Consider the following 144,179-nt stretch of genomic DNA (forward strand, 5'->3'; position numbering starts at 1 on the left):
TGCACCGAGCCTCTCTGTGGAAGATCTTACGACACTAAATGATCCCCCAGAAACTTGTCAACGTCATCAGGTCCCTGTACAAGAAATTTTAGTGCAGAGTCATCCACAACAACTTACTCACTCAACCATTCAAGGTGGAAAACGGAGTGAAGCAAGGATGCATTGTCTCGCCGATCCTCTTCTCACTGGCCATTGACTGGATCATGCACCGCACCACAGAGGGCAGGAGGCAAGGAATACAGTAGACGCTGACCTCAATGCTGGATGACCTGGATTATGCCGACGACATCGGGTTGCTGGCAAGCAGACACCAGGATATCCAACGGAAGACACAACAGTTGGTACAGACAGCAAGCACCATAGGTATTTGAGTCAACATAGAGAAGACACAAGTCTTGAGGAAGAACACTAGAGTGGGCGACCCAATCACCATCAACGACCAGCCTCTGCAAGAATTAGACGAATTCACGTACCTGGGCAGCAAGGTTGCCACGGATGGAGATTGCACAAGGGAAGTCACCACAAGAATCAGCAAGGCCAACCAGGTCTTCGCAATGCTGAAGCCCATCTGGAGGACAACAAACCTCAGCGCCCACACGAAGATCCGTATCTTCAAGAGCAACGTGCTGAGCGTCCTTTTGTACTGGTCACAGTGTTGGAAGACCAGTGCTAACATAGAACGCAAGCTCGAAGCCTTCCAGACCAAGTGCCTGTGACGGATCATGAGGATCTTCTGGCCAAACATGATCTCGAACGAGGAACGCCGGCACAGAGCGGGCACAAGCACCATTACTGAGACCATTGCAACTCGTCGATGGAGATGGCTCGGCCACGTCTGCAGAATGCCCCCCTGACTCACTACTAAGGGTGGCACTGAGATGGACTCCACAGGGGAAAAGGAACCATGGCAGACCCAAAGAGACCTGGCGCCGAACCGTGGAGTGAGAACTGAAGACCAGAGGCCTCACCCTGCAGACCGCCCCCATGACAACAGCCAACAGACCAAAATGGAGCTCCCTTGCTGTCGCCTCAAGCACCAGACGTTCAGAGAGGATTGATTGATTGATTGATTGATGGGAGGGAGAGCTTTAGTTGGCTACCCATTATGGGTGTGATACTATCAGTGCGCAGGCCAGAGCCTCCAACTCATTCCCCGACCCAGACATGAGCCCCACCAAACAACAGGACCCAATTTCAAGTCTTAAAATTTTTAACTTTTTGTTTTTCTTTTTGTACTAAAACTCGTATACATAATTTGAAAGTCTACTAAATCTGAAGATACGAAACTACAGGGAATCTACAGGGAATCTATATGGGGAAAGTACAAGGCGATGACATCATGGGGCTACGTCACACGGCGCTACGCGAAGTGGACAGGCCTATGAAAGAGTTTTGGAAAAACACCCCATATAGAACATAAACAGACTAAACAAAAGCACAAATTCAAACAGAGAATACTACATAGTAAATACCCCACTGACCCCTTCTTTATCTCAAACCATGCAGCTCCCGTACTGTATGGTTGACAAATCTACAATCTTGTAGTTATACAAACAATCTTGGATTGTTTTGAAGAAATAATTTAATAAAATAATAAAAAGAGGCCTAACTCGATTCAGGAGAAATACAATGAGAATAAAGAAGTGTGGATCTTGAATCGAGCACAGCCTATATATTTCTAATTCTAGCACTTTTTGCGTAGAACGACACAGATTAGCATTCTAATAAAACAATATAATTTTTTTTTCATAACCTAATATAATGAACCGTTCCGATCGCCAAAATTGTAAATTGAAAATAAATTAACGGAAAATAACATAAAATATATTAAAATGGATTCTAAATCCAAAGAATTGAAATAAGACAACTGGGAAAAAACTTGATTTATACTTGCTGTCTCAAACATACAGAAACTCTATCATACAAACAATACAGCACTAATACACATAGCAAGCACTGAGACTTAGGCGACCTCTCTAGCAAAGGTAACATCATTTTCAAGGGAAGGGACTTCGAGCAAGGTGAATAACCAGGCTCGGACGAACAACCCTATATATAACACTAAGAAAAAATAAATACCCCATAAAAAATTTAAATTTAAAGTTTTGATATAAAATTCTGTTTAAATAGAACATACAAGTTATCTGAGGGGGAAACACACAAACATAAAATACTTTTTAAATATTTTTGGGGGGAAATGGGGGCGGGGGGCATCTCTCTGGTGCCCCCCACCCAAAAAAAAAAATTTAGAGATCCAACATTATGTAACTCCTAGTAAGACGTCCGGCCAACAGGCTCTGATTCTGCAAAATTCTGCCTTCGGTTCGTTGCAGCGGACATATAAAAATAAAACAAGTATTTTTATATCCACAGTACTAATTTCATAATGTTTAGAAAAACAGATATTAAAGTTAAATAAATAAATAAACACTTTACACAAAGTTGCCTGAATGATGGCACGAAATATTTTACGTTCTTTACGCCGCGTTAACATATCTCCTCAGTTGGACAGATTAAACATTTCATAAGGGTATCATTGATAAACCAGTAAATTTAAATTATAGCAGATCCAGGTAAAACGGTCATTGATCACAATTTCAAAATAATAGTGACAAATTGAAATAAGCAACAACATGGACAACGACGCTTTGACCATTGTTCGCTAATTAGTGTGACTCATTTAATTTTACTATATTAACGTTATAAAAAATGTGCAGGTGTTTTAAAATCAGTAATTTGTAGGAGATTAACTTTATATGAAGTCAAAAAGACAAACATATGTATCATTGGCAGGATATAGTTGAGTTATGGTCCCAAGAAAAATAAAGAAAACAAATTTTATTGCAGTTTCACCTCTTCATAAATTTAAAATATTTTGTGAAAGCCTTCCATAATAGAAACTTTATATAAAATAGTTAAATTTAAAATTTTGAAATAATTTATGTCAAAACCCTACTGTTTGGTGTTTAGATTTGGTGTTTTGGCTTTGGTTTCTGTTTAGTTTTTGGATTTGTTGTTTGTTTTTGTCTTTGTCTACAGTTGCTAGTGCATTGCTCTGTGTACGTTGTGACTTTGCCTGCCTTTGCTAGTGTATTTCCTTGTGTACTACATTGTGTCTCTGTATCTTTGTCTGGTTTCAGTATCTGTGTTTGGTTTTTGTTTATTGGTGTTCGTGTTCGGTTTTTCGACTTGGTATTTGTGTTTGGTTTTCGGTGTCGAGAGACCAGTTTGTCAAAAACATGATGCAAGTCGGTAACAAAACATATGACAGCGCCAAATCATGGTAGACTCGGCAAATAATACAGTGTAGTAACAAACCCTCACTTTTAGCGTCGTGAGAAAATAATCGAAGCATAACAACAGCTGTAAAATGAAATTACCAAGAGAACCATGTTTGCCGTAAAATACAAAAGCGAGTGTTTGATCTTAGATCCAATCTGCAGTCTTGCTGAGGTAGAAAATGTTGGTCTTGGTGTGACTGGAATCACGACAGCATTAACCATGATAGGTGCACCGATCGGAATTGTTGTCAGAGCTATATCGATAATAACTGGTGTCTCTGGTTAATTTCAATGTGACTACATTCCCGAGTACGCGTCTATTCCGAATTAATCGCGGCCATGCAAAGCAGTCTCAATACGATCAATAAATTATACTCTGTAGTAATCGATGGTCAAATAATCAATGCGGATGAGTTTGAGATAACGATGGCGGAAATGGAAAATCACAGAGAGAGAGTTTCGAGCATAAATAATAAACACTAATTTACAAAACGTCAATTTCGAATAAAAAACAATCTTCACAAAACTGGTTACCGATGGAAAACGCATTAGCTTGCAGCGTGTCTGTATTGATCGCTACTACGTGCCTGCCTGTCTGCATACACTAAGCGGGATTTCTTTTCTACAATTACAACAGAGTTATTACTCAAGTAATATGAAAGGATAGAATTTTACCATTTTTGGGGAACTCCTTGAGGTTACCAACATCCGTACTAAACTCTACCACAATGACTGACTCATTCACTTGATGTGTGTGTTTACAAAACCGTGGACAAAACTAAAGGTGACCAACACGTATCGATTGCGTTGGGGCCATGTCTTCTGGGTAGAGGCGAGGACGGGTGTAATTGGGCCCAAAGGGAACAAAAAGAGCATATCACCCACTTTCATACTACTATAAATACCCCACTATAACGCTGTGATTAGATGTAATTATGTGATGTGATGTGATTTGTAACTTCAGTTTGGTACAGCGCAGAAAAGTCAATGATGGCTTGATGGATAGAAAAATATCTCAGAAGATAAACAAGCCATACAGTATGGTCGTGTGCCTTTAAAGATGGAAATAGAAGGAAATCGAGGGTCATGGGTGGAGCGAAGTATTTGGAAGTTCCGTACCTTCTCTCTTATATATTATGATAGAGAGGGTGCTGTGTCAGAACGGGTCATCCGGGTAATCTAAGTTATTTTTGTCACTCTGTATGATTTTTTTCCTTTAGATTATTGTTGTGTTTTTTTCTTAACATCAAGCTCGCGTCGAGCACCTGTGGTGGTATCCAGTGGGTGAGCACGAATGTCACTATAACTATCCATCTGAGACAGTGAAGGAAAGACTTCAAAACTGGTTGCTATGCTGGCCATACTGGATCACAGATCAGGACCTTTATTATTTAAGACCGACTAGACAACATAAGTTTTCTGATGAAAACCCTTTGTCGCTATATCTTTCCGTTTAGGAGAAGTAGCGATAGGATGTTCAAGATGGATACAATAGTTCCATGTCAGATCAGTACCATTTTATTTCAGATAAACTAGACCTCATAAGAGGTCTTTGGTGAATAGCGCTTGTCAACGTAACTTTTATTTCAGATAAACTAGACCTCACAGGAGGTCTTTGGTGAATAGCGCTTGTCAACGTAACTTTTATTTCAGATAAACTAGACCTCATAAGAGGTCTTTGGTGAATAGCGCTTGTCAACGTAACTTTTATTTCAGATAAACTAGACCTCATAGGAGGTCTTTGGTGAATAGCGCTTGTCAACGTAACTTTCCTTTCTGGAGGAATTAAGGTAACTATATTTTCATTTGGCACCATTTTCATTTAGGACCAACCAGACATCATATGAAGTCCTCCTGTCAATATCCCCATGTTAATATGAACCAACCTTAAAACAAGATAACTATCATTTAAAAACTGCCGTCAAAGCAGTTACGTTGGAGGACAAATCAGCACAATTTTCATTTAAAAACAACTAATTATCATATGAACTTTGCTGGTGAAAACCATATGCTGAACTTGTTCTTGTTCACATGATCAAATAAAAGTCCAAGTATATAAGCAATATATAATAACTTTTATTGATTAGATATATGTTTGCCATTCCTTATATCATGCCTAAAATATTGTATCCATTTTCTATAAATAAGAATTATGACGAACTACACTTGGGCATGGCAGCTTGTTTTTCCTTATGAGGCTAGGAGATGAAAGGTTCAGGTCATTGGGGCAGACATTTTAATATTTTAGCTATATTTTTCACAGACCAGATGAGCTCATGCAACGACCTGTTGTGTGATTTATGTCCATCCATTGTCTGTTCATCTTCCATCCACTGGTACATGCTTTTATTGCTGCTTCCCTAAACTATTGGAGTTTTGCCATGGAAATTTACACACACTTTAATACCAGGACCCAAGAGAAAAATGATGCCACAATCGCCAGCTTGAAAAGTAAAAATCCTTTACAGGCAACGTCTATATTAATGATGGTCACATTAACATAAAGTTTTCACTAAAAGACTTTTGATAATATCCAGTTTATCCAAACTGAAAAGTGTCAATACGACATCCAATATGGATATCACAGTAACCATTTTGAAAATATTCTTCATGCTACTCGTGATAAAAAAAAATGGTATCAGTTTTGTTATATAAGCAAATGTCAATAATATTGAATCTTTAAAGGAATATTAAATTATGTTTTGAGGTGTCAAACTTGGATCAGAAATACGAATCTAACACATTATTATACTTATCTCACATATTTACTACATGTGATTAACATCAATTGAGAAATACAGTTTATATAGTGGTGCCAGGCTCACCAGGTGCAAGATCAACTTATAAATATAAATGGATATAACTAATTTAGATGGATCTAATTAATTCCTTGAACATGTCCAGGATTCTGATGATGTAAGGATATATTCCAAATTTAATCAACATCAGATTATACCATAATGGTAACAAGCTCAGCCAGTGAGATGCAAGATCACGTCATCAGTATGCGTGGATCTTACCGATAACTAAACTAATGCAATCTTGATTATATAAAAGCCTATATTCCAAAAAGGATCAGAAATAAGGTCTAAAGAGTGGTGGCAATTACAGCCAATCAGTAGCAAGAACACCTGATGAGTACGCGTGGATCTTGCCCATTATTGAACTCTTCTGAGATTTTGATCCTATAAAATTGCTTAAACCAAGACGCTATGCCCATCGCCTGGGTAAACTTGATTAGCCAGTTTTTGAGAATCATTTGAAAATAACAATAGCGGATGGATGTTGGACAGAATGCAAGCTGCAAAACATAGTGTGTGCTGAATCATAAGCTCAACTGGCCAGGTGAACTGTTTTTTGTTTGTTTGTTGTTGTTGTGAAGCTTCAATCCTCAATAGTGTATTAATTGTTAGGCAATGCTAAAATGTATGCATAAAGGAACCAATACATGAAAAGGCAGAATCAAGTAATCATATGATATCGGCATAGTAAGGATATGATAGTATTCAGCAAAAGAAATTTCAAGCACAGAAAGATAACTTTGCTCAAATATGGCCACAAAAAAATCAAATGAAATCGGGCCCCACACTGCAGGTGTACCGAAAATACAAAAGTATAAATAATTGTAAAGAAACTGTATGGAAATAGCATTGAGAAACAATGATGCAAATCGACATCAGTATTAATAGTTTTGTCACTTCTATGAAATTTTGAAGAAAAAGACCTTACATTATACAGTTCTTCTCATTCAAATGTGATAATCTGTTCTCATGCATGGAGAAAAAATACATCTAGATCTAATTCACGATGCAAGGAGCAACTAAGATAAAGTGGTAAGACATAACTTCCCATAGCAGAAAAGTCACGGCAGACATGCATATCGTGTGATATGCTGCATAAAGAATGGCGCCGTTTCTCTTCTTTTAACTGTTACGTCTAGGGGCTTAAACTAAGTAACAAGACAAGGTAAAACCCAACAAGCACTCAAGTTTCCAAAATATAAATTTATTTCCCTAAACTATAAAATCAAACAAAGTGAAAGAATTAAAAACAACTTAAAGTGTACGATTTTCTAGAATATTATAGTAAATGGTCTATCAATTTCACATTAATCCGGACACTCCAAAAGTATTCCGAATTAAGGTTCTAATGTGCTTATATGCTTATGTGCTATACTAACAACAGTGAAGAAGCAGTTCTAAATCCAAAAAGTTGTTACTTTCAGGTAAATTTCACGAAAGTTGAATATCACTAAAGTCCTCGAAAGTTTCGCTTAATCCAATAAGAATTATTGAAATGATCAAGTCCTTTAACAATTTCACAATAGTTCACAAGGTACTGTCTGTTTAAAATGATTGCCCTAACGGTAATGGAGTCTACTGGGGGCAGTTGGCACTCTTGGGGCATTTGTGATAAATGGGGGGGGGGGCAGTTGGTCTATTGCAAACCAATGAGTTTTAAGACGGAGTTGAAAACACAAACATAAACACACATACACACACATAACATATACAAAACAAATATTGTTTGGCAATATTGAGATAGTATTTTTACTAGGCATGTGTGTGATCCTGAAAAGGGTTGTCGGGGCTTCTTCTACTTCGTTCCTTACATCAGGTATTCCACCATCTCTTTATTGATCCTAGGAAGTTTACCTGTTCTTTCTCTCGACAGGCATCCAATCTGGATGTCCCATCTTTCTGAATTTTGCCTAGACTTTCATCCAGTAGGCAATCAATCTTTCGAAGTCTTCCCATTTCTTCTTGTTCTCTTCATCATTTCTTTCTTTAGTCCTGGTAGTCCTAATCATTTCTGCTTTCTCTTCCTCTATTGGTAATTTCACCAAGCCCATAGTTCTTTGTAGTGCAGCGTTTTCCCGGCGAGCAAGATTTAGAATATATCACTGGGCCTCTACTTGTTTTTCAGCGGTTGTTCTAAGTCCACCATAGCATTTGCTAGTTCCCGGGACTTCTCAATCTTAGTAAGTTCAATTGTTCAGTTTTGTCTGATTGATGACGATTGGTACAACTACTTACTTACTTAAGCTTGACTTTACGTCAGTTTCGCGGGGCCCCGAGTGGCAGAGTGGTCTAAAGTGCTATCCGTTACGGATCACTGCCATCTCACCTCTGTCTGCGTAGGTTCGAGTCTAAGGATTTACTTACTTTATTTCTGGATTGATATTAGCCCAAATGCTCTTTTTTGAAGATGTGCCAGCTTTGCTATGTTTTTGTCATTTGAATTACCCCATACTGTAATACAGTAATCTAAATAGGGTTGTATGTAACTGTTATAAAATAAAATAGCTTTCTTTGCCTTTCAGGAAGAAAATGTCTTATCCTATTGAGATGCCATAAACTTTAATTAACCTTTTGACTGATATACTTAATATGTTCAGTCCATGATAGATTTTTATTTACCACAACACCAAGTAGTCAGTCATGCAACCCCATTTGCAAACCTTTATTCTTCCATGCCAAACAGTTCATCACTATGATTTGTTCCTTCTGCTTTGTTGAAATGTAGTATTTTACTTTTACTAGTATTTACTACCATGTCAATTCATGTGCACCAGTTGTCCAGTCTGTTTAGGGCTTCCTGTAAAAATTCTCCAGTTAAAGCTTTGTGTTTTGGATGTCCGACAATGTTGTGTCATCTGCATAGAGATATGTCGATGAAATTAAGCCTCCCCAGTAAAAGTGGTAGGTTATTAATAAATAATATAGATAGCAATGGACCTAGAATTCAGCCTTTGTGGTACTCCACATCTAACTGTGCCAGGTTCAGACAGAACATTATTTATATAAAAATGTTGTGTTCTCTACTTAAGTCTGAAGTAAACCACCTGATTATGCTTTCATCATAGTGGTAAATTTTCATTTTTTTTCCAAAAGGATTTTATGATCCAACATATCAAAGGCATCCCTAAAATCTACAATTTAATACAGATCCTATTATTCTACCTGACTGTAACTGTATATGGTGGAGAATTCCAATTATTGGTAGAAAAAAAATTGGTAACAGTCAGATGGATGGATGTCATAACTTAACACAATCTGACTTGTAACAGGTATGTAAAGGACAAACTACTTCAGGGCAGCAAAGAGAAGATTCTTCTTATTTCAATTTCAGGTAAGAATGAAAACTGAACATAAGCAAAAAGTAACATTTTCACATAATTACAACAAAATAGAATCCAGCAACATTAATTAATCCATCACACTAAAACACAAGAATTCTTTGATGGGACTGATGTTGCACACGTGAAAAAACTTTCCAGGAGTCCAAGATAAAATTGTTTCTGTGTTTTAACTGCAGGTAGTTGACACCATCTCCGATATTCTTTAGCTATAATAAGATTTTCAAGATGGCCACCATGGCAGCTATAATGAATGTAAAACAACCGCCATTTTTATTCAGGACCAAGCAGATATTGTAAGAAGTCTTTTTTTGTGAAATCCAAAGTCGATACGATCATCCTTTCAGAAGCAGTGAAAACATTTTCAAGATGTCAATTTTGGTACATCATAATGTCTATCAGATCAAAAACATATTAACTTAATACCAACTAAACTTCACATGAAGTCTTTCTGCAGAAACCAGTACTGATGTGCCAATGCATTCAGGTGTATCATTAATATTTTCAAGATGACCACCATGCTGTCCATAATGGATATGACAGTGACACAATTTTCTTTTACCTTGATAAATCGTTTTGGTGAAAATTCTATTTCAATATTACCATCTATTCAGACCTAACAAGACATTCAAGGTGTCTTCTGGTAAAAACCTCATTTCAGCATGACTTTGCATTAGGGATGGATAGCAATTACAAGATTTGAAGAGGACTGCCATGGTGGCCATACTTGCATATCAGGAGATTTCTGGTACTTTATTGTATCATTCTCAACTAGTGAGGTACAGAGATAATTCCAACACCCGTAATCTTTGTCATTCATTCAAGTCATGTAGCAATTACTTCAATTACAACCCACCACCTATCCCCACATGAAGTAAGTTAGCAACTGGAAGTCATTTGTAGATGGTATTTAGGTGAGATGATTATTTTGATTTCATCTGGAATTTCGTGATCCAGGTATATTACTCAGTTTTGTCAAATTAAACTGTGTATATTTTAACCACAGAACATGCCAATATCATCTGAAAGTTAAATTTTCAAATTCAATCAGAGAATACAGATATACACTGGACAATTTCTTTTATACAACTGATAACATTACAACTGGCATACATTTATTATGTATTTAATATATATTCATAGCCCTTATACATATAAGAGAAAATAACATTAGCTAAATTCGTAAGCAAACAAGAACAGCAATAAAAAATTTTACTAAAAAGACAATGTATTTGTAATGTAAGCAAAAATAAAACTTAAAAAAACCATTAAGACCACACATTACTGCAGAGTATATTAAAATAAACCTTTTGTACAAGTTGTGCACTAGTTTAAGACCATACAGTACTATACAGTATATTAAAATACACCACAAGTTAAGCATTAGTTAAGACCACAAATTATGCTATCATATATTAAAATACATCATTTTTTATGGTCAAGCATTAAAATAAAAACTGGTAAAAAGAACAATCATGGCAATAATACAACATCATCTGATCTCTATGCATTTTTTAGAAATCTCCAGAAGACAGAAAACAATAATTATCATGTTGAAAAAAATTTCAAACTTGTAAAGCAATTTTGACCTATGAAGTGTTAGTACATGTATTGACACAAAGACAAATCAAATTAAAACAACTATTATTTCCTATGATATCAAAGCAATGGTACTATGAGTTGATGGAAACCAGAAATTCCTGTTGCCATTATTCATAAATTCTTTTTCCAACTTTATTATCACATTCAACACTGCTGAATTCATTGTGACTACTATTCCAAAAACACAATTCATGTCTCAGTAATTACTTTGATTAGTCACTACAGCAAAGGCCTCAAGTCAAATGCATGCAGTAAACTTTTCTAACACCTACCCACTCACACGTGCATTACCCAATTACCCTTTTGAGAGTAACCTATCCAATATGCACATAATGCATAGTTATTATTATGATTTCGATGGAACAATGACTGAAAGGTTATTTTGTGTAAGCTAGTATGTATATAGTGTGCAAACAATTATGTGGTCATGAGCCCCCTTCCCCCTATACAACAGACAGATGTGAGTAAAGCATCAAAATGTTGGTCACAGTGACCTTGTATGGTTGTAATGGTATAGTACTAATGGAGATACAGTCAATGATTAAGTTTCTAGCAACAAATGGACAGCACCCAAAATTTTTTCTTTAAACCAATTATTTCTTCTCCTTTTTTATGCCATTTTTCAGCACATGATAGGTACATGGCAGCTAACATAACTGATGGAAGAAACCGGGAAAACCCTGGTAAGAACCACTTACCCAAGGGAGGCTACTGACGAGCTTTCTCATATATCCACATTGTCTGATCATGAGACATGAAACCATGTAGTCAGAGGTGAGATGGAAGTGATCATTAAACGCAAGAATTGTACACCAGAGCCCCTAAATATTTCAAGCATTATCATCAAAATTGCTCATTCTAAATAGAACAGTATGCTTAAAGCATGTGTTGTTGTTGTTGTGGGGTTTAATGCCATTTTTCAGCACACGATAGGCTATGCATGGCGGCCAGTATTAATGGTGGAGGAAGAACCCGGCAAAACCCCAGGAAGAACCACCGACCCACAAGAAGCTACTGGCATGCTTTCTCACATATCCACATTTGCCGAATCCTGGACTCGAACCCACGCAGACAGAGGTGAGATGGCAGTGATCCGTAACGGAGAGCGCTTTAGACCACTCGGCCACTCTGGGTCCCACTTAGAGCATGTGACAAAATGTGTTTATAAAACACACAAAAGATGGCTAAAGCCATCAAAAGGCACAATACTGTCACAGAGAACTTTTTTTGTTGTTGCAAGGGTGAGGTACTCATAGAAATGTTTATCATCCCAAGATTTAGACGATCCCCCCCCCATGAACTACAAACCAAAAACTTAACCAAAGTCAGTGAGCATAAAATGGACCATAATGATCTACTTTTTCATCAAAGTAAGTGCAAAAACTTAAGCCAGTAAACTAATATATTGGTCACTGTGACCTTCTTTTGGAAGAGTATGTTACTAACAGAGAGATCCATACAGTTATCTAGTCTGATGATTTGAACTAAACTCCAAGACTCTGAAGTTAGTAAAATGTGAACTGTAGGTCACAGTACCATTCTTTTGTGATAGGGTGTAGAATTAATAGAGATGCACAAAATCAAGTTTATTCATTCGAGTAAAACAGTGCATGAAAAATAAACTCAAAATACATAATTTAACCAAAGCCAGTGAGGCATGAAATATACATCACAGTGATCTACTTTTTAATAAGAGCATAGTTCTTATCAAAATGCACTCCTTTACCAACTTTTACGAATCTAGGTATAAAATGATATATTTACATGGTGTTAAAACCTATTTGGTTATGTGCTAAACACACAAACAATTTAACCTAGTCCTGTAAAATATAGAACACAAGTCAGTTACATTCTTTTGTGGTACGAGTGTGGTGAGGTGCATACTATTACATAAATTGACGATTCAGTCATGAAATGAAATTCAGATATATACAGAAAGAACAAACACAAATCAGTGAAGCATAGAATAAAGCACACAGTGATCTACTTTTGTGATCAGAGAGTAGTACTCCTCAAGATGCATTCCTTCTTCAACGTTCATGAATCTCAGTATAACAGTATACATACATGGTGCTGTGACCTAATAGTCTCAGCCACACTTTTGATATATCTGGCATAATGCCAAAGCTTAATCCATGCTGGTAAAATGTGAAATTAAGTCACAATGACAGCCTTTTGTGGTAAAATATACTGCAAACTGAGATTCATACGATCATCTGGTTTATTTGATTCTTTCATTAATAAAGCTTCAAAAATAAACTTAAAACACAAAATTTAAACAAAGTGAGTTAAGTATGAAATACAGTCACAGTGGCCTACTTTTGTTGTATATATGTATAAGTATATGTGTGTGTGAGTGATTTGGATTTTTAACATAGCTTTAACAATTCTTCAGCCATATTGCTACGATGTCTGCAATGTGACAGTTGATAGTGATGTCTAGCACTGGGGCATCATGCTGCAGACATGTAGAGTATGTCCCATCCAGTCACATTATCGTTACACCAGGCCAACCGGTCCAAACACTAACCTCTTAATGCTGAATGCCAAGAAAGGCAGCTGCTAGTACCATTTTTGTAAGTCTTTGGTATGACTCGGCCGGAGATCGAACCCATGACCTCCTGCATCCACTAGGCCACCGGAGCGGTATGTATGTATATGTGTGTGTGTGTGTGTGTGTATATATATATATATATATATATATATAATGCAAAAAGATAACCCAAACCAGTAACATGTGAACTGTACATCACAGTGACCTTCCTTTGTGGTACTGGTGTTAAACAAGAAACGAGACTAATCTTTTTCCTTTATTTGTTTGCGTGTCTCAGATTGAAATAACCCGCTCTCTGTCTGCAATCCCAATTTAGCAATGATGTTTACAAGGATATAGGAAATGTCACCTCATCACTGTATCATTCGGCATTGCCTTCTGCTATCTCTAAAATCCAGCCTTCCCAGAAACATAAAAACATCCTTAGGTCTATACCTAAGGGGGTGAATAATAGAGACTGTTGCTAAACTGAAAGGTTACATTTTCCAAACACAAGATTAGATGAAACTGAAGATTATATATTTACGTAAGTGTTTATGACCCCGCCCCCCCATTAATCCAGTGAAAGTTGAGGTTGTGATATCATGAGCTATCTTGGCAGCTACAGTGACCTGACAAGGTTCAAATCTCTTCCTTGCATGACCATGTCACTTAACTGGAAGCTGAGAAAAGAGAATGCTAGCCAACTGACACCATTACTATGTTCAGAGGTAAGGTTCATTCAAATCACTCATGTTTTGTGAACTAAAATCTTTATAAGTTGTACTTTATCATGTGAGATGTCAGAGTAGGCTGATCTAATGACCCCTTGTGGTCTTGTTTTCCAGTCATAATTGGTAGGACTTAGTCTCTAATGACCCCCTGTTGCTTTTTTTTCCAGTCATAACTGGTAAGACTTAGTCTCTAATGAACCCCTGTGGTCATTGTTTTCCAGTCATAACTGGTAGGACTTAGTCTCTAATGACCCCCTGTGGCCTTGTTTTCCAATCATATTTGGTAGGAGGTAGTCTCTAATGACCCCCTGTGGTCTTGTTTTCCAGTCATAATTGGTAGGAGGTAGTCTCTAATGACTTCTATAGAGGGACACTATACACCTCATACTGGGTCCTGAAGCTTCTAGTCTCTTAACAGATGGATCAAAGAGGGAAACATTTATTCAGTGGTTGCCAAGTGACAGTAACCTGTTTTAAGAAATGAAACCAGCTTGCACCATTAATATGAGTAAGTCATCAGTATGGAATTGAATGCAGTATAGATCCACCCAGACACTTCCTTAATGCTGAGAATAAATTTCACTATTACTTGCAATGAAATCAAGGCATCAAAATTTTACTAATAGAAAAACAAAAATAAATTGAGTTTTGATGTCAATGGTTTTTTAATACATAAAAATAATGCCAAGCTTTTTAAAATAAAGGCATCTTGTATTTTTGTGAACCAATAACAAGAAAAAGCAGTGACATATTCTACAAAGTTTTCAATTATACACATGATCATTATTGAAACCAGCTGGAGTAACATTTTTAACAATTTTTAGAGGTTGTGAATCTTTAAAAGAAATGAAATTGATGCAACAAAAAAAACTCACTGGAAAAAGCTCTTTAGTGACAATGATTCACAATGTAATTATATATAAAATATTAAGTCATTAAGCTGCACTGTTACTCCTCTCCAGCTGATGTCCAGCTGGGTTGGCATCCTATTCTTAACTTTATTTTGCTGTCCCTTGTAATTTGCACCCTTGTTTATAGTGCAGCATCTGTTTTTGAGGGTGAGGTGTAGTTTGGACGTGAAGTTTAACGTCTGTCTTACACTTCTTAGAAAAGCGTAACTAACATACTGACAGTTGTAACGCATATAACAAATGTATAACCAAACCACAATTGCTCGAATAGGCTTATTTGGAATATCAAGACAGACTGACAAAAACATAAGTACTGGAAATAACAGCACAATGCAAATAAAAAGGTAGAAAATGAGTGTCACCAACTGATATCACATGGATAATCATGACCAGAATAAAATTGCAAAAATACAAATAAACTCGTCATGAAACATTAAAATATTGATTTATACCAATTATCACATTATTTTTAACATTACCACTGAAAATAAATGGTGGATGGTAAAAAATGCTACATTAACTTGGATGAACTCTTCAGAGGAACTTTTCAGTTTCAAGTGAAATTTTCAACTGACAATCATCCGGTCTAATGGTGCCCACCAAGCGGGAATTAGGGGAGATAATTGATAAGAGTTACCTCTCTTGATCTATATGACGTAAAGACATAAAGACGTTTTTCTCTTTCTGGGAGGGAAGGTTTTAGAGGTAGCAGAAAGTTGTTCCTAATGCTAATGTGATCAGATAATGTAATTGATGATGAAAATAAAGTTCAGTACTCTTTCTCATTGTTTTTAAAATACAGTCATTTCCAGCAGAGTTGAAACATATTGCTAAAAAATCCATGTTCACTGTTCATGTGTAGCAGGCAGATGCTCATGATAGTGTACTTGTATACATGACACATTAATTCTGGTAGTAAATGGCAGGTGGTCATTTGCTCCAGAAGTTGCTCAAATCAGGTCTTGCAGTATCATGCAGATGAATTGATTCCAGTTGTCACGAATTAAAAAAACACAGGCTACTTTAAGATACTCATCTTGCACTGTTCCATGTCAGTTTATTGCACACACACACACACACATATATATATACACATACATACATATATACACGCGCAATGTGTGCAAAGACTGGAACAAACTGCAAACCTTAACTAAGGAAGTACACATAATGTACATACAAAAAGTTATCCCCAGACATAGAACAAACGCCTACTATTGGTTGCTGCTGAAACCAGGATTATTGTTTATTTATCAGTTATTAACCGTTATTCATACTTCATCCTTCGTCCCTTACTGAACAACCCTTTGCACATTGTGTGTAATTCCTAAAATAACGAAAGGATCTCACCTGGTTTATTACCTGACCATTTCACTAATCTACACAGTAAGAACATGGGACTAATCATTGAAGTCAATCCAAGATAGGTCCATATTCCAAGCTTGAGCAAAATCAAATCTGAAATAAGGTCTTCATAGTGGTAACAATCTAAACAAATCAGATACAAGATAACCTCTTTAACATGCATGGGTTATGGTCATTGTTGAAAGCAATTTTGATAATACCATATTCCAAGCTTGATCAAAATCTGATTAGAAATGTGGTCTTTACAAGGTAGCAAGCTCAACCAATCATGGCCAAGGTCACAATATTAATATACACTGATCTTATACATTATCAGTCCTCTGACATCTTGGTGAGCCCATACTCCAAAAGAAAAAAACAAAATCATGTGGTCAAGAATGTGGTAACATGCATTTCTTTGTGGTAAGGCAACGGATGGACAATGCAAGATGGATGCATGGCAATATAATCAGCTAACTAAGTCTAATGGTCAGGTGATCTCAAAATGGTCAGGTGATTTCAAAAGCTTACTGCTACATAATAGAACAGCAGCATAGGTCACACTTTCCCCAAACTCTGCCATCCTGTGATCTGGGACAAAAAGATGAGTCAGTGAAATAGGGAACTTGGGCTGTAAAAACAAAAAGAAAGAAAGGGTTTAGGTTCCCAATATTGCTATTTTATTTATACTCTTGAATGAAATAAAATTTTCAAACTCATAAAAATCAAATTCTGATGCATCATTAATCTACAATACTGGTGATCCTGTCTAAAGGATCCCAGGGCTAACTAATTATACAGTCAACTGAATTCCCTTTGTATATACCGTTTTATGGTAAATCAGACCATAATCAGCATCTTTTTGATGAAAATAAACCTTGAAAATACTTGAAGGATTAACACACAGCATAATATGAGTACCATAAGTGGCACATTATATGCAAACACTGTGTCTGATAGTCCAAATATATAGATATTTGAAATTTTGTGCAGAAACCATTTTATTCTTTCACTACAGTGACCCTCAACTTTGACCTTTTGGACCTCAATGCAAGTCTTTGACACAGATTGGTCCTGATCTATGATGTAGAACTAATATTATTGTTCAAAATCCATTTTTTCATGCTATCAAAGTGATTTGACTTCAATCTTCTGATCCAGGCATCAACATACTTCTTCCTTACCCTAATTGAAGCCATCCACAACGTGTGGTTGAAGAATGTCATCGGATATAAATGTGAAGTTCAGAAGGTTGTTGTTGTTGTGGGGTTTAACGCCATTTTTCAGCACGATAGGCTATACATGGCGGCCAGTATTAATGGTGGAGGAAGAACCCGGAAAACCCCGGAAAGAACCACCGACCCACGAGAAGCTACTGGCAAGCTTTCTCACATGCCCACATTGGCTGAATCTTAGACTCGAACCGCCGCAGACAGAGGTGAGATGGCAGTGATCCGTAACGAAGAGCGCTTTAGACCACTCGGCCACTCGGGGCCCCAAGTTCAGAAGGACCTTTGACTTTTGTCTTCAGTATCAGTAGGGTTCTTTCTTGCACCTTAGCCAAAGTGCAAGCCATCCACAAAGTTTGCTAATCAAATATGATGGAGAATCCATGCTGTTGTGTGGAGAGCTTTTTTTCCAGTCAGTAACTCTGACCTTTGATCTTTGGAACCTGAAATCAATAGGGGAACCCATCCACAAAGTCTGGTAACTGTAGATGGTGAAGAACTTAAATTGTTGTACAGAAACATTTTCTTCTTTCAGTCACAATGACAATGATCACTAAACTTGTATCGGCCCAAAATTAATAGAGTTCTTCCATTCCCAAAGTACAAGCCATCCACAAAATTTGGTCATTGTAGAGGGCTGACAAAATATAGTCATTGTGAGGAAACAAAATTGGTAATACGGATGGGCATATGAACAGTATAACATTCTACCTTTGTCTTTATGTTTGGCATATAAAAACTGGAAATTTGTTGAGAACTTGGTCAAATCCTGAAATTTGCAGAGCACAACAGAACTATACAAAAAACATCTTGGCAAAAGTATAGATTTACACAGGTGCAGTAGAAGAAAGCTGTCTAATATGATAAAAATTTTAAAAGTATCTGAATGTCTTTTCCAATGACCACAACTGGCTGCTGTAGATCCTAACAGCATAAATCAATACAGTCAGGATACAATTTAGTTTGTTACATTTTGAAGCATCAGCATTAACCTTAAGCTGTTTGGTTGGCATTTGACATTAGCATACAGAAGTTTATAACAGCAACGTGCCTGGACAAAGAACACTCCACCCTGGTCAACCTAGCCTCATTGGGGCAGGATTCAAACATGCACCCTTCCAGCTGCATGTGCATCACACTAAGCACTGTGCAAAAGGTCCTCCTGATTAAGAACGAGTATTCTTGATGACAAAAATAATGATGATTATGCACCTAAGGATGTCAAAAATGGATCAAATACTTGTCAGGTCTGCTTATATACTATATTTATGTTAACAAGAATCAATTGTCATATACCCTTTAAAACTTACAAATATTCAAGGTTATGAGCTTCTTATTTAAAATTATATTTACATTTAGACAAGTGAAAATTAAAGATTCATGTTTCTCAACTGTTTGATATGGGCCTTAACTCCTTTTCAGCAGAATACATCAACTACAAGCATGTAACTACATCTTGCTAATAAAACCCCACATAATGGCATTTATCACAAAGGCTCTTGTGCAATTTATACTATTGTTGCTAACTGTAGATCACTCATGCAGAAACTAAAATTGGTAATAGACTGATGTTAGACAATTGATGTTAAATTTGGACAACATCACAACATAATAATTTTGGGTGGACATATAAAATCCTATATTGTCTTAAATATTAATAGAAAGAAAGGCTGAGAAATTAAGTGAAACATGTTCAGTATTGAAAATGCCTTGGGGGGGGGGGGCTTCATATGTGTTTTTGATGAGACTATATCATTGCTTAATAAAAATATTTTTATTGTGTTTAATACCTTCCACTGCATGACTCCCTCTTCCCCTACTGACTGGGGTGGGAGTAATCCCTGTGAGCAGGGGAACAGATGGTCCATCATGCTGATCCACAGGCACCTCATCAATTAATCCAGGCTGTATGACTCTTAATTTTCTGTCCCTCTGCCCCTTGTTCGTCTTTACTTCATGGGGTGGTTCCTGATTGATAGATCCTGTAATAAACATTTAATACTCGTAAATCTGATAATTTTATGGAGTTAAATTTCTTTCTGATGTAAATTTGTAATATTTTTAGTGTGTGTATATGTGTGTGTGTGCGATTTGGATTTTTAACATAGCTTTAACAAAATTCCAGTCATATTGCTATGATGTCTGCAGTGAGGCAGTTTTATAGTGATGTCTAGCACTTGGTCATCATGTCGCAGACATGTAGCATCATGTGCCACCCAGTCACATTATCCTGACACCAGGTCAACCAGTCCTAACACTAACACTAACCTCTTAATACTGAGCGCCATTGGTGAGGCAGCTGCAAGTACCACTTTTATAAGTCTTTGGTATGACTTGGCCAGGGTTCGAACCTGTGACCTACCACATGAGGCAGATGCTCTAACTACTTAGGCCACTGAAGCAGTTGTTTTTAATGAGACAAAAAAGATGTTGTGAACTGATTCAGCATACTTTATATCTTGGAACAGATGTATTAAGCAAACATTTACATCAGGATGGTTACTTTGCTTTGATCAATGAAATCTCCTACTACTTCAACAGTCAGGAACCTCCATCAAACAGTTCCAAAATCTGCAAATCTAAAGTGACAACATGTCAGGATTGATGATAAACAATGCAAGCATAAGACACTAATCAATCTATTAAAAGAGCAACAAATAAATCCTACATTTCTTTTTGTTACTTAGCTCCGTTTCAGGCCAAAAACTCCTGACATATTGTCAATGGCCACTGGTCACAGGAAGACAATATCCTTGGTTCCCTCCATATAACAGTTTAGAATGAAAGATGTGTTCTTTGCCTACAAGGGTGCAAAGAACACATCAACAGGCATTGCATCATGATCTCAGATGACACATCAGTGGTTGCATACCTCAGATGACAAAGAGGTATTCATGCTCCTTTCTTCAAGGAAGTCTGGAACTTTCTTTATTGGGCAAAGTCAGAAGGTATTACATTCAGAGTTCATTACATTCACATTCCAGGGATGAAAAACATTCAGGCAGTCTCTACAGAACAAGCAAGGCAGTCTTAACAGAATCTTCACTTCATCAAAAAAAACCAGAAAAGAGACAGTTGCAGTCTCTATTCAGTCTGTGGGAGCTACAGTGTCTCTAGTGGACGTGTTTGAATCAAAACTCAACAACAAGCGTTCCCATCTGATGTCTAACAAGTCCAAGTTCATGCACTCTTGGCAGTGGACATCTTCAGTCTAAATTGGGATCTAATGTCTGCTTACGCATTCCCACCCTCCTGGTTGATTCCACAAGTATTGCACAAAATCAGGATGTCCACTACATAGATCAGAGTGCACCTCTATGGCTTCAAAGGTCATGGTTCATCAACATTTTTTGCTTGAATTAATGATCAACACACTAAGAGTATTATGCCCATGGGAAAGTCTTCTCTTACAACACAGATGTACTATACACCAATCCTCTACCCTTCTACTTTCATGCTTGGCTCATCTCAAACGAATGGTCTGCCACGCAAAGTTTTTAAGTTCCTAACTGCAATGTACAGGCCTGGTGATGTTCTACATCCAAGTCCTATGATGAAAAGTGGAAAATCATCTGTGATTGGTGTTTTAAGAAACTCGTTAATCCTGGCCGACCCTCTCTTGCTACAGTAGCAGATTATTTTTCTTCATTGCATCAGCTCAGAGAAGAATCAAACTACATGTGTAATCAATCAAGGAAGGATGTTTATGCTTCAGTGGGAATTATGACTCCATTTCCATGTTATGTCAGCCTGGTGTCCTTGATAAAAACCAGCTTCCATCAGTACTTCCATCCCCAACTTAAGTCCCCAGTGTGAGTCACATCCATGCTCAGGATGACTGTTATAAACTTTTGGCTTAGTTAGGGCACTAAGATTCTATTTAGCGTCTGCAAAGGACAAAAGAAGGGTTGGCAAAGGTTTTTCTCCCATCAATGGGTTCGGCTGATATTTCAGCATCCACTCTCTGTCGATGAATTTTGCTCACCATCAAGAAAACTAATATGCATCTCTCAGAAAGAGACTTATCCATCATGAAGATCAAAGCCCATCAAAGTCAGGTCATATTTCAACGATTCATCTTTATTCACTATTAAGAAGGCTGCATTTTGGTTCTCACACACAACCTTCTCTTCCTTTTACCTTTGGCCATTAGCAAACTAGAGTCAAGGTATTTTCTCTCTGGGTTCGACTGTCACTGCACAATGTTACCCAGACAACTGCTGCATATTACTGCATTTGACTGACTGGTGCAGAAGGTGAGAGATTTTTCTACATTTGACTGTTAATATCAAAGTCCATCAGCCACCTTCTTTACTGACAAATCCAGCTTAATAATAGTGGTGACAGGTAAGCTATTACTGACATTAAAATGTAGCTGTTTGTGGAAGCATAACTAATTTTAATTATGTAATACATATCTTTCTCTACTGGATACAGACCTCCTACCTCATGCTGATGTCCCATCATTAGCCACATGTACTGAAAAGAATTATCGTGTACAGTGCATGCCCTGCCATTTAACAGCAGCAAGGTGGACAGCCTGCAGTCCACCAGGGAACTTTACCAGTGGTTAGTTGTTCACAATGTGTGACATGGTCTGTAGAGCTCCATAGCTATAGGAAGAGTCAGTGGCCTGGCCTCATCATACACGGTTGACTGCACACTGCCACTGTCCTGTCCGGAAATGATTCGGTGCGTTCCACAGATATCATGGAAGGTTGAAGCCAGGATGGCAGACAGAAGGCTCAGCTACGAGGGAGTGGTTTGCAACATCTGTTGAAGACCACTCATCATTCCATGCCAAAATAGCTGTCATATCTTCCAACAATGGACCTAACCAGATTGGATATCTCGGAGCCAAGTGGACTGCTAGATTTGGATTTCTCACTGGCATAGACCTTAGCCAGCAATTTTGTTGTTGCTTCATGGCGATGGAGATGTGGAGAAGGAATGTTGCTGTTTACCGACAACCACGGTAAAGGAATAGGACATAGTGTTCCAGAGATTATGTGCATTGTTATGTTGAGCTGGACGTCGATTAATTTGGTATGGAACAATTGAGCTCAGAAAGGAGCACATTACTTGGCTGCCAAATAACAGAGGGTCAGTGCTGATGTCTTGAGTGTCTGAGTATTAGTGCCCCAGGCTGAGCCAGCCAGTTTGTGCAGTAGGTTGTTTCAAGTGCTTAGTTTTGCTGCCGTTTTTTTTAGGTGCTGGTAGAATGTCAGCAATCTGTCCAAAGTCACACCAAGGTATGTTGATGTTGGGTCATGTTTTATGTGCTGCTCCATGAGGAGGATGCAAAACTCACAGTTTGCAATTGCATTGTTAAAGTGGAAGACGCTGGAGATTGTCTTTGTTGTGCTCGGCTGTAGGCACCATTTCTTGATGAAGTCATCATTTCCTCCAAATCCTTCTTCAGTACCTCCTCTAGCTCAGTAAATAAGCAACTTTGGGTCACAAGAGCAATGTCATCTGCATACATAAACTTGTGTGACTATTTTAGGCAAGTCAATGATATAAACATTGACCTGACTTGGGAAAAGAACATACCCCTGTGGGAGTCCATTAGTCTGATGTATCCATGAGCTGCAGTTCTCTCGGATGTGCGCTCTGAAAGGCCTGTGTCATATGCCACTGTTAGATCAAGGAAAACAACTCCAGTTTTAAGGTTCCTCTGAAAACTGTTTTCAACAAATGTAGTCAGGGCAAGAACTTGATCGCAAGTGCCTGAAGCCTTCCTGCTCAACAGTTAGAAAACTGAAAAGAATGAGGACATTCTATAGAGCATGGACTCGTGACTTAGATCAGACAGGGTTGATGCACATGTTCTAAGAAATCTCTAGAAAATGGAGTTGGTGAATCTGGCATGGACAAGGTCTTTCCATGATGCAGAAAGGTGAAAGCTTAATAACAGCAATAGGTAACCTATTACTGACATCAATATATTTTTTGTTTTGATGGTACTTTTCCCATTCATGAACTATGTTCTTTGTTTATCTGTTTCATGGCAGTATTTATTACACAATAGTTTCATTTGTAGTTACTTGGATTTTAATAATTTGAAACTGGATATTACCCATTGCAAAACGAAGTGTCCATCAATGTTGTGTACCATGGGTGTTTACTAGTAAATATATTGCTTCCATTTATGTGCAAGTCCAATCAATCTGTATTATTATTGTATTATATTTTGCATTTTGCTATATAAATACTGCTTGTGTTTGATGCAATACAAGTTTTGATTTAATTTATATTATCTTTTTCCATCAGCTGTATCTAATTCACAAGTGATATTTCTTAATTTGCCAGTGCATGTGTGCCAACAAGCCCTTGGCTTGTAAAGACAGCAATATCCTTCTTTTTCAAGTTGCCAATCCCTTTGATTGTGCCATGAATTTGATACTTGTTCAGTGCCAGTTCTAGTCCTGTAACTGCCTGTGTATATTTGACCATAATCCTGCAACAACCTCTTTGTTTTAACATGTGACATAATATGATCATGCTGCAAATTTGATACCTGTTCAGAGCCAAGGTACTTGGCTACTTCTTGAATTCCTCTGATCTTGTGATACAACTAACACCTGTTCAGTTGCATCCTCTAATAGATTTCACACACTGTATGATCAAAGTTTACCTTAGGGGGTACTCAACAGATATTATGAACTTCTGAAAGAGTGGTGGGTGTAAAGTGAATCTGTTTACATTTGCAGCATGTAGAGTGAAAAGAATGTTAGTATATTTCTATGTTGCTTTCATGCACTGAAGCTGAAATTTCTTTGGATATTGTAGTTGTGGAAATTGTGCATGATCTAAGCATACTAAGCTAACTAAAATGACTGCTCCTTTGTGTTAACAAAAAAAGCCCGAATTAGTTTTAAGTATACTATCTTTAGCGGTTAATAAAATTGGGAAAGAAATTTTGTTAGACTAGACAATACCAGCTTCTGAAAGCGCATTCAGTGAATTACCAAATATACGAAATGTACAAACTTTTTTTATAATTTACTTCTGAAATCTAAGAAGTTAAAATAACCAAGCAGAGCTAGCAGTTTTTTGAGAGGTGCACATATGAAGTAAGGCCATGCTGTATACTCTATAACACATATTACACACAAAAAGTTCTGTGAACAGTACCTAAGACATGCAAGGTATTCCCTTGTTTTCCTCACTGGTTATACTGGCCATTTCAAAAAATGGCCAGTATAACCAGTAAGGAAAACAAGGGAAATTCTTTTTTATCCTTAAAAAGCTAACCCTATGCAAAATATGAAAACAAAGAGTGCCACCTTAAAACAAATATGAAAATTTTATCAAATATATTTCCCTATGCAAAATATGAAAACAAAGAGTGCAACCTTAAAACAAATATGAAAATTTGAGCAAATATCTTCCTTATTTTCATATCATCATGTATTATGTTCTGAACAAAATGGTACAATAATATTTATGTTATGCATGAAGAAAGCTAATTCTTCTTTCTTTGCTCATGCTTATACAATATGCCATTAGGCAGTATTTTATGTTTAATGATCTTTATTATAGGGAAATTAAAACTCGTATAACACTGGAGTGAAGTAAACTTAAATTTGAAAGAGTTACATTTAACTGAAAGAAATACTGAGTGAAAAAGCTTTTTTCATTCATTTGTAATGAAATTAAGAACAGATGATGACAAAGCAAAATCACTTTCTTCCAAATTTCAGTGTTAAAGAATATGCATTTTCTTTAATCTTTGACCACCATGAACCTGTTCTCTTCCAATCCTTTTGAAACTGTAAAAGTATTGGTCACATCTCAGGAACAATTGTAGCAAGTCTCATGTTCCTGTCTTTCATAAGAATGGTTGCTATGTTGACAAAATGTAATGAGCATTTTTAAAACAGCTCACTTTCCATCATGGGGGGGGGTATGGGCTTATGTGGGACTTTGACACCAATAAATACTATTCTGTTGGGGGAAATACAGAATTATTTAAAGGACTATTTTCATGCTTGTGACTTAGATGTTTTAGTCATAAAAAACAAAATGAAACCAAACCTTTTCCTGTTTTCATCTACAACGTTGGAAAATACAAAAGTCTTAAACTGGCTGATTGCTTTAAGTGAAATGAAATATGAACAGTTTATGCTAAAACCTCTTTCATCTGTACTTGTGTATTACTCTGTGACTGGCCATAAACTTTGAAGTCAATAAAATGGAGTAAATATTCTTCAATTGGAATGATCAATACAACATTTAAGTTTTTCTGTCTTGCTTGCTACTGATCAATGATATCAAATAAAAAAATATGTGTTATTTAGAATTTAAATCTTGACAGTTTGTGCATTAAAAAAGCAGGCAAACCCTGTTGTCTGATGCAAGTGGAAGTGGCAATGATGCTATAAATCACAAGTGGAAGTGCCACAGGTGCTATAAAGCTCCACAGGAGGGATTAATTTGGCACAAATGCTATATATCATGCCAAGAGGAAGTAGCACAGATGCTATAAAGCTCCACAGGAGGGATTAATTTGGCACAGACGCTATATATCATGCCAAGAGGAAGCAGCACAGATGCTATAAAGCTCCACAGGAGGGATTAATTTGGCACAAATGCTATATATCATGCCAAGAGGAAGTAGCACAGATGCTATAAACCTCCACAGGAGGGATTAATTTGGCACAAATGCTATATATCATGCCAAGAGGAAGTAGCGCAGATGCTATAAACCTCCACAGGAGGGATTGGCACAGATGCTATATATCATGTCACGAGGAAGTCTTACTGCTGCTGCTGCAACAGCAGACAATGACAAGAATTATGTATTTTATTCTCATGATGTGTTTTCTGATGACGATAAATGAAACTGACTTTATTAGGCTGCATAAGTTGAATGCATGTTTACTCTGTAGTTTTAAATTTAATCACTTTTATGATAGTGCCAACAGCTCCTGTCAAGGGCCAGCCATTTACATCTGATTATGGCCTTTCTGGCCTACTTCATTTTAGCTGCATTTTGTTCTATGTATGTATGTATTGATCGACATATCTATCTAAATACCTACATACATACATAATTCCAACGCAGGACACACAAAAAATTTGAAAAAAATAAGTACTCACTATTTGTTTGCCCCTGAGGATCTGGAATAGGTTTTGGTTTTGCCTGGGTGTTGCTCCTGGGGATAGATTCAGGAAAGGGCAAGCACATTTGATCTGGCAGTTGGCTTCTACATAGTGTTGTGTTTTGCCTGTAAATTGCATTAAGATGATGAAGCCTTCTGTTCATACAAAAATATCAGGAATAGAGTAATATGTGCAAATTTTTTAACTGAACTAGGGTATAACAAAAGAACTGATGCCTTACTTGCCAAAATGAATTTCCAGGTATCTATGATAAGATCATTTCTTCTTTTTTTACGTGAAATGAAGCCATCTGATATTCTTCAACAATAATATTTTTAAGACAGTCACCATTGCAGCCATAATTGACGAATGGCACCATTTTCATTTAATACCAACCAGACATCATAAATGTTTTCTGGCAAAAATCCTACATTATTATGACCATATATTGAGGCCATAAAATAACAAGATTTTCAATAAGGCCATCATTATTGCCTTATTTGATGTAATATCAATACCAAAGAAATGTTTTTTGAGATGGTCACCATGCTGGCCATAGTAGATGACAGCATAAGTTTCATTTAGGACTAACAACACAGCACAAGAAGTCTTCTGGTGAAAACCCCATGTCAACTGGGGTTCCTACACAGACCAGATTTTTTTCCATGGCATTTCCACGACACATTTATAATTTTTCTAGACTAAATTCTGTAATATTTATGATGAAATGGTAGAAAATTAAGATCTTTACAAAGAAAATATTAATATTATTGATATAGGAAAGATAATCACAAAGCCAGTTTTATCTAGTCAAGATGGCCTCTTCCCCCACCCCTACAGCCACATGATCCACACACTTGACAAAAATTTTGGTCATTTTCAATGACTCTATCTCCTGCAATTTTCTGAGAGTATTCCATTTCTATCCAATTTTCTGGGATGTGACAATTAGTTTGGCAACTAGGCAAATTTAGCAAGCACATCTTGCACAATGTTTTTCAAAAATATATTTTTCATTATGAAAAGTGATTCCACATTGCATGGTTCAAATCCTGTGTTGCAAAAGGAAAAAGCAACATAAAATTATAAATTATAATGATATGCAATAGATTAAACATAGTAATACCAGAATGCCCATGGAAAGAAATAAAAACCAATTACGATGCATCTCTTTCTCTCTCCATCCTATTTTTATGGAAAAATAATTAAAATTTGTCATGATTAGTTATCCCATATCCCAGTTATATTTTTAATTTACAAACTGTTTTTTTCTCTCCATGTTTATAATCAGAGTGCTATGTGCAGATATTTTAAGAGATCTGGCTTTCAGTTAAAAAGAAAAGTTTTAAGATAGTGAAATTTAGTTTGCATATTTTATTAATTATCTCACATGCAAAGAGTACTTCCATATTTTATTAATTATCACATATGCAAAGAGTCCTTCCATATTTTCAACATATACTATCCATCCATAGAAATTAGACAAGCTGAGAAGCAACTAACTCAACAAAAGTTTAAAAAAATCCCAACAAGAACTTTTCATTAAAATAGTCAGAAATTCTAGCATGGCTGCATCAACAATACCATTTTTACTTACAACAAGCATAATGTCTTAACAGCCAAAAATCCCATCTATTCAGAAGAGTAGCAGTAACAAAATTATCAAGATGGTTTCCATGCTGGCCACATTTGAAGTCTGATCTTGATCAATTTCATTCAGGATCAATTACCTGCATGTATCATCAGGAGTCATTTTGAGAATAGTAGCTGTTGCTGTTGTTGTTGGGTTTAATGCCATTTTTCAGCACACGATAGGCTATACATGTCAGCCAGTATTAATGGTGGAGGAAGAACCCGGAAAAACCCCAGAAAGAACCACCGACCCACGAGAAATTACCGGCAAGCTTTCTCACATATCCACATTGGCTGAATCTGATACTCAAACACATGCAGACAGAGGTGAGATGGCAGCAGTCCGTAACAGAGAGCGCTTTAGACCACTCAGCCACTTGGGGGCCCCCTCATGCTAATAGAACCATTCATTTGTAAGAAGCAGCTACAACAATATTGTCAAGACTGCCACATACTTTGGCCGTAATATATGACATATGATTGGCCACATTTTCTTTTATGACCATCTAGAAATTGTCAAAATTATTTGAGTGAAAACCCAAAGTTAATATGAAAATTAGTGATAGCAAGATTTACAAGATGGAAGTCAGATCAGCACCATTAAGGCAAAGACATTCATGACATTATAATCAAAGACTGAAGCATTATTTCCATACAGTAAAATGCCACTATAACAGGCTTTGTTATCAAACAAATTTTAGGTGTAACATAAGCATGGTACCTCTCCTGAAAATGAACAATAATTTCATCCTTTTAATAAGCAATTCAAACTTTTAGTGATATATATAAACAGGAATTTGATTTAATACTTTGGCAAGATATGCTGCATTCTTGTATTAGCTCAGCTTACTTTTTGGAAAGATGTCAGCTCTTTACAAAACTGATAATTGTTAATCTAATTATTACTGAACCATCAACAAAAATGTCAACGTTTTAATGCATATTTTGTATATGGTTGCTTAGTCTAACGTCAACATTAACCATTGCATGTTTGCTCAGATAACTGGCATACACAAAAAAAGGAAAATAATGCAGTGATAAAAAAAAGATTCCTCGCTCAAATGTGTAAATCAATTAATTTTTCTGCCTAATTAAAGAATCGCTATTCAGTATTAATCTTGCAGCTTAAGGTTATTAAAATAATTGGGCACTGCTGCATAAAAACATATAAAAAAAAATGAAGCTGCATTTATGCTCATGTGGGTTAGCCATGCAATGGTATTATATTTAAGATACCAAATATGAAATCACTGTACTGTCCTATTTAATGTACACTGATTTAAGATGCTAACTGTGCTATTGATACACAAAACTGGCACCTATGCCAATACCCACTGACCTTTGTAGAGCCCAGGGATATGCATGCATCATTTTCTTCACTGAACCAGATGTTACAAAGCATGTTGGCACTCTGTGGACATCAATTATCATGCTAAAGATGGGTTTCATTTGATTAGGTGCAGCAAAAGAGGGGCAGTGGGTGGGTGGATGGGTTTGTTGGTAATTTCTTAGTTTTGAAAGCTTTATATAATCTTTATGAAATCTTGAATATAAATGTTCTTTGGGAGATCATAATATCATAATATAGCAGTGTGCAGCTGGTCAGAAAAACTGACCAAGTGCTTTTGAGTTCTATGGACCCCTTTTAAGCTGGACAATACAAATAAAGAATGATTATAAAAATAATAATGCATGACATGTCATTTAAATGGTTTTCTACTCTTAGTAACACCTGTTATATCTGATGGTGGATGAGCATTTTTCATATAACTGTCAAATCATTTAAGCCAGGAGGCTAATTATGCTAAGCGTGATTGAAATTGGTCAGGCAGATTTTGATCGGAAAGCGAAAATAGCAATTGTTGACAGATGCTGGGCAGACAATGCATGCTGTATGAAAGATGAATGCACAAGGAAAGTAAGTAGTTGTCCTAATGTCATCATGGGTATAATGCTGTTCCATAAAAATATGAAGATACTTAATGAATTCTGCTGCAATCAAGATTTTCAAGATGGCTACTGTGGTAGCCATATTGGATGTCTCAGCAGCACATTATCATTTAGGACCAACTATACCTTGGGATAACTGTGTGATGTTGTCCCAAAGAGCAAATTTACCAGAAAACACTACGTAAAAGTTTTAATTACTGTAAGGAAAGAATTTAAAAAAATAGTATTGAGAAACAGTGAGACAAATTGACATCAACAAAGACAGTTTTGTCACTCCTCTGACTTTTTCAATAAAGAATTCATGTACATATATAATTTTTAACTCCTACACTCTTAAGAGATAGATTCTTTATAATGTGAGAAAAAGGTGTGCATAGATCTCATTTGCAAAGGTAATGAGTAACTAAGAGAAATGATAAGACATCATCCCATTGACAAAATTTCATGGTGGACATGCGTACATGTGATATGACATGGAAACAACCTGTACAGCTTTTCCATGAATGGTTCTGTCAGTTCTTTCTGTTCATGCATGACAAAGCTTGTCAATGCTCCACTTCCCACACCATATGGTTCATTTTAGTGAGCAAGGCTAAAAAATGAATGGTAGTCCTTCAGCCCATGGCTATTAAATTTCCTGTCTGCCTAGTAGTTTCAGTAATTTCAATAGTCTGATAAAATATTAACCACACTGCATCTGATATTGTTTTGTGGAAAAGATGGGTGAAAATTCAGCAGGACAAGCAGATTTCTCAATCTACTAATTCTTCTGGTTAAAGAGAAATTTATATTAAATTATAGATTCGTGAAACTCGTTAGGCTAGTATGTAGTTGGTGTGATGTGCAACAAGGCTGAACTTTTTCATCTTCAGCATTTGAGGACAAATTTCCTAAACAATCAGAAGGATATGTGTGTGAATTGAGAATTTTGCTCATCCCTGTTTCTCCCATCTATGCTATCCAAGGTTCTGATGTGTTAACCCAATTTACACCTTGTCAGATCAATCAGATAGTTCATTGCTTTAGCTCTGTGAATTTCAATAGATCTAGCAAAAAGCCACTGCATCCAATCAAAATTAAGTTGTTCAAATTGGAGCACTCTTCCTACATGACTGATACAAGTGTAGCACACAGATGGAATGGACTGATAAATAGCAATGTTACACTGCTGGTCTGTTTGTACAATTATATCCTTTCCTTTAAATACACCTGTAATGGCTTCTCTCTGGTATACACACTTTTTGATGTTAGACTTACAAAGCATCCTTTCCAAGTCAACTGCCTCCATCAGTTTTAGCTGATGTACAAAGTAACAATGCACTGCTCTTAAATGCTATTGGTTAGTTGGCATTAAATACTAAGGGAGACAACTCATGAAATCCAATAGATGTTGCTAGGGCAAGCACTCAAATATCTGATTGATCTGCCAAGGCATAGATAGGGTTAATATATCAGAACTATGGCTAGAGAAATGTGCTTCTCCTTCCATACTTCTTGAAGCATTTTACTGAAGCTAGATGTGTGGATGGTACAAATGTGTAATAAAGTTTTATTTTTTTCCTCTAGCCTACTTTTGAGACATTTCTGGAAAACTTGTTTGAAGAAAGGGCAATTTTGAGAATTCAGCTTCTTTCTTTAGTATTTATGCAACTTTATGCAATATTACTGCTGAACACTCACAGATGTATGGGAAAAATACAGAAGTTTCACTGATCCAATGGTCAAGAGTGAAGAAGAATGTATGCTGTTTGTGGGGATATGTTGTGAGTGACCGCATGTACATAAAATTGTTTTTGATACATAACTGTGCACAATGTCTGCTAACCTTTGTAACACACTTTCCAGCTCAATGCAACACTGCCTCAAATCTGCAAGTACTGATGCCAATGAAGGAAGTAAGATCTGGAATTAAAATTAAATGTCGCAAGATGAATGCTTATGATATAAAGACTTTTTAACATTTCCCATTTATAATTCCCAACAATTTAGGTTCTGGCATGGTTAAGGTACTTAGTCTTGTTCTACATAATGTGCAGAAACTACTGCTTTCTTATTAGTCTTATCAAGACCATTATCTCTAATCTATATATTTCTTATCCAAATTGCAATCCATTAATTTTACAAATTATGGTGAAGAAACTTACTCTAGAACAAACATTTGTTTGGCTAAACCCATTCTTCTTTGAGCCTCAGTTACCTCAATCTTTGAACTTGTGTCCCTAAAATCAAGAGACCACTTCCAAGTCTTAAGTGAAGTCCTCCACACCCCAAACTTTAGTCAAGGTACACGTTCTAGATATAAAATTATCATGAAAAAACAAAACGTGTCATTGCCATATGTTCTTGAGGTCATTCATGCAGTTTCCTCAGTATGTTATGTACAGATTGGACAGGGTGCCAACTGATAAAAAAAATGCAAAATTAACAGTCAGTTACAATATTTTGTTTTCTGCATATCTAAAGTCAGTTCTTACAATTTGTGACTTTGACCAGAGTTTGCAAATTATAGTGTCCCCCCCCCTCGTTCTTATTCCCAACTTTTTTCCCAATTTCCAAATGACTACACAGGAATGCTAATAACCGTACCGATTAAGAAGAATTTGCAATATAATTTTGCATTAATTCAAGATTAGAATGTTACAGTTGTTTTACGTGTGTTTCTGTGCATACTATGAGGCTTTTCTTTGTATTTTTCAGGCTGGATGTAGTTTTACATTGAGCATAAATGTTATGTCTGTTGTATGTATTGTCTTGCCTTTATATGTTTACAGGGGGTCCCAAGTGGCAGAGTGATCTAAAGTGCTCACCATTACCGATCACTGCCATCTCACCTCTGTCTGTATGGGTTCTATTCTCAGGCTCAGCCGATGTTGGTACATGAGAAAGCTTGCCAGTAGCTTCTTATGGGTTGGTGGTTCTTTCCGGGGTTCTCCCTGGTTCATCCTTCACCATTTATACTGGCCACCATGTATAGCCTACATTGTGCTGAAAAATGGCATTAAACCCTTTAACAACATATAGCCTGCTAGACTGTACATTACTATGTGTGGTACAATATGCTTGTGGAGATTGTCTCAAATTGCATGTGTATGTATATGTAAGCAGGTAGATCAGTGGAGTGAGTGAAGGAATAAAAGTGTTCACCATAACAACATGTGCACTACATCTTGGCAGGCATTACTAACCACACCCAATCCTCTTTTCTCTCATCACAGTCTCTGAGAAATCTTCAGAGAGAGCAGTTGTGAAACTCCCTTTAGAATGTAGCACTTCTTGTAGAATACACATCTATATCTACATATATTTCAAGAAATATAAGTTAGTTACAAAAAAGTCTTAGTTCTGTTAAGGATTGCAGATAATTTATAAGATATCTGCATCATATTTGTGTCACATATGTATTGTGTGCAGCTGTATTATCTCTCTTGTAATTCTTGCTTGTTGTACATGAATATTTGTTTAATATGTTGTAGGCTTAATTGCTACCTACCCTACATCAGCAAATAAATCCAAATTGAGTGAATGAATCATTATTTTTCAATGACACTGTCTACAATATGAATTCACTTCTATCTTCTGTTTGGTAAATAAACAATTAGTGGGATCATGGAGAAAATATACTCACTCTCTTTATCTTCTTGTGTATGGCTTTATTAACTGCATACGCAAAGTCAAGCTGCAAATGAAAAACATATTTAACTGGCTTAGAACACTACATTTTGTTTTCATGTGGTCAATTTTAGGATACATTTTTCTTAAAAGATTCAGACTTTGCATGTAATTAACACACAGTACTTTTTTTTCAAGCTAGATTTGATAATAAGAAAATACACTAAAAACTTGTCTTCAATGACCACTGCAATATGAGCCCTGCCTCACTGAGGGTAGTTTTGAATTGTTCTAAACATCTGAAGATATAGGAAAGGTGGACCTGCACATTTTTAGACGGTACATCGCACGGTCCATTTGAATCTCTGGACTACACATATATAAACTATTTTGAAAGAGACCATAACATGCCTGAGATTGCTCATATGGCAGATATATACTTAATTACCAAATGAAAGAGCAGTTGGTCAAGAAATAAGGGTCAACTTGGCAGGATGCTATAGAAACTTCTTCAAATGCTGTAGACTGCATAAAAAATATAAAAAGTTACAATAAACACCATCCAAGTAATGCAATAGATACAAAGTTTTTATTTCAACACAGAAGTTAAAAAACATTTCATAAAGTGTACAATAATTATGATTTTTAAACTGGTAAATCTCAAATTATGACCGAACTAATTGTGAAATATTGAGTTTTCACTTTTAACCTTTGATCTTAATGACCTTAATATTAGCTTCCAGGGGTAATATATCTTCAAAAACTTAGGAATAAGTGGTGATAGATGCAATCTGCTATCTATTACCATTACTACAATGCTACCATGAAAATATTTACTGCACTTACTGACAAATGCAGTTTTATACAGATCAATACGTTTCATCAGGGGGGCCCTGAGTGGCCGAGTGGTCTAAAGCGCTCACCATTCCGGATCACTGCCATCTCACCTCTGTCAGCATGGGTTCGAGTCCAAGGCTTCGCTAGCGTGGGTATGTGGGAAAGCCTGCCAGTAGCTTCTCATGGGTCGGTGGTTCTTCACTGGGTTTTCCAAGGTTCTTCCTCCACCAGTTATACTGGCCGCCATGTATAGCCTATCCTGTATTACTGGTGGAAGGAGAATCCAGGAAAACCCCGGAATGAACCACCAACCCACGATAAGCTACTGGCAAGCTTTTCCACATACCTACATTGGCCAAACACGAGACTCGAACCCATGCAAACAGAGGTGAGAAGGCAATGATCCATAAGGGTGAGAGCTTTAGACCATTCGGCCACTCAAGGCCCCCAGCTTTGTGGACACAAATAAAATATAATGATATAATACACAATTAATCGAGCATGATTACTTTACATATTTTTTTTAACTTATCCAGTAAGCAATCAAGAGGTATACATATATACAATCATGCATATTTACGTTTATATATAAACACATATGATCACAAAATTGATAGGCTTTTACCTAACATCAAAATGCATGCTATTTAGAAAGTCTGATAATAGTAAATAGTGGAGAACTCAAGTAACTGTGTGGAAATGAAATTGGGAAGACAGATGGACTTGAAGTGGATTGACAACTTCACAACATAATACACTTAATACACTTGGGAGTTTTTTCTTGTTTTCTTTCTTTGCTTATTGGACCCATCATTTTCATATCCTAGCTACTTTTTACTCCAAATCTCATACTTACTTTACTTTTTGCAAAGGTTCACCTTTCCATGTGCAGTTCAGACTGGTATGCCTTATATCTCAGGCCAAAAAGTCTAAAATCTGGGCACAAAATCCAATTCCGACAACCAACAAATTTTTGGTATAAAAAAAATCAGATCTAAAATATTATGTTTTTCCCTCTGTATATTTCGGAATGTGAGTAGAAAGTCCAGATTATTTGGTATCATTGTAGTGCTACTTTTCTCTAATACTTTGGTGTATTTTAAATAATTATGATGCTATAGAGTATGGAAGTAAGGTACATCTTCATGATGCACTTGGGTTAACGAGTTAAGGTATGTGTGTAATGATGATTAAAATTTAAAGCAATGAGCAAAACACATTTACAGACATAGATATGTGAAATAACTGATGCTGTATTTTCTTAAGTATTTTACTGGGGTGCTTTGGGAGGGTGCCTTGCACTGTTGTTCTCTTCGGAATATTACTGGTCAGTGCAAGACAAGCATACAGATACAGAACAAAAGTAAAAGCATCAATATGTTTTACATGCAAAAAGTACATGAGAAAATATCACCTAATTGTAAAAATAATATCTTGGACACGAACTACATCATTTCATTGCACGAGATACAAATGGCAAAGAAGTTACAAATTATGTAACAATGGATACCTTTCACAATGAAACATGCCAATGCATTTACTTCCTTAAATGGGACACATGCTGTTTCAGAACATTTATAAATTTTTATTAAGCTTACTTATGACTTCTATATAAAGGACACCTGTATTTATAGGAAAAATGTTGATTGTTCTTAATATACAAGTTTCACTGTATTTTTGCCAGAATTGGTTTTAATCTGAACCTTACCAGGGGTACAATGAAAAGCTAAAAATTGTTTACAAACCTTTCTGAGTTCTCCAGTTCCCGTTGCTAAATCCACAACTGAAATGAAATGATTCATTAGCTGTACAGATGTACTGACTGAAAAGTTGTACCAAAAAGTTCATTTTGATTAACTCTGCATGTCTCTGTAGCTGCCCTGTGTACAATTGCAAAATAATGAAGAAAATTAAAAATCACCAAACCTTTGCATTTACAGTAAATGAAGGCAAGTGCATGCATGGCAAATACATGTTTTTCCCAACAGGTTATGCCAAATGCTATGTCTTGCATGTACTTAATATGTACAGTAATCTACATCTCTAATCAACTCAAATACATGTAAATATCATCGACAATGATCAAACCGCACCAGTCTGATGCATCATCTGCTTTAACCAGTGCAGGATGTCAATTTTTACCATATTAGTGAGCAATATAAAATTCCAATTCAACTGCAACAATGTCTGTGTTATAACATCAACAAAATAGTTACAATGAAACAAAAAGTCCAAGTAAACCTCATAACACTCACTTGACTTTTATAACTTATTAGCTGACCACTTCATTATTGTAAAAACGTAACCCCATATACATTATCTCCTAAATACTATATTATGCTTACCTATTTTACTATTGTGGAATAAGAACTATCCCCAAAGGTAAAGGCATAATTAACCCACCTCATAATTGGACAGGCAGTTATAACTGAAAATGTGTTCAGTCATTGTTGTATCAGCACGAGAGGATGAAGTGGTGTTAGTCAATCTGACTTTACTGGAGAAGTTTTTAAAATAATTTGTCATAGTTATATACCATTTTTAAAAGGATAAAATTGTCTGTCATACTTTGTCATTTGAAATTGTCATATGTAAAAACTTCAGTTGAGTATAGTTAAGGAAACTATTTAAGAAAATCAACAGTTTAGAATGTTTTAGAACTCACTTTCAATGCAATATTTATATCAGCTATACAATATTCACTTTATCTAAAATACGTAAGTGATGTGTAAAGATGTGAAAAAATAATAAATCCATCAAGAATGTCAGAGGTTATTAAAACTTTATTAAATATATTTGCATGAAAGTTGGACAGTAAGCAAAATTGATCAAGATCCTTTCTAGAATGTCACAAAAACTGTTCATTCTGTTTCTGTATTTTGTTCCATATTAAATTCTCGTGCAAACATACTAGACTTATGTTGGGTTTAATTAAGCCCATTTCTAGGAATGCAGTAAGTTTCATATTATTTATATTTTTAAAAGTTAATTGTTTGAAAAATGTGACTTTCTTTCAATAATTTATGATTCAAAGATTTTGTACAACGTAAGTAGTTCCATATTAGATTTAAATATCCATGGGACATAATGCTGTTGAAATTAGTTTAAACATCCGTTCTTCTTGTCCCGTGGAGTCATTCATGGATTTGAGACACAATACACCGATGGAAAAGCATAAATCTCTAAATGTCTGCATAGTTGAAATATTAATTAATTGACATCCATCTTGGTGCAGAGGGTGTGTGCTCCTGTCCTGTATAAAAATTTGTTTCTTTAACTAAATGTTACCAAAGTTCTTGATCAAATATTAAAAATACAATGACATGATACAGTTTTGGCTGGAAGCTGAATCATTGTCCCTCCAAATTCTGCCTAAAATGTCAATATTCCATAGGATATTGTCTGCATTTTCAACATACTCAGCAGACACAACACTCATACCATCATTTTGGTCTTCATTTTGATCCTGCCATGTTTCATCTTTTAAATCATTTTTCAGCAGATTCTTTTTTTTGGGGGGAGGGGTATTTGAGTACCTTCTACCTTTATTTCCTTCTTCTCAAGTAAAAGGTACATTTTCTCATAATGGTAAATGAAATGTTGTGAACATACAACCAGAACTGTAAAGTACAACTGGAACTGTATCCTGTAAGAAATGAGTTAATATGCAGTCTATTATTCACAACTGAACTCATCACAGCTCTTGATGATACAAACTTATTTCTAATACGCAGCTAATTAAATCTGGATGAAAACTATAGGCGCTATTAGATGTAGAATGGTATTACAAGGTCAGCCAATCAGATGCAAGATCCTGTTATTTCTCACCTATGCGAGAGAAAAATCTAGATGTTTTGCTAACCTTAGTTTTCTTATCTCAGTCTAATCATCTCAGTCAAGGTGTCCACGTGCTCAAAACTACTTTTAAAAAAAGAAACCCGCTTGCTGTCTTCTACTGTGCCTGACGTACTTTTTCTAAAATCAAACAACAACAACAAATATATAACAAAAACATAGTAACTTAATGTCAATCCATCTTTGAGAACAGTTACAAAAACATTTTGAGACAAAGACATGCATACAATGTCGAGCTTTTTGGTATTATGCTAGTTTGTTCCACACAGCATGGTCAATCTTATATGCAGGCCTAGCTCAGTACATTTTCAGGTCAGTGTCACTAAATGTAGCTAAAGCTACCTAACTAGTTTTAAATACTTTGTGTGAAACAAATTATACACTGTTAGCTACAATTAATGATGCTGAATTGAAAAGCAACTGTGCTACAGATAGGATAAAATTCTCAATGCTGTGTGAAATGAACTATGACAGAAAACACTGATCCATGCATACGGACTATAGACCTATACACTTCTTAGCCTCCCAACTCTCTTAACAACTATGGAAAACTTAGTGACAGCCAGAAATGTGTTATGTCAAACGTGCTTTATTCTAATTTTGTTAAGCATCTCCATTGTTCCCCAGCTGAATCAAAAATATACCTACAATATTTAATGACAAATAATGCACTTACCAGCCAAAATGAATCATCTATCCATCAACACATTAATCCATAAGCAAATTTCACTGTAACAGTAGCAACTGCCATACTTCCTAGACAGAAAAATTAATTTTCAAAGAATCTGTGAACATCAAAGTTTAGCACAGGCAGGCCATAGTTGTCTTATCTCGCATAAAGAAATCCTAGGTTCAATACCAAGAAGAAACCCAGTATGGAGCGAATTATTGAAATTGCTTGTTTTGTGCTAGGGTGTCAATATTTGTAGTAATATCTGTAGTAATCAATGTCCCTAGATTTGTCAACCACAGGGATTTTAATATACATCCTCGTATAATAATATATATATAAGTATATAGTCTTAAGAGTAATTCTCCTTAGGCCATTGCTTGGAGTAATGCTACATTACTCCCTTATATAAATAAAAACCTAACCCAGCCAGTGCCAAGGTTTCTTGGGACAAATAATGTATATATCTAAGTTTCGAGAGTGTCTGCACATTCTAGTGCCGTATATGAACGGATACCAAAACATAATTTTTTGGTGAAGTGGAGGTGGCCATAGTAGTATGGGCACTGGAACGTGCAGGCAGGCGATAGTTGTCTTATCTCGCATAAAGTGGTCCTAGGTTTGATACCAAGCAGAAACCCAGTATGGAGCGAATTAATGAAATTGCCTGTTTAGTGCTAGGGTGTCAATATTTGTAGTAATATTTGTAGCAATCAATGTCCCTAGATTTGTCTACCATAGGGATTTTAATATACATCCTTGTAAAATAATATATATATATATATAAGTATATAGTTTTAAGAGTAATTGTCCTTAGGCCAATACTTGGAATAATGCTACTTTACTCCCTTATATAAGTAAAAACTATACATGTACACATTTGTTCTTCAACAAGGATTAGCATCTCTTTGACTTACCTATAATGGGTTATTCCAGTTCATGAACTTTATCTATGCAAATTAGCACAATGTGCTCACCCACTGCAGTTCTCAAAATACTGAACACTGTCTTATGTGTGTAGGCTCGATTAAACAGTAATACAAGAAAGAGTGAAAACAACAAGCTTTGAAAAATATAGTAATTTATTTCCCTGGAGAAATTCAGTAGAAATTAAAAAAATATGAACTTACTGTTTTAACCCTTTACCTCATACAAGCGTCTTTGGACGCCTCTACTCCATTCGCATGGAAGCGCCTTTTGACGCCTCTGCAAGATTCGCATAGAAGCGCCTTTTGACGCCTGCTGTAAACATCAGCCATTTTGAGATAGTTTTCGTAGTGCCACCTTCGGGGAAAACCCCCCTATTACATACTACATTCATTTCTGCGAATGACAATTACGTCAGATCACGTGGTCGCTATTCATGCACTGGTCGATATCTGCTATTTAAAGTAACTGGGTCGTAATCTCCACTCTCCAAAATGGCAGCCGCGGATTTCATTCAGTACGTACGAAGTTTTCACGATTAGAATAACAACCACGAAAGATTCAATAAATTAGGTAAAGGCTTTGATATTAATGTAGGCAGCAATTAGTTTTTATAAATTATCAAATTCAGACGACTTAGTGATATAGACGCACACGAAAACCTTGTAAATTTCGAATATAGGAAATGGCAGCTACGGTTGGTCACGCTACCTCACTGACATGACGATGAACGAGTTCTCTCAAGATTTCGAAGCACATAAAAAAATTCTTCTGTGGAAAAAAATTACACAGCTATAACAATCGGACATTACTCTTAAATTTTTCCACATATAATATAAGTGTACCAAAAATGTAAAATGGTTAAAATTGTTGTTAAACGTAACATACACTAAATTGCTTAACAGTTCACAGGCAGGATTTCATTCAGTACTTACGAAGTTTTCATGAATAGAATCTCAACCATGAAAGATTCAATAACTTTGGTAAAGGCTATGATATTTATGTAAGCAGCAATTAGTTTTTATTGATTATCAAATTCAGATGACTTAGTGATGTAGACGCAGACGAAAAACGTGTAAATTTCGAGTATGGGAAATGACAGCTACGTTCGGTCACGCGGCCTCACTGACATGACGGTGAATGAGTTCTCTCTCAATTTTAAAGCACATTAAATATTCTTCTGTGAAAAATAATTACACAGCTATAACAATCGGACTTTACTCTTCAATTTTTCCATATATAATAGATGTCTACCTTAAACGTAAAATGGTTAAAACTGCTGTTAAACGTAACACCACTACATTGCTTAACAATTCACAGGCATGCCTATGCGGATGCGGTCTGCTAGGTAACAGGTGTTCTATTTATAGTGTGCTGCACTTTGTCACTATGCTCTATGAGGTAAAGGATCAAGAATCAAATCCAAAAATAATCCAAGAATAGTCCACGAATACAATTTTTGAAGTCCTAATAACAAAATGGTCTATTGATTTCAAGTTCAAGTCCTGACAGAGAATCCAAGATGGAAGACGATGACGTATGCTGTAATCTGTAGTGTTGAAGTCTACAGTTCCTTGTAGAAATAAGAAATATCAATCCGATTTTGGAAATATGAATAAAATTTTACAAAAGCTGTCCCTGTTCGACAATTTCATATGAGCACACATATTTTCCACAAAAAAAAAGAATCAATCCTTTTGAATCCAAGTAATTTGAAATAACTCCAAACAGCACAACATACACCTTCCAGTGTAAAGAAAAAGTCCAACTACTGAAAATCTCTCTCCAAAACAAAGGTTATATCATATTCTAAAGTGAAAAAAGGGGGTCATGTGATCATGTTCCAGAATCTCATCAAAATTATTTACTTGTTAAAGATCACGTACATCCAGTGTGGCCCTGACAAAAACCAATCATTTTACTCTAAGAAATAAAAAAAGTTTAAAAATAGTTTACATCTTAAATCAGTAGTCCCATCATAACCTCGATAACAACCAATCATTTTAAAATAAAAATAGTACTTATTTACGTGGTCACTACTAATTTTGAATCAAGGTCAGGATCTAGGTCAATACCAGATGTTTACAAAAATGAACAGCCAAGGTCAAACTATTTTCTGGAAAAGGTATCTTCTATAGTGAATACATTTACATTACAATAGCATGTAATGAAAAATAAAAAATAAAAAAACTGACAAACAATTAAATTGAAATAAATATAAATTAAATCAGATATAATTTAATCAAATATACATAACACAGCCAATTAAGTAATATGTGACATGTAGTTTATAATACAATGTATCTGACCTCTCTGAATTTTAATTTCAACCATTTAAACTGTCAAAGGATAATTGTATGAGCTCCAATCAGGACTGTTTACTGTTAATACATGCTACATGTTACGGACATATAAAGAAGTGGTGTTTTTATCTTTTCAAAGATTCATGAAAGTCATCTTTTTCAAAACACAACCATGTCAGGTTGTTTGGAAGTAAAAAAAATCGTGTTTTTAGCATGAGGTCTCATTCATAACAAGATTCATCAATATTAGTCCATTTTCCTTAAGTCTAATTAAAATCAGGCCAGAAACACTATCTCTCAAGTAGTAAAAGGATCAGCCAATCAGATGTAAGATCCCATCTTATGCTACATGTTTAGGCTCGAATAAACAGTAATACAACAAAAAGTGAAAACAACAAGCTTTGAAAAATGTAACAAATAATTTATTCCCCTGCAAAATACTGTAAAAATGAAAAAATATGAGAACTTATGGTTTCCAGAATCAAATCCAAAAGTAATACAAGAATAATCCACGAATAAAGTTTTTGCAGTCCTAATATTGAAATGTTCTATTGATTTCAAGTTTGAGACCCAACAAAGAATCCAAGATGGAAGGCGATGACATATGCTGTAGCCTGTACTGTGTTGATGTCTACAGTTCCTTGTACAAGCACAAAAATTTATCCTCCGGTCTTGGAAATCCAAAAAGAATTTTCAATAAACGTCCTTGTTCAAGAATTCTGTATGAATACAATAATATTTCCTGAGAAACTAATTAATCTTTCAGAGTCCAAATAATCTGAAGAAATTAACAAATAACTCAAAAACTCAAAACTTCAATGCTGGTCACAACTGAAAAAAACAACTTGACATCAAGTGTTAAAAGCCTGGACTCTCCCATCTCTCTCTCTCTCTCTCTCTCTCTCTCTCTAAACATCACTATTAATACTAAGTATTTTGCAATTTCAGAAATGCAAAATTGCAAAATAGAGGATAATGTGATCATGTTTACATGTAAAAGTCACATAGCTCCTGTATGTCCTTGATAAGAACAAATCATTTTACTGCTAGAAAAAGTTGTTTACTTGACCCTCAATCAAGGCCAGGAACTATGTCAAAAATAGAAACAAGAGTTTCTATTATTAGGTAGCTAAGGAAAACTCAGGTGAAACTGAATTTTCTGGAAAATATAAAATTCCTAGTAAACAAAATTACATTACACTGAGTCATGTAAAGAAAATAAAAAGATTCCAAAACCCACAAACAATCAAATCAAGTTCAAATTAAATCAAATATAAATTAAATCAAATATATGTAACACCCCTAATAAACATGTGTACATGTCACTCATAATGAAATCCACTGTACTAGCCTATCTCCCTTAAGTCTGATTAAAACCAGCTCAGTCGACCAGATGCAAGATCCCCTCAATAACCTTTGCAGATCTGGCTTATAATAAAATTCATTAGATATCTTGTTGATATGACTATTTTTCAAATTTTGTAAAGATCATGTAAACAGAGTTGCCGAAATGCTGAAAAGCTCAGCCAAAATGATGCAAGATCACCTTATTAATATGTGTAAATGTTGCTAATAACTGTACCCATGATTTCAGTCTATTTACCAAGTTAACTCCAATTCAGATCAGAGATGCCTTCTCTGTAGTGATAACAAGGTCGGCCATTCAGATGCAACATCACCTCATCAATATATGTGGATTTTACTTATTACTAAACTAATGCGATCTTGATCATGTAAAAGCATATATTCCAGAAACAGATCAGCAATGACAATCACAGCCAATAGTTGCAATATCACCATATTAATTTGAAATATTCTGATATTTACAATGAAAAGACGATGAAGAAGGATTGCAAAACTTGATTTGGTGACTAAGATTATGGAGATGGTATCTTCAAAGTTGGACCAGATGACAACAGACAGCAAAATGTATTGGATTCTGTGAATCACAAAAGTGTGGACTTCACTTTAATTGTTCATTTGCAGATACATGGAATTGACACATTATAACACATTACAGATTATAACACATTACAGAATACATTGTGAATATGATCATTCAGGACTTGTTTTAATGGTATGTGATCTATAATAGAGTTCATGGATTTATCATATCAATGGATCAAAAATGTCAAGCATTTTGAATTTATACAGACTTTATTACATGAAGTTTAATAACAAAATGTAAGTTGATACATTATGTGTGACAAGTTCCACTCAATAATATAATTCTAATTAACATACGCTTGTTTTTTTCTTTATTTTTCCAGTGTACCTATCCATTCAATTTGCTTCTTTACTTTTCCTACATTTAACCCCCTTCAGTCAGAATACACTAAGACTTAGAGAAGAATTGAAGAGAAAATAAGTTTACTGAACTCTAAAATATGAGCTGGCGGGTGTTGACTTTCAGTCAAGTCTTATAAACAAGTTTCATATGTGGACATAAATTCCAAGTCTGATCAAAATCAGGTCAGAAACACAGCCTCCATATGGTAACAAGCCCAGCCAATCAAATGCAAGATGAATTCATTGACATCAACAGATATGAACCTTAATTAACTCATCCAAGACCCTAAAGACACAAACCTGTATGTTAAGTTGGATCAAAACTGGATAAAAAATACTGTCTTCAGCATATATGATGCAAAATCATCTCATCAATGTGCAGATCTCATTCATTATTAAATTCATTTGAAATATTAATGATATAAGCATATTTTCCAAGTTTGATCAAAGTCATATATGAAATGTGGCCCCCTGAATGAGAACAAAGTTAGCTAATCAGAAGCAATATCACCTCATTAATATGCACGAGTTTCACACATTACTGAACTTATCCAAGATTTTGATGGTATAAACATATATTCCAAGTCTGAGTGAAATATGGACTCTAGAATAACCACAAACAAATGTTGACAGATACACGCTGCAATAAAGATGCTAGACGATGTCCAAAGGACACAGATTCATACCATAAGCTCACTTGGCATTACAGCCAGGTGAGCTAATTATAGCCATGTAAGCTAAATGAATGCTCTTTTAGTTTAAAAAGAATAGAAGCATACAAGAATAGAGTCTTACCTGGATTTGTTTCTTCCAAGAAGCCAGATCCCAGTTAATAAAAATTAAAACATGGTAGAACCATGGAAAAAAATACGAAAACTGATTATCTCTCACCAATTTGAAATGATTCATGTGGTTCAAAATGGGTTGTTTATTAATTATATACACCTATCTCATGTATCATATATAATTTATATATAGGGCTTGACCTTTGTACATGAATGAGGATAGAGTATTTGTGTATACCTGACTTTTGTCATGTTTATAAGTTATAAATAAGTTGTTTACTGATATTTGAGTTCAAGGTCTAGCCTTATTCACAAACTTGGAATGTTCTGGAATTGAACTTGTGACACTCATCCTTGTCATTTTATTGTCTTAGGTTTTTATATAAGTAATGGTAAAGTTTTACTCTATGTCTGTCTTAGCAAGGGAAATAACTACGGTGAAGAAAACTTATGAAAAGGGAAACATTACTTGAATTAATAATTTGTCAGAACGAGTTTTACAGTGTGTACAAGAGTACTGTTAATAGCATATTATATCCCCACCCCACGCTGAATAGTTCTCCATGCAAACAGTGGTAGGGCATATATGCTGCTTGAATCTATTGACCAATGCATCTCAATGACCTTGACCTTTCACTGGTCAAGGCGTGTGGTCTTGAAATGTACTTACTGTACAGAAACCATAAACTCCGCCATTGCCGGTCCCAAGCCCGCGTGTAAAAGAAGGAGGGTTGGGTGTGGGGCTAGCAACCCGACCCTGTAAAATCCAACTTGCTACAAAAACACCAACAGAAGAAAAACCAGAAACTGAAAGCCTGAGGGAGGAAGGGTCTTCTTCTGGAATATTTATGATGCTATGTGGTGAAAGCCACGAGCCCGCAGAAGCCATAAAGCAGACCATCCTTCTATCAAACAGGAGAATTAACATCGCAACATGGAATGTGAGGGCAATGTATGACACAGGAAAAACAGCACAGGTAGCAGTAGAGACAAGGAACTACAACCTATCCCTACTGGGCATTAGTAAGACAAGATGGACTCAAACTGGACAAAGACTGATGACAGGAGAGATGCTACTGTATTCAGGACATGAGGAAGATAATGCGCCTTATACACAGGGGGTGGGGTTCTTGCTGTCAAAGCAAGCATATAATGCACTGATAGGATGGGAATCACATGGGCCCAGAATCTTCACGGCAACGTTTAGGACTAAGAAGGAGAAAATAAAGATGAAGTTCATACAGTACAACGATCTAACAAATGACAGTGAAGAAAAAGATAAGGACCAGTTTTACAACAGACTCACAATATAGTAGAGAACTTCCCAGACAAAAAGACATCAACATCCTTATGGGTGACTTCAATGCCAAAGTTGGGTCAGACAACACAGGGTATGAACAAGCCATGTGGATCCATGGCCTGGGCAAGATGAACGAAAATGGAGAGAGCTTTGCAGACCTTTGTGCACTGAACAACCTGGTCATTGGGGGAACCATCTCTGCCCACAAGAGAATCCACAAGTACACATGGATATCACCAGACCATGTGACAGAAAATCAGATTGACCACCACTTAGTTGTCGCAAGGCTGAAACTTAAGCTGAAGAAATGGATGGGCACAAAAGAGAGAAAAAAACAACAAAGTATAATATCAGCCTGTTGAAAGATGCAAAAACTAAAGAAGAATACAGACTGATGCTTAACAACAAGTACCAAGTGCTACAAGAGATTCCTGAAGATGAAGAAGACAATGCAAACAACAGATGGCAGAAAGTTAAAGAGGCAATAAAATCAACATGCCAAGAAGTACTAGTCCCCATGAAGCACCAGCAGAAAGAATGGATTTCAGCCGAAACAATGCGCAAAATCCAGGAGCCTAACAGAAAAAAGCAGTAGTAAATAGCAGTAGGACAAGAACTAAAAAAGTAAAGGTACGAAAAGAGTACAATGATGCCCACAGAGAAGTGAAAAGAAGCATCAAGATAGACAAGAGAAACTATGTTGAAGAAATGGCAGCAGAGGCAGAAGAAGCGACAAGAAGTGGAAATATGAAGAAGCTGTATGACATAACCAAGAAGCTGTCCAGCAAGTACAGCAAAACAGAGAGACTCGTAAAGGACAAGCATGGAAAGACCATAGCAAGTACAGAACACCAAATTAAGACATGGGCAGAACATTTTTCAAATACTGTTGAACAGGCCAGCCCCACTAAATCCCCCAGAAATCCACCCAGCCAACGAAGATCTCCCCATAAGCTGTGACAATCCCACCAGAGATAAGATCAGGAAAGCCATCACCCAGCTGAAGAACGGCAAGGCAGCTGGACCTGATGGCATACCAGCAGAAGCCCTCAGAGCAGACTTAGATGCTTCTGTGGAAATGCTATAATACCACCTCTTTGAGAAGATCTGGCAGGAAGAAGAAATACCGACTGACTGGAAGGAGGGACACCTCATCAAGATCCCAAGGAAAGGCAAACTCAGCAACTGCTCCAACTACAGAGGAATCACACTCCTGTCAGTACTAGGTAAAGTCTTCAACCAGGTCCTCTTGGAGAGGATGAAGGAGGCCGTTGACCCACAGTTACATGATGAGCAAGCAGGCTTCCGGCAGAACAGATCCTGTACGGACCAAACAGCTACTCTTCGCATCATAATCGAGCAATCGTTGGAGTGGAATTCTTCACTCTACATCAACTTTGTCAATTATGAGAAGGCATTCGACAGTGTGGACCAAGAGACACTCTGGAAAAATCTTCGCCACTACGGCATCCCAACCAAGCTGGTGAACCTGATCAAGAACACTTACAACGGAATATACTGCAGAGTCATTCATGTTGACAGCACACAGACAGCTTCCTAGTGTAGACTGGCATGAGGCATGGCTGCTTGTCATCGCCGTTTCTCTTCCTTCTTGCCATCGACTGGATTATGAAGATGTCCACCAATGGGCAGAGAAATGGGATCCAGTGGACATTGTGGAGTCAACTTGAGGACCTGAACTTTGCCGATGACCTAGCACTCTTGTCACATAGTCAACAGCAAATGCAGGACAAGACTGATGTACTGGCAGCCACATCAGCACAGGTTGGCCTCAACATCCAAAAAGACAAGACCAAGATCCTCAAGATCAATTATGCCAGTAAAAACCCAGTCACACTTCAGGGAAGTTCCCTGAAAGAGGTGGAGTCCTTTACGTACCTGGGCAGCATTATCAACCAGCAGGGTGGCACAGACGCAGATGTCAAGGCAAGGATCGGAAAGGCGAGAGCAGCTTTCATACAGCTCAAGAACATCTGGAGCTCCAAAGAAATTTCCTTAACTACCAAGATCGGACTGTTCAACTCCAACGTGAAGTCAGTCCTACTGTATGTTGCAGAGAACTGGAGAACCACAAAGTCAACTGTAAAGAGAGTTCAGACCTTCATCAACAGCTGCCTAAGAAGAATTCTCCAGATCCGCTGGTCAGACACCATCAGCAACACCAACCTGTGCCAGAGAACCTCCCAGCTTCCAGTAGAGGACGAGATCAAGAAGAGAAGGTGGGGTTGGATACGACACCCTACATAAGCTGTCAACCAACATTATCAGACAAGCATTGAAATGGAACCCTCAAGGCAAGCGGAGAAGGGGACGACCAAGAAACACCTGGCGATGTGACCTTGAGGTGGACATCACTAAGATGGGTCACACCTGGAGTCAGCTTGAAGGGATGGCACAGGACAGAAGCCTCTGGTGATCTTTTGTGGGCAGCCTATACCCCGGCAGGGGTGACGAGCAAAACTAACTAACAGAAACCATAGTTCTTATAAGATGTACCATGATCTTTGATCTTTATATTTAGGCTTCCTAAGTATGCTATGTGCAAGCGATCAACAAAGTTTGGTCTAGTTCTGTGATGTAGATCAATTGTTATTGAATAGGAAAAATTATTCTACTTTCAGCCACTGTGGTCATGGCCTCTGACCTAAAATTGATAGGCCTCTTCCCTACCACAAATGTAAACCATCCACAAAATCTAGTAGTGGTGGATGGTGGAGAACTCGAGTTATTGCAGAAACTACAAATAGATGTATGGTACATGGACAAGATCACAACATAATACACTCCACTCAATGGCAGGCATGACAGATTTATCTTCCTGAAGATTCACCCTTTTAGGACAACTATGCTGTCATTTTAATGAAAACGTTCAAAATGTAGTTTTGTGTGTGTTGTGTTTTGATTTAATTATGTAATACCTATTTATAAATATTGCACTGCTTTCAATTTTCAGGGACACTAAGTTGCCAGTCCAAGATAATATTCACTCCTCCAATTAGTTAATGGGGCTCAGAATTGAAAAGAATACCCAGTAACTGGAGGTGGACACCAACAGCCAGAGTGTGGAAGGAAAACTGTGGCAGAGATTCGGCCCTGGGAACAGTTTCTGTGCAATTTCCTGAACCATAACTGACTGCTGGTACAGCAGAAGATCTGAACATGAGTGAGCCCCATCCTAGAGGAAATCCTAGTTTCCTCAGACCCAGAAGACTTTGGACACATGTCTGGGGGATGGCAGCAAACTTTGATCAATACCTTATCAAACATCCAGGTTTCCTCTTCCTCCAACAACTGACCCAGCAGGATGGAAGAAGCATGCGACTCTAGAGGAACAGAAGGACCCATAGTAGCTAGCTCTTTCTGGGAGCTAGTTAGAGACAGAAAGAGTTGAAAAGGACATTGGTGACCTGAATCTGCTCCTGGGGTGAGACAGGATTGTTTTTCTTGGTATCCCACTTCTTAGAGGGAGACATTAAATGGGGTTTTTCATCATTCCATAACTGTTCATGCAGGGTGGGGGGATAACAGGACTAGGCCTACTGATTATCCTTATATGCAAATGAGATCCCCATACCCATTTTTGGAAGAGAATAGCATGGTTGCCTCTTTTTTGTTAGACCAGGCTGGAGGTAAAGGACCATGTTCATGGCAAGTCATGTCTCCCTTACTTTGAACCTAAGGCAGAGATATTCATAATGTCATGGTGGGGGGAGATGACACACAAACAGGAAGTGGTGGTCCCCAAATCCCATAGGGATTAAAAGGGGGACAAGGGGAATTGACTGGATGGCATAATTGAGAATGTGGTGTTGGGGGGGGGGGGTCCACGTGCTCAAACCAAAGATCAAAATAAGGTGTCTGGTTGCTTGAAGAGCATGGCTGTGACCAGTGCTTGTAGCCCGGTGACTGGCAATTGACTGGTGCTCAGTACCCACTGCCTGGTCTAGTGACAAAGATCTCTGAGATGAACCAGTCTCATGTTGATCTGAATGAGACTGCTGATTCCCTGCCATAGGGAAGGCACTACTTGATTATAGCAGTCACTGATACTATACTTACCCTGAAAGGGTGCTGCCCATTCATGCCAGGAAGTTGCAACTTGCTCGCAGTTCTTCTTCTGCATATGGCAAGGGCCAAGAATATATCCTTCACCAACACGGACAGCACTGGATTAAGCATCATGGATTCTTGACCTTTTTCCCAATGTCCAAACTATGGAAGTCACACTTGGTCCATGTCCCAAAGAAGCTGAATTACCTAACACAGGAAGTGACCAAGACCCCTTCTGGGAATGGAGGAAGGCATCTAGATCTGATAAGAAAGAAGAATTTTCTTGTTCGACTGACAAGTGTGGTGACTTTCTGTCAAGTCCCATGCATCATCTAACCTAAGACAACATCTGACATTCATCTGTGTGTGTGTGCAACCAGTAATAGATAGATCCTTCTCATGCCCATACTTAACCACACCTCAAGGTACATCATATTGTGGGAAAAAAATGAAAATTCAAAATAAAACCTGGAACAAGAAATGGGATGATAATAAATGATAAAACTGTCAACCCTGGCAAGACCAATAAGGCTGTCAAAATTTGTCCCTATATTAGACTAATTTTTAATAAAGTGTAACAAAATTTCATGTACTGCTATATTTAATGTGGAAACATGCATTTAAGAAGTTCAGAAGCATAACCAGAGACTAATGCAGTGAAAGAAAAACATTATGTTCAACGAAAAGAAAAGTTTGTAAAGTGCATTTAGACTTTAATTACCATCAGTACAATTTCAGAAACCGCAGTTTCAAACCACATGATGCTCAAAGGTTTCTTGCAAGATCTCTCAACATTCCTTGGGTTTGTTTAGTTTTGTTTTGTTATCTTCAATTTTTTGTGACAATGGCAACCATCTCTCTTGCCATGAGACACTAAGGATAACTCGACGTCATGTCCAATAAATTGACTGGTGCTTTTCCTGCTTTTTTTACACAAGAATCTCAGTATTTCTTTCTATACTTCCATGATGACTGTTTAAATGTTGAAAGATGTTTATTTCTTGTTACCTCTTCAAAACATTTTTGTTTGTTGGCCACCATTTCTAGAAATTGCTATTAAGTGCCAGCTTGATGATGCAGGTATGTTGCATGAAAAATATGGGCTCATGAGACATCTGAGTCAGATAACATATTCAAACCTTTAAGTACAACCAAACACAATTTGTTTCTCAATCTTCACTTCAATTAATAATGTGTCATGTGTTATCGGACATAAGCGATACACACTACAGTATGGATGCATATGCTACACATGGAGTTAGTGGATATATTTTATTCTTTAATGCTCTTATTGAAAAAAATGGAATACATGATAACTGTTACAATACAAGGTTAGTTTCTTTCATTTTATTATGAAATAAGGGTTTTGTTTATCTATTTTATGGCTACATGCAGTGGGAGGAAGGGCACAAATTTCAACACAAATTTATTTTTTTTTCTTAAGTCTTGGGACATATGACCTAGGTGAAAAATGTTTCAACATAAGTTCTGAGACAGGAAAAAAATTATTATTTTTTGTGTTCCAATATATATGGCAAATATAGTACCACTTTAAAAGCTTGACTGGTTCCTTCACTCCACTGAAGCTAATATGAAACCCAGATCCACAGTGAACACAAACAAACCAGTTTCCAGATTTTACTACAGCTATTGGATTTCCTTAATTTTTGCTATTATTTCCCAATCTGTAATTTAAAGGTGATTCCAGACAGATGTAGGTTAAAAATGTAAGGCTTGACAAGTTGGTGGTGATAATTAACCTGACACCAGTACTAAGATGGGAAATAAAAAGTGGCACTATTTCACCGAGCAGGACACAGAAACCCTTCATAGTTGCAAGAAAATCACAAGAAAACACTAAAATAATGCAAAGTCTTGGAGAGAAAATCACTCTGTCAATACAAAAAAGCTATAATTGACTGAAAATACATTTAAAAATAATGATGGTTCAATTTTTAAGTGCATTCTGTATAGATGTTGCATAAATTATGTGTAAACACACCCTGATTTAGATCTAATAAAGACGACAAACTCTTATGCAGATATATTTGTTTTAATTTACATCCTTTTATTAAATAGAGTACGCAAAAATTACATAAATACAAAATTATGTAAACAATCTGAGGAAGTAAAGTAAAGTTCTATGGATTTAATATCAGTACATTCTTCTAACATATAGTACAAGACACACAGGTCATGTAGGCGTGTGTGTGTGTGATTTGGATTTTTAACGTAGCTTTAACAATTCTTCAGTAATATCGCTACGATGTCAGCAGTGTGACAGTTTCTAGTGGTCTAGCACTGGGGCATCATGCTGCAGACATGCTATGTGATGTCCCACTCAGTCACTTTATCCTGACACCAGGCCGACCAGTCCTAACACTAACCTCTTAATGCTGACCGCCAAATGAGGTAGCTGTTAGTACCATTTCTGTAAGTCTTTGGTATGACTCGGCTGGGGATCGAACCCACGACCTCACGCATCCGAGGCAGATGCTCTAACCGGTCATGTAGGCATACAACATAGACTATTGCAGTTACGGGGGTCATTTTTTAGAATATGATTCTACATACATTTAAGTGGCATGTATTCACTTTATTCAGATTCATATACATCCATATTCCTTTAGATGCCCCGAGAGGTGCATATGGCAAAATCAATGTTAAAGTACGCAAACACTTTTGGATGAAATGAACCTAAGGTATGATCCAGAACAATCTGGATTGAATGTTGCACATTGTGATGTCACAATGAAAGCTACACATAGTGATAAACAAATTCATACTACCCTCGATTGTGATGATTCCACCTGACGCGCTCTTATTTTAACCAAAGTTTAGTACAAGCCACCATTGTAAGAATCCATAGTGATAGATAATTTTCATCTGGGAGTTTCTTGGTGACAGTTATGGTGCAGAGCATTCAATAATTAGGATTCAATAGACTTGAATTAATTAAAATTAGTGCTATATTTTAAAAGGTCAATTTGCATTTAATTTAAAATGAGTAAATACACATACATGACCCATGACTTGTACTATAATAAAAGGCAATTTAAAACTTTATAAATGAACAAATTTTAAAAATGTCATTGAAATACTTTGTTCAATTTATATATCAATACATTTTCACATTCAATCTCTTGCAAAACTTGTTGAAATTTCTAAGACTGACTGTAAAGAATTATTTTACTTACAAACTGATCCTTTGTTTCCCTACTCATAGCCTGTCCTGCCATCTTGCGACTCCCACTTACAGGTTCATTCCTTTCTGTCAAACCAAGACTACTCACATCAAATTGACTGTTACTTGCCTGCATTGGGAACATTCTGATACAAAGAAATTTATAGATATCAGTAAATATATTTAGAAAAAAAAATACAACAAATTTATGGAATTCAATGTTTCTTTGTTCATACCTACCTAATTGTATGTGAGAACATCCACTACTTCACAAATTAAGCCATATCAAGGCAAACAAAAATGTTCGTCATGTGCTTAAGCATGTTTTAGCAAAAGATGAAATAGTGTCATTTGATATTTGTTGTTGTTGTTGTTGGAGGGTTTAATGCCATTAATGGGTTTAATGCCATTTTTCAGCACATGATAGGCTATACATGGCAGCCAGTATAATTGGTGGAGGAAGAACCTTGGAAAACCCGGGAAGAACCACCGACCCACGAGAAGGTACTGGCAGGCTTTCTCACGTACCAACATTAGCTGAGTCTGACACTTGAACTCACACAGACAGAGGTGAGATGTAAGTAATCCGTAATGGTGCGCACTTTAGACCACTTGGCCACACTCATCTGATATCTGTGATGGAAGTCCTGAAAGCAAAAATGCCTACGAACTATTTGCCAATGGTTGTTTTTATCTTCAATAAATACATCAATTATGTACTCTGCGCATTTCCCAGAGTTGTCCACAATTTCTTCAAACCAAGTCTATATGTAAATCATGTGAGCAGAGGGTAAATAATTACATAAATTTTAAGGAATTGAAAAATGACCTTGCATGGTGTTTTAAAAAACACTGCTCGAGACGCTATAATTTCATTAAACAGTTAAGATAGTCATTTCTTGCAAAGAAATATTTTTTTCACTCTTGTACTTGCAAATTTAAACTATAATAATGATTTTGCAGTAATGTGTTAAGTTGAAGAGGCAAGGGGAACTAACTCTTGTTGAGACCTTCAGAGAGAAGGTGATTAGCTCCTACATACATAAAATAAAGGAATAAAATGACAAATAAAGGAGCAAACAATATGGTAAATTAAAAACATCAGTAAGTTTTAGACACTAAAAAATATCAGGGTGTGAGTGTGTATATTTTAAAAATTTCTGATCTTGAATTTTAGGGAGAAGTAACCTATCCTTTTGGACAGAACCAAGTGAAATGAGAGCTGAACAGGAAGAAGTGGGAGCAAAGCATGAAATGCAATATATATAAATACACACGTGCATGCACACACACACACACCCAAGTTTTGTTCTCTTATTTGAATTATGTCCTCTATTTCTCAGTTTATGCATATCTGCATTTAACATTGGTTTTTGCAAAAGTTTTATGTAAATTATAAACACATTTGTTACATGCATACAAATTACCATTCTTCCTATGACTTTAAAAAAGGACATTCAAAACTATAAATTGTAATGAACTCTGACAGGTCACAGTATTGTATTTGCAAGTTAATAAAAATGCTTAATCAATCACCCTTAAACATGAATAATTTTTTATTTTACTTCCTAAAAATGCACTATAAAATGGCAGACAAAAGATTTGTAAACTTGTTTGAAACAACTTTTGTACCATGCACAAGAGAAAAAATGCACGTGTCTTCAGACCATACTGTTCTCCCTAATTTCTTTGTTGCCAATAAAACATTACCATAATTATTAACAGACAATACACTGGAGCATTAATGTTGATATTCAAATGAACTAAACCCTTCTTTCCAACCAAAATCGACACGGTGAATATGTGAGTGGATAGTGGTTTAGAAAGAGGGCATTTTCTTAATGTAACCATTTTCTTTCTAGCTCAGTACCCAGTCCATTGACAGGATTGCAAATTTAAGATTTTATCCTACGTCTACCTTTGGTTGTATTAGGCTTCGGTTATATAGTATTTGCTTCGCTGCTTTTTTAAAAATATTTTCACAAAAATGAGTGAAGTCAGAAAACAACTTTGACTTTAGATCACTTCTCGAATTCCACAACACAGCATTGTCCCTATATGTTTCTGACCTACATAATTGCAATTTGGATTGTGTTAATGGCGGGGTCACGTTAATGCTGGGTTTTACAGTATTTTACTTTTCTCAGAAAATAACACCTTAGCACATATACTTTTATTCATGTCTAATGTATATCATGAATAGGGTATCAACACCACTTACTATCGTGCCATCGTGGCATGCAATTCATCCATAATACATAAAATATTCAATAATTTTGTCACAGTTCATTGTGTCTGAATTCAACGTCTAATATACAGCATGAATATAGTATTGACACTGTTTCCTTGCCATCTGATATCGTACTTGCTTGCAATTAATCCATAATACATGTAATTCCATTGCAAAAATTGCATACACATTTAAACTATTCAGTAATTTTGTTACAGATCATTATGCGTCTGAATTCAATGGGAAAAATTAACAGCCAAATTTATGTTAAAAATGACAAAAGCACATGTACGGTTCATTATGTTCCACGGTCTATGAACGGTGTCTGTACAAATTTCATACTGCTAAAATTTTATCATTTACATTTCCGTGTACCTTTATCCACTGTAAATTCCCATTAAATAATACTTGCATGTTTATTCTTTTGAACGACTATAGCAAGAATAATTATCAAAGAATCAATGCTTTCAACATGCATATAACTTTTACTTCACTTTTACTTCAGATTTTATGAATATCTCAAGAAACATGTGAAAAATACTTTTATAATGATTTTTAAGCTGAATGCACGTACAGTTTCACACCCTTTTAATTTCTAGCTAATAAAGTGGAAATCATTTACTAGTCAACTGACTGCGTTGAATAACACCGCCAAGCCCAGCAAACATGTTGGTGGCATTCATTTTTTGATGTTTATTAAATTGTGAGAATCTTTTATCATCCAATGCATTGTCTGCTGCTTAGTTATGTATGCAGTTAAAGAAACACATGTCGACTATTGTTTGAGCAATGACTGTATACAGAATTAATTGATGACAATCACAAAGACGACTTACTGACTTTACTCATGGATCAGAAATAACTAACATTTCCAATAATGTTTATTTTGGCATAACACTTCACAAACCTGGTGAAATTGTTAAATTTCAGAAGCCAGTCCATGATTGTATTATATTCAAATTCATATGCGAACTGTTCCCCCAAATGATAATAAACATTTTACACACTATTTATTGTACTTTAAAAAATATTTTTCCAGGTAGGAGAAAAATATACGTACAGTGTGACCCCTCTATGGCGCTCTCTGTTATAACGCAAATTCGGATATAACGTGGTTGTGGCATGGCTCCCAACATTTCAAATACATCTATTTTTCTTCTGCACAAAAAAAAATCTTAAAAAGTACGATGAGATCATGTATGAAAAATACACGACCATCGTGGCTTGACTCCTGAAATTTTATACGTATTTTTCTTACATGAAAAAGCATTTTTTCTTCTTCTTAAAAGTAAGAAGAAAAAACGTATAAAAAGTTTATTCTGGGATTGCGTAGGTCTTCGCCAATGTCGCAAACTTTGTGAATTGTTTTTCCTTATTGACTGCAAAACATACCATATGGCTTTTCTATTTGTTGGCGACATTGTTGGCTGTTTAAACTTTTATACACAACCATTGGTTTGGAGTGCAGAAATTCAGAGGCCATATGAAAGGAAGCCGTAAACTGGATATAAAATGCACTGAAATTTATCTATTGTTACATAAACAAATTCTTTGTCCATACTGACAAACCATCTAAACAGTACATTGTTGTATCATAATCCGCTTATCCTGACATCTAGCATGAGTTCTGTATCTTGTGAAATATCCACTTTTTTGTTGTTGACATGTCTGGTAATGGAGATCAACCGGACAAGGCATTGTCTTGTAATCTATCTTCCATCGATTTTCGGCCGCTCGCTAGTAATTAATATATTTACAAAGACTGACATTTGTAAGTGGATGGTAAGTAAAATTCCTCTTCTTTTCACTCAGAATTAAATCCTTCAGAACACTCACGTTTTCTGTAATAATTCCTGTCATTAGAACACCTGCGTCTCTATCGTCCATTGACCCTTTGTTAATTTTCAGACGCATGTGTGGAAGGCAGCATCACGCTGCTACCACAAATGTAAAAATTAAAAATAAAAAAAGAGACATTACTTATTGGTTTATTCAGTAGGCATGGAGGGACAGTAACTACAATAGTCTTAACGACGGCCAATTCCTTTTTAAAAATGTACCCAGATAAAATAATTTGCCGAAATTTCAAAGGAAACAGATTACCTTTGAAGCACCGACTGTTATGAAAACATACTCAGCAAATGGAAAAATACATCTCAATCATGCAATACAATTATTTGACGTTTCTGCCACAATAAGAAATAGGCATTTGTTTGGTTCTCCAAAGCTGGCCTTTAGTGGTGACTTCAATAGTGCATGCAGGCTTCATCAAAGAAAGCCGACTACAATCTTTCAATAACCGCAAAGAACTTTTCTTCAAAGGAAGTCAGTACCAAACTTAAATAAAAGTGATGGAATCTGATGGATTTGTGCATTTTCCAACATGACTGGAACACGTTAACTGTGCTGTGAAAGTTTCCTTTTTGTAGGGAAAAAGTTTATGTTTACGAATGCTACCAAAGGCAGCTTAAAACGCAACCTAACTTTTACCAACTTAGAACGTACTTTAAAGTAAATGTGCTGCGTCATTCGTTACGTGCTTGTGCTATGTTTTTCCACAGAATTCAGACCAATATGACCTGTTACAAAATTAATGAATATTTCAAAGCTGTGTGTGTGCATATTTTCGATTGAATCACTTGTATTGTGGATTCAATGTATATGATGAGGTTCGCAGGTGAGTACATGGTGTTGATACTCTATTCATGCTATACATTAAACATTTATATATAAACAGGATTCACGTATATGTACCAATTCATGGTTCTCTGAATAAAGTAAACTATTATATTATGTCTTCTCTGTTTTCAATACAGGTGTATTTCTCATTTAATATGCATAATTTAAGTTGGTAACTGCCGACGAAAATCGTATTTTACCACCCGCATTTATTACCCACCCCCACCCCCACAATGTTTTGGGGGGTACATTTTCTTCAGCTAACTGACTTGGTTGCATATAACACGGCTCGGTACATAACGTAGTCGGGTTTTATGGCTCCCAACTACCGTGTTATAGCGGGGTCACACTGTACATGTATTTAAAATTTCAGGAACCACGCCATGATCATATTATATTCGAATTCATACACGATCTCTTCCCCAAAATGATAATACATTTTTTTAATACATTATTTCATGTACTTTGAAAAAAAAAAGAAAAAAAAAATTCATGTGTGAAAAAGAATATATGAAATTTCAGGAACCACACCACAACCACATTATATCCAAATTCTTGTTATCGGGGGGCACATTATAGCGGGTCACACTGTACTTCCTACTTCCAAGACAAAGTGATGTCCCCAAATTATTTCCCAATGACATGTTCACTTACAGTTTCAAAATGATTCTATTAAGAAATAATGTACACATGGCAGTTAAAATATTCTGATCACCAAATGTATTCTTAAAACACAAACTGCTATTTGTATACTGTTATTTAAGTTTCAAAACACAGGATGGTACGTTTTTATCATCAAAGGATAACTTGTAAAAATTGGGCACTGATAGTTGCTAACTTACTGTTGAAAGGGTTAATAGTCAAACAACTATCAAAACACATACCTGTGTATGTGCTAAAGCTTGTTTGTCATTGCAGTTGATATCAACACCAGCTGCTTGATGGCTAGATGCATGCCAACATTTCACCATGAGCTAAAACACAATGCTGGACATACCTGGCCAAGCCAAGGAAGTGTCTAAAAACCTAGTCACTCTGTTTACCTCTCAAATAATCACACAGCAAAGTCACTGTTACTTTCGTAACAGAAGAAAGCGAAGTTTACATTTTTTGGATGACTTAGTTGCCCACTTCGTCTGGTAGCATGATCCAAGTTTCTAGCCCATACCTGGGTATAAGGCTCCTTCCAACAACAGGAATATTTGGTAAACATGACATTGTTCTTACAACATCAAATATGATCCCCCTAAAAATCACAGACTCAAGAAAAGACCAAAGTAACACCCATAGTTTACATGGCACACATTTATGATAAAGCGGTATTCATGAGTGACCCACCTATCAGGCTCTGCCCAACCGCCAATGAAGTTTTCAAAACTGGCCATGTCTCTGCTATTTTCCACTGGCACAAATATACTATCAAAGCTGCATCCTGAAAAAAAAGGCGCAAATATATGACATGAGGTAGACAGCCTCCAAGAGATAAGTAAAAACATTATTACAAAGTGAAATATTATCAAAAATAAATATTATATTTCAAATTTATGCAAAGAAACTCAGACTTGACCATAAATCTGCTTCTGCCCTTTGATCATGGAGGCAGCCCTCCCCTTAAAACATTAGTTACTTAACAAATCTGGTCCACCTGCCCTTGGGCAGACTGCCAAATGGGCCTGTCCAAGACTGTGCACCTAAAATGTCAATATGGAGCCAAAATGTTTATGCTTTGTGCCATTTGGCCAACTGCCAGTTGCGCATATGACACTAGGTCAATCAATGAAGAAACCAGGCAAAGAATAACACTGGTTTTCAAGCGCAATTCTAAAACTAGTATACACCTACATCACCCTACACTTAGTTCAGCGATCTCAATAGAATCTCCAATGCTGCAGTTGATATTGTGCAGTCATCGTTTAGAATAGCTCTAGGCTAGCTCAAAGATAAGATTTCAGAGGTCAACAAAAATGCGCATGCAGGACCTGATGGCACCAGTTAAAATATGCACCTGACATTGTCAGGACTACCATCATGACTCTGATCTGTGATGCCATCAGTGGTAGTTATGAAGCCTCAGCTTGCACAATACAAGTGTTACACATAATAACAATAATAATAATAATAATAATAATAATAATGAGGACTTTGTATAGTGCCTAAACTTTATTAGCTCTAAGCACTTTACAACATCAGCCAAAACCTATAACATAAAAAACATATATAATGATATGATTACAAAAAACAAACACCATGAAATCAGAAAACATACAAAACATGCTGAAAATATTTAAGGCAGGAAACATTATTAGGCCTTTAAGTTTGTTCTTGCAGTCGAAATAAGTTGAATTTTAAGAGCACTCTTGAATGGGATTACTGTGTCTTTGTGTCTAAGTTCAGTGGGCAATTCATTCCACGCTGCTGGGCCCTGGTATGCAAAAGAACACTGTCCATATGACTTCATTTTCATAGTGGGAATAATGAGTATACGATTGTCAGAAGAGGAGCATAAGTATCTTGCTGATGTGTACACATGGGTGAGGTCGGACATGTATGTTGGACTGGAGGCCATCAGTGAAACGTAGCACAGAGAACAAATTTTGTGTTTGATTCTGGATCGAATAGATAGCAAGTGTAGGGTACAGAGCTGCAACATGAAATCACCCTGAGAACAATTTTGAGTATGAAATGCAAATGTGTGGTAGTAGACACTATCTACAGGCTTGCTTTGGGAACAATGGTTGGTCTTGGTATAACATCATACATGCTGACTCTCCCAATTTAATATGTTGTTGTTGTTGTTGTTGTTGAGGGTTTAATGCCATTTTTCAGCACACGATGGACTATACATGGCGGCCAGTATTAATGGTGGAGGAAGAACCCGGAAAATCACAAGAAAGAACCATGACCCTCGAGAAGCTACTGGCAAGCTTTCTCACATACCCACATTGGCCGAATCCGAGACTCGAACCAACGCAGACAGAGGTGAGATGGCAGTGATCCGTAACGGAGAGCGCTTTAGACCACTTGGCCAATCGAAGCCCCTCTCAATTTAATATGTAGTCTCCTAACTGTGTGTTGAAAACCAGACAGTCCTGACAGGGAGTGAAATTCTCTTGTTTAAAACAACATATCAAAGATTACTTTTTCAAGTCATTCTGAATCAACACAAGTAACAGGGCTATTGTCATGTAGACAAATTGAAATATCTTGGGGTTTTTCTTCATATACCAGTCATTCTGAAAAAAATTGGAAAGTAACAGGACAAACATCGGTCATATAAACCAATCAAAATATCTCACTTTTTCACACTGTCAGAGATGTACTTGTGAAGACACTGAAAAGAATGCTTAGAAGAAAACATTCCGATAATAATTCTCTTCAACCAGCTGTGAAAATTTTATTCAAAATCTAGAGGGTACCCATTGATCATAATGATCAGTTTCTCCAGTATCTGTTCAAAGGGAAATTGTATTAAATGTGCAAACCTGAACTGCTTTGCTGTAGGTTGATGCTGGCAAGAAAAGCAAAAGTTCTTTTTTTCAGTAGTCAACGTTTAGAAGTCAGGGTGTATTTTACACTTCAGGTACAGATGAAATGTTATTTGTTGCCAGTGAGTCATACACCCATTTTGGACAAATAAATAAGCCAACTGGATGGATGGGAAGATAAAAAAATTAACAAGAAAACTGTAAAATATACTTGTATTATTTAGTGGAATATATTAAGAACTTAAACCCGTTCTAATTAAATCCACAATGCTTGAATTTTTAAATCCATTTATATGATAAGTCCATTACTGGTAATTCAATTATAAGTCACGTAGTGGTATAAAAATAATTCAGAATGATCTGATTCACAAAATCCCATAATATGTTAATTCCACTAGTCCATCATTATGGTCTAGTTGTTAGAAATATCATCTAAATCCTTTTTCCGTAGCCTCACTGTAATATTTGGGTGCTTATGTAGAAACTGAGCTTGGGCAATATAACAACACATTCACAGTTTCAGAAATATATTAAAGGTTGCAACTGAACATGTGTCAATTGAACAGCAAGATCAAGTAACTACCCTTTGTTACTTGCCACTAAGCAAGTATCACTCATGGCTCAATCAAAGGGTTGTCATGTGGGTACACAGCTCTGAGAGATTAAGGTCAAACATTTACTGAAGAGGTAGATTTCTACATGGCACTGCACAAGTACATGTGTTATATCTGAGGCTCAATCAAAAGGATTGTCAAGTTCAAAAAAATGTGATTGCTGCCTTTACAAGCCATGGTCTTATGGACCACATGCACTGTTAAAAAACTTGTATATGGTAAACAGATACCCAGTGGCTTCTTTTATTACCCTGGCTATTATTAACATGTAGGTACCAGAGTACCCATTCACATCTCTATCAACCAGATGGAAAGAAAAAAATTTAAATGTAAATTTAATTCTGCATGGGCAATGCAATGTAGGCATATAACAAAAAAGCAAACAAGATGGCCAATATGCATTTTCTATAGTTTGCAATTCCGACTTCAGAATATTTCATGGAGGAAAAAACTATGTTAAAAAGCATTGCAAGAGTTCCATGCATATAACTAATAATAAAATGGCCATATCAATGCCAAACTCACCATGTTATTTTCATTGAGAGATAACAGTTTAAACTCATGCACTAAAGTTATTATTTTCTGAAAAAGAAAACCTTAAAAATTGATATCATTAACAGATTATAATGGTTGGTGGCAAGCATGTGAAATAATCCTACTTTACAAACCCGGTCTTCGTCTTTAAATGACCTGCAGGCCCACATTCATTACCATAGAAACTGGCATGTCTGTAGCAGGAATCATGGTAACAACCCTTTTAATACACCAATCATAATTAGCGATGGGGCTATATTGATATTAAATGGTGTCAATGGTGGGGCTAGCAAAATAATTTTTTATACAATTACATTCATAAAAACATCTTTATTAAGTTACATTTCTAATTCTGCAAAATGATTATGCAGAAAACATTATATTTTAACAGTAACATATAATTTCAACTTGTGTATGACTCAAGAATATCAAGGGCTGAGTGGTCTAAAGTACTCACGCCTACCAATCGCTACCATCTCACCATTGACATCAGAATGAGTAATCAAAGTTTCAGAACATCACACACACTTGGCAGCCTATATCGACACTCTCCCACTAATTTATGTGAAATTTATATACTTCCTGTGCTGTTTTTATCCTGGCGGAATGAAATTATAATGCTAGCAAATGGACAAATTTTCACGTTCTGTTGACATACATGTGAATTTGCTGCAATGTGACGGTAGTCGAGGTATGCCGAAGTAAGTTCAAGTAGGTTCATGTTGAGGATACGTTTCTTGAACAAAACGAACCATTGACAAGGTCTCACTGGACAGTTTATCTGGTGAATTTTCATACGACAGTGACCAATTAGACAAAAATGAGAATAATTTTACACTGAAGATACAAACAAAAACAAATGATTTTTGTAGAAAGCATACATGTGAGATTTCGACTGCAGTAATCAGGTTAATTCCTGATGCAACTGGTGGTTTTTATACTGAACTAACACAGCCACCAACCCCTAAATTTTACATTCATTTTTGACAAGAAATAGCTATTTTTAATATTTTCCTGTGACAAGGCAGCTGAAAGAATCAGTATGTGCCTTATGCATGAATAAAATTCACTAGTACTATAACAAATTAGTATACTTTTAATCACCCCTCCACCATCTAGATTTTTAGATATTTACCTCTGTAGCAGACACACATAAATATGTAAGCCAAGTCGGCAGCTCATTTGCAGCCCAAGTTACATTACGCATTTGATCTCCAATGGTCTACTAACTATGACAGGCATCCACCAACAAGTCAACCTATTTCCAAGCTTAACTCAAAGTAAATCTAAACCACATTATAGATTTAGCTTATGTGTGAATTTATAAATGTTAGGCTTGTGATAATTAGGTTCATGCCTTCCACCTTAAAAATTAGGGGGAGGTCAAAATATGAAACTATCCAATGAGACCTTAATTAAAAATTCAAATAGCAGTCTGATTAAGGGAAAATCTTCTTATTTTCAAAACTTTGGCCAATTCTAAATAAAACACAACCTTAAGAAGTTTAAAATTCAAAATTGTTTATTTCATATGATTTATTGAATGTATCGATGACCAAAAGCTATCAAACAGAGCAACAGCTATGAGACAGCTTCATACTTCATGTATTAATTTCCCCTCTGAAACATACAATTTCCTTATAATATGTCAGTTTCATCATTTTTCATTGCTAATACACCCGGTGTTGTTAGTGCCTGGTGATATCAGAGATATCTGAGAGCACAAATAATACAACTCTTCATGCAATCTGAAATAGTAGTTAATAAAAGATGTCAAAGAAGCCAAGCTGAATTTCTTGTAAAATAACTGCAGAATGTACATGCTTAGTACTTGAAAGAATAATAGCGATGCACTGAATATATAAACTGACCAGAACTCTCTCATTGATTTCATGAAGAAGGTCAAATCTATTCTAGAATAGAGAAATCCAAGGTAGACTTAAGGGAGGCAACTCATCAGGTAACATCAAAAATGTATGGACCAATCTTTGTAAACTGAACCACATCAGTTGGGAAACTTAAACAATGAAATTCTATACCAAGATTTATCCCATCTGTTGATAAAACAATATGCATAGATAGCGAATTTTAAGAACACTAAGAAGGTCACCTTTAAATCATTTTCATACTGGCCAGCACATAATGTTGTTACAGTTGCTGCTATTTAGAAGTTTGTTTTGCTAGTGATTGTCACCTGCATAGAATCAAATCTAAAGCAAATAGAAAATCTGTAGCAGGCACACATAAATATGTAAGCCAAGTCGGCAGTTCATTTGCAGCCCAAGTTACGCATTTGATCTCCAATACAAATCTAACTGTGACAGGCAGTCACCAACAAGCCAACCTATTTCTAAGCCTAACTCAAAAGTAAATCTAAACCACATTATAGATTTAGCTTATGTGTGAATTTATAAAGGTTAGGCTTGTGATAATTAGGTTCATGCCTTCCACCTTAAAAAATTGGGGGGTGTCAAAATACGAAACTATCCAGTGAGACCTTACAGTTCCAATAGGCATAATATAATTTTTTCGTTTTGTTACAGAATAATATTTCAACTTAACCCGATTTCAGCATTTCTGGCTTTCACTGCTTTCCAGCCACCTGAAATGTAGGCCAATAAAACTTGGAAACAGGTCCATTTCTTTTGTGAGAATTTGAACTTATTAGAGAAAAGCGTCATTATTTTAGTTGTCAGTTGTGCGAAATATGACTGAAAAGTTGACTTTCGTAATGATGTCAGTCAACATAAAAACATGCTACACAGCGCTGTTAGTTAGGCTATAAGACCTTGACACCCACAACATAAATATCAGTGTTAAGGTCTTACATGTAGGACTAGGGTTCAGTCAATGTGGGTATGTAAGAAAGCATGCTAGTGGCTTCCCATTGGTTGGTGATTCCTCCCAGGGCTTTCCCAGGTTCTTCCTCCACCAGTCACCATGTAAGCACATAATGTGTTGAAAAATGGCATTAAGCTCAAAGCAACTACAACAAGAATCTGGCATTTCATGCAAAAATGATGTGGGTGGGGTGTGTGTCTTGGTATAAAGGTACAGAAGCCTTCATATGTACCTGGAAGATGAAGTAAATTTATTCTTAAAGTTGCATGTTCACAAAACATTTCTTTATAACCATATGCAGTAAATATGCAATCTCCAACTTGTAATAACACAGGGTCAAAAGTTTGCAAAAGGTGACCAAAAAATAAAAACTAAAATGGCGGCCCTTAACATGGTAGACGGTACGCGTTTTAATGCAGTGTATGTCTAATGATATTATGGACATTCCAATAATGCAGAAAACATTCCATTTCATATTCTATAACTAAGAAGCAAAAAAAAAAAATCATCACTTGCTGTGTTATTGCTCATAACATGTGACCCTATAATATCGGGAAAAATAGGCTAGTCGATCTACTGTTGGCCAAGAGACCCAATACACATAAATTAATGATGTGTGATTACATGGTACACACGGTAACTGTTATATAACGAATTATGTGAGATTGGTCAATTAGATTTTCTTCAACGTGTAATGCATATATAACATGTGATACTTCATTTAACTTATGAAACAAATTATAGACTCATCAAATGCCTTTTCTTACAATATCAGCTGTATTTGTCAACCTAATCGGATTAAACTCTCATATGGATGATTGCGTCACTTCCATAAAGGTTAAGGATAAAGTGCATTTATTAAAAATAAAAAAAAAAAACGGAATAATAAATCGATATAAGATTATTTAATCGCTCTAATGGATTAATACTTGTTCAAACGGATTAGTAAATAGTTTTAACAGATAAGTTAATCGTTATAACTTAATCCTAATTCGTTTGAATGGATTATTACATCGTACACACGGTAAATGTTATATAATGAATTATTAAATCTTTCAAAAGGGATTAATAATTCGATTTACCGCATTAACAAATCATTGATATGTATTAGTGCAGAGCTATATACTTAAATCAATAGACAGCTATGGTTTAAGTAAAGAAACCCAACGTATTAATCATTTTTGTCAGGCATAAAATGTCGACCTATCACGCAAACGACCAAGACTGAATCCCACGCACTGTTTTATATATATATATATATATATATATATATATATATATATATATATATATATATATATATATATATATATATATATATAAATCTAGTGTATGCTTTGTTATCTTCAAATAGGAAAGAATAATGTTCCTCACATTTACCTTGGATTAGGAAAGAATTATATAACATTGTGCGAATGTGCACAAAACACTGTAGAACACGGGTGCACACACAGAGGCAAGAGTTGGGTGCACTCGGCCCTCACCATGTTTTGGTCTGCATACGTCAAACTTAATAGCTGATATCACTGTCCCACCCAACACCAAAATAATTTTGCGGACGCCCCTGCTGCAGAACATAAACATTAAACGGCTGGCATATGTAAGAAATCTACCGCTTTCAAACTTATAATAAAGTGTGTTGCAATACCAATGCTTTGTGAGGCATATTTTGGTTTTTCAGCATTTTGTTACAAATTTAAGATACGCTACCCTAGATTTAGTACACTGACTTTGCGTAACTTCGGTTCATTTGTTGCATTTGGGGCTTTTATTCGGGGTATGGGGGATGAGTAAGTGTACGATGAATGAAATATGATTTAGGAGCTACTTTGACCAGAAATAAATTTGTCATATTATTAAAAAAGTCTGAATTTGGAGGAAAGAGATAGGTTTTTCATTTTGGATCTGTAGCATTTCTCAGTTCAAGTTTGAAAACGGCAACACCATATATTTCTTGCATGACATTGGCTTACTGTTACAATCGAAATAATAACAAATTTGACTTTGAAATTATTTGGGGGGTGGGGGGTGGGGAGCGTGTGCATGGAGAACCACAATGGGCCGCTCATATGGCCTAGTAGTCAGAACCCCGGCTAAGTCATACCAAAGACTTTTAAAAAAAAGTGATACTTACAGCTGCCTCGTTAGGTGCCCAGCATTAAGAGGTTAGTATTAGGACTGGTCGGCCTGGCTTCAGGATAATGTGAATTGGTGGAACATCATGCTACATGTCTGCGGCATGATGCCCAAGTGCTAGACATCGCTATAAACTGCAACACTGCAGACATTTGACTGAGAAATTGTTAAAGCTACGTTAAAAATCCAAATCACACATACACAAATCACACAGAACCACAATGCTCACAAACTTTTAGTAGCCTTCTGAAATTCTTACGTGTATGATCGTGTTTTCCCCAGTTTAACACGGATAAACGAACGATCTGGCTTTCACAAATTTAATTTCGCGCTGATCGACGTAATCCGAGTTTACTCTGACCTTTGACACCCCATTTTTTATATTTGGAGATTTATGTTGGGGTGTCATCATCATCATCATCATTGGCGACTCGGTCTCGAAAGACCATGCGAATAGCGCCCTTGGGGTGTTGTCTGTCTCTGTTGGCAACGTCTGCTGTGGCTGTGCAGGCCTATACGTGAGTGACAGTCCCTACTGCAGTTGGTGCAGACATACTGGGAAGTCTGCGTTACTGTGGTTGTTGTTGCGTTCTTCTTTCTCTTACGTTTCTCTGCCGCCAACTGGCCTCTCCTCGCATCAGCGACTGATATGCCATTGTTTACCATCAGTCTCCAGGTGCCTCGGTCCTCAGCCAGCTCTTCCCAGCCATCGGGTGAAATGTTGCATGCCTTCATGTCCCTCTTGCACACATCTTTGAAACGGAGTGAGGGGCGTCCGACTCTTATCATGCCAGTGGCCAGCTGTCCATATAAGATGTCCTTTGGCAGCCTTCCATCCTCCATGCGTCGGACGTGACCCAGCCATCGAAGGCGGCGTTTAATTAGCAGGGAGTACATGCTGGGGATACTTGCACGCTGCAGGATCTCGCTGTGTGGAACACGGTCTCATAAATGCCCAAATATCAATAATGTGGTGGCAGGGGTAAGATAAAATTCGGATTATGATTGACCGAGCTATACTGTGTAATAAAAGAAAGTAGTGGCTAAAGATTACCGTCATCCACGTGGCCCAGAGTGGTCGATTAAGCGCCCGCCTTTACCAATCACTGGCATCTCACTTCTGTTCGTGTGGGTTCGAACCTCAAGCTCGGCCAAATTTGGTAGGTGAGTATGCCAGTATCTTCCCGTGGTAGGTGTTTCTTACCGGGATTTTCCTCCATCAGCAAGACTGGCTGTTATATAGCCTACCTGAGAAATGACGATAAAATCCCCAAATAACAACTGTCTTTCACACAAATCGTTTCACTCTGACTGGAAGAACATTAAGCACAGAAAGTAGTAATTCAAGTTTACTCTGACTGACCTAGCTATATTACAAACTAACGAAATGTGTTTCTTCAGATCAGTACTTAGTAAAAATAATCTTACCTCTGTATAATTAGTGCCCATCGAAATTAATCTGAAACTCCACAAACAAAATATAAAAAAGCGATAAAGGTGGGAAAATATAAGCGTTGCCATCAATCGAAATTAAATTACTCGGAATTACAGATTGAAATGGTCATCATCACTTAATTTGAATTTTCTGGTGCCCCTCTTTGGCTGATGCCCTAAGCACGTACTTAGTGTGCTTAATTGGTAATCTCTCACTGGCACTACGTAAAACATATTTCAAAGGCTTTACCTTTAATTTTGTTCAAGAAAAAGTATACTCCAGTTTTTATTCAGTATGTTTCCTCGTATACCCTTTTAGACTTCCATTTTGGTGATATGTTTTGCAACAAGCAAACAGGCTGGTTTGCACTGACTGACCTAGCTACATTAGCGAGTAGTGGCTATCTTTCCGTCAAAACACGCCCTTTCATGCTGATTGAGCTAGCTACATTATGTGTTAATTACTAAGAAATTGCTGAACGTAAGTATCCCTCTGCATTTTCACTGATTTACCTAGCTACACAACACAATAAACCGCTATCAGGCTGTTTCGTACTGATTTACCCGTCCACATTGTGTCCAAAAAAAGTAATGGTTGAAGTTTGGTGACCATGAACGCAACCTGCTTACAGTTGGGATGGTTAAAGACAGAAAATTTATTCATTTATTCTCTTATTATCTAGCATTATAGGAAAACGAGAAATTCAGATTACGTTACCTTTTGCAGTTTCTGAAGACAAATGTAAATTCTATGCTAGAAATCTTAATTGGAAAAATTACCACTCATTAGTTAAAATAAAAATGTAGTGCAGCTACCATCGCATCAACCGTTCATTCGACAATTTCGCAAGCGAGGGGTTAGTGGTCGGTCTCCAATATGAACTTCCGCACGCATAAGTACCGCTCGAACCGTGATGTCCTGAACCCTATTCCGATGAATTTCCTCTCCCGTCGTGCTATTGCAGTAGTACTGTTCCTTGATCCGTGTCACGCGCGTCAGTGCGGAACACGAAGTCTTTGGACAGATCCGGTAGACGAACAACAGCGTCGGATGTCAGCCTATCCTTCAATGTTAGGAAAACGCGCTCACAAGCATCCGTCCAAATAGCTTTACTCGGGGACCGTTTAATGGTAAAGTCAGATAATGGCTCCGCAACAGCACTGAAATTCGCCACATACTTCTAGTAATACCCAGCCAATCTCAGGAATGACCTCACCACACTTTTTGTGGTGGGTCGTGCAGTGTTTCTCAGCTGCTCCACCTTCCACTTTTCTGGGGACAACGTACCTTGACCCAGGGTGTGTCCCAATTATTCCAACGTCCGGAACCCAATGAAACGTTTGGAAGGCCGAACCGTCAATCCTACTTGACTTAGCCGTTCCAAAATGTGAATTACCAGAGTGACGTGCTCATCCCAAGTCTCTATGGCTAGCAAGAGATCATCCACGAAGTTGTAAAAATCCCTATCGCGCAAGGGTTCCAACACCCATTCTGGACTCCGAACAGCATGACTAACCATTGATAGGTCGCGTCGGGAGTAGCAAAAGCGAGCATTGACCTATCCTCCTCTCTTACAGGAATTTGCCAAAAGCCCTTGGACAAATATAACTTCGAAGAATATTTCGCTTTCGAGACAAAAGCGAAAATATGTTCTGGGTCAGGTAGCATTTCGACTTGAAATTTCGTCACCTGATTCACCTTTCAGTAGTTGACTCAAAACCGATTAGTGACATCCTTCTTCTGCACGAAGACTACAGGAGAACTGTACAGAGATCTGCTGAATCTCTTCTCTTACCACTTGTCGTTTAGCATGGGGCAAAGGGTAGGGTTTCCGCTGTACTGGCCGGTCGTCCACCAGTTTTAACCCGAACTCGGCAAGTGACTTTCTCTCGGATATTTCCGTAAGCACATCGTAATACCCCGTCAGCAACGTATCTATCTCTTCTCGCTGATCCGCAGTCAACATTGGGTCTCACTCCACGTCGGAGGAGGTCTCAGCCCTGGTTAATGGACAGCTCGGGAAGGTGTTTGTACCTTTTGTGTCGCCTTCGATGTCCCCGGTGATGATCGTGGCGACGACACACTAGCTGGCGGTGTCTCTTTCTCTGTATATTTCAAGTAGATTAGCATGAAACAGCTTCTCCTTAGTCGGTAGTCGTATCCGATAGGTTTGACCCGCGACCAGCAACAACAACTTATCCCCTACTTCATGCTGGCCTGGTTTCGTGTGCTTGTTATAATACTTCGCCTGACGCGACTTCGCTCGCTTTAGGTTCTGCTGTGCGAGAGTAGAAACTTCTTCTAGATTGTTTCGTAGTACGTACCTCTTCGACAGTGTGATCGTCCGTCCACATATGTGTCAGGACGGTGTTGGGACCACGTATGGTCCTCCCACACAAGAATTCAAAGGGATTAAACCCTAAACTCGATTGTGGTACTTCCCGATAAGCAGAAAGCATGGCAGGAATATATCGATCCTAAGTTTTGGTACGGCATTTACACAGCATCTTAAGCATTTTTTCAGAGTCCAGTTAAGCCGATCGACCAGGTCGTTACATTGGGGGTGATACGGTGTAGTCGTTATGTGCCTAATTGACATCAGTCGGTTCACCTCATTGATCATGCGACTCGTGAATTGTGTCCAATGGTCGGTCAGAATCTCGTCGGACACACCGACTCTTGACCAAATCTCAAGCAGCGCTAAAGTGACGGTTTCCAAATCAAGATTACACAACGCGACAGCCTCCGGATATCGTGCAGGTTACGACCGTTAAAATATACCAATTGCCAAGCGACCGAATCTACGACCGTTAAAATATACCGATTGCCTAGCGACAACTCGGGTTTCATCAGACCGATGAAATCCATCGCGACGCGTCAAAATGGCTCATCGACAAGGGGTGTACTTACCAAGAGGACGGATCGTTGATCTGACGACTCTTGGACCTGGTTTCCACAGCACGCACAAGCGTCGGTGTGCAGGTTTTTGGGGTTTGGTTACGGAAACACATAACGACATCTCAGTATGACGTCATGTGATAGCCCATCCAAGCACGCAGCTTCATTTTCTCTTTCACGTACGGTGAATCGAGGTCAATGACAGTCACTAGCAACGAGTCACGTGCGTTGTTCGCGTACTGGACCTCGATTACCTCGCCTGTGTGGTCCCCAGGCTTCCCGTATTTCTCGTCAACAAGGGAGGGAACGCTACACCCGGTGTCGAACCTTTTCCGTCGACCGTTGCGGACGCGAGGTTTGCTGACTTACAGCTTGCCTCCGGCTCGTACTTCTTCTTAACGACGGCATTCACCTGGGTCTGCCTGCCCTCGGGACAGTCTTTGCACAATACCCCGGGCGCTTACAGTTTTAGTACGTCGGCGGCCATCTCAGTCCTGCAAGGCCAGTTTTCGTGGGTGTGGCCTGTCCTGGTCTGTAGGTGGCATCCTTACATGTATAGCCCTTCCGACCTTCCCGTCGCCCTGACGGTTACGAACAGCCAGCTCTCCCTCAACCACAAGGTTCGACCCAGCGGGTAGGGGTCGGTCAGTACCCCGTAACCTCCACTCTTCGAGTGTGCCTGCTTGTATCTCTCCGCCATGCTGACAATCTCTTCGAGAGTCCGGTGTTCTCTCTCCACTAGGAATACTATCAACTCGCGACGGCAAGTATATACTCGCTTAGCCCGTCGTACGATAGTTCGACTTCTGCCATCTCTATCCACTTCTCAAATAACCTTCAAACACAGGTATGAAATTGAGAGTGGGTTTCCGTTCCCTTTTTTGTCGATTCCCAATAAAGTTTGCGGTACATTTCTGTGGTCAGCCAATAATGGCAAAGAATAGCCTTCTTGAGCAAGTTAAAGTCGACCGTTTCTTCAGAGGCTAAGTTATGGGAAATTACGCGAGATGTACCTTGCAAAAAAGCCGAGACGTTAATGACCCAATTTAGCTCGGGAATTATATGAACTGACGCGACTTTCTCAAACTGCATGAGGAAATCATCAATGGACTCTTCTTTGTCGTTGAATCGCGACGTACTTATATGTACGATTCTGTGGTTGATAATCGTTCGTATGCTCCCTCCAGAACTTGTACTGAACTCGTACCTGTCGGCGGTCCTAGCTTCTACCCTTAATATCTCCATTTCAAGAGCATTTACGAGTTCTCTTTCTTTCGCGATCGCTGATATCCTGACCAGTTTCAGCTCTTTATGTGTCTCTCTTTCCGCTGTTATCCTGGCCAGCACCTTCTGGATAAAATGGGACTAATCGACAGTTGTATTGAGTTAATATAAAGACGATTAAATTGGGTTAATATAGAGATGATTAAATTGCATTACTATAAAACGGTTAAATTGGTTTTAATTTGCAAACGATTAAATTGGTATCATATAGAGCCTATTAAATTGAATTAATATGGATAAAATTGAGTTAATATGGAGAGGATTAATTTAGGTTAAGTTAGGTTAATATATAGAGGATACAGTTAGGTTAATAAGGAAATGGTTTGCAAAATCATGTTTAAATAATAACATGATAATATTCGACTTATCATGAAGACGTTTTGCACGATTTGTCAAACATATATTGTGTACAACACGATTCATAAGGCTTCAATTGACTTTAGCGTTATGTCATCTGATGCCACTGCTACGATTAGTTTGGGTTCTGCACGAGCACGAATGTCGGCTTCAGCAGGGATCATGTATCGAGTTGCTGCGCGCTTTCCTTGTGTTTCAATCAAGAGTTGTTCCGTTCTTCACTTTTCTATAGTCGGTGCACATGCGGAAAGTGTACTAGGTTATATAAAATCATTCTTCATCAATAAATGAATTTCATTTTCCGACATTCCTGTTTGAGTGGGTTCATCTTGTACGGATACTGTTTCATAGGTATGGAATCTACATCTTCAGCGTCATGTTAGACAAGTGATCATATTCAATAATTCACAGCTGCAGATGTGAAAGCTTATGGGATAGATTATTCAATATTGCTGGATTCCGAAACTTGGTTAGAATAAAGTCATTACAGTTTTATTTCATTTCATCGCTTAAAAGCTCACATGTGGGACAGGAAAATGCCTGGAAGACTAGCGGATACATTTTTTACAAAATAAATATACCCACGAATATCAATGTTTGACGCAATGGCTGAAACCCATATTCTCATATAAAAATATATATCTTTTAAAAATTGATATCACTGTAACAAATCGGATAAATAGTTTGTCGTTTGTTAAAGTTTAGTGATGGTATGCAGTGGCGTAGGTATGAAATTTGGGCACCTTGTAAACCTTACCTAATGGCCCCTGCCTAATATATTGTGTAGAAACAAAATAATTCGTGGGACCCTGTGGTTTTGCACATTCCTGCTATATGACAGCTACGCCCCTTATGTTATGCAAGAACCAGATTAAATGATTACCGTATTTGTTAAGAACGAATAGATGGAATCTATGGTAGCGTATAAGAGTCCAAATGTGAAGCATGCAAATGAGGCTTGGTTTATAGTGGCCTTCGGAATTGACAGGCGTTGACTTTAAAACATTATCGTAAAAAGATTTATTGCTTCTGTTGGAACACCCAGATTTGTTTAAATAGTTTGTGGTCTACATTCATTTTCATGCTTATGTTGGTGGGCCCAACCTCACGGACAATCATGTCGCCACTCCCTTATCACAGATGCATTCTTTAATTCTCTCAGAAAAGTTTTTGTAGTCAGAGCGAACATTTGTCACAATGAGGGATATATGGAAGTTTCATCCATTTGCAAGTTGATGCAACATATATATAAATTTCCCAACATTATGACAAATATATGCCATCGTAACAACATTTATGTTTTATCATCGCGATATCACAGTAACTCCATTTGCATAAACTGGAATCTACACGGCTTTTGTTTATCGATTGTTTCCCGCAGTCATCCGATTAAAACTGGAAATTAAATGCATTTTAATATAGAGCAAAGAACAACAAATAGACACATGCATAATATTATGAAAGTCATGGTATTTATTTACTTACCTTTCAAAGTAAAAGCCTGCATGGAGATCTGAGTTTCTTTAGAGGTATGTTACTATAACAGTAAAAAAATCGGCAGACAATATGTTCGAAGAAAGAAATCATTATAAGAGAAGTGACATGCGAAACGTTGGAACAAAACAAAACAAATACACTGGTAATGAGGCTGGAGTATACCCTTGATTGCTAGATCGCAGATAATGAGGCTGGAATATACCCTTGATTGCTAGATCGCAGATAATGAGGCTGGAATATACCCTTGATTGCTAGATTGCAGATAATGAGGCTGGGATATACCCTTGATTGCTAGATCGCAGATAATGAGGCTGGAATATACCCTTGATTGCTAGATCGCAGATAATGAGGCTGGAATATACCCTTGATTGCTAGATCACAAATAATGAGGCTGGAATATACCCTTGATTGCTAGATCGCAGGTAATGAGGCTGGAATATACCCTTGATTGCTAGATCGCAGATAATGAGGCTGGAATATACCCTTGATTGCTAGATCACAAATAATGAGGCTGGAATATACCCTTGATTGCTAGATCGTAGATAATGAGGCTGGGATATACCCTTGATTGCTAGATAGCAGAGTAAATATATGAAGTATGGGAGCGTACTTATGCAGACAAATCAATATTGTTTTTACTGTCATTTTATAAAGCTCGTGATTATAGATATGAAGGCGCTAGCGATCGATAATGTCGATACAAATTTGCAGATTTCGATTCATTTTTAATGAAAACAACGTGTTGTACATTTAATATTTAGGAGCAGGTGCTGTTCTATGCAGATTTTCTTCTTCAAGTAGTTTGCGTCTTCTCAGCTACGTATTGTATTGTATATGCGAAGTAGTAGCAGTAAGTAGAAATGCATTATTCACTAATAAATTATAGTTTTGTTTGCTGAAAGGAAAACATAGAGATATATTGGGGAATTATGGGTAAATCCAATGGGAGATATATACGGAGAGGAAAATTGCAGGTGCTGCATAGTACATTCAATAATTACGTCAGTATTTTTCAGACAAATTATGGAGACTACATTAAAAAATCTAGCACCAGTCTAGGAAACGATCTTAGTAAATTCATTTCTGGTAATTGAGAATTTGCAAGACAAGAATATTTGTATATATTTAATCTGAGATTAGGTTTGATCGCACATTTAGGTTTCTCTTTACAGACGTTATATTTTATACTTGCCCTTCCTAAATTAATAAAATAATCATATTTCCTAAATGGTAACAACAATTATTTCGAGATAGGATATCACTACCTGCATCTTTTATCTGTATTTGTAAGTGTTGATTTTGAAAGATTTAAATAATCTAATACTAAATATAACATAAAGTTTGAAGTGGATCGGTGCTCATGCTTCGATTAATTCTTAAGTTTAATGAGTCCTGAGACTTCTTTAAATTATTATCGTAACAAACAAACATTTGTCATTTTAGGACAATTTTACCTGTTTAAAAGAATTCCTTTAACAAGATAGTCTAATCTGCAGCTACCAGTTGATACATATTTATGAAAGTACTCATGACGCGTTCCTCACTTACGTAATCTATAACTCCCAATATTAATTACTATTTCTACGAATTCTGTATGGTGTTTTGCTGAAATTATGTAGCCTGTCTTGTAATAGACTGATTTAATCGTGCAACATCCGCATTTTCATGACACTACCCTTACCTTATTCAAACACTGGTTACAAATACGTCATTTTTGCTTTGCCTTTGAAGCAGTACATGTCCGCTTTCATTGCAAATAGTTCCTATGCTGACGGCTGTGTTGGTTAATACCCATAGCAACTTGTATTAAAACATGTCAAGACCATATTTGTTGAAAATCGATTTTCAAAAAAAATAAAAAATAAAAAAAAAAAAAAAAATACAACTGTAATTTACCTTACATGCATATTTGATTCGTAATGCTCTTCAAATGAATTAAATTAGGCTATTGCATATTTTTACTGTTTCTTTGGAAAAAGGTAATTAGAGAACATTAAAATAAAAGCGACAAGTAAAGGCACATACGTTGTATCGCTTAAATTAATAATGCCTTTCACATCTTATCATCATAATTTCTATTCATTATTAGCTTGTATTTCAACCGAAATATTGATGATAACCACAATACTGATACTACTGCTAAAAATAAATAAATAAATAAATAAATAAATAAATAAATAAATAAAGATAATAGTCTAGTTCTTTAGTGCATTTTTAAAAATGATTAAAGTGATAAGAGCTGTACATAGCCTTTCGCAACGGATATCATACAAAAAAAAAAAAACGAAAATGTGTTACAGTTGTTTTTCGTAGTATGCTAATAAAATGCTAGAGTGAAAAAAATCAGAAACCCGTAGCCAGACTGATGAAAATAGTGTCAAATATGATCCATTAAATTTTGTCAAATGTATTAGTGACGTCAGGGACACATAATCGTTCTCTCTCTGACTTATAAGGTGATCATTGTCCTACCACATTATTAAAGTCAACATACCTCTGCTCTTAAAAGTGAAGAATACTCAAATAATAACTTATGTCCAATTGTTAGTTTTGTAACGTGTTTTGTTTAATATTTAAATATAGCAACTACCACAGCTAAAATGTGTGTGTGTGTGTGTGTGTGTGTGTGTGTGTTTGTGTGTGTGTGTGTGTGTGTGTGTGTTGGATTTAACGTAGCTTTAATAACTTTTCAGTCATATCACTACGATGTCTGCAGTTTATAGTGATGTCTAGCACTAGGTCATCATGCCGCAAACATGTAGCACGATGTCCCACCCAGTCACATTATCCCGACCCCAAGGCTCACCGGTCTTAACACCAACCTCTTAATGCTGAGCGCCAAGCGAGGCAGCTGTTAGTACCATATTTTAAATATTTCTTTGGTATGAGAGAACGGCCGGGATTCGAATCCGCGACCTTCCGCATCCGAGGCGAACGCTCTGAACACTAGGCCACCGAAGCATTTCCTCGCAAAAATATAAGACTTAAACATATATCAATAGAAATTATAATTAAATCCATTGTATTTTCTGCACTGCATTTGTTTAAAGTCAGTTGAAACCATCAGTCAGAAGATTTGTATCTCTTCCACGTCTATCACACGTGTCAGTTCTCTCCTAACCCACACTATCTGGAATCATAGAGGAGTGTTTTGTTTCTTGATAGTCAGTAAGAATCAGAACGTTTACAATGCATTATTGTGGCATTATCCTCGTAAGTAACCGTTTATTTGTTTGTTTGAAGCTCAAACTATTGTAATAACTAAAAAACAAAATTATTTATCAGCATTAATACTTCCATCAAAAAAATGTAATCTTTATGAAATATTGTTGCATTTTAATGTGTGCCTTTTAATATCGAATTAATTGTTAAAGGAACTACAGTATATGAAATCACATGCTAAAATGTTACAATTATCGTCAGTAGCATTTGCGTTTATACACACGCAATTAAGTCTATATTTATCCCGTATTAAATATTTAGGCATTAATATGACACGTTTGAAAGCGTTTGAACCTTACTGGTTCTGTTTATCTTTTGAAATATATACTTTAAGCAAATCTAAGTATCTCTCCTGTGATCGTGACGGCGACTATATTTTCTATACCCACCCACCCCCGTCCCAGCGAAACATACACAACAACAACTATTACATCTTCCCAATCCAAACAAGAACAACCTAAAACTCCACCCCACCCCACAGCAATTAAGACTGTAATCTCCTTCTCAAAAAGAGTTATATAATAAGTGCCACCCCCACCCCACCGAAATGTTATTCTCGTCTGCCATAAAACCTGAAGTAGATTATGACATATTCAAACCATCTAGAATGGCCCAACAATAAAAAGAATTTTCAAATTATATATTATTATAATATCGGATTAGGACATTTGTTCTGGTTACATAGTGTTTCAAACATTATGCATATTTTACTTAAATTTATAAACAAAATAAAATATTTGCAGCAATAGATATACGTACAAGAGTAAACACTAGTTTTAAAAATTGTACACCTTCGATAACGTTTGAAAATTCAGCAAACACTCAGTAATACCTACCATCAGATTTACATACGTGCTTCTGGACAGTTGCACATAAATGGAATATGTATTACATGTACTGAAGCTTTTTCTAAAGCCATACTATAATGGAATATCTATTGCATTATTGTTTACTTCCGATCTATACAGCTGCTTGTTCAATAAAAGATCTGAATATTTTGCACGCTGCATGTATTAGAGACATACCTGCATAATTGCAAAGGCCATTCATGAGGCCATTTATGATAGCTGTTTCGAAGTGGTTCAGTGCTAAATAAAGATGATAGAGAACGCAGTAAAGAAGGGAACGCATGTTACGCAGATGTGGGGAGGTTGAAAAGGACAATGACACTCTCAAAACAGTAAAGGAACGCCATTCCCAAACGTTCCCACAGTGTCACACCTCTGCTATCTGCGAACGTTCCCTGTTTTAAAGAGCACACTAACAAGTGAAACAAGCAAAGTCAAGTGGTATAAAATGATTGGAACCTTGTCGGGGCATAGAGATTTTATTTTTCAAACAGCGAATGCAATCGTTTGTTTCTTGATTTATGATTCGTTGATTCAATTTAAAATCATCGTTCTTATTTCTAGCAGCTGCCTCATCGTCAGACACATGTTCATCTATGTTAGAAAGAAACAAAAATAATCTAACGAATAAATCCTTGAAACTTTAGATTCCCTTACATTTACCCTGCTATAGCCGTATTCCTGTAACGCTTACAAGAATACTTTGGGGTAATTTCTCCATTGTGCTGGTTTATCAATCAATGACATAATAAAAACATTTTCGATTGTCACAATATGTTAAATGAGCTTTTAATGTGAAATAATGCGTCTAGATGAAAAAATATTTTTTGCATATATACATTATCTTACAAGTTAAAATTTTACCTGTATAGCTTTATCACAGTCTTGTAACCTTAGCAGTAAATGTGGTAACGTCTGTAGCTGCATTTCAACACAAATATATGTACACGAAGACATAAATGTCTGTCTTAGACATTCAATGATGTTTAAATCAGTTACGTCTTGGTCATGTTCACTAAATATCTGCTAAAATGTTGTCGAAATGATCCGCAATTGTATATTTCAATCGAAGAAACATTGCCTTTCATTATCGCGATCATTTTCATCGTCCTCATAGTCGTTGCTAACACCATTGTCACTGATATATTCATTATATATATAATTCCTCGTATTCTGATTTATGTTACTACAATGAATTAATGTATCGGCTATTTGCATTCTTTGATAGATCGGAAAATGGCAGGACTCGTGTATGTCATCAATGCGAAAGTTTATTCTAAAGGAAAAAAAAACACAGTACAGACCACAAACATTATCCGCTATACTGAAGCGATTGTTTGTCCTGCATGTTAATTTCGATTCGTGTCATTTAAAATCGTACCATTAAGTACATGCATATTAAATATTGTGCGCATTTGTACAAAAGTCAAGTCAAAATTGTTGTTTGTTTGATAGTCTGAATTATTACTTGACAGAGACAAGTTACCGCCATCATACACGTCATCTTCATTTGAAACATTAACTAATGTATCATCAGGTATGAAATCAAAATACTCTTTGATACCATCATTAAAATCTCCCAAAAGGATCAAAGCAGCCACATGATATATCGATTTTATTCTTTCTAATTATTCAATTGATAAATCAATTCCATTTTTTAGACTCGTCAGAAATTGACCATCGCTCCGACAAATTATCATCAACTGTAAGAATTATCTCTTTGATATCAGAAGAAATAAACAATACAATACAATCTTACTTATTACTGCATATTCTTGACATATTTGGTGGTTGACATTAGCATTGATTCAGATGCAGCATGATGTTCAAAAGTGTTATAAAGTGTCCGTCGACGCGACAGAACAATTAGTCATGAAAAATAATAATTCATTCACAATATTAGTAGAAAAAATTATTTTTTCAACTAAAATGCAAATTGTAGATTAACTGATTAATGTTCATATCTAGACGGTTCAAAATATTTGAAAACTTAACACATTATATATCTCGGTCACAGATAGTGACTCTGGTAATGCAGAAAGAGTTACAAACTTCGGCTCATAGATTCGTAAATAATGTTTAATCAATGAACGTACGTCATGCTCGTAATCATGGAAGTGACGAATACATTATTTTACGACAATAGTTGGAAACCTTATTCAGTTGCTCCTTTAGAAAATAAAAATGCCCCCCCCCCCCCGGACAAACAAAAAACCCCCAAAAGATACAAAACAATGATTGTTCTCTTTCATAATGTAATATTAAAAGCAACATCGGTACAACGTTGATTAAAAGTCATATATTATCACAGTAAAATGAAACGATTAGTCGTACAAACTGTTTTAATCAATGCACACAGTTGTTAAAACTGTTAAAATCAATGTACATAGTTGTACAAACTGTTATAATCGATGCAAATAGTTGTAGAAACTGTTATAATCGATGCACATAGTTGTACAAACTGTTGTAATTATGGTTCCTTGGTAATTTGTTAATTTTATCAGACTAGTGTACATTGAGGTTACGTCCGTATGTAACGTTGTAGCATTATCTGAAACATTATTTCTCCACATAATCAAATCGGAATCTTACGGCAACGTTGTAAAAACGTGATGTGATACCTTGGTTATCTTGTCTAAATAATAAAATACTATCATAAAATCATTTGACAGTTGGTGTCAAATTAATTACAACAGACTTAAGTCTGGGTTGATACAATACAGTGTTTCATATATGGTTTGGTTATCAATGCCTGCTACATATCAATGGTTTTGCTTTTCTTATCTTCTATAAACATGTTTATATAAGATGTAATTATTCATCCGATATTCTGAAATGTCGACATGAATATAAATGTTAAAATTCATCTCACTTAGTACTTGCAATAACCATTTCTCTGCACTCTACTATGCTACATTTGGAACAAGTACTAAGTTAGTATAGGTCATTAGGCGTGCTGATAACACACTAACGTGTGACAAAGTTAACCAACACGCGTTCTTCATATTTGCTGACATGAACTGGTCTTTACTGGTTAAATTGGTATTAATATCATTGCTGACCTTCAGAATACGACGAAAGTAACAGACACAAACAGGAAAAACATAAGACAAGCAAAAACATATTAGGTGACTATGAATGTGAATTACGTCACATACCAATGAAAGATAACATAGTTTATAAATTATGTGGCTGTAAGAATATTTCCGAAATAATTTATGTTTCGATATAGCTCATTAGCATTGTAAAGTAAATGGCTTCAATGTGTTTTCTTGTCTCCTGTTGTGCTTCATTGCGCGGTATTTATTGTTGTTTTTGACCTTTGTGAAAGTTGTTAAGTAAGGCTCAATATAGGACTGGTGAATTTAGTCTCTGCTTTGTGAATTTGAATGGTCATTTCAATCAAACATAAAATAACCATCTGAAAAATCTTTTCTTCAAGAACGTGTGCTGTATATATATATATATATATATATATATATATATATATATATATATATATAGAGAGAGAGAGAGAGAGAGAGAGAGAGAGAGAGAGAGAGTAGGCTTTGCTCCTGAATCGTTCTGTCCTAACTGTATTGAGAAATGAAGGCCATTGTACAGTGTCACACACAAGTAGGTAAACCATGATGCATATATGTATAACTTTTTAGCATATATATATATATATATATATATATATATATATATATATATATATATATATATATATATATATATATATATAATGCAGTAGTCAACATGAAAATTATGTCCAGTAATATTCCCATAGAACAGAATTATTATATTCAGTGGTTATATAAGGTACGGCGACCATACAATATAAATTTGGTATGCAAAACGAAGAACTTATAACATAGGCACGTATATCTATAAGAAGAATGTATTCGAATCAATTGATCAACTGGCATGGTCGAAAACAAGGACAGAGGTGAACTATCAATTGCTTACCAAGGATAAATTGAACAACGCCTAAATGAAAACCCCTCCCCCAAAAATAATCATTCGACCCGCAATCGAACGCATGACTCTTTGTCGGGTTGGGTGAACCAAGAATGTTTTTCATGAGTGCCAAAACCGTGGTTTCCATCCTTGCAAAGATTATTATGAACTAATATAGGAAAGTTAAAATACAGCATGGGCCTTGGCTATTTTAAATGAGCAAAATAGAGATGAAGATGTTTTTAAAAGATTAAAATTCACAAGATTCGCTATCTGTATTGGAATATAACAGTTACTTTTTGTGCAGTCGGTCGTACATGAAAAGAAACAAAGTAACATATTAGCTTTACCACTTTATCTTTGATTATTGATAAATACCAGTATGAAATCCAGTGCAAAACCGTCAATAACTTACTGAATACTTGATAGAAATCCTCTATGAAAGAAGATAAATTATTATAGATTACGTTACTGGGAAGTAAATGCAAAGGGACATTTATGTCTGTTTACATTTTAAAAAAAGGTTTGAGCAGTGTGTGTGTGTGTGTGTGTGTGTGTGTGTGTGATTTGGAATTTTAAAGTAGCTATAACAATTTTTCAGTCATATCACTACATTGTCTGCAGTGTGGCAGTTTATAGTGATGATCTATTTTGTTGGGATGCACATATTTTATGTTCAGAAATTATGATATATATCGACGCCTTGTTCAACTAATCAACCTGTTAGATGACGTACATACAATTTCTCCGAGGACAATCAAAATTTTGAAGACAGAATAAATAATTGCAAAATCCACCCCACCAATTACGCACGGAATAACATTCCATAAACGTGGTTTTGTGTTCTTCAGAAAGAATGTTCTCCAATTTTTCCTTCTTAACTACTTCATGCCTTTTATAAATGTATAATCTATGGTCTCCAAAAGATGGGCTCCCGCACATATGGACCGGGGTGGGGGGACGCACTTGCACCCTTCCTGGTTTCACATCCGTTAATCTTATTAGCTGAGAACTACATTATTGACCCTTCCCCCCCCCCCCCGAAAACAAAAATGTCGGGCGCCCCTGCCCAGAAATATACATTAATTGTGATAAAGGTTTTTTTTCTTGCAAATTTTTTTTTAATACAGTGAATCGATTACTTTGTATCTATGTCCTAGACTATGCAAGGATTTGACAAGGATTCCTTAATTCAACAAAACAACTGACCCGTAAAACCTATTAAAAGCAAATCAGATTTTCAAAGAATGAGAAATAACCATGTGTTTTGAGTCTATTTTACGCATATCTGGAGCGCAGTCCATACCTAGCTATTGTATCTGGAACACTGTGGTTTCCCCGATGTAAGTGGTGTGATAAGTGGAGTGACACAGTCTATACCTCTGACCTTTCATTGAAATAGTTGTTAGGACTTGGTATAACTGATAAGTGGAAATAGCATTGTTGTTGTTATTCATTGATGAGATAATTCAGAGATACTATAAAGGTTGAATGCGATTCATTCTGTCGAGTAAACTGGGTCCCTAATGAATACTCATCGAAATGCCAGACAGACAGGTAATTCTAGTTAGGTTCGAATTTGTTATTATTTTCTCCACTTGTACATAATAAGAGCAGGATGCAAATCAATGCTAGCCGAAAAGTAATACAAAATCAATTCACCAGTTTTCATGGTTGTAGTTTCCTTTTTCTTATTACATACCGATTTAATCATCCACGCTTGATCTGGTGTTTGATACAGCTATTCAATTCTTATATCCGTATCACACCCTGATTTGAGCTACGTATGTGCTTCTTTGAGATCCGCTGGTTGACAATTTTAGAAGCGAACTTTAAGTAACCAGATATTGTATATGGCAAATGCATGACCTTTCTGAGTGTTGTACGTTATATTTCCTGACAAGATCAAACGTTAAAGGCGAGATATACTCCCACAAATTCAAAACAATGTTTTTAATATAAAAAATAATATTTTATACGAAAATTGTTTTTAATTATATCTATACTGAGTGCTTACCTTTTGTCCGTGATTGTGAGTTGTGCCTACCAGATTTGTATCATGCTTTAAGATGTTAAATGTTGACTCGAATTTGCGATTATGGCCTAACTTTCTTGAAAAGTTATTGGGGTGGTTTTTTGTGTCGAAAATAATGCTGTGTCACGGGTTAATTGGAATATGTTAAAATAATTTGGTAAACAATTATTAATTTATGTTTGGTATCAGTCTTTGGTAATCTATGATCAGAGTTTGCAGCTGTGTTCAGATATAATTTGAGAAGAATTATTAATTTCAACTTTTCACGTAAATTACAAAGTGTTCGTTGAAGGTTTGGACGAAAACACTACTTTGGGATTAGTTGTGACTTAGTCAAAGACATTCTGGATTTTATCATTGGGATGCATGAAGACATTCAATATTATATGAACTGTCACAATTCTGTGGTCTTAAACCATGCACCCGAGAGAAGCAAAACAAGCATGTTTGGTAACATCAACAAATGATTTATGTGTCTTGAATACATTGTGAAAATTCAACAGACACTGTATTGTGAATTAAATCCCCCAAAAATCTAAATGTTCAATAACAAGTAAAAAGGTATTAATAATTGTTCTTTTTATTTCTGGGAAAATTAGGCGATACATGCCAGATGTAGTATTTAGATTGTGTGCATTTTTCACTGTGCTAAATGATATATACGGTAGATGTCAGATTAATAATTCACCAACTGGAACTGAATAATATACATTTTGTACGAATATGTATGCAACGCGCTCAGTGCCTTTCCCCATCTTTTGTGTTCATCATTAACGTGTTTTTATCTCCTCCTAATGGCTGCTTGCTATGTGTTTACTTTAAGCTAATAATGCTTGTATAGATAGTTGAATCAGAAAAGGATTTTCCACATTTTATGCATGAAAACCTTCAACAGAAATACATAATTTGTTTATTAAAGGGACACAACCAGCTGATGGTCTCTGGGAAATTAATTATAATTCCACTGGAAGCCGATCTTCAACATCGTATAAAACGAAACAGATTCACCCGCTGATATAGATATGTAAACGACTCATATGTACAAATGGAACAAGTAAATGGCCCCAACATGATGTCAGTGAATATCTTGTTAATAAAAAATTAAAATGTATAAAGTACATGAAAGGAAATACAATATTCATAGACATATGAAAAATCTGATTTGTTTGCTAGTCACAATGCTCATAGAGAAGATAGCTTGAATATAATTAAACTACTTTCAAGCAAAACACACTATCAAGGGAACAAAACAGATTTTAATGATGACAACGACGATGATGATAATGATAAATGATAATGATAAATACATCTTATATGTCAACTGTGTTTCCTTTTCCCATGAAACGATCACCCAGAATTCCGGGAATGGTTTTGAAATATGTGTTGGACGAATGGTTCCTTTCCGTTTTTCCCACAACACTATCATGTATATTTAATCAACTTTTTATTTTTAGGCAACAGAGGAAACGAGTTTGTCCTAGCATCTGTCAGGGATTTTCATGGACCATTCGACGTGAAACTATTTGTTTCTTCAGCTGAAAACGCGTCTGTTAGTGTTGAATCCCATGCCAATGACTTTAGAGTGATGTCTGTCATTACTAATAGAGGAACACAAGAGATCACTATCGACCGAAGCATTGAGCAGCCTGATACCGGTAGCAGTAACAAATACATCCTAATTCTTTCTTCGTCTCAAATAGCTGTTCATGGCTTGCGCGATCCTTTTAACTATTTAGCAGAGGCTTTTACAGCATTGCCGATCGAATCGTTATCTAGAACGTACGTTGTACCATCTTACAGTCCATGGTATCCTCTCTACGTTGTTATAGCTAGCGTCCATGAAGGTACATCAGTTTCTATAATATTAAAAATCGATGGTGACTTGACAATTGGAAACAGTGTTTATAAAAATGGAGACACAGTGCATGTGCTTCTTGAAAGACTGCAAACATTTTTGATACAACATTTATCAGACTTATCAGGAACGATCATAAAGAGCAACAAGCCAATCTCAGTTTTATCTGGTGGAGATGTTAAAATTCCGACAGATTCAAGTGATTTGGATATATTGCTTTCTCAGCTTTTTCCAGTTGAACACTGGGATACAGAATTCATTGTTCCTCCTTTATACCCGCGTTCTGACTCACTGATGAGGATATAAGCTTTTCATCCAAATACCAGTGTTTCTATCAGAAACGAAACTCATTCTAAAACGTACAGTCTTGCAGGAGGAAATTACTTGGAAGAGTTAATAGGAACAGGACCCGTTGCAGTGAACAGCAGTCGACCAGTCAGTGTGGTTTAGTACTCCTTCAGTGAGTTGCATGACTCATCATCACATGGCGACCCTGTAATGATGGTTATACCCGGGATACACCAGTTTTCATCAGATTACCTGTTTCCCACAAAAACGGTTCACACTGAAATCAAGCATTACGTATCAGTTATTATTAAAGGTAATGAGTTTGACGGACTTCGATTAGATGGGAAATTATGGGTCGACAGAAAATATCATGTGCACTTCAATGGAGAAGATTACATAGTTGCTGTCCAAGAAGTGATAGGGCCATTTCATAGTCTAGCACATACCGATTCCATATCAAGTTCGGCGCTCTTGTCTACGGATTTGGTCTATTTTTTGGATATGGGTATCCAGCCGGATTCGAATTCAACGAAATAGGTACGTAGCACTGTATAAAAGTAATTGCAAAACTAAATTAGTTATTTATCAGTTTGACTGGAATATAACTCATGTTCTTAGGTTACTGCAAGAAAGACAAGGTGATCTATATATCTCTCTGGAGACGTTTGTATTAGAAATTGAGAAAATAATGACTATGAATCCTCTTAAGTATTTCAATCGTCGTAGCTGTTTTCTCCTGAAATGAACAACTCCACAGGACCGACGGAACCACATAAGAAGAGCATTTACATGTTAGATCAATTTTTTTTCTTCAACCTTTGCCTCATTCTTAAAGATAAAATTATGAAAATAGGTAAAAGGATGGCTGAATAATTACAACTTGATACTGTAGATTATAAATTAGCAGCCATACAAGTTTATTAGTTCTCCATATACAGTTATCATGATTTATAATTCTTTGCTAAGAGTTTCCAGAGATCCGTTGTGTTTTTCCATAAACAGCGGCGATTTGTCAGTTGCACCAATACGCATCCCTCCATGTAGATGTACAGCGACATTTAAGGGTAGGACTGTTCCTTTCAACCAAGACAAAACAATTAGCAAATACTAAATATACATAGCAAAAAGGTCAAGAGTATTCAAAATGTATTTAAAACGTTTAATACAATTTGAACATGAGTCTTTAAATGGAAACAGAAGGTATCAGTTATTTAACAATTTATTCCATTTTAACCTTTCAAATGCATAATATCTTATAGTAGCCATATATTGGTTTTATAGTAGGTTCTTTTGTAGAAACGTGTGTATTTTCTTTTTTCACATCTTTAATGAACTAAATAAGTATGTTCATCTTTTGTTTTTCCTGGAAATATCTAAAATATGAATAGTGCTTTAGCATATGCTGAAAATTAATACGTTTAAGGTGAAGAAATACTTGTGACGATAGATGTGTTAATTACAGTAAGCTGTGATACACCACTAATACCACAACCTACAACAGATTCTAAAGGTAAGCAAGGTATCCAGTTCTATGGAATTTTTTGCGGAGTAAGCATTTTTTTTCTTCATTATATCAAACGTATGTTCCGTTAAAAAAAGTTTTAATAGTAACCAAGCCTTGCATCGTTATATTATCTATGCTGTTAACTTTACTCATATAAGGATGAAGCATATGCAATAATTTTGTTAGTTGAATAGATAAAGTATCGGTATTATCATTTTAATTTCCTTTGTTCATTACGTCTTATCATAACGTAAAACAAAAAAAATACACAACCATTTTTGTGTCACAATACAATGAGATTATGAAAATTAAGACAGACGCATGTAATCTTGTGAGTGTTTAGATTCAAAAGGATATTAAAATTCAACGAACTAAGAGCTACAGAAACAGGCAGAGATCATACAAGAAAAGAACGAGGAGACGAAATGAGCACGAAGAAAAGGAACAATGGGACAAATAAAGTACTTGTCAAACCTAGAATGCAGCACAACGGTCCAATACTTGTTACATTTGTTATATATTGTAATCAGAATGAAAAAGTAGAAATTTTTAATTTTCGCTTTGATACAGATATATATTCCAGTAAAATAAAATACGTTTTATAATTAATTATTAACAATAAACAATTTTGCTCTTTTGCAGATAATAACATCATTTGCTTCTCATGTACGGGGCTGGTTCATTTAAAATACTGCGATACAATCGACAGATGCTCTGACACTCTGGTATGTGCCGAAGCCTTGATTCAATTATATATATATATATATATATATATATATATATATATATATATATATATATATATATATATATATATATTCTCGTCATCTCAATGTGACTGACTGTTAGGAGGTTTCGCGTGCATGAATACTGGTTATAGATTCCAGATATGGTTCCAATGACCCGGAGTTAGGACAAGTGACAATAAAAAAGAATTTATGGTTCCAATGATACGGATTAGAGACAAATGACCATAAAAACCCAAATCATGACTTGCAGGTTCCGATTAATTACAAATGAGTATACAGAACCAAATCTTGGTTCAAATTACAAGGAGTAGGGATAAATGACTATAAAACCACTTCATGGTTCCAATGACCCGGAATAGGAACAAATACATTCATATTACAGAACGCCATTTAATTCATAATAGTTGGTTTCATATATATATATATATATATTATATATATATATTTCAATTGAGGGGACACTGATATGTAAATTGTAAGTGCAAACTTATAAAAAATTAAACAAGGACACATATAAGTAATATATATTGCACTTAACCAATCACTACTTATATCAGGCAGTATATGAACATTGTTTCAGACTATGATGTATTATCAAAGCTGTGCAGAGTCGACAAACTTCGGGAACCCTGCAAATGAAATAAAATTTTTTATTTCTGAGCTAAATATCGACGACACATCCTTGAGATATCACAGAATAATGAAATACAAAATGCATCCCATGACGCAGTTTGAAGATATATGTACATGTGGCAAGCCACCTTGGAATATGACTGCTCTCGCGTAACTACATACTGCGTGTTATATCAGCGACTTATTTATCTGTATATCTGTAGGTCATGTGCCAATTGACCTGATGCGAGATAATAGATTGATCCACTTACCGAACCACGTGACATATACGACCTATTAACCTCCGACAAACATTCAGGATTTGGAAAATAAATAGGTGTCAAGTGAAGGGTTTGAGTTGATTATTCTTGAAAATGTAAAATTATCGAATTAGATAAATTATTCAATGGTGGATAATATTTACATTTTTAATTCAGATTCGTATAGAAATGATTCAGTTAATCATGAAAATCAGAACGCCTTGGGAATAACGTTCATGCAAAGGTAAATTCACTTAAAATTGTATTGTATGTATTAATATTTATATCGTCATTAATTGCAACTTCGTTTAGAATGCCTAAAACATAAATTGATTAGAAATATATAGTAAAAGAGTAAAGAGTTTTTAGTTTAGAAGTATACTGTTGTACATAACCATTTTAATCTTCTTCTCTGTTCATGAAATGGAATATTGATGAATAATGTATTCTTTTCCTTCAACTCAATGACGGAAAGTTATAAGTAAATTTTCTGAGAAAAAAACGAGTCGATGAATCGTTATTTGTGGGACACCCCATCATTCAAATTTTCATTTTCAAACATTATACAATGCAATTTTTGGTTCAGTTGTTCCTTTAGAATAAAGGTCACTAACAACAATGCACGAAATTAGAATGTTCTCCTATCATATGTTAGACATGTTCGTTTTATCAGGTTTTTGTTTTCAATTTCTGTTTACTTCAAATTTTGCCTGTCACATTATCGACGGGACACGCTGTTTTACATAATTTGCTTTTCAAAGAAACGTGTCGTAATTGCCATCAATTGTGTACATTTTCATCTGATCGTGCAGGCAAACACGACCCTTTATCCATCCAATTTTCTTTTAGGTTTCGGGAAAAGAATAAACGTAAAACACCCATTTTGACGAACTGGATATCAATGGTCAGAATTACAAAGCTCATATTGTCACGTTTTCACATTCTCATTTAGCAAATTTGCAAACCTTGCAAACGTTTTAAATATTTACGATACCCATTTCATTATCGCGATAGATAGCGTGTCAGAGAAAAAGCCTGACAGACATACAACGCCCCTATTGACATCGTTTCACCATAATCAATCGAGAAAAAAATACAAACATTGAATATTTTGTAAATATTTACGATATGCATTTAATTATCGAGACAATTAGTTTGTCAGAGAAACATGGCGGACTAAAACAAGGTCTGGAGGTATGTCTAGTTACTCTCGCTGATTGGCTAATGGATTAGCGTGACTCCCAGGTGGTGGTAGGGCAATCTCTGTGCTAAAAATGACCATGGTCTTGGTAGCTGGATATTTTATTTTTAAGGAAGTAAGAGATGAGAATTTTGAATCCTTGTATCATATATTGCTCTGATGCTGGTACTTGAAAGAGAAGATGCTGCTTTTAAAACCTTAAACCACAAAATCATTCCTTCAGATCACTTATGAAAGCCTGAAAATGTATTTTGTATGATAGAGACAAAGATGAACTTATTAAAAAGTTACTTGCAAAATATCCAGTATCCACAAAACAATAGTTTTCTGACAAACATAGTTAGATTTTGCTTCATTCAAACCGAAAGTCCTCTCAGCAGGGTGTCTGTTTTAACATTTTTGTTTTAATATCAAATCTATCTATACTTTTTCTTTTCGTTTCTTCTGTGCTTCTTCGTACGTATGTAAATAATCATATAGTGGCCACCTCATTAGAAAAAGTTAAAAGTTTGCAAAATTCTTTCAAATTAAACTTACAATTCAGTCTAACTTATACGTCTTTAAAGCCTGGGTAAACGATCATTTTCAAACACAGCTAATTCGCAAGCAAAATATCAGTATGTTTATCTATCATGCACAGGAATAATGAAAGAAATATTAATTATGGCTAACGCTTCTCCTCCGTGGGAGCCAAGCATTATACGGGTCATACTTGACGGCCAAACACTTTAAATAATTGAACAAACATCATATATTTATTATATTTTATTCAAGTCTACCGACCTACCAAGGTAAACGGCCAAATGCTATAAAGTTATGATATTCTTTGGAGTTTTCAAAACACAAAATTATTATTTCCTCCTTAGCGACCATGACCATTATAAATTTTACAAACACTAGTTACGATAAATATCAAGTCAAACAAAAATCAAACACAAAATCAGTAATTATTACCTAAGATGACCCCATCACTTTTTGCACCATACAAAATCGCAAGTAGAAGCAGACATACAGGTAAACAAAACTGAGAAACATGAAACTGGATAATATGGATGCCAATAGCTGGACGTAGAATATATTATTAGCGTTAAAAAGATTAACGTGTACCAGAGCTAGCCAAATCAATATAGATCTTTCATATATTCTTTATATTCTTTCAAATATTATTTTAATCTGCAATACCTTTGGCTCATAAACAAACCTTTAATTCATCCAACAACAACACAGATTGAAAACAGTTTAACATTATAATAATTTTAACATTTCTCATAATCATGACCGGAGATAGATTGATAAAGAAATACTTGACTAATAATGGGCCTTCACAATCAGCTGTGTTAAATGCTTATTAAGGTTGTAATAAAGACATGAGAATCTTTACACTCGAAGCAAAACCATTAGAGAGCTATTTATGAAAAGACATACTTTTTAAGGTAAATACAATACAATTTTAGAACAAGCCACTAATGTTTAGATTAAAGATGTAGAGATTAAAGATTATGCAAAACTTTGTTTTCAAAACTGTGTTGGTCATAAAAGTTATTATCTCCTTGAATGCAACTCTTTACGAGCAGAGAGAAAGCAACCACTACCCTAACATTTCTCTCTGAGACCAAATATACAAACGTTATATGAATTATTGAGCTCTGAGAAAATGCGCAATTTATGAAAACCTTCTAAAATGACATATTATTTTATTACAATTTTGTTAATTTTTAAACAGTTTTACTCGATGTGCAAGTCACTCTTTCCATTTTTCACTGCTTAATCATTTTAAAGTAATAAGTTTACTGTTTATATTTTCTTTTATCATTATTTACTTCCTTCTTCCCAGTTGTATCTACATCCAAGTATTGATAAATGACAAGATGGATGTGCGTTTGTATTTGCTTGTATTCCACTGGAATATAGATTGTGATAATGATGTTAATCTGACATAAATTGCAATTATTGTGAAAAGCGCGACAACGTCCATGGCTGATATACAGGTATGCATGGCTGATATACAGGTATGCATGGCTGATATACAGGTATGCAAGGAGAGATGCAATTAGTTTACGTCATATGTTGGTATTACAATCAGAGTGTAATAAAGCTGTGTCCTTATTTTCTCGTTGTCTTTATTAATAAGGAGAAATTATTCGTCTGAAGAAATTATCTAAATGATAGAGGTTTCTTCATGTGATTTACGGTATATTAAAAGTAGTCAAAATTCCATAAATATGTGACTGCCTCAGTAGTACTTGACGTCAATTCTTTCTTTAAAGTTTGATAATTGTTAAGAATATGCATCTAGGTGTGATTTATGCCTGTAAGATTTAAAAAGAAATACCAATTTGGTGGTTTAACTTCGGAAATTTTTATATTTGATAACGACTGGATTACACAATGTGTTCTAATATCTGACAGGAAGCATTAGCCCATCAAAAATTAGAGTCCGCCTGCAGAGGTTCATCAGTGCAGAATAACTTTGACTAAAGTATCGAAAGAAGAAATTATCCAGTCCAAAAGAAAATAAAGTATAGAAGGATTTATAGATTACTGCATTTTTATGGGAAAATATAAACAAGTGTACATGATTTGATTTCAAATCAAAAGTGCTGGCCTCTGCGTCCATTGGTTGGTTACAATAGAAAGTTGTCCCTTTATGCACGCGAATGGAGTATGTGTATTTGCGCGCGAGTTCAGCATCGGGTCATAGTGCACGATTCTGACAATGAAAAGTTAACGGAGAAAATAATGAGCATATAATAACATCTACTATCTTTCATCAAAAAGTACAAAATAAAGAAACCATCAGCATTGTATCTATCGTCACCATTTCTGTGCTGACCACTATAACAATCACCTATATCAAAAAAAAATAAAAAATAAAAACTGATGCTGACTTATTATTATTATTATTATTATTGTTATAGGGCTGCTTCGTAGAACGGAACCAGATTGGGAATCATATACGTTACAACACAGGATGTGCCAAATCGTATATAGAGGTAAAAAGCGGTTTCATTGTGTGATTTACTGCATATTAAAAGTAGTCAGAATTAAATAAATGTGTGACAATTTTACAAGCTTTACTCACCCGAGGTGCTGTGCGCCTTTAGGGGACCCGAATTCAGCGCATAGTGTTTACAATGCCTTCCATTCCACCAATGTAGACACATTTTTTCAGTGTTATTTTTCTTCGATTAAAGAACAATGTATGAAAAAGGCATTGAAAACATTATTGTGGCCATGTCACTGTGCCTATGGCGTTATGTTCACAGTAACGTTCTCTTTGATATATGACTATGAATCCGGCACTTGCATTGGACATATGCAAAACAACATTATTTCATTTCTCTAAGTCACAGCTGTATGTATAAGCCATTCGATGAATCAAAACGTGGAAAGCAAACGGTTGGCAAAAAGCAAAATTTAAGCTACAGTAATGTGCATTTTTTTTCCTTGGAAACAAATGAGATAATTATATTTAACGTTGAACAAAAATAAGAAAACAATGATGATATGTATATGGACATGTTCAAAAGGGATGGCAGCTTATAAATTTAGAGATTTAAACATCGGTTGTTTTATATTAAGTCACTATGTATATTGTGATTTCTCAGTAACTTCATTACAGAACGGTTAACTTGACATAAGAAAATTACCCATCATTTAATCATATTTTGTGATACAAATTTGCAAATAACATAAGAAAATGTTTGAAATCATTACCACAAACCAGAACCTAGTTTAAGCATTCACAACTGATATAGGGATTTTGTTTTTGCAGAAACCAGGTGGTTTTCCGAATCAAATTCGTCTGCGAATTTCTTTTTAAGCAAGGCATGTGTTTAAGTTACACTTACAAACTCACTGCCAACTGTCTAAAATTACTACCGTCAAGCCTGCTGAAATTGTTGAAAAATGTTGAAACTCGTCTCATTACAAAGAGCTAATCTTCACGTCTCCAAAATGTCTTACTTTTGTCTGCTGTAATATTTAGCAGTACTAACAAATGTGAAATATAAAAAAAACACGTTTGATAACACTGATATGAGAAAACTGTTTTAAAGATTTCAGAGATTAGACAGATATTGTTTGCACTCATAACTGGTCAAAGAGTAAATATTCTACTTTAGCTTTCTAAGGTGATAAACGCAAATATTTGTCTTGCATTGTCTTTTTATGATCAATGACGAAAAGTGTAAGTCTTCTAACATATTAAGAAATAGTAATGATATAGTTTAATAGAAAACCGCACTATAAAGCTTTGTCTAATTTTATATTTTATGTATTACTTCTCCAACATCACTACTTAGATGCAATATTGATAAACTCACACTCATCTGACTTTTGGGTTCTCTTTTCTGCTTTCCAGTCGTGTGAAGAGGACAGTGCTGATCCTGGAATATGCTTTAGATGTTGTAACACTTCATTCTGTAACAGTTATGGATGTGGAGACAACGGTACGGTAGCGTATAATACCTCTGTCCTAAATATGTCGTGTCAACATTTATTTTTCATTTGATTTTTGGATCAATTATCGTTAGTTCCACTTATGTTTATTGCGTGTTTGTTACTGTTTGATGCAATCATTTGTCAATAAAGGACATCAGAATGATAAGAATTATAGTTATGTTTACTTTTTAAAATTTTGTAAAATAAATGTATGAAAGAGTATCGTGCTATTGCATAAATTGGATACGTAAATCAGTTATATCTAGATCGATCAATCCTTTGAAATTGTATGCTAGTAATTTCCATTACTATGACCGAATATTTTTTCTTATATGTATATAAGCTAATGAACTTAGAAATCGCGTGGACCAGTGGTTTTGAGAATGTCCTGGAGTTTACGAGTCGACCGGAAAATAACAATGATCCTAATGGTTACCTTTTGTTTAAAAACATACTTAAATCTCCAAACGAGCGATTCTAATTACCATACTGTTCCAATCTACGAGCTTCGTCGTTTCTGTAATTAAATGTGGTTCTATATATATATATATGGTTATATATATATATATATATATATATATATATATATATATATATATATATATATATATATATATATAAAAGCTACCATCTGAGGAATTATGACTGATTATGACTGAACGACTTTGGTACAAGACTGTGTATGTATAATATTTCCAATGATCCTGTTTTTAGCTTAAACAAGCTACTGTCCTTGAGCGGCACTTAAAAGGATTCTAAGCAGATGTACTGTGGGATATAATTCTCTGCATTTAGTCATCTAATAACCTCTAATTCGGGTGCTCAGTCACTCCATGGTCTAGAACAATTTCTCCTGTTCAGTTTCCCGGGCCATCTCAACACTAGAGTAAGGTTTTATGATGTGATTACGCAAATAAAGACCTTTGGATCAACCAGGAAAGTAACATAATACGATATACAAAGGCTGGAGTAAACCCGCCTTAGCGCTAAGATCATCCTGCAACCAATCAATATTCGCATTCTTCTCCTATGTTAGCAAACCACTATTAGACGACTATGTGTTCTTTGTTGGATACAATGGAACAATGATTCAGATATAAAGCCCATATTATCTATTTCATATAGCTCTGTTGTATATTTCAAATGGTAGTAAATTTCGACATATAGTGCCTTTAATTGTCTAATGGAACTTGTGCTTGTCTTAAGACGTGATTTGGTGGTTCTTCCCTGGGTTTTCCATGGTTTTACCTCCACCAGTTATAATGGCCACCATGTATAGCCTGTCTTGTGCTGAAAATGGCGTTATACCCTAGAACAACAACAACAACAACAACAAGACTACATCTGCTCAAGGGTAGTCGAGTACATAACTTTACTTATCATATGCTTTATTGTACTCCGTACTTTCTAATGGTACTTACACAACTAAGTTGTGTATCAGGAAATTTGCTTTTATTGCATTTACAACTTCTACTATAAAGTACATCTGCATGTACTTTATGATTCGTAGATCTTTGCTTCCTTTTTTGCTTTCATGTTCCGATTTTACTTATTTATTTAGGGTTAGTGTCTTTTCATGCGTCTATTGCATCTCCGATTATTAGACAACATCCTTCGTCTTTGTTTGCAATACTGACATATTTATAATGATTAAATAAAGAAGTAAATGCAGGGTGGAGAGAGAGAGAGAGAGAGAGAGAGAGAGAGCGCATTAACCTGTATACTACTTATAATACCAAGACTCTTTCATAAATCAAAGTGTACCGCTTAAAGTAGAGATTATTTTATTTACCTTTTCTAAAGGAATTTACTAAAGCTGCGTTCACGTTTCATTTTCGGTTATTGTTCCAGGTTTCTGAATTTCGTTTTGTAGGATTCGGAAGCAGTGATGCACGAGGACCACTTTGTTACGATTGCCAGCATTTAATCAATCCATCAGATTGTATCAACATTGAGCAGTGTCCGCGTGGCGAGGTATGGTTTCAAAAATAACGTTTCTTTAGTGAATGCATTGATACGGTTTTAGACATTTTATTCCTGCTTTAGATGTATACATATGATTTTTTATCCTATGGTATATAGCTATAAAATTGCATGATGTAATTCATACTTAGACTATTTTTTTAACAATTCAGCAATATGATTATCTTTATTGATGGGCCGACGCTATAATGCCTGCAACGACTGTTTAACATCACATCAGTATGAATGTTTTTAATAATGGATATTAGCTATAATGCCTGCAAGGAGTGTTTAACATCACAGCAGTATGAATGTTTCTAATAATGGATATAAGCTATAATGCCTGCAATGTTTAACATCACAGCAGTATGAATGTTTTTAATAATGGTTATTAGCTATAATGCCAGCAAGGACTGTTTAACATCACAGCAGTATGATTGTTTTTAATAATGGATATAAGCTATAATGCCTGCAAGGAGTGTTTAACATCACAGCAGTATGACTGTTTTTAACAATGGATAGAAGCTATAATGCCTGCAATGTTTAACATCACAGCATTATCAATGTTTTTAATAATGGATAGAAGTTATAATGCCTGCAAGGAATGTTCTACATGAAAGTCTTATCAACTAATGCAGTTCTGTCTTTCTCCCGTAATTTAGCTATGATTGATTCCCAGGGCGACTATACATTGTTTTTTTTAAATTTGAAGCAAATATGAAGCTCGAAAATAGACTGAAATGCAAAAGGGAGTATTCGCAATGAAATTTGTTGTAAATAGTATGCAAACGTCCTGATGTAAGTTGGTTAAGGATATGCATAATTAACAATAAGGACAACGTATGGATTAGAAAATGGTATGTTTAATCTTCATGTGGTTATGTCCTTTGACAAAATACGAATTGTAACCATGCAAATGATTGTAAAGTATGGTTAGCGTCGTTTTTCTTTCTTCATTGCCTTAGCTTTGACTTTAGCTAGAATAGTATACCGAAACTTTAAAATTGCATGTGCTATTTTTAAAATTATTAATTGACTCACAGTTCTCATCGTTTCCAAAAATATTATTATCCTAGCATTCTTCCATCTTTTGTTGTTGAGAGAGAGAGAGAGAGAGAGAGAGAGAGAGTATTTTCACTTTGGATATAATTAAGATTTATGTAAGCTTGCTTTTAAATTCTTGTTCAGTAGCAGCAAGTTAACCTTTGTTAATTTCTGTATATGTGGTTGAAATTTAAAGTCAAGAATATTGAGAAATTCTAGTCGTTTGATTAAATATATCACCAATAAATAAAATAAATGTCGTGCGAATCTAATTAGCCGTAACTGATATCGCTATTGCTTTTGTATTTTTGAAACGAGGAAAGCAAACTTGACTTAGGTATTGTACTTTAAAATAATTCTTATCCTAATTACGTATTGGTATGCGTATACAATTTGCATTGTTTTGTTAATTAGGTCTTGTATATGCTACTGTAATATAACACCGTATGCTGAACTTAACCTCGTCAAACATCAAGTTTTATTGCTTCTGCTCGACCTGAATTGTTGATTTGTTTCATTTTGTAACCACTAATAACTTTCTAGAATTTAAATTTCCGTTAGATAATGGGTTGTTGTTTCGTAACAAAATATTAATTGTGACCCGAGGTGAAGTGGAAGTTTATATAATCTTATAATTGGAAAGATTATTCATTCTTGCTCCAAGATCTAGCAAAATCAATTTTGTATTATTATTGTGTCCAAAATTCTTTGGGATGGAAATTATTTCGTCAAATTATTTAATTCAGTGATTATTGTCTCTGGAAATACACGTGCTCATAAAATAATATTCGTTGACAGAGACATTCATTGATATTTATAGTGAATTCAAACTTGGAATTATATTACTGTGTTTCAACAAGAGACCATTGGTAATACAAAACGATACAGGAAACCATAGGCACATCAACACCGTCAGCGTTGGACTTAAATTGGATTTCTCAAAACATTTATTCAGAACTATATTATTAGGACTTGTGACTGTAATTCTAGCATTAATATTGGATTTAATTCGCAATACCGTTAAGTTCTTCTATCCATTTTCACTTTGTATTCTAGGGAAATAAGTTATTTGTTGAATTTTACAAATCTTTTTTATTTTGACTCATTTCTATAACTTTTTGTAAGAGCATAGACTCGTAACAGTGTCAATCATATTTAAACCCTAAATATGGTTAACTGATGTTGAACATATAAAAAGGACGCGGAAGCCGTTTCATTTACAGTGTTTTGCCCTATTTATGCTTATATTTTTTATGAACATTTTGTACATTTTAGTTGTGCTACATCGAAGAACATCCATGGGGTGACAACGATAAAATCTACTCGATGGGATGCCGACCTAAATATGTAATTTATTATGGAATTTCTCTTTAATATATGACAAATATTCTTTACACATTTGTCATATCCTTTACATTGTATTTATTTCAATAAGGAATTATTTACCATAAAACAGTAATACCTGTCTAAATATGACATTTGCGAAGTTTGAAAACTCGATTTTATAAGATACATGTGTTACTTTATGGGTAAATAATTACTAACTAATGTATGTGTGTGTGTGATTTGGATTTTTAACGTAGCTTTAACAATTTTTCAGTCATATCGCTACGATGCCTGCAATGTGGCAGTTTATAGTGATGTCTAGCACTGGGGCATCATGCCGCAGACATGTAGCATGATGTCCCACCCAGTCAGATTATCCTGACACCGGGCCGACCAGTCCTAACACTAATCTCTTAATGCTGAGCGCCAAGCGAGGCAGCTGTTAGTACCGTTTTTGTAAGTCTTTGGTATGACTCGGCCGGGGATCGAACCCACGACCTCCCGCATCCGAGGCAGACGCTCTAACCACTAGGCCACCGGAGCGGTCTAACTAATGTATAATAACAGGAATGGTATTTGACGTGTATGTACAGGATGGTACATATGGAAGTGAACACAATATAAAATTTGACCTCTTAGGTCATTGTGTTGTCTACGCTTGCTTATTTCTAAGAAATATTCTCAGTAAACTTCATCAGACACATGCCAATATATCTTTGGCACACTATTTAATGTTGAAAAGTTCAATGAGCCACGCAATTCGCTAAGCAAGGTGAGAAAAGTTGGTGCCTCATGTCAGAGTCTGCAACCAACGAACTTTTATTATACGAGACAAATAACTGACAGATTAAATTATGAAACGAAAGTTTTAGACCGTGATCTATGCGAATAGTCCTACAGGTACGGGAACGTAAACTTGGAAAGCATAATTCTTTATGCAAATGCGCAGATAACGCATGGAACATAGTCAGGCGAAAAACATGGCTATTGCTATGTTTCACACCTTTTCATCTTCATGATACGTTTTCATACCATACTGAGTATAACGATGGTTTTCAGAGACCTGAGTTTGGATATTTTTCTTGGTTTTCATATTAATATTGAACTTTCAATATGTTTTTCATAGACTTATTTATTTGCTCAAGTTTTAATTGTATGATCTTTGTATCGCGTTAGTTTAATGGACGCTAAAATATCGTTTATCGTCACAGACTAGATCGATAATATAAGTATCGTCGATGAGTCGAAACACTTCTTAATTCTTTGAGCAGCTGAAAATAAATCTCAGTGGCACAAGTGACGCTGTATTGCAATCTTTAAGACACGTTTTAACTCATTAACCCATGGAGGTTTTTGTCGTCTTTGCCTGAAATACGAGTAGGAAACACATCTCGAGGACTATTTCTGAATGCATCCTAATACATCGACTTACAAGAGATTTTCCATTAACCTAATGTCTAGTCGTGTTAGACACATCATGTTTCATAGGCCATTTAGTTCGCGAATGTGCAGAAGGGTAAATGTTGTTTTGTTATCTTTTTGCTTATCGTTTTCGTATCTAGACCTCTCATTACTCCAAACGCCCATCTTATCTTATTTTTTTGCAACGGTTCGCTTGTCTGTGTGTAGTTCAGGCCGGTCTGCCTTAGATCTGAGGCCAAAAAGTCTAAACTCCGGACACGAAATCGGATTCCGAACACGGACGAATTTCGGGTGGAAAAAAAAATCGGGTCCACAACATTAGGTTTTTCCCTCTGTATTTTGTGGTGTAACTAGAACGTCCATATTATTTGGTATAATTGTAGAGCTACATATGTCTACATTTCTATAAAACCACCCACGTTAGTGTGTCATACGTGACCTTGACGCTACAGAGCTTGGCGGTTGGCTACTACCTCCTGACGCGTAAACGCAGCTCCAAGTGTTAATGAGTTAAGCATGATATACGCAAAACACACGCTTGTCCCACATTAAGCAAGATGTACTCATCATATACGTTTGTCCTGCAGTCTACATATCGGCACTTGGTATCGATTGCCGTAAGTGTATCAGCATACCAAATGCATCATTATGGTTTGACAATAATTTCATATGTGTCACCACATCAGACATCATTATGGTTTGACAATATTTCCATATGTGTGTCACCACATCAGACATCAATATGGTTTGACAATAATTCCATATGTGTGTCACCAAATCAGACATCATTATGGTTTGACAATAATTCCATATGTGTGTCACCAAATCAGACATCATTATGGTTTCACAATAATTCCATATGTGTGTCACCACATCAGACATCAATACTTTTTGACAATAATTCCATATGTGTGTCACCATATCAAACATCATTATGGTTTGACAATAATTCCATATATGTGTCACCACATCAGACATCAATATGGTGTAACAATAATTCTATATGCGTGTCACCACATCAGACATCATTATGGTTTGACAATAATTCCATGTGTGTGTCGCCACATCAGACATCATTATGGTTTGACAATAATTCCATATGTGTGTCACCACATCAGACATCATTATGGTTTGACAATAATTCCATATGTGTGTCACCATATCAGACATCATTATGGTCTGACAATAATTCCATATGTGTGTCATCACATCAGACATCATTATGGTTTGACAATAATTCGATATGTGTGTCACCACATCAGACATCAATACGGTTTGACAATAATTCCATATGTGTGTCACCTCATCAGACATCAATATGGTGTAACAATAATTATATATGCGTGTCACCGCATCAGACAACATTATGGTTTGACAATAACTCCATATGTGTGTCACCACCTCAGACATCATTATGGTTTGACAATAATTCCATATGTGTGTCACCACATCAGACATCATTATTGTTTGACAATAATTCCATATGTGTGTCATCACATCAGACATCATTATGGTTTGACAATAATTCCATATGTGTGTCACCACATCAGACATCATTATGGTTTGGCAATAATTCCATATGTGTATCACCGCATCAGACATCAATATTTTTTGACAATAATTCCATATGTGTGTCACCACATCAGACATCAGTATGGTGTAACAATAATTCTATATGTCTGTCACCACATCAGACATCATTACTTTTTGACAGTAATTCCATATGTGTGTCACCAGATCAGACATCATTATTTTTTGACAATAATTCCATATGTGTGTCACCACATCAGACATCATTATTTTTTGACAATAATTCCATATGTGTGTCACCACATCAGACATCAATATGGTGTAACAGTAATTATATATGTGTGTCACCACATCAGACATCAATATGGTGTAACAATAATTCTATATGTGTGTCATCACATCAGACATCAATATGGTGTAACAATAATTCTATATGTGTCACCACATCAGACATCAATATGGTATAACAATAATTCTATATGTGTGTCACCACATCAGACATCATTATGGTTTGACAATAATTCCATATGTGTATCACCGCATCAGACATCATTATTTTTTGACAATAATTCCATATGTGTGTCACCAAATCAGACATCATTATGGTTTGACAATAATTCCATATGTGTGTCACCACATCAGACATCATTATGGTTTGACAATAATTCCATATGTGTGTCACCACACCAGACATCATTATTTTTTGACAATAATTCCATATGTGTGTCACCACATCAAACATCATTGTGGTTTAGCGATAATTCCAAATAGAGAATGGACTGTGACACTATGAAGACGATAAAAGACAGTGTTGTTGTAGTATTCAATACCACCACCATCGTTATCATCATCATTTTCTGAAGAAGAAAAAAATGAAAAGCAAGAAAAAAAACCAATGAACATAATCTCAAATAGAATGCGAGATATATTTTGTCATATTCCATTCATTCGAGCTATTCAATCTTATTGCAACATCTTTAATGTGAATACGTTTGCTAAAACGTTCGTCTTTTAGTTTTCATTTGTTTTCGATGTTAGTTCTTGAAAAATATACAAGATCTCCAATCATTGGGAGAGTCAGCCTACGTTTTTACAGATATTTAAACGCTTATGCTCTTCACCGCACGGTTCTTGTCAACATTCCTATTATTGAGTTTTGTTTGTTTATTATTATTATTATTATTATTATCTTTGTTGTTGCTGCTGGTAGTTGTGATGGTAATGTTATGCTAATCGTCATGTTGTTGTTGTTGTTGTAATGCCGCTAAGAATTGTTAATTTCGTCCTTGTTATTGTTATATTCACCCAAAATCATTAGAGTAGTTGACTGATGCAATAAGCGTCAAAATAAGTGCTGTATAGAGATTTTATGTATCACGATAAATCATAATGAGTGAAAGTTGTTGATAAGTATAGCGTATCCTCACTAGAGAGTGCATGTGTTTAAAAATGAACGAAGAAGGTGAACAATATGAATTATTTTCATGGTGATACAGTCCACTAAAACATATTATAAGTATAATAATAACACATGAGGTCATTGGAACAGTGTAAGTTTTGTAATTCTGCCTGCCTTGCAATACCAATAAGATGTCTTGTATCTGTTATTAAAATTGTCATCACGAGAAAATAACATCAACATCGCGATCTATGGATATTTTTAAATTATATATTTTAATTTTCTATATGGCGTTATTGAAATCGTATAAGGATTATGATATAATTATAAGATACACATTCTTGACATAAAAGGATGTGGGCAGTGTCACTTTAAATGTCAAAGACTTATTTATACCTGTTTTAAAACAGGTCATCCTAACAAATGCTTTGTTCATCATTACATTAGTAATATATTATAATACACTATATATATATATATATATATATATATATATATATATATATATATATATATATATATATGGGAAATAGTTTGGGTTTTTTTCATGAACATTTAATTATTCGAATTTAGCGAATTAGATTGCTTGTCAGTACTTGTGTATACTTGTACATGTTTATTCTGTTTCAACTGTATTCAATCTATCTGTGCAACTTTTAATTTTCCTTATATTTTGCAGCAATGCCGCTCACCAAGTTCCCTAAACCCGGATATCACCGTCTTTGGACGATCTGTACCTACCTGTAATGAGTGTTGCGTAGGAGGCTTCTGTAATACTAACTGCACAACTCTGGCTTTGACAGCTATTATAGGTGATACATACATACACGCATACCTACCTACCTACCTACCTACATACATACATACATGGTCCCCGAGTCGCCGAGTGGTCTAAATCACTGCCATCATTGTCTGCGTGGGTTCGAGTCTCGGGCTCGGCCAATGTGGGTATGTGAGAAAGCTTGCCAGTAGCTTCTCGTGGGTCGGTGGTTCTTTCTGGGGTTTCCCGGGTTCTTTTTCCACCATTTTTACTGGACGCCATATATAGTCTATTTTGTGCTGAAAACGTCTAAGCCAGGTTAATTGTTTTTAATGGCAATTTTGCCATAATTCCAGTCACATCCTACACCCGATTGATTGCATTTGGTTACTTTAGATACTTTACGTCAGATATAGGTTTCTCAGGCACGAAGATAAAGCTAATGCCAAACTGAGAGAATTGTTAATTTTTTGAGAATACACTCTTAAAACTGAGCGTTTTCGTCTTTCAAGTTTTAGTCAACTAAGCAACACAAAGAACCATCCTATGGTCACACAGAATTTGCTTTGATTCCGGTATTATCTCATAATCCAACACAAAGAACCATTCTATGGTCACACATCTTATTTTCTTTGATTCCGGTATTATCTCACAATCCAACACAAAGAACCATTCTATGGTCACACATCTCGTTTTCTTTGATTCCGGTATTATCTCACAATCCAACACAAAGAACCATTCTATGGTCACACATCTCATTTTCTTTGATTCCGGTATTATCTCACAATCCAACTCAAAGAACCATCCTATGGTCACACATCTCATTTTCTTTGATTCCGGTATTGTCTCACAATCCAAAATAAAGGCATATTCTTGACGAAATTCAGTTATGCGTTTTATAACGTCACACTAATTTTGAATACACAATTGACTGATACATACTGTTGCAATAATCAAACGATTTTTCATGTTCAGGTGTGTGTGTGTGTGTGTGTGTGTGTGTGGAAGGGATGTGGTGTTTGCTGCTTTCTGTGTATTTTACAAATTATTTATTTCGTTTTCGATTTGCTAGGAAAGTACTAGACGCAAGAGGTTTTGCTGAAAATGTTTGAAACACAATACATGCAAGTTTAAGTATTCCAATATTTTAGATTTAGTAAGAATAACAGCTCTTAAATATGACAAATAATCTTTATTATGCATTTGTGTGGACCGAGCTACTAAATCACTGTACAGAGGAATTAATTTTTAATTCATTTAGAGCCTTAATTTTATCCTGGAAAGGGAAACAATTCTAAACCTAATAGCTGTGTATTATTATTTTCATTTATTTAATGACTTATTACGCATTGTCTGCTTGTCTTGTAGGCCGTGTTTACTTTATGTATTTGTTTTATGTAGTGTTGGTAAAATGTTGTTCAAAGCTTATGTCTATTTTTCTTGAAGATTCTAAATATGTTTTAATATTTGGTGGGTCAGTGGGTGCACGTGCTCGAATGTAAACTATTCAATTACCGTTGCACGTAGCTATGTCGTGTGAAAGCTAACCATAACGTAAGTAAGATTACTTTACGGTTTTACTTCTGTCTCGTCTTAAGATCTAGATCTCTACATATTATTATGCACGACTTTTATTTTAAACCCTAGTGGAAATCAAAATTTGTACAAAGACTAAGCAGCTATGATTAAATACTGAAGGCTTATATGTCATATAACATTTTGTTCTGGTTTTTTTCATTTACTATTTTCTCCAAAGGCTACATGCTTAACAAAAATATACCAATTATCTTCAGAGGCTAAATTATGAACGCATTAACAATGACAATAAAACGAGAGAACAGAAGTAAAGAAAACAAAATATTCTTGCAGAAATCACATCATTAGGTATTGAGAATAATATCTTCATATGGCCGAAAGGTTATAGATTTTGAAGCTCTGTTAGGCTGTCTTTATATTTTTTATAACATGAATAACTGACAATTAGAAAGAAATATTAAATTACGTAAAATTTCGAATGCGAAATACATATGCAGCATTGATAAGAATGATGCTGAATATGGAGCTCAGTCATATGAAGACAATAATATGAAAATTATCCGGTACACAGTAGTATGAAGGCAATACTATGACAATTGTCCGGTACACAGTCCTATGAAGGCAATAATATGAAAATTAACCGGTACACATTCGTTTTAAGGCAATAATTGGAAACTATCCGGTACACAGTCGTATGAAAACAATAATATGAAAAGTATCCGGTGCAGTCATATGTAGGCAATATCATGAAAATTATCCGGTACACATTCGTATGAAGGCAATAATACGAAAATTATCCGGTACACAGTCGTTTGAAGGCAATAATATGAAAAGTATCCGGTTCCCAGACATATGAAGTCCATAATATGAATAATATTCGGTACACAGTCATATCAAGGCCACGATATGAAAAATGTCCAGTACACGGTCATATAAAAACAATAGTTTCAAAAATGTCCGGTGCACAGCCATATAAAGTCAACAATATGAAGAGTGTGACGGCTGTGATATAGAAAGGCAAACCGCTAAATAAAATATAAGATGGAGAGATTATTATCGACAGGCATGTGTACTATTTGTCATTTTCCTGCGAAAGTTCTTGTACAGTTTGTGTAGTTGTGTGAGTTCGACTACATTAAAATATATCTTTGCGACTGATACCGGTAACATGTCTGAATTTCATTATTGTTCGAAATGCCACGCTTAGAAATAGCACGTGCTAGCTTTATAGCTGCATTTCATAGGTTACTTGCATTAATTATTCGATCATGTTATTAAACGTCCCGACATTGGGTAAAGCTTCGCTTTAGTGAAATTAAAATAGTGGTTGCATTATTGTCTCTTTTATTTTGTGGAAAACTTTTCCTAGTTTCGAGGGGAGTATCATAAAGAAAATAACAAAAATATAGTAAGGAACAGTAAGAGAAAAATATACAAATAAAATACGGAAATATAAATATATTCTAAATAAACTGACCAGAATGAGCTAACAACGTTTTAATCCTAGGAAAAAAAACTCAAACCACGTCGCAGTTTAATAGTTCAATAGCAATGTTGATCGGTTAGATCTGGTAGTAAACGTGAATCAATCTGATGCCACAGAGTTGGATCATATGTTAGATCTAGTAGCAAGGGTCATTTAATGTGATGCCACGGAGTTGGATCATTTATTAGATCTGGTAGTAAAGGCCATTTAATCTGATGGCACGGAGTTAGATCATTTATTAGATATGGCTGTACATGTCATTTAATCTGATGCCATGAAGTTTGATCATTTATTAGATCTGATGCCACGGAGTTGGATCATTTATTAGATCGTGGTAAAGGCCCTTTAATATGGTGCCACGGAGTTGGATCATTCATTAGATCTGGTAGTAAAGGCCAGTTAATATGCTGTCACGGAGTTGGATCATTTATTAGATCTCGTAGTAAAGGTCATTTAATGTGATGCCACGGAGTTGGATCATTTATTAGATATGGCTGCAAATGTCATTTAATCTGATACCATGAAGTTTGATCATTTATTAGATCTGATGCCACGGAGTTGGATCGTTTATTAGATATGGTTGTAAAGGTTATTTAATCTGATGTCACGGAGTTGGATCATTTATTAGATATGGTTGTAAAGGTCATTTAATCTGATGTCACAGAGTTGGATCATTTATTAGATATGGTTGTAAAGGTCATTTAATCTGATGCGATGAAGTTTGATCATTTATTAGATCTGATGCCACGGAGTTGGATCATTTATTAGATCGTGGTAAAGGCCCTTTAATATGGTGCCACGGAGTTGGATCATATATTAGATATGTTAGTAAAGGCCATTTAATCTGATGTCACGGAGTTGGATCGTTTATTAGATATGGTTGTAAAGTCATTTAATCTGATGCCATGAAGTTGGATCATTTATTAGATCTGATAGGAAAGGTCAGTTAACCTGAAGCCACGGAGTTGGATCATTTATTAAATATGGTAGTAATGGTAATTTAATCTGATGCCACTGAATCGGTTTAGAATTCATATTTACCTTAGGACAAAATTTAGCGAAACGGTTGATATTGATTTGGTAAGGAATGTAATGTAATAGAGGCAATATAGTTCTTGCTGCAATAACATAACATAGTAATAGTGATTTGAAGAGGCTTTTTCGACTTTCCCATATTAGAAAAATTGTACAAGAAGGAATGCCTAAGACCACACACACACACACACACACACACACACACACACACACATATATATATATATATATATATATATATATATATATATATATATATATATATATATATACACACACACACTTTATATGGATAACAATGGAACAACGATAAATAAATCAAGTCAAAAATCGCTGGACGGCAAATCTCACATAACATACATTGGCATTTCCAAAGGAGTTAAAATTACGAGCTACAAATAGACCGTGTGTGTTGACAAAGGGTTAATAATGTTTGCTATATGACAGTAGGTGTTGACAGAGGCCTAATAATGTTGGCTATATAACAGTGGATGTTGACAGATAGTTAATATTTTTGGCAACACGAATGTGGGTGTTAACAGATGGTCAATATTGCTGGCTTTATTACCGTGGCTGTTGACCAAGGGTCGAGACTGTTGTATTCAAGACAGTGGGTGTTGAAAGAGGGATTAAAACCTACACATCATTGGAATATCATTCAGATGAAGGAGGCATTTGTGCAGTGGTTCCAGATTAAGGTTAAAACTGTTGCTTTTCTTCTATTGATGAATTCTTGTTTTATTTGCAATGGACCATTTTTGTGATTTGCCATTTCAATAGGTATGAAACTAATCTTATGTTACATGTTTCGGCTCGAATAAACAGTAACAAAAGAAAGAGTGAATACAGCCAGCTTTAAAACAATTAATAAATAATGTATTACTCTAGGAAAAAAAAACCCCTGCAAAAATGAAAAAATAAGAACTAACGGATTTAAGACTCAAATCCAAAAATAATCCAAGAACAATCCACGAATAAAATTTTAAAAGTCCTAATAATGAAATATTCTAATGAATTCCAGTTCGAGTCCCGATGAAGAATCCAAAATGGAAGGCGATCACGTATGTTGTATCCTGTACAGCGTTGTTGTCTGCAGTTCCTTGTGGAAATACAGCAAATAAAACTCTGGTGATGGAAATCCGAATAAATTTTTTAAAGACATTTCTTTGTTTAAGAATTTTGCATGAGCAAACATATATTTCCAGAATTTTTTAAAATCATATTGAATCCAAATAATCCGAATAAACATTAAAATAACTCCAAACTGACACAAGAAAAGAACGACTTGACATCAAATGTTTTAAGTCCAGACTGAGATTATTTCTCCAATACATTGGTATAAAACCTGAATGCTGCGCAAAATAGATGCCCGGGTGAGGGTCATGTGATCATGTTTACATCATCACGTACTCTCAACGTGTCCCTGACAGCAACCAATCATTTTACTCTAATAATACAATATAAAGGTTGTTGTTTTCACTAAAATCTATTAACATGTCGAGGGTCACGTATCAATAAGCCTCGATCTCACCTATATTATTCCTACAATAAAATAAATTAGAAAAAAAGAACTTGTTCACGTGACTGTTACTAATTTTGAATTAAGGTCGGGACCTAGGTCAGCTTTATGTGCTTACAAATAAACAGTCAAGGTCAAATTATTTTCTGAAAATGTATCAAGTTCCTAGTAAAGAAAACTACATTATATTGACATATAATAAAATTAAAAATAAAATGATTTTAAAACTTACAAACAATTAATTAACATATAAATTAAATCAAATATGCATACCACTTCTTCCCCATAAAGAAAAAGAAAGATTTATATCATAAAGCTTTCTTTTACCACATACTAATTACACGTGAGATTAAAAAGAATTCTCATAATAAATTACACGCAGTGTACGTGCAATAATACACTGTTATACTCGGGAAAGTGCACCTGTAGTGCACCTGTAGCTGTTATTAAATTATCTTTACCCTTGATGTGCCTGATGTCATTATCATATTCCTGTAACAACAAACTTCATTTCAGTAGTCTTTGATGTTTATTTTTCATCTTACCGATGGAAGTATAGGGGTTGTGGACACTAAACATAATAATCGAAGAAGGAGCTGAACTATTGTAAACTTTAAAATGTTGCAATGAACTCCAGTCACTTGTACTGGGCTCTATAAAATCATTCACCAGCAAATACTGAGTTTCTTTTGTCAAGTATTTCTGTTTGAGAGTGTTCATAATGTACGTGTGTTGTTGCACAGGTTTGGAATGTACAATCTCAACGTCATGGAAAATATTATTTGTTCTTGTAGGAACATCTGGAAATAAGTCCTCATATTCAAATAACAACTCTTTCAGTTCATTTCTTTCGTGCTCTTGCAAATGGGAAAATTTCTGGTCCAGATCTTTCATAATTTCTGAATTCCGAAGATTTGTCACTCCAATATCAGTAGAATCCAAAGATATTCCTTCGCTTAAATCTTCAATGAGTGGGACATGTACAACTAAATTATGTTTAACTCCTTCAACTTATTTAGATCCCAGGAGCACTAATATTATAATTTAACCCATTGATTTCTTCTTAACTTTGTAAGGGCCGTAATATCCAATCTGAAGAAAATTTTGAACAATGAATAGGAGAGACAGAACGCTATATCCAGACTAAAAGATTATCTCCATTGTAGTTCTGTCAAACTATAATTTTCGCGTGACTTGCATTGCTGGATGCCAAATTTAAGAATAATAAGCTGCAACGTCCCAGATCTAAATTTGACTCTTCACCCGACTGGACGAGGCCCCGAGTGGCTGAGTGATCTAAAGCGGTCTCCGTTACGGATCACTGCCATCTCACCTCTGTCTGCGTTGGTTCGAGTCTAGGATTCAGCCAATGTGGGTATGTGAAAAAGCTTGCCAGTAGCTTCTCGTGGGTCGGTGGTTCTTCCTGGGTTCTTCCTCCACCACCATTAATACTGGCCTATCGTGCGCTGAAAAATGGCATTAACTCCCACAACAACAACATCACCCGATTGGACAGACGTGGGAAGGCGAAACTGAGTAATGAACTTTAACTAAGTTTTAATATCCCTCATAGGAATTGCCTCTGGAAACGCACACATAATGGTCAAAAAGTATTGGTTACCTGACTTGGTCTTAGGTAAGGGACCAACAGTCTACCATAATTCTACTAAATGGTTCGTCAAAGTCAGGAATAGTTTGTAGTTATGTATCTTCTGATTTGGTTTTCCTACCATTTGACAAGTATGAGAAGATCTACAGTATTTAGAAACATTACCTTTGACTTTTATAAGTGAGTCAAGATCATATGATACGTCTTAATAATCCCTAAATGACCAAGTAAATGAGTTTCATTGGCCAGACTAAGTATTTCCTGTCTGTAAGGTTTCGGAACTATAATTTGATAGTTCACTGACCACTCACTCACCACCAGCAGGTACCTCGAAAGGTCTAAAGTTTCTCATAAGAATTTCATTTTTGTTTAAATAACAGACAGGAACTTCAGTGTCTTCAAATTCATTAATAGCCTTTTTTATAAACAAAAAACAGGAGACCTCTGGATCATTCTTCTACCAGACGAGAATTGATTGTCTTTCGTCAACCTGATTAGAATAAAGGGAATGAGTAGTTAAAAGAGGATCACTGTGATCAATACATTCCGATAATCAAAACAAAGAGTGAAAGTAACCTCATCAAAGCCTGACTAATACATGTGTCAGCTAAAGGAATACTTTCCTCATCTACATCATTCTCAAGAGCATTCTTTACCATAGCTCTGGTAACTGCATCATCTGGGAATAAATCTGGGAATTCTTTTTCAGTAGGATCGACTTTCTGATCCAAACAAGGCTTGTCAGTTAGAAGTGTATTAACCACAACCTTGTTTCCGGCTAGATCATTGCCTAGTAATAAACAAATGCCCTTAACGGGCAAACCAGAAACTGTGCCGACTGTCCCGGGTCCTGAGACTAAGTCTGGTGACAAATTTACACAATGGAGAGGAACATTAACAAAGCCACACTCAAGTCCCTGAATAAGAATACTCTCATTAGAAAAAGACTTCTCAGAAAAAGGCAAAGTATATCACAATAAAAGACCCTGAGAAGCTCCTATGACCCTTACAATTTTAATAGGAATAGGAATGGCCAAATCACCCGTGATGTATACAGAGCCCTTCGATATGTATGGTTCATACTTTTCCATAATAAAATCAAACTCGGGTTCATTAGACCCAACAGATGTATTGCTTTCAGTACATGACCATGACCTTTTAGAAATAAGAGCATTTGGAATAGCTCTGTCTTGATCCTGATGCCTATTTTTCCATTTGTAGCAATCAGAAATAACGTGACCTTTTTTCTTGCAATAGGTACACGTAAGAAGAGATAAGGATCTTGAGTGAAGCTTATATGAAGCTTGCTTTTTTAAAATTGTGCCAGTTTGAGATTTAGAAGGGCTTGTATTAGATGAAATAATTTTCTGCCAGAAGACTACTGAGTGGAAGTCTTATTTACAAAATGAACGTTATGAATTACGGAATATTTTCAATAATTAGCAATCAGAAATAACGTGTCCTTTTTTCTTGCAATAGGTACACGTAAGAAGAGATAAGGATCTTGAGTGAAGCTTATATGAAGCTTGTTTTTTAATTTAAAATTGTGCCAGTTTGAGATTTAGAAAGGCTTGTATTAGGCTGAAATAATTTTCTGCCAGAAGTCTACTGAGTGGAAGTCTTATTTATAAAAGAAACTTTATGAGTTGAGGAATATTCATTAGCAGCAGGAGATGCATTTTCCAAGGTTTCGATCTTATGCTCGTCGAGCTAAGTCTTAATATCACTATGGACACAGTTCTTGAGCTCTGCAAGTAATACAAGTTGTTTGAGACTTTCATAATCTATTTCAACGTTCCTGGCTAAGCACCATCTATCAACTAACTGCTCGTTTTCTTCAGCAAATTCGACATACATGTGTCCATCATCATTCTTATAGTTACTGAATATTTGCCGATAAGCTTTAGGGACCATTTCATAACTCTTTAAGATGCATTCCTTAACCACATCATAGTCAAAACTTCGGTTAACTGACAGTGAATGGTAAATATCACTAGCTTTACCAATAAGTACACATTGTAATACTTCAGTCCATTGCTCCTTGGGCCATTTCAAATTTTCAGCAACGTTTTCAAAATCATGAAAATATTTGCCAAAATCTATTTCTCTAAAAGGGGGCGCTAACCTAATATTCTTTGCAACATCAAAACTTAAATTTGTAATTGAAGTGGGAATGTGCTTTTCACTTGCCAGCTCCAATTCTTTTATTCTAAATTGATATTCCCTCTCTTTCTACCTTTCACATGTGTTCTTTCTCCTTCTCTGATTGTAAATGAATTTGCTCTTTCTGTAACTGTAACCGCTCCGGTGGTCTAGTAATTAGAGTGTCCGCCTCGGATGCGAGAGGTTGTGAGTTTGGTCCCCGACTCAGTCAAACCAAAGACTTACAAAAATGGTACTAACAGCTGCCTCACTTGGCCTTCAGCATTAAGAGGCTAGTGTTAGGACTGGGTAGCCTGGTGTCAGAATAATGTGACTGGGTGGGGCATCATGCTATATGTCTGCGGCATGATGCCCCTGTGCTAAAGCTTCGTTAAAAATCCAAAATCACATCGCACTGTAATTTTTCATTTTGAATCTGATCTGGATTTGTCTTTCTTCCTCCTTTCTTTTGCTTGTAAATGCATTTGTTTTTCTTCTTTTTCTTTCAGAAGTTCCATCTTTCTTAACTCCAATTCCATTTTGTATTTTAATTGTAATTCCTTTACTTTTATGTCAGAGTCTGATACAAACTTACTAATCGAAACCAATGCACTTTTATCCAAAACTTTGTTTTTTACCAAGTACAGGACCACACTGTTTTTTATTTCTTGCTTCGTTAAGGAAGTATTTACCTCAGAAAGATCATATTTTCTGGCAAGTTCAATTAATTGAGCTTTTTTTTTAAAAGGCCTAATTGGTCCTGGGTAGGACTTGACAGAAAGGTTTCCATTTTAGAAAAAGATTGTCGAATTCAATAAAGATTTCAAAAACTAGGGAAATTTGAGGATAAAATGAGCACCCAATTTATTATGCTACATGTTTAGGCTCAAATAAACAGTAAAAAAAGAAACAGTTAAAACAACAAGCTTTGAAAACTTAAAAAATAATTTATTTTCCTGGAAAAGCACTGTAAAAATTACAAAAATAAGAACTTTCGGTTTTAAGAATCAAATCCAAAAGTAATCCATGAATTACATTTTAGAAGTCCTAGTAATGAATTGCTCTAATGAAATTTGAGTTCGAGTTTTTGAAATCCAAAATGGAAGGCGATGACGCATACTGTAGCCTTTATTTTCCAGATGAGTCTGTAGTTTTTTTTTTGATCCAAAACAATATTAGAGTGTTTGAATTTCTGAATTAAATTTAGAGAAATGTCTTTTATTCAAGACTTCTGTATCAGCACTCAAATATTTCCCGGTAAAAATTAATCTTTTAGAATCCAAATGATCTGAATAAAAATTGAAATATAGCTTCAAACTGTCACAAATAAACACTTTCCAGTATAACAGTCCAACTAATTAATTTCTCTATAGACGTTGGTATAAAACCTGAATGCTGTACAATTTCAGAAAACCCAGAATTGTGAAATAGAGGCTGTTTACATATATAATCATGTACTCTTAGTATGACATTGATAAAAACCAATCATTTTACTGTAAGAATAAAATTAAAATAAATTGTTGTTTACTTGTCTCAGTGATTTCGGAATTAAGGTCAGGAACTAGGTCAGCTTTAGGTGTTTACAACTTAAGTCTAGGTCAAACTATTTTCTGAAAAAATATAAAGTTCCTTGTAAACAAAATTACATTATTTTGACATATAATGAAATTAAAAATAAAAAGATTTGAAAACTTACAAATAAACAAAATAAATCAAATAAAAATAAATCAAATATACATAACATAATGTTAAGTGCACTGTGCTGTGAGGTTGTATCTTTCCTCAGTTGCTTAATAAAGCCTTTGTCTTGTAGCCAATTATTGGAATATGCATTTTCCAGGGATACTGTGATGATAGCTTTTTGAAAAGACCATCACGAATGAACCATCCTTGTTTGGCAGAAAAAGTAAATTTAACGCAGTGAAAGAATGCGCATGCTTTAATGACATCAAGTGAAATGAATGCAGGATATCCAGTTACATCCTGCAGATTCTGATAATAGAGGAGTGGGTTAGAATATGACGTAATATCAAACTGTAGACCAACTCCTCGTATAACATAAAATCTTGGACACAAAAGTCAAATTTTCCATCATATATTATTTTTAAGCAAAATCTCTCAAATTCAATGACTTTCAATGACCTAAGTGAAAAACCAATGATTATCTAAGCCTTGAGGTGTTCATTTCTCAATTTTCAAGTGTTCCTTGAGGCTTTGATGCCAGCCAAACAATTTACCACACATTGTACATTTGTATGGCTTCTCTCCAGTGTGATTTTGTGTTTCTTCAGGCTCTCATTAACACCGAACATTTTACCACATTCTTCACATTTATATGGTGACTCTCCTCTGTGTAATTGCGTATGCGTCTTCACGCTTTCAATGTGAATAAATAATCTACCACACACTGAACATTCGTATGGTTTTTCTCCAGTGTGTATTGTCATGTGCTTCTTTAAACTGACGTTTTAAATAAAGATATTTCCACAAACTTCACATTTGAATGGTTTTTCTCCACTGTGTATTTTTAAGTGCTTCTTCAAGCTTTCGGATCGACTGAACAACTTATGACACACGATACATTTAAATGTTTTTTTCTCCAGTGTGCATAAGCATGTGTTTCTATACACTGGCATTCTGACTAAACATATTTTGACATACTTAACACTTGTAGGGGTTCTCTCCCCTGTTTTCTTTCACGTGCATGCTCGGTTTATAAGAGTGATCAAACACTTTCCATGCATCTTCGGCATTTAGGGTCTCGTTCAGATTTAACATTTTCGTAATATCTAAAAAAAAAAAAACGATTGGACCATTATAATATGCGTTTGCAAAGTGCCTGGAATTTTCATCTGAGGCAGCAGTCACAACTTCTCCTTGCTACAATTTGGTTAACGTTTCCAACCAAGGCGGAAATTTCCTTTTTAGGCACACCAAAAAACAAAAAACAAAATACCAGGCTGAAAACGGAAGTAGTTATCAATTTAACTAATATGACTGACGATTCAAAGAAATAAAAATCATAAAAGATAAACATTATTTTACACGTATTTCTTCATAGATATGCTAACTTATGCTAATTAAATAAGACGAATATTAAATTTCTTTTAGTATGCGTGAGATACATGTTGGAATATGTTTTACAGTAGGGTGAATCACAACCGGCTGCTCAGTTCATAAACATAGGTACACGATGTTAGTAACCTGTCCACGAATTAGCGGTACTAATATTAGTACTAGGGCAATTCTAGCTCGATGCCGATAACTGCCATTCAAACTTCCTCTGCTATTTACAAGGCAAGAATTGATTAAATCTTGCGAATGCACATAACCCTGTCAGCGGTCATTCAAAATGTGGAAATAGTCTAAGTGGTCCAAATTGATTGTAGTTTCATTTTTGGGGGTAAAACGTCTGGCAAACAAAATATATCATTTATCTGTACATTTTTACAACCCAAAATACTTTTCTGATTCACCCACTTGGACCGCCACGGGCCTCTAGTGGCCGAGTAATCTAAAACGCTCACCGTTACCAATCACTGCCATCTCACCTATGTCTGCGTGGGTTCGAGTCTCAGGCTCGGCTAACGTGGGTACGTGAAAAAGCTTGCCAGCAGCCTCTCGTGGGTCGGTGGTTCTTCCCTGGATTTTCAAGGGTTCTTCCTCCACCATTTATACTGACCCCCATGTACAGCCTATCTGTGCTGAAAAATGGTGTTGAACCTTACAGCAACAACAATCGGTTCACCTCTGCTATTTCTGCGGGATAAATATAAAGTTTGGATGCACGTGAACGCAGTAATTTACAGAAAATTCATACATGTTGTTCTCTGGAAATGTCTTCGCATAATATAAAGCACAATCTGTTGGTACAATCTAGGCTATATCTGCGACTGGTTTGACCGATAATGTTGCAAATGAAGAAAGAAAAACAACAATAAAAACAGTTACATGGATTCGTAATTTCTCGGTCAATTCTTGCTTTGTAAATGGGCGTAAACAGAACATCAGGGACCTGATTGGGGACCTTTTCTTTATGCCGGTTCCTGTCTTCTATTACCTCTTCCCTTGTTGCTGAGAGGACTAGCTGACTGGATAGTTTCAAATGCACTATTGTCCTTGGGGACCTTTGCTTGTCTAGATCGAGCTTGGTGATGTGGCCAATTAGGAGACGAACATAATCCATGGTACAAATGTTTAACTAAGCTTACCTGCCGCTATGGTACTCGTTATAGCGGTTGACGAGTCAACGATGTTTAGCCAAGACTTACTTATCTTACGTATTAGGCCATGTGCGACTGAGTAATGTACGCAATCGCGTGCTACTTAATTTATCTTTTATAGGTAACAAAGCCCATTCGACACTTTGATGTATGCGCATTATATTTTTTTTAATCAAAATGTACATGTCCGGAAGCGGGGAAAAAGAGGAGAATGGGCGGAAAGGCCGCATACTGATGTAGCTGGATGGTTTCTATTAATTAACAGATTAGATTTTTGTATATTTTCAAATTTGAATGTTGTCGTCTTGCACTGGGATATTGAAGTTTGAATAAAAGATGTCTGAACTATTAGTGGTTTGGTAGGTATAGTAAGGTGTCCAGACTGTTTTGTTCGTTCATGGTGTAAGGTCCTTGACATGCGTTAGGCCTTTTGCGACCAGCTAGTACAGGCCTACACACACAATTAAACAGATACATGTCTTGCAACCACATTTACAAATGCAAACGGTCCATCAGTTTTAAAATGCGATCATGTTTGATTTCTTTTTTATCGGTATTTAAATCCAAAATTGTGGTCTGGATCATCATCTACAATTAAAACTGTAACGGGATATGCCCAAAGTGTCCGTTCCATGCCACGAAAGCGTTCAGATGTGTGTTCTTCAGATCTTTTCGGTACGACAATAGATGTTTCTGGTACGATCGGTAAGGATAGGTATCCATACTATTGCCAGCTAGTTTGTTAATCAGGTACAAATCCAATTGGCTGTGTGTGTGTGTGTGTGTGTGTGTGTGTATCGGTTTGTACTTTGATTTCAAATTCGACGGGGGCTGAGGTAGCCAAAGACGACACAGAATCAAATTATACCCACTGGGATCCTTGCATTGTCATCATGGTTGGTGGCATGACAAATTCTGTGCATAATTTTCTTCATTTTTTCCAGCTAGTAATCAATACGCGCCCAATTCTTTGACAACTCTTCTTTTCTCATTCTTTTTCCGAATGTGTTGATGAGTTTAGAAGTATCTTTCTGCCTCGTCCTTGCTGTAGTAATTAGGATTTTGTATTTGTAATGCCTTGGCAGGAAGTGTGAAGTGAATTTATATGGCTCCGCAGCGACCCAAAAATGAATGTTCCTGTTTGAAGCAACGCAATTGTTTTCCTGCTCTCATGAAGGCTTCTTTTAAACTTTGACAATGAGGACGTTTTATAACCTCCTTGCGTCATAGGGGCATCTTTTCAAACATGCAATCACTGAACCACCACTGGTTTTAAAATGGGCGATAAATGTAAGAAAGAACTGGTTTTAACATATCTCCTAAAACCACGCCGTCGTTGTCGAGAGATTCGTTATTACACGATAAGCATTAGTTACCATTCACTACTAATCGCTATGGAAATATAGTTTCACCGTGATGTTTCCTTTCCAGAATAAAATATTTTGTCCAAGATCTCGTTTTATATCACACTGTCAAAATATGATTCACTGACAGGAAGGTAGTGAGGAGGTTCAAATTCTTGATTAGTGTGATCAGGGCCGTAGAGAGTCATCACGGGCCCTGGGGAAAGAAACACCTGGGCCTATCCAAGTTCTCGTGTTGTTGTTGTTGTTGTTGTAGGGTTTAAGGCCATATTTCAGCACACGATAGGCTATACATGGCGGCCAGTATTAATGGTGGAGGAAGAACCCGGGAAAACCCTGGAAAGAACCACCAACCCACGAGAAGCTACTGGCAAGCTTTCTCAAATACCCACATTGAGTGAATCCGAGACTCGAACCCACGCAGACAGAGGTGAGTTGGCAGTGATCCAGTGACCTTAAATATAGCGGCGTTCGATTGGACCAAATGTAAAACATTAATATAACACGATCAAGAGTTCTCTGACGTAACAACAATAAACAACATTGCTTTGTATAAAGTTACTTTTAACCATATTACAGTTTTCTTTTCGCTATTCAGATACATTATAAATTATTATGTGCATGTGTGTGTGTGTGGGCAGATACATTATAAATTATTATGTGCATGTGTGTGTGTGTGGGCAATAACGTGTCAATGTGTATAATTATATCTATGCCGAGTGTATTTAAACAAAACCCGTGCAACAAAAACAATGTTTTTAACCTTTTCTTTTATTCTCTGTTGTAAAACAAAAAGGGCAATATTTTCGATCACTTTGACAAACGTAAATCATCAAAGCAGGCATCTTGTTCATGAAAACAAAGGATGTGACAACATATTCGAAGTTTTGTGTACGGAAAATCGATACATTAGCTGTATAGCGTGATCTTGTGCAAAGCATTAAAGGGTACGAACAAATAACAAGAATATCTATCTATCTATCTATCTATCTATCTATGATTTTATGTTCTGCATAGCTATATTTTATGACTGACCTTGGTTAGCACTCGAATTTAGGTACATCCTAACAAAATTATTTTTTATTTTGTAAAGATGATATATACCTAATATTTTGCAATGATTATATATGAAATATTCATATGACTATTCATAGAGGCAACCATGTTTTCTTGCATCTGATTATAAGAGATTAGTTGTTCACTTGAAAAGTCTTCTTTTTGACAATTTAGAATATTCTGGAAGCCAGTTGTTTACGGATTTTATGTGAAGCTGACCCTCATCATAGCACTGCTATTGTGTTAGTCTTAACTTTTTATATTAATGATGACTTAAAATTACATACTCCTACCTTAAAATCCAAAGTGGAATCATTCTTATTGTTGTGTTAGAATTTGAGAGAATTTATTTAAATTATTTGTTGGAATTACAACGTGCTCATTAATAGTTTTGGACTAAGTCGCTATTTTGGGAACATAATCATTTCATTCAAGGCCATTTTGGACAATATCATTATCATATATCAAGACTTGGCAATTTAGCAGTGAAAGATATTGGAACATCAGTGTTATATATATATATATATATATATATATATATATATATATATATATATATATATATATATATATATATACATATGTTTAATTTGTATTTGATTTACTTTATTTATTTGTAAGTTTTAAATTTTATTTTATTAATAACTTCATTACATGTAAATGTAATGTAATCCTGTTTTACTTGATATTTTAAATTTTCTAGAAAATTAAGTTTGACCTGAACCTTTCCATAAATACCTAACAACAGAAACATTGATTTTATTTCTGACCTAGTTCCCGGCCTGATTGAGGGTCAAGTAAACACCTTTTTTATATTTAATTCTCGAGTAAAATGATTCGTTTTTATCAAGGTCATACAAGGAGTACGTGATTTGTTAAATATGTTAACAGCCTCTATTTCGCAGTTCTGAATTTTCTGAAACTGCGCAGTAGTCAGGTTGTATATCGATGTCTATATAGATATTTCTCAGATGGCCTTCTAAACACTGGGGCGTAAAGGTGCTTCTTTTCTTGTGTAATTTTGGAGTTGTATTGAAAATTTTATTCTAATTATTTGGTTTCTAAACGATAATTGTTTTTCCTGGAAATAACTGAGTGCTCATAAAGAATTAAAGGACAAAGACATTTCGTTAATTCAAACATGGGATTATTGTTTGTGAATAACACAGAACTGTAGATTTTACAACACCACAAAGGATACAATATATGTCATCGCCTTCCATCTTGGACTTTTTGTCGGGACTCGAACTTGAATTCATTATTTCAGAAGTTATCATTTGTTCATTTTTACAGAATGTTTCCAGGGAAATAAAGTATTTGTTATATTTTTAAAAGCTTGTTTTCACTTTGTTTTGTTATAGTTTATTCGGGCCTAAGCAAATAACGTAACAGTCAGCAAGTTCAGTATTGGAATTTATTGGGAATACCACTGGAATAGATGTCTATCTCGTACATTTTGACTTTATTACAACTAGTATATGACTTTCTTACAATATTTTTTAATTATTTTTGTTTACTACAACATTTGATACACAAAATGCCATAAGTTGTTCTCGGAATATATAAATATGGATACTTTGTTTCTTCTTTTTTAATTTTTTTTATTTATTACAAATAGTATACGTCTTTTTTTTTCTTCTCTACACCATTTAACAATGTGGGTTGTAAGAAGTATGTACTCATGCAACTAGCAATGCAAATCACGAGTACCAGGTCACAATTCATCAACATCATAGTTTTATCTTGTCTTTCAGCAGATGAAAGACGTAACGATTTTAATACTCACAATTTCTGAGAAAATAAGTAATTTTCATATCGATTTCATGCATGTATCACTCAATGTAACACTGTGTATAGTTTGCTAGGCCATTCAGTAAGCGGCTATGCATTGCCACCACCAAGTTCGCATCTTTTGATGCTAGACTGGTTTTTATACCTATCTTTGTAAGAAAAGAGACCGATATCGAGCTGACTTAGAAAATAAAAGTCTACTGATGAATCTAATGTACTGTTTGGATTGACTCGGCATATATGTGTATTACAAGCACTCAAATGACCCATACTGCACTCTCCTAATATTCTGGTTAGAACTGGATAAATTTAAGTCACGATCAGTTTAGGTACGACTTAAGTATGTGATTGTTTCGGATGTCAAATGGTGGTGGAAAATTCCCGGGTTTTTTTCCCAAATTTTATCAATATTTGCAAAATTCAAGGACTTTTCACCATATGGGTAATAATTGGCATAATTTCCTCAATCTCACATTGTTGGACAAATTGCAAACCGATATAGAAATACGTATTTAAATTCACCTTCTTTGACGACAAAATAGTTTCAGTTGCAATAGGTCATCTTCGTAAAAAGGATAAAATGGTAATAATGTAAGAAATTAAGAACTAAACGCATAAAGATTATTCGTGGAGAAGCTTGTTATTTGGGTACAAATTGCAGCATTTTTTATATGGATTACACGAAAGTACTGTACCATAAAATGTCATATATATTACTAAAATAGTAAAAGTTTATTTCCTAATGAAATTTGTTAAGTGATTGTGCTTTTTCAACTCTTTCATCTGTCCATTTGGTACTATTGCATATAAACTCGTCACATGACGAAAACCAGCATTCGTAATTGTACAAATATTAAGCTGCTAGTTACAGAATGCAGTATCATGTTCTTTTCATTGGGTATAAGTACAATCAATATGTCTGCAGTAAAAGAAAACACACGATTAATTCCGAAGAAAATGTATCACAGGTCATATATATTTGGCTAGCAAGTACTAAACGGGCTGGGCTAATCATGTAATACTGTGGAACCCTTATATAACCCGATAATTGGGGTCAACAAAATTCGCTCGCATTAATATCGGGATCGCGTTAATGTGGGGTTTTACAGTATATGTAATGGATTTCCACTACATCCCATGGAATTTGCCAATTGGCTCAGCTATAGTACACGATTTAATATTCAAATTTTCGCAAACTGAAGCACAGTCAAATATGTGTATTGTGGAAGTATTGTGAAATCAATGATACATTTCAGATTAGTCAATGTTCAGACTATTTAGAACACATACATTTTAATTCTGGAAGTTTGAATGAGAGAGAGAGAGAGAGAGAGGGAAGTGTTGCTTTCAAATGAAAGGAAAAAGAAATCACTCACATGTATTATCGTTTTTCATTCTGTTATTAAACAAAAGAAATGTGACAAGTGCTGTAATTTTTTTTTTAATTCTCTCAGTTAATTTCAAGCTGCTTGCTTAATATATTCCCACACAGTTAAATATGCACAGAGCTATCCAAATACAACCTCTTGGTTGTCAATATACCAGACTAATTTTGCCTTCAATTAATCAAAATTTCCATTGTTTATTTTCTTTCAGTGTAAATGTTAATCACTGGTACAAATTTCACTTATATGCAAAATTTAATTTTTTAGCCCCTCCACCTCACTTATCTCAATATCTGCTTAAGTCGACAATATTACCTTGGTTCTGAGGATGTATAGATAAACAGATAGTAATGTATTATTAAAATGGTGACATATTTAGAAAATCGGCTGCAAGCTATTGCGTTTGGTGATTTCTTGGGCCATAATGTTTTTAAAGGCAGTGTCTTGATCCTTGCAATGTGTATTCTCATGTGTTTCTTCTGAGTCTCAGTCCAAGTAATTTAATATCTCATATACTGTCTAGTCTCATGGTTTTACTACAAAGTGCAGTAACATATGTTTTTGAACATTTCACTTCTGCCACACATTTCAAACTTGTATGCCGTTACCCCTGTGGGTACATTCCCATGTGCCTTTTTAGTTGCCAAACGTGAATGAAGTCTTCATACTTGAATGGTTTGTTTCCACTGTGTAGTATGTTTGAATGCATATTAAGGTAAACAGATGAAACATTTTCCTTCATACTTCACGTATGTATGGTTTACTTCAACTGTGTATCTTCAAATGCATGTTCAAGCTTAAAGTGCAACTAAATATATCACCATTCACTTCATATGTGAACGGTTTCTCTTCTGTGCATTTTCCAGTGTGTCTTCAGGCCTGCAGCACAATTGAACAATTTACCACATACTGTACATTTGTACGACTTTTCTCAATTGTGCCTTGTCATGTGCTTCTTTACATGCTTCTTCTGACTTAAGACATTTTCACACATCTCACAGGTGTATAGCTTGTCTCCACTGTGTATCCTATGTGTATGATGAGATTAGGCATTTGGGTCTCACTGGATAGTTTCGTATTTTGACACCCCCCCTAATTTTTAAGGTAGAAGGCATGAACCTAATTATCACAAGCCTAGCATTTATAAATTCATACAGAAACTAAATCTGTAATGTGGTTGAGATTTACTTTGAATTAGGCTTGGAAATAGGTTGGCTTGTTGGTGACCACCTGTCACAGTTGGATGAGCATTGGATATCAAATGCGTAACTTGGGCTGCAAATGAACTGCCAGCTTGGCTTACATATTTATGTGTGTCTGCTACAGGGGTAAATATCTAAAAGTATAGATGATTGAAGGGTGATGAATAGTATGCCGATTTGTTATAGTACTAGCGAACTTTATTCAGGCGTAAGGCACATACTGATTCTTTCAGTTGCCTTGTCACAGAAAAATATTCAAAATAGTTATTTCTTGTCAAAACTGAATGTAAAATTACGGGGTTGGTGGCAGTGTTGGTTCAGTATAAAAACCACCAGTTGCATCAGGAATTAACCTGATTACTGCAGTCAAAATCTCACATGTATGCTTTCTACAAAAATCATTAGTTTGTTTTTATATATATCTTCAGTGTAAAATTATTCTCATTTTTCTGTAATTGGTCATTGCCAGATGAAAATTCACCAGATAAACTGTCCAGTGAGACCTTAAGAACTGGTGTCATTTTTTCAGTCTTGTCAAATGTAATTCACTGTGCCATAAATCATTTCCTTATTATCTCCATATCTTGAATCTGACATAGTTAGTATCCCAAACATACACTTCATATAGAGCTGATAGCACTTAATCATAGTAGAAGAAGGGAGTTAACCCAATAGTTTTAATGTTACCAGGTATTGCTCCTGATCCATTCTCCTAATGAATAAGAAAAGCATTATAAGTTTCATGGAATGTGGTTTAACTGAAGTATTTCAAATATTTATTCAGTTTATCAACATTTTCAGTACAAATTTAGTATATTTTCATAATTTTATGATGATTGCCTTAATTTAATGCACTTACATCCATATCTACTCATGATGTAATTATTCAATGCAAATATTTCAGTAATTTATTTACAGTAATTTAAGTTATAATGACCTATATATAAGAATTTCAGGGGTTTTTGTTCTTGTAGGCCTCAAGGTGTATGGGAGCACACTTGCCAAAGTGATATTGCTAACAGCAGGACATCACAAATTTATTCGGAGTCAGACACATCAATTGTTGTGGAGCTTTCACAGGAACAAATATATCTGCAGGCACCAGTTTCATGAAAGTTTTTGGTGAGTTATGTTAAATGGATGTCCCTTTTTACATTGTGTTTTTTTCCTCCTCTTTTTTACTTTGTATGATTTTCTATTTGCTTTAGATTTGATTCTATGCAGGTGAGAATCACTAGCAAAACAAACTTCTAAATAGCAGCGACTTCAACAACATTATGTGCCGACCAGTATGAAAATGATTTAAAGGTGACCTTCTTAGTGTTCTTAAAATACATTATCCATGCATATTGTTTTATCAATAGATGGGATAAATCTGGGTATAGAATTTCATTGTTTAAGTTTCCCAACTGATGTAGTTTAGTTTACAAAGATTGGTCCATACATTTGATGTTACATGATGAGTTGCCTCCCTTAAGTCTACCTTGGATTTCTCTATTCTAAAATAGATCTGACCTTCTTTATGAAATTAGTGAGAGAGTTCTGGTCAGTTTATATATGCAGTGCATCGTTATTATTCTTTCAAGTACTTAGCATGTACATTCTGCAGCTATTGTACAAGAAATTCAGCGTGGCTTCTTTTACATCTTTTGTTCACTACTATTTTAGACTGCATGAAGAGTTGTATTATTTGTGCTCTGAGATATCTGATATCACCAGGCACTAACAAGACAGGGTGTATTTGCTATGAAAATGATGAAACTGACATATGATGAAGAAACTGTATGTTTTAGAGGTGAAAGTAATACATCAAGTATGAAGCTCTCTTATAGCTGTTGCTCTGTTTGATAGCTTTTGGTCATCAATAAATTCAATAAATCATAGGAAACAAACAATTTTGAATTTTAAACTTCTTAAGGTTGTGTTGTATATAGAATTGGCCAAAGTTTTAAAAATAAGAAGATTTTCCCTTAATCAGACTGCTATTTGAATTCTTAAGGTCTAACTGGATAGTTTCATATTTTGACCTCCCCCTAATTGTTTAAGGTAGAAGGCATGAACCTAATTATCACAAGCCTAGCATTTATAAATTCACACATAAGCTAAATATTTACTTTGAGTTAGGCTTAGAAATAGGTTGGCTTGTTGGTGACTGCCTGTCAGTTAGATGAGCATTGGAGATCAAATGCGTAACTTGGGCTGCAAATGAGCTGCCGACTTGGCCTATGTATTTATGTGTGTCTGCTACAGAGGTAAATATCTAAAAATCTAGATGGTGGAGGGGTGATGAAAAGTATGCTAATTTGTTATAGTACTAGTGAACTTTATTCATGCATAAGGCACATACTGATTCTTTTAGCTGCCTTGTCACAGAAAAATATTCAAAATAGCTATTTCTTGTCAAAAATGAATGTAAAATTATGGGGTTGGTGGCAGTGTTGGTTCAGTATAAAAACCACCAGTTGCATCAGGAATTAATCTGATTACTGCAGTCAAAATCTCAATGTATGCTTTCTACAAAAATCATTAGTTTGTTTTTATTTGTATCTTCAGTGTAAAATTATTCTCATTTTTCTGTATATGGTCATTGTCGGATGAAAATTCACCAGATAAACTATCCAGTGAGACCTTGTCTAAACATTTTCCCACATAATTGACATTTGTAGGGTTATCTCCCCTGTGTATTGTCAAGTGCAGCTTCAGGTTAACATTCCAAGGAAACAATGGACCACATATTTTACATTTGTAAGCTTTATGTCTAGTGTGTATTGTCATGTGTCTCGGTAGATTCCTCTTCTGAGTGAACATTTTGTCTCATACGTCACATGCATGTGTACTTTTATGTGCATTTTCAGAGTCTCAATATGCCAACAAGTTTTAGCACAAACCCCACATTTGTGTTATTCCCCTCCATGATGTATTTTTAAATGCCTTTTTAGACTAAATAAAGAACTAAGCACCTTCTCACAAACTTCACATTTGTGTTCTCCTAAGTGTATTCCCATGTGTGTCTGCAGATTTGATTTCTGACTAAACATTTTCCCACATACTTCACATTTGTATGGTTTCTCTCCGCTGTGTTTTCTATAATGTCTCCTCAAGCACCAATTCCGGCTAAACAGTTTTGCACACACGTCACATTCGTATGGTTTCTCTCCACTGTGTACTTTGAAATGCTCTTTCAGGCTTTCAGACCAACTAAACATTTTATCACAAGTTGCACATTGGTATGGTTTGTCTCCACTGTGGATTGTCATATGCTTCTTTAGATTTCCCTTCTGACTAAAGAGTTTTTCACAAACTTCACATTTGTATGGTTTGTCTCCTCTGTGTGTTCCAGTGTGCCTTTTCAGGTGTGAAGAGTCGGAAAACATTTTTCCACACACTTCACATTTGTATGGTTTCTCTCCACTGTGTTTTCTCATATGTTTTATCACGTTCCCACTGGCATTAAACATTTTACCACACACATCACACTTGTATAGCTTTAGTTTAGTGTACGTTTTAAACTGAATCTTTTGGCTTTCATTTACACTAACCATTTTGGCGATGCCGTAAACAGATCGGACGACCTAGAATTGTTGACCAATGTTATATTTTTGACTGCATTCGAATATGACATGGCTTCTGCAACGACGCATAGCTCTTCTCTTTATAAACAAAATCCGAGACGAATACGGACCTGAGACAGTGTGATGAAAGTTACAATATATATATATATATATATATATATATATATATATATATATATATATATATATATATATATATATATATATAAGAAACAAGATGTATAAATAGTAGATGAAGAAGATACGCATGCACGAAAAACATAAATATTACAGTGATGAAGCAAAATTTCTTTGCTCTATTCCACTTCATAACTTCTAACGAAAATCTTGAATTGTATAGTATTAACTTGAATTTTTGAAGAAATAAGCACGTTTTATTTTCTTAGAAACTGTAAAATAAACAAAAATGGCAGATAGAAATGCGAGATAAAATTATAAAAATATTAATACAATTTGCAAAAGCTTCTTTGTATATTTCGTCCAACTCTTGACAAAAATAAATTGGAAGAATTATTAATTATTTATTAACGTTTCACATTGCAAGTTTACGTAATTAAATTTCATAATGATGACTTTTACGAATCTTCACCAACTAGATCGATCGATCGACAGATATGATCACCACCACCCCGTCCCATGATTCTCTAATAGAGGCCACACATGATTTTTTAACACTTACTTTATGTTGTCTCCATTCCTAAGACCATGTATAACTTATTATACTTCCTCGTTCAGAGGTCGCGTAGGACATGTTATCTCCTATTATCCTCTGTATCAAAGGCCACGTAATGATTTTCATTCTCACCATCATATTAAGACGTTCTGGGTCACGTGGAGATTACTTTCTCATATTACATCTTCTCGAACACAGGTGACGCAAGACTTTCTAAACTCTCCTTATATCACGCGGGATTTTCATTTCATCACAGTTTACAGACATCGCGAAGGGTTTCTTTCTCTTTCATTAAATCTCTTTCTGAGGAGTCACGTACGTTTGATTTTGAATACCCTATTATTTTCTCCCTAATGGAGATCAGAAAGATAATGAGTCTCACGAAAGTAGGTCTTTTTGGGTGGGTGGGTGTGGTATCAGAACAGAAATTGGCATTATGAGCATACGGCAAAATTGACATGGGGTTGTGGTGGTGGTGACGAATTGGGGACAGACGGGAGCCCCATGTTAGACAGGCTGAAGAGGTTCTGGGTACAAACAGGAAATTAACATTATTCCGTCATTTTTTAGGATATCCTTGCAAGAGTTTAACACTACTTGTCTGTCTGCTTTCAAAAACTGAAATGTCGTATTATGTAATGCGTTTCATGACATTTATGCCGCACAGAACACATTTTATGGATTGTTACATTATTAGAACTTTGACCTCAAATGGAACCCAGTGACAGCTAACGGGAAGTTAACATTGAAGGTAAAATTGTTACAGTGCTAGAAGTTGTTGACCTCAAATGGCAACACATCATGTATATTATCCAATACGAATCATCTGCTATTCATCAATCCACAATATTTTGAAACGTACCATGTGTCGTAACCATTGCCTCCTTGTCTACCATTCAGCTACCCCATAATACTATCCAACAAAAGGTGTGTAGTGACCAGTACCCCCCACCCACTATTATCGAACACGAACATGTGTACATGGAGACGTAAGAGAAGTAGCATTACGCCAAAATTTTATAAGAAAACGACACTTAGAAGACAAACTGGATATCCAATTTTAAAATTGTCCATGGGTTTAACAGTTCAGGTACATTGTAACATTGTTTGATGTGGCTGACCTCAATTCCGTGTTTACTGTAACAGTGTTAGAGTTGAACTCAGTATGAGTCATTTGGGTACGTAACGGAACTGCTTAAATTTGACTGTAGGTTTATATGGAAATGCCACTTGGTGGACAAACGGGAAATCCTATGATAACAGTGTCCCCACCTTTACCACGGGAATGGTATCATGGGGACAAAAGTGTTCATGTTGACAAAAGTTGATTTGGACACAACATCGAAAAGTAAAATGCAATGTTAAAACTGTCAATGGAAAAGGGTAGACGGTTTATGGGGACAAACGATATTCAATAACCACTCGTGTACTATCCAACACCCGATATTTACTATCCAAGAAGCCGTGTGTTATGGCTAATACTCGTCACCTATTATTCATCATTGGCACGGAATAAAGCAAAATAAAAAGTGATTTTGTTAATGCCTAAGAACAATTTGGGTAATTGGTTTCTTAGACGCACACATCATTAACTAGGGTTGTTCATATATATATATATATATATATATATATATATATATATATATATATATATATATATATATATATATATATATATATGTTATAGCGCCCCGTTTTAAGGAATTCTTAGATTTGTGTGATTACTTGAGTGATTATTGGAATTCGGCGCAGTGGAAATATTCCTAGCCCGAAATAATTAACCAATTATTAGGAGCAAACATCACGGAGTGAAGTGTTAGTGAATTTCCATGATGCCATGGGTCACTAGTAGTCAATTCAGGCCAAAACCGAATGAATGTCCCTGGAGTACATTGGTGGTGTGACTGCAGTGGCAGTATTTACGGTAGGAAACCGGTACATTACACAAAGGAATAAATAAGAAGGGACTTGGCAGATACCGTTTATGTTGCCATGGGGGCAAATGTGGTGTAGTTATATTGGCGAAATGTGCATGGAAGACATACATTGACTGGCCTAATGTGGCGGAGTTAAAATAGTTCCCAGTGTTGGGGGATACTCTTATATTTTCTCGGCCAAGCAAATACCCCTGTCGTTATATATGTTGTATGACTTGGCAATACATGCATCTCACTTTAGTTTGCTCGCGGCGAGATACCCATATAGCAAAATGTGCACGGGTACTTTATCCCTGGTCGTGTACATTTTGTTTTCTTTGCAATTATAGGAGACATATTATCATAGGCGACAAGCAATCACTGTATCTTGTCAAGGAGTGTTAATACACTTACGACTTACTACAGCCATAGGGGTAAGTGTTAAATAATACATAAGTTTATTTTGCCTCCCTTTAATATACAGTCTTTATTTGTCATTCTACGGATTAAAACACTAGACGATTGTTGGTATATTACAATTTGTCGCTAAATGCTTAATTTTACGTAGAACAATGTTGTAGCATGTATTTATGGATTTCCTCTCTCTCTGCATTTAGTTTATTTATTATAACCAGCTTGGTATATTTATAGCTTGCTGGATGGATGGATGGATGACGGATGGGGTGGAGGAACTGTAAGAACCAGAATGGTGACAATATGACCTTAAGTGTGGCAGCATAGCCATTGACTTAAAATTCAACCGACAGCGTATCTGTTACATGGCTGGAATCGTAGGACAGGAATTCCGGATTCTAGAGAAGACCAAGGAATAGTGATGTGAATTCCGAACTCTGAATAAGGGCAGTGTGCACTGTGCTTTGTTTACAAGGACATATGGTCGTGTAAACCATACTTATTTTTCTTTGTAGGCGCCTAACATGGTTGTGCGAACCATGCTTATTCCTTTGTATCGTATGATCCTGTGAATCGTGCTCTTTTATATATATATATATATATATATATATATATATATATATATATATATATATATATATATATATATATATATATATATATATATATATATATATATATATATATATATGTATATATATATATATATATATATATATATATATATATATATATATATATATATATATATATATATATATATATACTGTGGATGTATGAACCATATTCATAGTTTTTTAATGCATGAATCTGTTTACATTTTATAACATGTTCGTTATGGTAGTTTGTATCATATGTAGTATGTGGGTTTGTAGATTTCAGCGATTATGCAAAGTTTAGAGTGAAAATAATTGCACTTCTGAAGACCGTGGGATTATTCGAAATCTTACAAAGGAAAACATATACTTGGCTTATACAAATACGCAAATAAATAAAATAAAACATGACAGTTTTTAAAATCTGAAAGTTGGATTCAGCGCGAATATTTATCACAACATCCTATTTTGACACTACGTTTGCATACGTGACACGTGCAAAAATGTGATCAAAGGATCATAAATATAATTATATTTGTAATATTCACCATTAAGTTTTGAAAGATACAACTGTCTTGTAAAGGAGATGGGTAATGTTTAACCATTTTGTCAATGATAACGAAAACATGTCATTAATATCATTAAAGTCGTACCCAGCTTCATCGGGAATTCCCATCCATACCTTAATGACAGGAATCTACCGACGTACCAGTACAGTGCAAAAGTTGAATGGTAGGTGCCACTTGTTGAAAATTAGCGATAATAACGCGCAACACAATGCCAGTCTCCTTGGGTAAAACGTAAATGATAAATTAAATACCTAAATCGATATCAAATATGATAATTAACCATTAATCAGCCGAGTAATCCATGTTTAATGTCAACTCATAAATGACTCGAGAACTGTCACTGCAATAAAATCAGAACATCAAACGATTTTAAAATTGGTAGGGTAGGGGCGGCTTTTAAGTGGTGACCATATTGAAGTGGTGACTAGATGGTTATAGGTGCCCTGGGGCAATTTTCTTGAGTGGCGTTCCTGCTTTGCTACATAGAAAAGTTTTTATGTCCGTTGGCAACGTTTCTCCCCTAACAAATATTAATATACTATTTTTGAAGAGTTTCCCGCATTACACTAAAATGAGGTGAAATACAATGAAAATTTAAACTGAGAAAAAAGTAAGCTCCCGATGGCGTACCGCACCCCCGCCTGACGCACGGTGAGATTGCTACCCCAAATGTAACATCTACCCTCACGCAGCCACTGCATATTGAAACGAGGAGCGTCTGAGTGGCTTATTACCAGGACGTTTCTGAGACACGAGCTTAGTAACGTAATTTCCGGATTATAATAATAATAATAATAATAATACTAATGAGGACTTTGTATAGCGCCTAATCTTTAGAAGCTCTAAGCGCTTTACAACATTATACAACACCTATAAGATAACAAAACATATAATGATATGATTCCAAAAACAAACACCAAGAAATTAGAAGAAAAAACACATGCTGAGAATATTTAAGGTAGGAAACATTATTAGGTCTTTAAGTTTGTTCTTGCAGTCGAAATAAGTGAGTTTTGAGAGCACTCTTGAATGGGATCACTGTGTCTTTGTGTCTACGTTCAGTGGGCAATTCATTCTATGTTGCTGGGCCCTGGTATGCAAAAGACTTCTGTCCATATCACTTTGTTTTGATAGTGGGAATAATGAGTATACGATTGTCAGAAGAGGAGCGCAAGTATCTTGCTGGTGTGTACACATGGGTGAGGTCGGATAGGTATGTTGGACTAGAGTCCGACAGTGAAAAGTAGCACAGAGAACACATTTTGTGTTTAATTCTGGATTGAATGGATAGCCAATGTAGGGTACAGAGCAGTGGGGAGGTGTGCTCTGATCGTGGTACTCTAAGTATGATCTGAGCAGCTGTGTTTTGAACGTTTTGAAGTTTCTGGGCAGATATTGAGATGAAACAGACAGAATTGAGTTACAATAGTCCAGTCTTGAAAGTACTAATGAACACACAAGTGTTTTAGTGGCATCAACTGAAAGATATTTGCGAATTGAGCTGATTCGTCTCAGCTCAAGATATGCAGCCTTGCATATGTTCATGACATGTTGGTGCAATGTGAGAGTACTGTCCAGAGTAACACCTAGGTTTCGTACTGATTGTGTGAATTTAATGTTGGTGTTGCTGATATTTATTGTTTGAGGTAAAGGATGTAATTGAGAAAGTCTTTGTGTTGTGATCAGAATGGCCTCAGTTTTATCATCATCCATCTGTAGCTTGTTACATGTCATCCATGATTTCACATCAGAAATGCACCTCTCTACACCTTGGATGGTAGCATCAACTTCAGCTGGGTGGCTAGATTTGTATATTTGGGTGTCATCAGCGTACAATTGGTGAGACACTGGATGATGATCTATGACACTTGAGAGCGACTGAGTGTATACAATGAAGAGAACAGATCCAAGAACAGACCCCTGTGGAACACCACAACATATATCAACTGGGCTGGAGTTTATTCCATTTGCAGATACAATTTGTGTCCTGTTGACCAAGTAAGACTTGAACCACAGTAAGGCTGTATCATGAATGCCAAATACATGCTGGAGACGGTGAAGTAATATATCATGGTTTATTGTGTCAAATGCTGCAGACAAATCAAGGAGGGTGAGGACTGTAATCTTTCCTCTATCCAACGCAGAGAGAATGTCATTAACTACTTTTAGAAGAGTAGTTTCAGCACTGTGGCAAGGGCGATATGCAGATTGCACAATGCTAAAAAGACTGTTTGAATTCAGATGAGACACAGGCTGGGATAGAACTACCTTTCATAAGATTTTTTATATGAATGGGCGATTAGAAAATGGGTGGTAGTTCTTTAAATCATTATGGTCTAGTGTTGGTTTCTTCAGCAGAGGCTTTACAATGGCAGTTTTGAAAAATGATGGGAATTCCCCAGATGAGAGAGAGGTAATATTAACATCAGTTAGTGAAGGCAATGCTGGATCTAAGCACTCAAGCAGCAATGATGTTGGAATTGGATCAAGTTCACTCTTTATCAGGATTGTAAGTACGAAATCCATAGAGACAGGTTCAAATGCTGCTAATAGTTGCCGCTCAAATTCTGTATCCCATCTGTATGGTGACGACGAGTCAATTGAAATTGTGGCGTCAAGCTTATTTCTAATGGTAAGAGCAGCTGAACTCTTCGTGATCTTAGTAGTGTGGTGGGCTGTTTACAGAGTCCGCCGCCAAGTGTTTGCGTGATTTTATTTCGTCACAAATGAAACAGCCAAGATCAGGGTTTCATCTAACAATCAACAATAATCTAGCAAATATTCATTTTACTCAGTGCCGGGTTAAACCCTGTGGAGGCCCTTAGGCAGTCGAAATCTTGCCCTCGCCGTATTTACATTAATACAGTATTTTCTCTAAGGAGTCGTTAACGTAAAGGTTACGTTTCTTTGATTCATTATTTTCTACCTTTCGGAAACAATTTAAGGAAGCTTGATTGTAATTTTATTTGAAGACCAAATCGATAATATTTTGATCCGTCGTCGCGGGGCCCCTAAAAGGCGTGGGGCACATAGGCCGGGGCCTACTCTGCCTATATGGTAATCCGGCACTGAGCTTACTCCGATCAAATCTGAAACTATAAATTTCCTATAAGTTTCATATGTACCATATACCACATGAGAAGTTCTGTTTTTAGCAGATTATTTTCATCAGTCCTAAAAACCTAGTAATATAAAACTACATTTAAATAAATATTTTAACGGGAATATATATTCCTTGCCATATGGACCTAATTAGTGAATCTGGATTTTACATATTGTACCGATTCATGAATACCATTAAATCAATCAAACCATCTATTATAAACGAATAAGTTTATATTTTTAAATCGTGAAATAAATACAATAATTAACAAATTGTGCTATTAAGTAAATTTTTAAGTTGTTGAATTTAACATTTAAATACATAAATAGATAAACAATATTTTAGGAGGCTTTACTTTATCGCATTAGCTAAATTCAAGACTATGAACTCGAGCTCGTGGTTGGCATTATCAGAAAACAGCAGAGGGATTCCAATTTATGGGACTGAAGAGTACAGTTCTTCACATCCTGAAATTCTTTTGTTCTGTACCATGTACATACTTGTTGAGATGTACCATGTAAATTCTTGTTGAGTTGTATCATGTTTATCTTTTTTTGAGATGTACAATGTGTATCCTTTGAGTTGTATCATATATATCCTTGTTGAGATGTACCATGTTTATTCTTGTTTAGATGTACCATGTATATCCTTGCTGAGATGCACCATGTAAATCCTTGTTGAGTTGTACGATGTATATCCTTCTTGAGTTGTCCTATGTTTATCCTGGTTGAGACGTACCATGTAAATCTTTGCTAAGATGTACCATGTATATCCTTGCTGAGTTGTACCATGTTTATCCTTGTAGAGTTGTACCATGTTTATCCTTGGTGAGATGTACCATACATATCCTTGTTGAGATGTACTATTAATATTCTTGTGGGGTTCTACGATGTATATCCTTCTTTATAATTCTAGCTTAAATACAAGTAACGTAGACCCTGCTCTGTATTTTAATGCACTAGTATATACGGATATACCTTGTTATCCGACAACATTGAAGATTGTCGAATCGATAACATAAGAGAGAGCCCTCCAACTGAATTAAAGAAGTCTATAGTTCTATTTCAATGGTCTACAAATCAAAATTAATATTGCGGTAAATAACTGAATTTGACAGGTCTCTAATGGATATGTTGAGGTCTCTAATTGATATATTCAGCTCTATAATTTATTCTGAGAGCTATGTAAGCACTTAGGCAGCTATGTATCGAATTAAATATATGTTAAAACGGCCGCCCATCTGATACGAATCTTGTTACAGATATATGCAAGCTTTTCAAAGGTAAGTCACAATATTTATATATTATTGTTTAAATCGGAGAACGCAAAGAGCTTACAAACAATTTAATTCCATTTTTCTGGGATAAAATTTTTGCTTTGTCACACTAACGACGCCTTACAATTAATACATAGTTATTGTTTTCCTCCTTTTGGGACGCAATCCGGTAAGTAAGAGTATCGTATATTTAAAACTTATTTTTTTCTAATGATTTTATCATCATATTCGTCGTCCTCATCATTTAATTATAATGATATTGATGTAGTAATGGTGATTGTGCATTTGAAAAACTTCATGTTGTATTTAAACTGGTCTGCGTTATGTATTGGATGCTCGTGTTTTTGTTGTTCCACCACCTTGATCAAAGTCAAATTAATTTTTTAATGCCTGCAATCGAAAGTGTTCGTGCCTTTATCGTTATCTTCTAGAAAAAGACATCGGATGTATACACAGTTGCCAATTTGAGATTGCCCTTACCTGCCTATACTGGTAGGAAGGTAGTAATAGTCTGGTATGCAAAATTTAGTTTTCATCCAAAAGACCATTAACTAGCTCCAGGAGGAAACGGTGGCAAGAAGCGAACAGAAATAAAGGTTTAATAAATTTCTCAAGTAGTTTTTCGTTCGAACGCATGATATGAAATGTATCAGATAACACTTCTCTCTGATGACAGTTAAATACATGTATTTGATGTTGATGTTGGACAAGTCCTCCAAACCTTTCTTATGTATTTGGACATAATTGTCAAGATGACCTCAAAATGACCTCATCGCAAGTTTGTGATCGATAAAAACCAACGACTATGAAAATTATGCTTTTAAACCAAATGGCTAAATTGTCGTCAGTAGTTTACATCCCTAGCTCATAAGCTGGCATAAACGCGCTTGAACATAACTTACGATAAAGAACCCCATGATGACTTCTTGTGGCGGTCTCATTGTCTGAATCATGTGTCTTGGGGCAGTCATGTTTCTGCTCTGTCAATCACATGTCATCGTATTAATTGCCTCTGTCTTAATAGATCTTCAAAAACACAATGATGCAATGTGTTGAAGCAGTTATTCATCAATCATTTCGGTTTTCGGAATTAAACATGAACTTGCCAGGTTACCTGTTTTGACATGAATTCCTTTCGATGTTCCGATCAAGTTAAGTCTCCAGACCATGCGGGTTGATTCAGTATATTGAAATGATTGTTCAGTTACAGTAACATATAAATGACAAACTGCAAGTTGAATAGCAAACGTTTTTTGATACTCTTTAAGACCATGATCAGTACTAAAGGGCACTGAAATAACGTTGACCTCGGAAATATGTTATTCTAGTAGCCAGCAAAGACTTTACATCATACCTCCGCCGAGTATCAATCACTCACTATAATTGTTTTAATTTTCAGATGCATTGTTTTAAAAAGAGTATTCACTGTCATCTCGCAGTGGTTATCACATACACCAACATTGGCCATTGATATGGCCTACGTAGACGTAGCTGGACACCCGTTAATCCTCGATTTTGTACTCAGTGTACAACACTGACGTATGAAAGTTAGGGATAGTGCCTATGATAACTATAGCATTAAGAACGATATTGCAAATGCGTCGACTATAAATAAATAAAAGTCTGATATAGGTTAATACTGATGTGTCAACAGTTCTTTGTTGAATCGCAGAAAATAATATTCCCGCGTTTGAATTACGTGTAAATGTCGATAACTGTCCTTGTTCAAGAATTAATTTAGAGCACAAGTATTTCCAGGGGAAAAGAATCTCTTGGAATCCAAAATATTTGAAGAAAACAAAATGATTAGTCAAAAAACTGGTCACAACATAACACATTTCAACGTCTCAAGTATTAAGGCAAGTAATGACTATTCTTTCTCAAAGCATCAATAATAAATCTAGCTACAACGCAAAACAGATGTTTGGATGTGGGTCAATGCTCTGGAAAAATCTAGTTAATACATGTTTTTTGTCACGTATTCCAATTATGGCCTCGATACCACTTTATGAATCTTACTCTTAGAAAGAATTATAATAAATGTTGTTTACCACAACTCTTGCGGATTCTGAATCAAGGTCAGAAACTAGGTCACCATTAGATATAAAGTTTCTATTATTGTTGTTTACTTCGAAAACTCAATCAGGACTGAACTCTATTCGAGCAAATAAAGTTGCATTACAATAGCAAATAATGGAATATATTTTTTAAAACTTACAAATAAACAATTAAATTATATCAAATATTAATTAATTAAATATACATAATACAATCAATCAATCACTGAACCAATCAACCAACCAACCAATCCACCATTCAATCAATCAATCAATCAATCACTGACTGACTGAATGACTGACTCAGTCACTCAGTCAGTTAGTCAATCAACTAATCAATCAATCATTCTGCTTTGATCGGTGGTTATCATCTGAGGGTTTGAGAGTATCTGCCGAGTCTACATTCACTAATAATAATCTTTTTAAAATCTTTCAGATGAAGACTAATGAACTCGCAAGAAGTGCTGACATAGTTGTGGATGTACCATCTTCGCTGGACATCTCTAACTCCTTTCCACACTTGCCTCAGTCTCGGAGGCAATTACTGGAGGAACACATGCTAGTAATATAATGGATGAGGCAGAAAGTGTAAATGAAGAATAAATCTGTGAGGTAGTTTCAGGCCTTGAAAATAACCAAGTTCCCCAGAAGTGCATGCATTTTATTAGAAGATAAAAATGTTTCTATTAAGTGCATGTCGCAAATTATACCAGATGCTTTATAAATGTATTGTACAATCTAAAAATGACATACAATGAGCTCGTTAGCTGTTTACATCTCTGCATTGTATTCGTCTACGCAGGAATAAGAATTAATTGGGTCCTTTAAAACTTCTAATATGGGTCTTTGAAAGTCCTCGAAGTGACCTTGGATTTTCGACTTTTGAAGCTGTAACAAACATGACTGTGGGATGAGAGTTGCCGCACGATGTAAATTTCACCGTTGAGGCAGAAAGTGCAACTGAAGTTTCATCCTATTGAGTACTATCAGACCTGACAATTTTCGGCGCCCTTATTGCTTGCGCTGTCCAGACCATGGGGATATCTATTGCTAGTGACAGTGGCTGGTGTGATGGGGCGCTTTTCAGTGGGGAGTGACTTGCCTTGCATTATTGACGATACTTCTTAGAAACCATTTACTAAGAGTACGGATACATTGTCTGTTGTGGGTGTGTATATGTTTGTATTTATGATCATTTGTATGTTTCCATTTTGTTTTATATGTTAGGCCTAGAGCGGACTGTATTACATTATGATCTTAGCCATATGTTAATCTGTACATCTGTTTATTTGTTATCAATGTCGTTGTCAATCATTTATAGATAACAAACTTCATGACTTGCACTTGAGATAAGAAAGAAAACTGTCAATTTGTAGTTTACAAATTCAAAGGTCAAGGTCGCTGAGAGTGAAAGAAAGAAAAGGTTTGTTCCACAGACATTTGAGTTCAACATGAGCTACAATTACTAAGCGTTATGACTTAATTGCTATTCGGGCAAAATAGGACTCTATTGACTTCAGTCTCTCAAGAATAGAGATCAATGTCATTTTATCAAAGAAGAAAAATGGCTTTTGGTCAATGAAACTTTTGCAAAGAAGGAAAATGGCTTTTGGATAATGACTTAAGTTCTCCGTCATCTACATTTACCAAACACTGTGCATTTCTTCCATTTGGCCAAAGTCTCTCAATCAAACCTGAAAAATGTTTTCTGCACAATAAGATTAGTTCTTCATGACATACCTCACGAGGAATGACATCTACAAATGAAATTGATTCTCATAGACTTTCTTGGGGTATTGTGTGAGACGTTTGCCACTCTTTGCAGCACTACAAAGTACGTTATTGTGGACTATTGAACAACTTTGATTTGTGTTCGACAAATATGTTTGAAAGATTCAGTTTTGTCTGAAACACCTGGTCCAGCATTCAACATTATAAAGGGACAAAAGGATGGCGGAGATACATTGCCTGTCAACCTTGGCGATGAACCTATCGTCAATCACTTTGAGAAAGGAGGAAGAGGATGCAGCGATAATAATATTATTGAGAAGTCTGAGTTTACCATCAACGACAAAGGAGATATTACATATCATACAGTTTTCACTTTTTCTTCTCATGGTAAGTGTAACAACGAAAACATATGTACATCTCAGAATACAAGAATTAAAATAAGAAACCACATAATGCATAAGTAACTCCTTACATCAATAAGGCACAAATTCAGATCACTAAGTCTGCACATAAACAAGTGTACAACCTTCTAAGTAGCTACACACACTTCTTGGTAAGTATGAAGCACGGATAAAGTACTTCGAATGTCTTAGTCACACTGTGGTGCAAAACATGACCTCATCACCATTTTCAAACTTTGCAGTACAATATGTCTTTGCTTCACAGATAATGTTTTGGTGCTATTAACTTTGCTGCATGTAATGTTCAAATGTTTCCACAACGCATCTGCTGGTAATTCCGAGAAACGTAGTTACTAACACACACCACACTTCATCCAAAATTCAGTCTATTAGTACATGGAGTTAATTCTTGTAAAAGTCTTTGGTATCCTTTAAGTCCAAAGCAATGTCAGTTGCTTCTTTCTGAGGACTTTGCTTCAACATTGAGGTCAAATGTTGTGAAATGGTAAATTTTTATAGTAGTCTTTCATAGAAATGTCTTTTTTTTTGAGGAACTAGTCATACTTTTGCCATACGGTATCCGATGGTAAATTATACGGAACCAGTCACTATCGCATACACTACACGCAGAGTAGAAGTCTCTTGTGTAGGAATACTTGTTTTAAACATTTAATATAATCGTCTAAATTCTCGTCTTCTGGAACTCTGTGCATGACTGCCACATTTTATGTAGAAGTTGTGGCATGGGACTTCTTTTGAGTCATTAGTAGCTGATCACCGGCTGCAGAGTCTCAAAAAAGTTGTTTTTCTGATATGATTCATATGTTGTGATCTGGTA

At 35.7% G+C, this 144,179-nt stretch overlaps 3 protein-coding genes and 1 long non-coding RNA gene across 4 annotated transcripts; 2 read left to right on the forward strand and 2 right to left on the reverse strand.

Moving 5' to 3' along the window:
- Nucleotides 1-9,382: 9,382 nt before the first annotated feature.
- On the reverse strand, nt 9,383-45,773 carry LOC149790294 (uncharacterized). The gene is made up of 7 exons (XM_089972338.1): nt 45,749-45,773; nt 36,655-36,692; nt 34,089-34,139; nt 32,289-32,365; nt 26,879-27,006; nt 19,564-19,755; nt 9,383-17,175 (listed from the first exon to the last, which is right to left on the reverse strand). Exons 5-7 carry the CDS (start codon nt 26,964-26,966, stop codon nt 17,078-17,080), a joined length of 378 nt encoding a protein of 125 aa, XP_089828464.1. The 5' UTR covers nt 26,967-27,006; nt 32,289-32,365; nt 34,089-34,139; nt 36,655-36,692; nt 45,749-45,773; the 3' UTR covers nt 9,383-17,077.
- A 5,350-nt stretch (nt 45,774-51,123) lies between these two features.
- Nucleotides 51,124-67,509, reverse strand: LOC149790295 (uncharacterized). Its single transcript, XR_016424042.1, has 4 exons — nt 67,444-67,509; nt 60,541-60,634; nt 54,307-54,439; nt 51,124-51,370 (listed from the first exon to the last, which is right to left on the reverse strand). It is a non-coding gene; the product is annotated as an uncharacterized LOC149790295 (long non-coding RNA).
- A 20,736-nt stretch (nt 67,510-88,245) lies between these two features.
- LOC149790296 (uncharacterized) lies at nt 88,246-89,010 on the forward strand (the record flags this gene model as incomplete). Its single annotated transcript, XM_089973192.1, has 2 exons — nt 88,246-88,419; nt 88,636-89,010. Coding segments are annotated over 2 exons (549 nt in total), but the record flags the coding sequence as incomplete, so codon positions are not given.
- A 306-nt stretch (nt 89,011-89,316) lies between these two features.
- Nucleotides 89,317-106,916, forward strand: LOC149790297 (uncharacterized). Its single transcript, XM_089973193.1, has 7 exons — nt 89,317-89,326; nt 89,897-89,983; nt 90,620-90,702; nt 95,718-95,792; nt 97,163-97,250; nt 99,116-99,216; nt 106,605-106,916. Exons 1-7 carry the CDS (start codon nt 89,317-89,319, stop codon nt 106,818-106,820), a joined length of 660 nt encoding a protein of 219 aa, XP_089829319.1. The 3' UTR covers nt 106,821-106,916.
- Nucleotides 106,917-144,179: the final 37,263 nt, after the last annotated feature.

The sequence above is a fragment of the Sinohyriopsis cumingii genome, chromosome 10 (genome assembly GCF_028554795.1).
Source record: "Sinohyriopsis cumingii isolate HCF-2022 chromosome 10, ASM2855479v2, whole genome shotgun sequence".
In the NCBI taxonomy this organism is placed as follows: Eukaryota; Metazoa; Mollusca; class Bivalvia; order Unionida; family Unionidae; genus Sinohyriopsis; species Sinohyriopsis cumingii.

Coding starts and splice junctions, on each gene's coding strand:
- LOC149790294 (XM_089972338.1), bottom strand. CDS start 26,966: ATGTGCTTGCCCTTTCCTGAATCTATCCCCAGGAGCAACACCCAGGCA. Junction 19,756..26,878: donor TCCTCAGGGGCAAACAAATA/GTGAGTACTTAT, acceptor TGTTTATTACAG/GATCTATCAATCAGGAACCA. Junction 17,176..19,563: donor AGGGAGTCATGCAGTGGAAG/GTATTAAACACA, acceptor TTGTTTTTACAG/CCCAAGTTCCCTATTTCACT.
- LOC149790297 (XM_089973193.1), top strand. Junction 95,793..97,162: donor GTGCCAAATCGTATATAGAG/GTAAAAAGCGGT, acceptor TCTGCTTTCCAG/TCGTGTGAAGAGGACAGTGC. Junction 99,217..106,604: donor AGCAGTGTCCGCGTGGCGAG/GTATGGTTTCAA, acceptor TATATTTTGCAG/CAATGCCGCTCACCAAGTTC.